Source organism: Pseudophryne corroboree, chromosome 7, assembly GCF_028390025.1.
Source record: "Pseudophryne corroboree isolate aPseCor3 chromosome 7, aPseCor3.hap2, whole genome shotgun sequence".
Taxonomy (NCBI): Eukaryota; Metazoa; Chordata; class Amphibia; order Anura; family Myobatrachidae; genus Pseudophryne; species Pseudophryne corroboree.
This window is the reverse complement of record NC_086450.1, coordinates 446,561,917-446,706,095: the sequence shown is the minus strand read 5'-3', so window position 1 is coordinate 446,706,095 and position 144,179 is coordinate 446,561,917. Positions and strand designations below refer to the sequence as shown.

At 47.8% G+C, this 144,179-nt stretch overlaps 1 protein-coding gene and 1 long non-coding RNA gene across 2 annotated transcripts; one reads left to right on the top strand and one right to left on the bottom strand.

The window, feature by feature from the left end:
* Positions 1-28,987: 28,987 nt before the first annotated feature.
* LOC134945611 (uncharacterized) lies at positions 28,988-90,912 on the bottom strand. Its single transcript, XR_010182132.1, has 3 exons — positions 90,814-90,912; positions 84,708-84,814; positions 28,988-29,707 (listed from the first exon to the last, which is right to left on the bottom strand). It is a non-coding gene; the product is annotated as an uncharacterized LOC134945611 (long non-coding RNA).
* Positions 90,913-91,033: 121 nt separating this feature from the next.
* On the top strand, positions 91,034-120,750 carry ATP6V0C (ATPase H+ transporting V0 subunit c). The gene is made up of 3 exons (XM_063935009.1): positions 91,034-91,303; positions 117,988-118,171; positions 119,857-120,750. Exons 1-3 carry the CDS (start codon positions 91,222-91,224, stop codon positions 120,059-120,061), a joined length of 471 nt encoding a protein of 156 aa, XP_063791079.1. The 5' UTR covers positions 91,034-91,221; the 3' UTR covers positions 120,062-120,750.
* Positions 120,751-144,179: the final 23,429 nt, after the last annotated feature.

Genomic DNA, 144,179 nt, shown 5'->3' with positions numbered 1-144,179 from the left:
CGAGGAGGAGGAGCAGAAGATTTTGGAGCAGATGATCTTCCACGCTCAGTTGCTCTCTCTCTGAAACGTAAATCCACTTTCGTGCAGAGTGAGATTAGCTCATCTAACTTAGAAGGTAAGTCTCTGGTAGCTAATTCATCTTTAATACGCTCAGATAAGCCATGCCAGAATGCAGCATACAGGGCCTCGTCGTTCCATGCCAGTTCGGATGCCAGGATCTGGAACTGTATCAGATATTGTCCTACAGTACGTGACCCCTGGCGTAAACGGAGAATCTCGGATGAAGCTGAGGTTACCCGGCCTGGCTCGTCGAAGATGCGCCTGAATGTTGACACGAAGGCAGTGTAGGAAGATAGCAGGGTGTCGGACCTCTCCCATAACGGTGATGCCCAATCAAGGGCTGAGCCACTGAGAAGAGAAATAATGTAGGCAATTTTTGTACGGTCACTGGGAAAATTGCCAGGTTGTAGCTCAAACTGAATCTCACACTGGTTGAGAAATCCCCTGCAGAATCTTGGAGATCCGTCAAATTTTGCTGGCGTTGGAAGATGAAGACGTGGAGCAGAAATGGGTAAGGTGGGTGGGGTTATAGCTGGAGTCACTGTGGTTGACGCACCAGACGCGCCTGATCCACGGAGAGTTGTCTGAATCCCATCCAGCCGAGTAGAGAGATCCTGGAGACAGCGGATGATGTGGCCCTGTGCAGCCTCCTGATGTTCTAGTCGGGCTGCCAGTTCTTGCATCGGCCTGGCCGCTTGATCCTGGTCTCCGGCTGGATTCATTAGGTCAGTGCTTACTGTCACAACTGAGGGCCTGAGCTGACGGGAGGCAGCCTCAGTTGTAGGGGCTGAGATGTACCGGAACCTGGGAGGTTGTATCAGACCCCTGGACATGTAAGTAACATGAATAATAACTGCCCGAAGGCGTGACCACGACAACTTGGATAAAAGTCAATGATGTTTATTATGACAACTCCGCAACACAGCAGCAGTAAAAGAAAACGTAAAAGTCAGCAAAGAATAAATACAGTTCCTGGGTACTACAGGATGGCACGAGCCACAGGGCACTGGTAGTGTGAGATAGTTCTTATGATCTTCTAGATGGAAAGTCCTTACCAGGCCCGACTGTAGCAATGGAGATAACCCAGGATTGTGCCAGCTGGTGTTCCAGGAAAAGCTGGGTTGCTGAAGATAAAACAGCTGCTGTGGATACTGGCTGGAACCAGACTGTTGTTAGCACGGAGTGGATACTGGCTGGAACCAGTTAAATAATAAATGAACTTGGGAGCGATGAAATATGAACTGAAATGTAGAACTTGAGAGCGGAGAAATAATAATACCGGTGGAAAGTGGTAAAGTGTAGAAAGGACACCGGCCCTTTAAGGGAAGCTGTACTCTGCTGGAAGCTGAGCTGGAAGCAGGTAATGTTGTAGCTGGAAACAGATGAATCCACAATGGATTGGAGAGTCAGGCTACACCGCAGGTGGAATGCTGGTGCGGGTCTCTATGGTGGAAGCCTTGAGACAGGAGCTGGAACCTGGAAGACAATCACAGGAGAGAGACAAACAGGAACTAGGTTTGACAACCAAAGCACTGACTCCTTCCTTGCTCAGGCACAGTGTATTTATACCTGCAGCAAGGAAGGGATTGGCTAGGCAATTATGCAGATTATCAATACTGAGAACAGATTGGTGGAAATGATCAGCTGACAGAATCCAAGATGGCTGCGCCCATGCAGACACTTGGAGGGAAGTTTGGTTTGTAATCCATGTGGTAATGAAAACAGTAATGGCGGCGCCGGCCACCGGAGACAGGAGGCGCCAGGCTGACAGATGCACATCCAACCACGCGGACACAGCGGAGGCCGCGGCTGACGTAATCGCCACTCAGACACTCTGCATGCAGAAGTTTCAGGGACGGCGGCGGAGGCCGCGGGAGACGCCATGCCAGGTGTAATATGGCGTTTACTGTGACAGCGTCCCAGAGTGACAGGAGAGGATACAGGAATGTACACATCAGGATAACAGATGGGATCCGGTCCTGGAGCGCTGAGCCAGCCTTAGGAGGCATCTGATGGGTAAGAAATGGCGTCCAGATACCCGGATCGTGACATATAGTCAGTGTGACTGTATTCCCGCTATAGTCAGTGTGATTGTATTCCCGCTATAGACAGTGTGACTGTATTCCCGCTGCAGTCAGTGTGATTGTATTCCCAGTACAACCAGTATGACTGTATTCCTGTGGCAGTCAGTGTGATTGTATTCCCAGTACAACCAGTGTGATTGTATTCCCGGTACAGTCAGTGTGATTGTATTCCCAGTACAGTCAGTGTGATTGTATTTCCGGTACAGTCAGTGTGATTGTATTCCCGCTATAGTCAGTGTGATTGTATTCCCGCCATAGTCAGTGTGATTGTATTCCCGCTATAGTCAGTGTGATTGTATTCCCACTATAGTCAGTGTGACTGTATTCCCGCTATAGTCAGTGTGATTGTATTTCCGCTATAGTCAGTGTGACTGTATTCCCGCCATAGTCAGTGTGATTGTATTCCCAGTACAGTCAGTGTGACTGTATTCCCGTTATAGTCAGTGTGATTGTATTCCCGTTATAGTCAGTGTGATTGTATTCCCGGTACAGTCAGTGTGATTTGTATTCCCGGTACAGTCAGTGTGATTGTATTCCCGGTACAGTCAGTGTGACTGTATTCCCGCTATAGTCAGTGTGATTGTATTCCTGGTACAGTCAGTGTGACTGTATTCCCGCTATAGTCAGTGTGATTGTATTCCCGGTATAGTCAGTGTGATTGTATTCCCGGTATAGTCAGTGTGACTGTATTCCCGGTACAGTCAGTGTGTGATTTGTATTCCCGGTACAGTCAGTGTGATTTGTATTCCCGCTATAGTCAGTGTGACTGTATTCCCGCTATAGTCAGTGTGATTGTATCCCCGCTATAGTCAGTGTGACTGTATTCCCGCTATAGTCAGTGTGACTGTATTCCCGCTATAGTCAGTGTGATTGTATTCCCGCTATAGTCAGTGTGATTGTATTCCCGCTATAGTCAGTGTGATTGTATTCCCGGTACAGTCAGTGTGATTGTATTCCCGGTACAGTCAGCGTGACTGTATTCCCGCTATAGTCAGTGTGATTGTATTCCCGCTATAGTCGGTGTGACTGTATTCCCGGTACAGTCAGTGTGTGATTTGTATTCCCGGTACAGTCAGTGTGTGACTGTATTCCCGGTACAGTCAGTGTGATTGTATTCCCGGTATAGTCAGTGTGATTGTATTCCCGCTATAGTCAGTGTGAATGTATTCCTGGTACAGTCAGTGTGTGATTTGTATTCCCGGTACAGTCAGTGTGTGACTGTATTCCCGGTACAGTCAGTGTGATTGTATTCCCGGTACAGTCAGTGTGACTGTATTCCCGCTATAGTCAGTGTGATTGTATTCCTGGTACAGTCAGTGTGATTGTATTCCCGGTACAGTCAGTGTGACTGTATTCCCGCTATAGTCAGTGTGATTGTATTCCTGGTACAGTCAGTGTGATTGTATTCCCGGTACAGTCAGTGTAACATTCATAGGCTTCAGCAGTTACAGGTCATCATGTCTGGACAATGAAAGGACACTGTGATACAATAGTATTCATTATAAGTAATATCTGCTGATTGAGACAATGGGAAAGCCTTTTGTTTACTAAATAGTGAATATCGTGTATTATGCTGGCAATGGTCGTAATGCATCACATTGTTTACTTTTAGGATGTGTGTCTCCACGCAAGGCAAGAACAGAGTGAAAGATATTTCCAAGCTGGTAAGACTGGTACATAACCCACAGCAGGTTACCTCCTATAGCCCATATACTGTATACCCGCTGGACACCAAGCTAACCCATCCTGGAAAGACATCTGATAGATTCTAGAAGTTGAACAAGACCACGAATGCAGCGTTTATAACCATTTTGAATGTCTGCGTCTACAGCTAGGTGTAGTGATATTTTTATATATCAGCTTTATTTTATTGCATTTTAAAAGTAGAACCTACAAACTTTCCTAACTTCAAAACACAAGACAAAAGAAAACATACACCGCATTGCAAGAAAATAGGGCGGTAAATCTGGAGCGTCACAGGACATGGGATGTATGTATAACACAACAGTAAGTAGAAGACATTTTGCACATACATCAGTATTACCCTACATATACTGTCCGTGCGGCAGCCTGTGAGCACCTGTCCAGAAAAAGCAGCTGCGAGGGGAAATGCCACATGGCTCACACCTGGCACAGTGAGAACGGCCCCACTTATTCCAAATCCGCTCCTGATTCCAATTTTAACGCAAACCGGACAGATTATTATTAGTATTATTATTATTATTATTATTATTATCATCATCCTTTATTTATATGGAGGCACATGGTATCCGCAGCGCCCAATCACAGAGTAAACAAATAAGCAAAACATGAAGACAGTGGCTTACAATTCAATACAATATAGGACAAGTACAGGGTATATAAACATTGCTGCGTCAGTAAACAGCACTGAAATAAGTATCAGGGCGACAGAAAACCGCGGGATTTGGTGCCATCAAAGGGAGTATTGAAAAGAAGATAGGTTAAGTAAGAGACATAAAGGCACATGAGGGATGAGGGCCCTGCTCGTGAAAGCCTAGATTCTAAAGGAATACAAATTCCATGTTTGGGTGTTTGCGCATCTGTACAATGGGTTATCGGGGTCATTCTGACCTGTTCGCACGCAGCGGTTTATCGCTGCGGTGCAAACAGGTCCGGAATACGCATGCACGGCGGCCGCAATGCGCGTGCGCGACGTTGCCCGGCGACAGGAAGCGGTCGCAGAGTCGACTGCAAAGAAGAATGACAGAAAGAAGGCGTACCTGGGCGGATCCGGACCGTTGGAGACCGTTTTCGGGGAGTGGAGAAGAATACGCAGGCGTGTCCAGGAGAACGGAGGGCGGATGTCTGACGTCAAAGCCGGCTCCAGCATCGCAGAGATCATCACACAGGGTAAGTATGTCCAGGGCTAGTCTTGTTCTGCTTGAAAATTTTTTAGCTAAGAAGCGATGCTCAGGTGATCTCAGCCCTGCTAAGCAAAAAGTTGCTGGCTGCGATCAACTCGGAATGACCACCTATGTGAGATCACTGCAGCATGATTGATAGCTTTGGCTTTACGCAGACTAGCCGAGGGCTGCTACCATTGCGAGTAGCGACGGATGGTCGCGATGGCGATCTGACGCAGCATTCGGATCATGCAGATGCATTCAGGGGGCAACTATCTCCTACAGATGACTCCTGCCTCCATTTCCTGACTGTCCCGCCACGTAGGGATGCCCAGTGATCGTTGTAACTGTTGATGGTTTAATTCCATCGATGCAAAGCACCAATGGCACTACTGATGGTGACCTCTTGAATGGCCTTGCCTAATCTCCAGACATTTCCTAGATAAGATAGAATCACAGACACTCCCCAAAATACGCTGCCCAACATTATCACAGAGACTTGCCTGGTCTTCCTGCTATTTAGTGTGCTGCTATGATAGACTACGGGGGCTCCGCAGCCCAGCGTACACATTTCATAAGTGATTCATAGCAGTATGCACTTGGGTGGGGGGGGGGGGGGGGGGTGACAGAATGTTTGCACATAGGCAGCTTGATGTGATGTATAGATGGCATTGCAGGCTAGGCTGAGATGTGCAGGAGCAGTCTATTTTCAGACGATCTCTTGCATCGGGATAGAGCTGGTCTACGGGTGTGATTCAGATCTGATTGCTAGGCTGCTAAAATTGTAGTCCTGCGATCAGATAGTCGCCGCGCAAGGGGAGTGTATATTCGCCGTACAGGTGTGCGATCACATGTACGCCGAGCTGCTAAAAAAAAACTTGCACCTCACTCACATTGAATGATTTTCCTAATGTGTGCAGTCTGTGCGCAGCCCAGGACTTACTCCTACAGTGTGATGAGAAGAGGCTGATCAGGGCCGAAGCTGAAGTCACACACCCGCCCTGAAGACGCTTGGACACGCCTGCGTTTTCACTGACACTCCCAGAAAACGGTCAGTCACCACCCAAAAACGGCCTCTCCCTGTCAATCAGCATGAGAATGGCTGTGCACTTAGAATTTTCGCACCAGCCCGCTGGCTGACCGGCGATGCCTGTTGGTGTTTGCCGATGCACGTGTGCACTGCGGTGCATACGCATGCGTAATCATCACCTGATAGCCCACTGTGCGAAAATGCACTGCAGCGATCAGGCCTGATTCAGGCCCTAAGGCCCTCATTCCTAGTTGTTCGCTCGCTAGCTGCTTTTAGCAGCAGTGCACACGCTAGGCCGCCGCCCTCTGGGAGTGTATCTTAGCTTAGCAGAATTGCGAACGAAAGAGTAGCAGATTTGCTAATAAATAATTCTTTGCAGTTTCTGAGTAGCTCCGGACCTATTCACGAATTGCGATCAGCTCAGTCCGTTTAGTTCCAGGTTTGACGTCACAAACACGCCCTGCGTTCGGCCAGCCACTCCCCCGTTTCTCCAGACACTCCCGCGGTTTTCCCTGACACACCTGCGTTTTTTAGCACACTCCCGGAAAACGCTCAGTTACCACCCAGAAACGCCCTTTTCCTGTCAATCATTTACCGAACACCAGTGCGACTGAAAAGCGCCGCAGAAGCCACAGTAAAACAGCTAAGTTTTGTGTTAAATAACTAAGCGCATGCGCCCTGCGTGCCTTGCGCATGCGCAATTTGCAACTAATCGCAGCATAGCGAAAATCGGCAACGAGCGAACAACTCGGAATGACCCCCTAAGTCCGCACTAAGGGGTCTATTCGTGCAGCAGTGAAAAGTATGAAGTGAGCTAGTAGAGAAGTTGCCCATGACAACCAATCAGCTGCTACCTATAATTTTATAGAATGCACTTTATAAATGTTACCTCAGCACTGATTGGTTGCCATGGGCAAATTCTCCACTGGCTCACTTCTTGAATAGACCCCTAACAATGAAGACGGCTATGAAGCCAAGCGCACGGATATGGGCGGTGACATCACATAGATGCGGGCAGTACAGCATGCCGGTGAACGTCCACATTTATTTCTGCGCACACTCTGTGAGAGTGTAATTGCAAGTGACTTGTGCGCAACTCTGAATGGCCCTCCCATAGTGATTGTATAGCCCTATCGACTAGAGATTTATCAAGCCTTGGAGAGTGATAAATTGCATGGTGTTAAAGTACCCTCCAATCAGCTCCTAGCTGCCGTGTCACAGGCTGTATTTGAAAAATGACAGTTAGGAGCTGATTGGTTGGTACTTTATCACGTGCTATTTAGCACTCTCCAAGGCTTGATAAATCTGGGCCCAAGTGAGACTGGGGTATCGCAGCTATACCTTACTGCCATATAACCATCCACCATAATAACCATTCCTGGACTTGAAAGGATGACGAGCTGAAATAAAGTCACACACAGTACTTCTCTTTTACATGAGCTCTTGATGTTAGTTCTTAATGGCACCATCCTTCACAGTTTCCCAACTCGTGACCCCCTGCCTGAATAATAACTTCTGTATTTCCTGTAACCGCCACTTACTCACTGTGCTTCCCTATTCATTGTAATGACACAGGGGAAAGAATTAATAGAATGAAACTTGGCAGCAGCCAGTAATACTGTTCTGAACAGATCTTGACCTTACCAGCGACAAAACACAATAGTGGCTGCAGCGTTCCGAATACATCTATTATATACAAGAGGTTATAAGCGAGGGCTATTCAGCTAGTGTGTGGAACTACTAGCCCAAGCAAGCTCAGCCAGCCAACTGGATAGCTGCAAGCTGCCCGACTCTGCTCAAGGTGAACCGTAATGAATAATAGTAATACGTTTTATTTTAAATGTTTCTCATTTACATTTTAGTGCAAATATTTCCAGGGAGGAGATGGAGCATTGTGGGGGCGGTGCTGCGCGAACGGGGGGGAGTGGAGGCGGCCAAACAGGGGGGGGCGTGATCACGGCGGCTGCGTGACGTCACATGTATCTGCGCGCGATCAAGATCATGGCAATGGAACTCCTGCGGGCGCAGGAGCCGTCCACTGTTTCTGCTAACAAGCAGAAATTGCGACATACTTGCCGACTTTTTGGCTGCTCTCTCTCGGCTCAGCGGGGGGGGGGGGGGGGGGGTGCTGCAACGTGCCGGGCAGAGGGGTGCAGACCAGAGGCGGGGCGGGCTGTGGCGAGGCAGGATGGGGCATGGCTGCAGGATCGTGTCATGTAAGCCACGCCCCCACTGGGTGCTGCTGCTATTACTGGCATTATATAGTAGGGGGCGTGGCTATGATGACGCGATTCAACAAGAATCGCGTCATCGCCTGCCCGGGCCGCCCACTTTACTCCCTAAGTGGGCGGCCAGGCAGGGGGGGGACCCCTGAAATCGGGAGACTTGCCTGCTCTTCCGGGGTGCCGGGAGGGTCACCCATTTTTCGGGAGCCTCCCGGCCATTCCGGGAGAGTAGGCAAGTATAAATTGCACGTGCTGCACCCCTTCAGTGGAACGCACTCCCCCGCTCCATTAGACTCTCCCTGACCTTGCAAAGCTTCAAACGGGCACTAAAAACCCACCTATTCATCAAAGCATACCCTCCCGATGCATAACCCAATGCTGAAGCCGCACCTCCACCCCCCTGCCTCATGCCGTGAACATCTCAGCTTTGCTTACATACTGTCATCAGGCTACCTCCCACTTGCCTGCACCTCTTGTCATCTGTCTGTCGCCCCTCCCCACTAGATTGTTAGCTCTTCAGAGCAGGGCCCTCTTTCCTCTTGTTATCTAAGCCCTCGTCTCGACACATTTCACTCGCAGCTCTCCCCTACTCAACGACCATCTTTATCCTGCTAGTAAAGGCTCATCTCTATCTATGGCCACCAGCCTCTAGTAGTACGATGAGCACTCCATCAATACTTACATCTTAGCTGTATTATGTCTTGAGAATGTGTGGTGCTCTGTTACCTGTACTCTATTTCTGTTATTTATTTACTGTAATGCTATGTTTGTACTGTCCTTTGTACGGCGCTGCGAAACACATGTGGCGCCTTATAAATAAAGTGTAATAATAATAATAATGATTGCAATTTCTGCTAGTTGAAGGGAGAAGAGGTGGCGGTCAGCATGCTGGGGCGGCCTTGTCCAGCGATGGGGGCCCCCCAGCATTCTAGGAAAAGAATAGCAAGTTCTGCTGATTAGCAGAATTTGCTATCCTTACTGAATTAGGCCCAATATAACAGAACCAACTGAGAGATCCAATAGTCATTTATTGCTGTCCCCAATACAGTGGGCCTGATTCATGTCTGTAAGTAAAGCAAGTAACTTTGTGTCTGGAACAAACCATACTGCAATGCAAGGGGAGCAAATACATCTATATTGTTTCTGTGCAGGATAAATACTGGCTGCTTTTGCATGTAGCCCACACATGTTAAGGTGCGTACACACAGTTTGGTGGGATTCTCGCACTTGTTGCAAAAGTGAAGAGAACAAATCCAACAGGGCGCTGTTATTATGGTAATCCAATTATTACACACACTGGTAAATCGTGGTCATCAATCACCCATGTTTCCATGGATTCATAACTGTGACGTTAATGGTGACTTGGTTAGTTAAGTTCCACAGAAGCCTTTGGTGCTGGTTTGGCCTCATACAGTGAAGGTGATGGTTTAATGTTCCATTCTCCACTTAGGGCACAGTCATCTAAGTAAATAGGCGCTCATTTGACCAGTAAAAACATAGATATGCAGACATATAGGTGGATTAGTGAAGACTATGGTGGTCATTCTGAGTTGATCGCTAGCTGTATTCGTTCGCTGCGCAGCGATGAGGCAAAAAAAGGGCACTTCTGCACATGTGTATGCGGCGCAATGTGCACGCGCAACGTATTATTACAATGAACGATGTAGTTTCACACAGGGTCTAGCGAAGCTTTTCAGTCGCACTGGTGGCTGCAGAGTGACTGACATGAAGTGGGCGTTTCTGGGTGTCAACTGACCGTTTTCAGGGAGTGTTCGGAAAAACGCAGGCGTGCCAGAAAAAACACAGGTGTGGCTGGGCGAACGCAGGGCGTGTTTGTGACATCAAAACAGAAACTGAACAGTCTGAAGTGATCGCAAGCGCTGAGTAGGTTTTGAGCTACTCTAAGACTGCACAAAAAAACTTTATAGCCGCTCTGCGATCCATTCGTTCGCACTTCTGCTATGCTAAAATACACTCCCAGTGGGCGGCGGCTTAGCGTTTGCACGGCTGCTAAAAACTGCTAGCGAGCGAACAACTCGGAATGACCACATATGTATTAAAGCGCCACGGAGTATGCTAGTGCCATAATAATAAATGGGAAAAATATTAAGAAAGTGTGTGTGTATATATGTGTGTGTGTGTGGGGGGGGTTTCAGATTTGAGAACAGCATTTGGTAATACAGGCGGTGGTGTACATATTTGTCCGGTGAATATATGTATCACGATGGACGTGAGAGTGCCGGTGACCATGAGGAAAATCTTGCATAATAGTGGATTCGGGTCTGTTATAGGGTGTATCCTATCTTCTTCCCCATTCACAGCAAATAAAACAGGTGTTTACTGCAAACGCCTGTGCTGTACTGAGATAAGAGGGCACGGGAGCCTCTGTACAAAGAGACATGAGCTGGAAAGAGTCTGATTCAGTCAGTTATTTTATATCAGAATGCGTCAGTAATTAGCAGTAGATGGAGCAAAACAGGAACCTTCCAATGCCGCAGGCTGTATGAACATACAATACACTATACAGTAAGTAGGTAACCAGGCTTTCAGGATATATATGAACGATACAGCTTGCCAGACCTCACGTATCTTATACAGTACTCTGTGTAGACCACCTGGGGATTACATCCATAGAAAGCAGTCAAATATTATTACGCAGGAAACTGCAGGGAGCCCAGCATGGCTGGTAACACAGGAAAGTAGCATGTACAGTAAGAGGACTAGAAAGGTGAAATACCGTACAGTGGTTGTAGTATGGGAACCTGCATGTAGATAGATATGGTCTGACGTTACTCATCTCCATACATCGCAATTTCCCCAAATGGAAAATCAGGTTATAAATAAATAATTTCCCTTTCTGATCTGCCCAATGAGGACATCTGGACAGCTTGATGGCATCCATTTCTGAGCTGAGTTCCCCCTTGTCAGTGGTGCATAGTTCTAAGCCCAGATGCAAGACCTGTTGTGTTGCCTTTGAGGATCCATACACTATTAAGAAGGAATATATGTAAGACAGAGGAAGGAGTGCAGTTAAAAAGAAGCAACGTATTTAAGACAGAGGGGTGCTATAGTGTGCTAGAGGTGAGACACATCTCCAAGACCCAAAGACAGGGTCCATCCGGAGTTCTTCTCTGGAGCATAATTAGAACCCAAGCATGGTCCATCAAAACTGTAGAAGTGTACACAGCAGCGGGCAGCCCATGCAGCTGCTAGAGAGGCCAGAGGTGAGGGCCTGGTGATGCTGGTGGAGATCTCTGTACTGATGGGCTAGTCTGGGCATCACATGCACAATATAGACCAGCTGGGAGCAGAAAGCACAAACAGGGCTGGGTGTGCAATACACCTCACCTTGCTCAGAGGTCTCAGGAGGGATAAACATGTATCTCCAAGCTGCCCCATCACCAAGATGTGTTTTGGGGCTTCCGATATGATGTCATGTCTGTAACCAGACATTCTAGTTGTACTGATTTTCCTTTACCCGTGACTGTGTGATTTATTAAATCTTGGAGAGAAATAAAAGTCCACAAGATTCAACAACTTCTGTCATTTTTGTAAGGACAGCATGTAAAATGATTTTGTTGCTATGGACAACGTCTTCACTTTAACTCCACAAAATTTTGATACCTGTCCTCCTCATTCTCATCATTCTGTATGGTGTAGAAATTAATATTTATAAAAATATATATATATATTATCTCAAATACACACCACTACTCTCACAGTCAGGACACAGGACATGATGGGAATTGTAGTACTCCAAGGTCCACTGTGACCAAATACAGCAAGTTTCCTAATGTGCATGCAGCGGAAAACTGTTCCTGACAATTATCTGAAATTGTTGGAATCTCTGATCATGCGGACTGGCTGCTGTGTGTCTGTAATCTTAGCCAATGCTGATTGAAGGTTAGTAACTACTGTATGTGACCGTGTACTTGAGTGTGTATCAGAGACAGTGTATATGTGTAAACAGGGCTTGCTGATTGCCATCTGCTTACAGTTCAAAGATATACATACATACAAATAGAAATATATACACACACACACACACACACACACACACACACACACACCTTATTGAGACAACCAACAAGCGCTGAGAGTCTGGGTACTAAGTGGGTGTGGCTACATTGGGGGAACCATGGCCACGCCTCCTCCACAAGAAAATAATTCAAAAATACTATGGGGCAGATTTATTAAGCTCGGTGAAGTGATCAAGTGGAAGGTGATAAAGGACCAGCCAATCAACTCCTAACTTCAATGTCACAGGCTGGGTTTGAAAAATGACAGGAGCTGACTGGTTGGTCCTTTATCAGCTTCCAATTTATCACTTCACCGAGCTTAATAAATCTGCCCCTATGCGGTGCTGCTGCAATGGGGGACATCTGTAATTAGGGCATGCCAATGCCGGAACTCTGACATAGGTTAAAATGCTGGTGCCAGAATCCTGTCTGTTGGCATCCCGCTCGTAAGTATGCCAGGCCAGTTCAGGGTTAAGCTGCGTGGGGGGGATAGGTTTAGGTTGCAGAGGGACAGTTAGGGTTAGACACCGCTGGGGAGGGTTAGGTTTAGGCTGCAGGGTGGGAGGGTTAGGGGGTTAGTGTTGGCATACTTAACGAACAGGTATCGGGATTCTGCATGTTGGGATGCCGCTGTCTGTGTTCTGATATCCGACAACCCAAGCGCTGGGATCCCAATACCAACCTGTAATTAGTACCCGCTACCCTCCCTCCCTGTGCCCCCCCTCCCCCTTCCCCCCATCACCTGCTAAGCTACAGAAACTCACCTGACACCAGTGGTTTTTATAGTTTCTCACTTGTTTGCAAGTCCGGGTCTTGATAAATATGGTTGTATTCTTTACATGTAAGCAAACGACATCCATGTGTATAGCAGCGCGTAAGAAACGCTATTCATTGGGTGAGATTCAAATGACATATCACGCCCAATTTCCTTCTAAAATGATCTCCGTTATTGTGCATATTGCGCCCATAGTGATCAGGTTTAGCTGTGTAAAGGGTTGGGTGCCTCCATACTCCGGGGGTAGCGAGCTGAAATAATAATACCACGCCCCTGAGGGCAGAAACAGAATGGGTGTGACAAGGGGTGAAAAGAATTGAATCTCCCCCATTGTGTCTAAAACTCAATAAATAATAAATAGCTGGGTGGGCTCTCCTCTCTGAGGGGGGAATTCCCAATAATCCTCTCACCCCTTTTAACCCCTTTGCTGGTGGAATTTTGAAAAATCCCTTCTTAGTGGGCGCCTACATCACAAAGGCAAGCTACTGTCCAAATGTCAAGTTCCTAGTCCTCATGGTTCAGGAGATTTTGTGATGAGTCAGTGGTATTTGCCTTATAAGTACTGAACCCAGCTATTTCCAGTCAGGAGAGGATAGAGTCTCAGTTATCAGAGGTTACCTGTCACCTGAACTAAACATTGCCGAACCTCTCAGAGACCAATAGGAGCAAAGGAGAGAGAGATATTTTGACTCTTAAATGCATGAAAGGAAAGCTTGATAATGATAGTAGGGTGGCCAATCCCGGGATCGGGATCGTCGGGATCCCGGGATTTAGGCCAAAAATCGTCCAGGATTTAATCCCGGGATTGGAAGCTCCAATCCCGAGGATTGAGGGATCATGCGGCCCTTTGTTTTTTTAAAGGCGGACAGTGTTGAGCGTCCTCAGGATGCTGCCCGGCTCCCCCCTCCTGTCTCCCCCTGCGCAGTGTGACGTGCAGTCATAGGTCACGCTGTGCAGTCAGCCGTCCGCCGTCATTTGCCACTGAGTCCAAAGGATGTCCCCCACCCTCCCGCCCCATCGTGAGTTATGTGTGCGGGGCGGGGCGAATCCCGGGATTGACCATTTTTTAATCCTGATACCTGGGATTGAAAAATTGGCCCGGGTTTGGCCTCCTTAATTGATAGTCAGCAACTTCTTATCTGCTGTGTACAGGGTACCGACAGCTCTCCCAATGACTTTAAGGGGTCTATTTACAATGCATAGGGCCTAATTCAGACCTGGTGGCAAGCAGGCGTTTTTTTTGCACTGCTGCAACCAGGTAGTCGCCGCCTACAGGGGGAGGGGGTAATCGCTGTGCAGGGGTGCAAATGCCTGTGCAGAAAGCTGCACAAACAAAAGTTTGTGCAGTCTCTGCACAGCTCAGGACTTACTCTTCCAGTGCGATGATCGGGGCCGGAGCTGACGTCAGGAACCCTACCTTCAAACGGCTGGATACGCCTGCGTTTCTCCGGACACTCCTAGGAAACGGTCAGTTGACACCCACAAACGGCCTCTTACTGTCAATCTTCTTGCGATCGCCAGTGCGATCACTTTCTTCGGCCATCCTGTCACTACCCGCCGATCCCCGTCGCTGGGGGGACCTTGCGCCTGCGCATTGCGGTGCATATGCATGCGTAGTTCATACCCGATCGCTGCTGAGCGAAAACACAGCAGCGATCAGGTCTGAATGACCCCCGGTGACCTCTCTCTGTCACCTGCAGTCCTTTAAAATCACAATGCTCTGCAGATGTGTATGGGAATAAATGCACACATATGAAAAAGTGGGAGTGTGGGGAGAGTAACCACACCAGCTGGGTGTGCTCATAGACAGAGGTAAAGCACATATTTCTACGGGTCTACTACGTTATGTGGCTGTCGGGATCCCGACCGCCGGCATGCCGGCAGTGGGGCGAGCGCAAAAGAGCCCCTTGCGGGCTTGCTGCGTGCACCGCGCTATTTTTTCTCCCTCCAGGGGTGTCATGGACACCCCAAGAGGGAGAATAGTTGTCGGTATGCCGGCTGTCGGGATCCCGGTGCCGATATGCTGAGCGTCGGGATTACGACAGCCAGGATATCAAATGCTTCCCATTTCTACAGCCAATGCACAAAAATACAGTCTATGATTGAATTAAGAATTACTTTGTTAAAAATAGTGTTTGATATATGTTGTTTCTGTATAAATGCTGTATATTTCTCTGAGATCTGCACGTTTGTACTTTGGGCCTAATTCAGATCTGTTCGCTCGCTAGCTACTTTTTGCAGCGCTGCGAACAGATAGACGCCGCCTATAGGGGAGTGTATTTGAGCTTTGCAAGTGTGCGAACGCATGTGCAGCCGAGTGGTACAAAAACAGCCTATGCAGTTTCTGAGTAGCTCTGACCTTACTCAGCCACTGCGATCACTTCAGCCTATTCAAGCCCGGAACTGACGTCAGACACCCGCCCTGCAAACGCCTCGACATGCCTGCGTTTTTCCAACCACTCCCTGAAAACGGTCAGTTGCCACCCACAAACGCCCTCTTCCTGTCAATCACCTTGTGTTCAGCTGTGCGAATGGATTCTTCGCTAGAACCAGTGCACAACAACGATCCGGGATTGCGGTGCATACGCATGCGCAGTAGTTACCTGGTCGCTGCACAGCGAAAAACGTTAGTGAGCAAACAGATCTGAATTAGGCTCTATAAGCGGCTGCTCTGCGTTCTGTCACTGTGTATCCATCCTCGCACACGCAGGCTACACTCCCTGATATGACCATAGTTCTGGCATTGTACACCCTGACCCGTGACAGTAGCTCCTATGCTGTTACTGTATTCACTGCTCAGTCACTGTGCTCTACTACTACAGAGTCTGTACTAGTATCTACGCTACATTACTGTCTGCTGAATCACAACCTGCTACACCGAGATGCACTGGAAGACCCTCGCTGGTGCCCTGTACCTTGCACCTCCATTTACCTGCAGTGATAAATATTTGAAATCACAGTGATAAAACATAATCAGTGAACAACAATATCTCCTTTGCTGGCTGGCGATACCGGCTTTCAGCGTTACGTTCCATCGCGTCACCAGCCATCTGCGCAATACAGGGGGGAGGGGGGGGTACAGCATAGCATAACGTTCACTAAGCATAAACAAAGAAAAGAAACAGACAGCGCATACGCATCAATCATTATAAAATCACGACACGTGATCCAGTCATGGGAACCTAAAGAAATAGTGAACAATCTGGGCTGCACAGACGTATTTATCAAAAATGGCATGCGCAATGCGTTCTGGGCGCAATATTAGTATCCAGAATCATATTGCAGGATGTGATTATACCGGCATGGGGGTATCATTGTACACCCACAGGGACTCCGTAAGAAGACCGTCCCTGCAATGTGTTCAGAATGGTAATAGGACTCACATTCGTGGCCCACTGACCAGGCATGCATGGTGGCCATTGCCGGGGAAGGTTCAGGAAGAACCCTCTGCAGATTACTTTTGCGATCTGTAGCCCATAGGCTACAACAGGCTAACGTCATCTTCAGGGGCCAGGCTCAGAAGGACTTAAATCTGATAGCATTATATCCAGCATAGAAACTTATATTTGCGGTTACCACTATTCCCCCTCCCACCACCAACCCGAAAAATTGGTGTTTCTAGGGAATAAGCCACAAATATTTATTGATGAATGGGCCCCGAAGAGAGTGAAACCAGGGGGTGCCGCAGTTAGTAAGGGTATGGGGGAGATAGGTGTGTTGGGGGGGGGGGGGGGGGGGGGGTTTGGGGTATAGTTAACCTGCCAATGTCAGGACTCTTAAACCTGTCGACGGACCTTATAACAATCAATTATTCAAGGGGGGTGCGGTTAAGATGTCGGCTTTCAGGATCCCAACACACGTCAGAATACTGACAGCCGGAATCCCAACCATAAGTATAGCAGTTAGGGACGGGGAGGGTAAGTTTATGCTCCACCCGGGGTGGGTTAGGGTTAGGCTGCAGGGGGAGGAGTTAGGGTTAGGCTGCAGGGGGAGGTTAGGCTGCGGGGGAGGAGTTAGGGTTAGGCTGCGGGGGGAGGTTAGGGTTAGGCTGCAGGGGAGGAGTTAGGGTTAGGCTGCGGGGGGAGGTTAGGGTTAGGCTGCAGGGGAGGAGTTAGGGTTAGGCTGCGGGGGGAGGTTAGGGTTAGGCTGCAGGGGAGGAGTTAGGATTAGGCTGCGGGGGGAGGTTAGGGTTAGGCACCACTGGGGGGAGATTAGGTTTAGGCACTTAGGGGGGGAGGGTTAGGGTTAGGCACCACCAGAGGGATGTTAGGGTTAGTCAGCGGGAGGGGAGGGTTGGGGGTAGGAGAGAGGGGATAACATAGTTACCTCTCCCGTGTTGGGATCGGGAGGCCGGCAACGGTATTGTGACTGCCGGTATACCGGTCGCTGGTCAAACATACTGAACCCATCCAAGGGAACCATCTACAGTGGAATTTAATGGGACATCCCTTTTGAATACTCAGTATATCCTGAAGTCAATGTACCTGCTACATCCTATTAATGAGAGCCATAATAGGAGTGCCGCAACGCTACAATCAGCAGCATTCAGTGTAGGCCTAACTAGATTCTGGGCTTGTTCTGAGCTGGACGGAACTCTGGGGGTAATTCCAAGTTGATCGCAGCAGGAATTTTTTTAGCAGTTGGGCAAATCCATGTGCAGGGGAGGCAGATATAACATGTGCAGAGAGAGATAGATTTGGGTGGGGTGTGTTCAATCTGCAATCTAAATTGCAGTGTAAAAATAAAGCAGCCAGTATTTACCCTGCACAGAAACAAAATAACCCACCCAAATCTAACTCTCTCTGCACATGTTATATCTGCCTCCCCTGCAGTGCACATGGTTTTGCCCAACTGCTAAAAAATGTCCTGCTGCGATCAACTTGAAATTACCCCCTCTGTGCGCAGGCGCAGATGGCGAGTGTCAGCACACAGCACATGTACAAACGTGGATTTATGCAACTCTGTGTATGTCAGTCCTATTCTCAGTGGGATGCAATCGGACATAATTACTAGTAGAACTGGACAAAAAAATACTGCATTCCCCCCCCACCTGACCCCCCCCCCTCCACACACACAAACACAAAACAAAAATGAACATATTTATTTATAGATAATCATATCTGAATATAATAAAGAAAATGTCATTTTTCCTGAATTGCAAATACAGTATACGCTGTCCAATCGTATATATACTCCTGCAGCACTGTCTCAGACTGCTCCCCTGTGCAGCTATTACTGAGATCACGCCTGCAGCACCCTCCATATACAGCGTTCCTCAGTCACGATCTCTCCGTCAGTCACTTATCATATAATGCTTTATTACTGCCAATAGAACCTCCCCCCCCTCCTGCATTGAGATGTACATGCACCATCGTGCCCTGGGCTTGCAGGCCATTTTAATATGTTGCATATTTATTAGGTAATACATTTTTAAATACCATTCTAGAAAATAAATTGCTGCATTTAGTGCAGGCAGCATCATGACGGGCAGAGATCTGCGATATATCACAGTGATCCGTAGCTACCATCCCCCTAGCTATCAGAGAGCCAATGACGGTGACTGAGGAGATATATATATATATATATATATACACAGCAGTAGTAAAATCTCACCACTCAGACTCATGGTAATGTGGCTGCATTTGCACTCTGTATAAGGGGAAGAATCAGGACATGATTAAATTATCTTTATTTAACCTGTCACAGCTCTGCCCATCTTCCATGGAAGAGCAGCGGTGCCTTTGTAGTTAGGGCTCCTGTGCAAAGCTCACTGCTGTTTTAGCTAGGCCTATAGTTTCACAGGCTGGGTCACATTACCGCACTTGTCAGAGGATCCCTTACTGCTTAATGCTGCAGGAAAAGCCATTGATAAAACAGAGACTGTTGTGTATCATGCCGGCTGCACCAGACAACCCCCTCTCCAGCCTGTGGCTTCCTCACCCACCCCCTCCCATCTCTCCATTAAGATCCATCCCTATTACTATTCTCTCCTACCCGCCGCTCGCTTATTTTTAGCCCTCTACATCGCTCTCCATGTTATTGTCTCATGTTCCTCTTACCTGTCTGCTACCCCCATCCTCCTCTGTACATCATTTTCTGCAATTATCTGAAATAATTCTGTATTTTTCATCTTCCATCTTTTATCATACCCTTTCCTCATGTCATCCTCAGGTCCTGATCATTCACTCGTCCAATATCATCTCATCCACAATCCTCCCCGGGTCTCTCTCTTACATTTCTGTATCTTCTCCCCATCTGCCATTCTCTGTATTTCCTTACTACACATTTCCCCTGTCTTCATCATTCTCCCACATCATCTCTTCCTTCTTCTTTTTTAGTTAAGAGATTTGGAACTTCAATCAATTTCAGCAACTTAGAGCTATGTAGTGGGAGTCACCTGCACCCCCTTTATATTTTCCCCCACATTGGGGGAAGGAAGGGGGGAGGGGGGACATGAAAATAAGATTTTACTTACCGATAAATCTATTTCTCGTAGTCCGTAGTGGATGCTGGGGACTCCGCCCAGCATCCACTACGGACTACGAGAAATAGATTTATCGGTAAGTAAAATCTTATTTTCTCTAACGTCCTAGTGGATGCTGGGGACTCCGTCAGGACCATGGGGATTAGCGGCTCCGCAGGAGACAGGGCACAAAAATAAAGCTTTAGGATCAGGTGGTGTGCACTGGCTCCTCCCCCTATGACCCTCCTCCAAGCCTCAGTTAGGATACTGTGCCCGGACGAGCGTACACAATAAGGAAGGATTTTGAATCCCGGGTAAGACTCATACCAGCCACACCAATCACACCGTACAACTTGTGATCTGAACCCAGTTAACAGTATGACAACGTAGGAGCCTCTGAACAGACGGCTCACAACAAGAACAACCCGATTTTTTTGTAACAATAACTATGTACAAATATTGCAGACAATCCGCACTTGGGATGGGCGCCCAGCATCCACTACGGACTACGAGAAATAGATTTATCGGTAAGTAAAATCTTATTTTCTCTAACGTCCTAGTGGATGCTGGGGACTCCGTCAGGACCATGGGGATTATACCAAAGCTCCCAAACGGGCGGGAGAGTGCGGATGACTCTGCAGCACCGAATGAGAGAACTCCAGGTCCTCTTTAGCCAGGGTATCAAATTTGTAGAATTTTACAAACGTGTTCTCCCCCGACCACGTAGCTGCTCGGCAGAGTTGTAATGCAGAGACCCCTCGGGCAGCCGCCCAGGATGAGCCCACCTTCCTTGTGGAATGGGCCTTGACAGATTTAGGCTGTGGCAGGCCTGCCACAGAATGTGCAAGTTGAATTGTGCTACAAATCCAACGAGCAATCGTCTGCTTAGAAGCAGGAGCACCCAGCTTGTTGGGTGCATACAGTATAAACAGCGAGTCAGATTTTCTGACTCCAGCCGTCCTTGAAATATATATTTTCAATGCCCTGACAACGTCCAGCAACTTGGAATCCTACAAATCGCTAGTAGCCGCAGGCACTACAATAGGCTGGTTCAGGTGAAACGCTGACACCACCTTAGGCAGAAAATGAGGACGCGTCCGCAGTTCTGCCCTGTCCGAATGGAAAATCAGATATGGGCTTTTATACGATAAAGCTGCCAATTCTGACACTCTCCTGGCTGAAGCCAGGGCCAGTAGCATGGTTACTTTCCATGTAAGATATTTCAAATCCGCCAATTTGAGTGGCTCAAACCAATGGGATTTGAGAAAATCCAAAACTACATTAAGGTCCCACGGAGCCACTGGGGGCACAACCGGGGGCTGTATATGTAGTACTCCTTTTACAAAAGTCTGGACTTCAGGAACTGAAGCCAATTCTTTCTGGAAGAAAATCGACAGGGCCGAAATTTGAACCTTAATGGACCCCAACTTGAGGCCCATAGACAATCCTGTTTGCAGGAAATGTAGGAATCGACCCAATTGAAATTCCTCCGTGGGGGCCTTCCTGGCCTCACACCACGCAACATATTTTCTCCAAATGCGGTGATAATGTTGTGCAGTCACCTCCTTCCTGGCTTTTACCAGTGTAGGAATGACCTCTTCCGGAATGCCTTTTTCCCTTAGAATTTGGCGTTCAACCGCCATGCCGTCAAACGCAGCCGCGGTAAGTCTTGGAATAGACACGGTCCCTGCTGAAGCAGGTCCCGTCTTAGAGGTAGAGGCCACGGATCTTCCGTGAGCATCTCCTGAAGTTCCGGGTACCAAGTTCTTCTTGGCCAATCCGGAGCCACGAGTATCGTTCTTACTCCCCTTTGCCGTATGATTCTCAGTACTTTTGGTATGAGAGGCAGAGGAGGAAACACATACACTGACTGGAACACCCACGGCGTTACCAGAGCGTCCACAGCTATTGCCTGAGGGTCTCTTGACCTGGCGCAATACCTGTCCAGTTTTTTGTTGAGGCGAGACGCCATCATGTCCACCTTTGGTTTTTCCCAACGGTTCACAATCATGTGGAAGACTTCTGGATGAAGTCCCCACTCTCCCGGGTGTAGATCGTGTCTGCTGAGGAAGTCTGCTTCCCAGTTGTCCACTCCCGGAATGAACACTGCTGACAGTGCTATCACATGATCTTCCGCCCAGCGAAGAATCCTTGCAGCTTCTGCCATTGCTCTCCTGCTTCTTGTGCCGCCCTGTCTGTTTACGTGGGCGACTGCCGTGATGTTGTCCGACTGGATCAACATTGGCTGACCCTGAAGCAGGGGTTTTGCCAGGCTTAGAGCATTGTAAATCGCTCTTAGCTCCAGTATATTTATGTGAAGAGATATCTCCAGGTTTGACCATACTCCCTGGAAGTTTCTTCCCTGTGTGACCGCTCCCCAGCCTCTCAGACTGGCATCCGTGGTCACCAGGACCCAGTCCTGTATGCCGAATCTGCGGCCCTCTAACAGATGAGCACTCTGCAACCACCACAGAAGAGACACCCTTGTCCGTGGCGATAAAGTTATCCGCTGATGCATCTGCAGATGCGATCCGGACCATTTGTCCAGCAGATCCCACTGAAAAGTTCGTGCGTGGAATCTGCCGAATGGAATCGCTTGGTAAGAAGCCACCATCTTTCCCAGGACTCTTGTGCATTAATGCACAGACACTTTTCCTGGTTTTAGGAGGTTCCTGACAAGTTCGGATAACTCCTTGGCTTTCTCCTCCGGAAGAAACACCTTTTTCTGAACCGTGTCCAGAATCATTCCCAGGAACAGCAGACGTGTTGTCGGGGTCAACTGAGATTTTGGAAAATTCAGAATCCACCCGTGTTGTTGCAGCACTACTTGGGTTAGTGCTACTCCGTCCTCCAGCTGTTCTCTGGACCTTGCCCTTATCAGGAGATCGTCCAAGTAAGGGATAATTAATACGCCTCTTCTTCGCAGAAGAATCATCATTTCGGCCATTACCTTGGTAAAGACCCGAGGTGCCGTGGACAATCCAAACGGCAGCGTCTGAAACTGATAATGACAGTTTTGCACCACGAACCTGAGGTACCCTTGATGTGAAGGGCAAATTGGGACATGCAGGTAAGCATCTTTTATGTCCAGGGACCCCATAAAGTCCCCTTCTTCCAGATTCGCTATCACTGCTCTGAGTGACTCCATCTTGAACTTGAATTTTTGTATGTACAGGTTCAAAGATTTCAGATTTAGAATAGGTCTTACCGAGCCGTCCGGCTTCGGTACCACAAATAGTGTGGAGTAATACCCCTTTTCCTGTTGTAGGAGGGGTACCTTGACTATCACCTGCTGAGAAAACAGCTTGTGAATGGCTTCCAATACCGTCGCCCTGTCTGAGGGAGACGTTGGCAAAGCAGACTTTAGGAACCGGCGAGGGGGAGACTTCTCGAATTCCAACCTGTAACCCTGAGATACTACCTGCAGGATCCAGGGGTCCACCTGTGAGCAAGCCCACTGCGCGCTGAAATTCTTGAGTCGACCCCCCACCGCTCCTGAGTCCGCTTGTAAAGCCCCAGCGTCATGCTGAGGGCTTTGCAGAACCCGGGGCGGGCTTCTGTTCCTGGGAAGGAGCTGCTTGCTGCCCTCTCTTACCCTTTCCTCTGCCTCGGGGCAGATATGACTGTCCTTTTGCCCGCTTGTTCTTATAGGACCGAAAGGACTGCGGCTGAAAAGACGGTGTCTTTTTCTGTTGGGAGGGGGTCTGAGGTAAAAAGGTGGATTTTCCGGCAGTTGCCGTGGCCACCAGATCCGATAGACCGACGCCAAATAATTCCTCCCCTTTATACGGCAATACTTCCATATGCCGTTTGGAATCCGCATCACCTGACCACTGTCGCGTCCATAAACTTCTTCTGGCAGATATGGACATCGCACTTACTCTCGATGCCAGAGTGCAAATATCCCTCTGAGCATCTCGCATATAAAGAAAAGCATCCTTTAATTGCTCTAAAGTCAATAAAATACTGTCCCTATCCAGGGTATCAATATTTTCAGTCAGGGAATCCGACCAGACCACCCCAGCACTGCACATCCAGGCTGAGGCGATGGCTGGTCGCAGTATAACACCAGTATGTGTGTATATACTTTTTAAGGTAGTTTCCAGCCTCCTATCAGCTGGATCCTTGAGGGCGGCCGTATCAGGAGACGGTAACGCCACTTGTTTTGATAAGCGTGTGAGCGCCTTATCCACCCTAGGGGGTGTTTCCCAGCGCGCCCTAACCTCTGGCGGGAAAGGGTATAATGCCAATAACTTTTTTGAAATTAGCACTTTTCTATCTGGGTTAACCCACGCTTCATCACATACATCATTCAATTCCTCTGATTCAGGAAAAACTACAGGTAGTTTTTTCACACCCCACATAATACCCCTTTTTGTGGTACTGGCAGTATCAGAGATATGTAAAGTCTCCTTCATTGCCGTGATCATATAACGTGTGGCCCTACTGGAAAATACGTTTGTTTCTTCACCGTCGACACTAGATTCAGTGTCCGTGTCTGGGTCTGTGTCGACCGACTGAGGTAAAGGGCGTTTTACAGCCCCTGACGGTGTCTGAGACGCCTGGGCAGGTACTAACTGGTTTGCCGGCCGTCTCATGTCGTCAACTGATTTTTGTAATGTGCTGACATTATCACGTAATTCCATAAACAAAGCCATCCATTCCGGTGTCGACTCCCTGGGGGGTGACATCACCATTACCGGCAATTGCTCTGCCTCCACACCAACATCGTCCTCATACATGTCGACACACACGTACCGACACACAGCAGACACACAGGGAATGCTCTATTGAAGACAGGACCCCACTAGCCCTTTGGGGAGACAGAGGGAGAGTTTGCCAGCACACACCCAAGCGCTATAATATATATGGGAACAACCCTATATAAGTGTTGTATCCTTATAGCAGCTTAAATATAGTAATATCGCCAAAAAAAGTGCCCCCCCTCTCTGTTTTACCCTGTTTCTGTAGTGCAGTGCAGGGGAGAGTCCTGGGAGCCTTCCTCACAGCGGAGCTGAGCAGGAAAATGGCGCTGTGTGCTGAGGAGAATAAGCCCCGCCCCCTATTTCGGCGGGCTCTTCTCCCGGAGTTTGTGAGATCTGGCAGGGGTTAAATACATCCATATAGCCTCAAGGGCTATATGTGATGTATTTTTAGCCATAAAAAAGGTATTATACATTGCTGCCCAGGGCGCCCCCCCCAGCGCCCTGCACCCTCAGTGACCGCTGTGTGAAGTGTGCTGACAACAATGGCGCACAGCTGCAGTGCTGTGCGCTACCTCATGAAGACTGAAAAGTCTTCTGCCGCCTGTTTCTGGACCTCTTCAATCTTCGGCATCTGCAAGGGGGGGTCGGCGGCGCGGCTCCGGGACCGGACTCCATGGCTGGGCCTGTGTTCGATCCCTCTGGAGCTAATGGTGTCCAGTAGCCTAAGAAGCCAATCCATCCTGCACGCAGGTGAGTTCACTTCTCTCCCTTAAGTCCCTCGATGCAGTGAGCCTGTTGCCAGCAGGACTCACTGAAAATAAAAAACCTAAAAACGTTTTCTAAGCAGCTCTTTAGGAGAGCCACCTAGATTGCACCCTGCTCGGACGGGCACAAAAACCTAACTGAGGCTTGGAGGAGGGTCATAGGGGGAGGAGCCAGTGCACACCACCTGATCCTAAAGCTTTATTTTTGTGCCCTGTCTCCTGCGGAGCCGCTAATCCCCATGGTCCTGACGGAGTCCCCAGCATCCACTAGGACGTTAGAGAAAATAAGATTTTACTTACCGATAAATCTATTTCTCGTAGTCCGTAGTGGATGCTGGGCGGAGTCCCCAGCATCCACTAGGACGTTAGAGAAATATTTATTCCTGCTTAATCTTTAGCAAAATCAATTGAATGCAGTGGCAGGACTTGTGAGGGGTGTGCCCAGGTGCAAAAATATGCTTTGGACCCCCACTCCTCTGACCACTCCAGGTTAACAATATGCCACACCGCAGTGGGTGACAGGGAGAGGCAGTGAATGATAGGGAGAGGCAGAGAGTGACATGTGACAGGGAGAACCAGCGGGTGATAGGGAGAGGTAGAGGGTGATGGAGTAGAGGCAATGGGTGACAGGAAGAGGTAGTGGTTGAGGCAGTGGGTGACAGGAAGAGGCAGTGGGTGACAGGAAGAATCAGTGGGTGACAGGGAGAGGCAGTGGGTAACAGGGAGGCAGTGGGTGAGAGGAAGAGGTAATGGGTGACAAGGAGAGGCAGTGGTGACAGGGAGAGGTAGTGCGTAACAATGAGAGGTAGATGGTGACAGGGAGAGGCAGTGGGTAACAGGGAGTGGCAGTGGATGACAGGAAAATGGTGACTTGGAGAGGTAGAGTGTGACAGGGAGTGGTAGATGGTGACAGGGAGAGGCAGCGGGTGACAGGGAGCGGTAGATGGTTACGGGGAGAGGTAGTGGGTGACAAGAAGAGGTAGATGGTGACAGGGAGAGGTAGAGGGTGACAGGGAGAGGTAGATGTTTACAGGGAGAGGTACAGTGGTGCATGACAGTTTGTGTTTGTGAACCTATCAGAATTTTCTATATGTCTTCTGAAATTTGGTCTAAAACTACCTCAGATTTTCACACAAGTCCTAAAAGCAGATAAAGAGAACCAAATAAAACAAATGAGACAAAAGAAATTAGACATGCTCATTTTTTATTGATAAAAATGATCCAATATCACATATTTGTGAGTGGCAAAAGTATGTGACCCTTTGCTTTTAGTATCTGGTATGACCCCTTGTGCAGCAATAACTACATGTAAATGTTTCTGGTAATTGTTGATGAGTCCTGAACATCGGCTTATAGGAATTTTACCCCATTCCTCCGTACAAAACAGCTTCCACTCTGTTATGTTGGTGGGTTTCCTCCTATGATCTGCTCGCTTCCGGTCCTTCTACAACATTTTGATTGGATTATTGTCAGGACTTTGACTTGGCCATTCCAAAACTTTTCATTTATTCTTCTTTAACCATTCCTTGATCAAATGACTTGTGTGCTTTGGGTTGTGGTCTTGCTGCACGACCCACATTCTCTTGAGATGCAGCTCATGGACAGATGTCCTGACATTTTCCTTAAGAAAATTCTGGTGGAATTCAGAATTCATTGTCCCATCAATGATGGCAAGTCGTCCTGGGCCAGATGCAGCAAAACAGGCCAAAGCCATGATACCTCCACCACCACCACCACCACCACCACCACCATGTTTCGCAGATAGTATGAGGTTTTTATGCTGGAATGCAGTCTTCTCCTTTCTCCAAACATAACGCTTCTCATTTAATCCAAAAGGCTCTGTTTTGGACTCATCTGTCCACAAAACATTGTTCCAATAGTCTTCTGGCTTGTCCGGTGTAGTAAACTGCAGACAGGCAGCAATGTTCTAGAACAAGAGACAAAATTATACAATCCTTGTGCGCACAATTGGGCAGCTCCAATCAGCCCTGAGATAGAGGATCACACCCTAGATCCCAAATGATATACACAGACACAGATTATCTATTTTACACCGCTCGGAGCGCTAGTGTAAAATAGGAGGTAATACTTAAGGTACACGAAAAGGTAGTATTAAGGACGGTCACACACCTACTCTACAGGGGACAAGACTACTAAAATCACAGTAGAAGTGCCGCGGAACCCTCAGGGGAGCGCGGTCTACGTGCTGGAGCTTGAGAGTTGAACCATAATTCCCAAATCACAAGAAACTGGAAAGATCTGTTATGGAGGTATGCAGTGATTTTTTCCATGCTTGCGAAGTACCATACTTTATCAATGACCCGCTTAATAGGGGGGGCCTCCTTCTGTTTCCAATGGAGAGCAATTGAGCAGCGAGCAGCATTTAAAATCTGTGTCAGTAATTTACCGGTATTTGGAGGTGTGTTAATGATGGGAAGGCCCAGCAGAAAAGACCAAGGGTCTTTAGATATCTGGGATTGGAGCACTGTGCTTATCAAGTGTGCGACTGAGTCCCAAAATAACATGATCTTGGGGCACGTCCACCAAATGTGGAGGAAAGAGCCATGGCCGCCGCAGCCTCTCCAGCACGTGGGCGAAAAGGAAGGGTCCATCTTGTGGAGTCTAGAGGGAACAAAGTACCACCTATATAATATTTTGTGGTTTTCTCTATTTTTTTGTTGATGCTTGCACTATTGCTGAGGGGTTAAGGACACCTCTAGGAGTTTACCATTGACAGGCTGCTTCTTGTGCACGGAATAATTCTTTAAACTTCTTTGATACTATTCTCTGTAAAGCGCTGCGGAATATGTGTGCGCTATATAAATAACTGGTAAATGAATAATCCCGATTCGAGCTACAAAACCCCAGTGATGTGCATAATGAGGAACTCAGTTTCTCTGTTCTATAATGTTCTGTCCTGTATTTTCAATCTATGGGATGACAATCAGGTGTGAGTGGAAAAGAACAGGAATCTAGCAAAGTGTGATGTTCACAACACATGTTTGTGGAAATGTATCATGCACGAACATAGGAGATTTCTGAGAACCTCAGAAGAAGAGTTGATGCTCATCAGGCTGGAAAAGGTTACAAAACCATCTCTCTAGAGTTAGGACTCCACCAATCAACAGTCAGACAGACTGTTTACAAATGGAGGAAATTCCATACCATTATTACCCTCCCCAGGTGTGGTCTACCAACAAAGATCACGCTAAGATCAAGGTGTCTAAGAGCCCACAAGGTCACAAAGCAACCCAAAGTAACCTCTAAGCAACTGAAGGCCTTTCTCACATTGACTAATGTTAATGTTTTTAGGAGACCACCATCAGGAGCACACTGAACTACAATGGTGTGCATGGCAGGATTGCAAGGAGAAAGCAGCTGCTCTTCAAATAGACAAATAGAACATTGCTGCCTAGACACAGATTATCTCTGACTAATTGGTGCGCCCAGACAAATAAAATAACAGAATGAGAGAAATGAATGTACTCCCCTGATGGGTATGATTCTGGAGGTGTTCCACTTGTTTCTTAAGATGGTGTAGAGCATATAGGAAACAAAAAAACAAAAAGAATCCTTGTGTAATACTGTTGGGCAGAATTGCACTTTTACAGAGTGATGAGATGGCACTTCAATAATGATTATATATTTCGGGGTCACATACCCCTACATCAAATCACTCACAATTAGAGGTAAGATATAGGCTTCTCATAAAATTAGCAGAGAACCGTCACCATATAGATTCAGGGGATGCCCCCTTCAAATTAAAACTCACAGAAAGAAAACTTGTGTTCAAGCTCATAGAACAAACAATCACGTGGATCCAACACCAGGTATAGGAACCATGGGATGACCCCTGTCACCAAAACACTCACAGACTAAAACTTGTATAGATGCATGGTAGGTGGGTCTTTTTCCTTTTCCTTTTTAATCCACATTCATCTCTCAGACCTCAGTCCTCAGAAAAACATATGTAAGTGAACCAATCTTTTCACTCATAAATAACACTTTATTAAAACAACTTTAAAAGACTGTAAGGAGCATACCCGGTTTGGAGATAGCCCAAGGATGAGATGGTAACTTAAAACAAACGGGGCCCCGTTTATTTCGATCCCGGAATTCTCTCCTCACCAGATAGCGTCCTCACCGTAGCACAGGTACCCCCACCTACGCGTTTCGATTCTCTGGGGATCTTTGTCAAGGTGTATGGGGTGACCTGTGATATGTGCAATATATATACCCATTATGATTAACAACGATATTCAGATGTGGACAATTACCAACATAACCCCCCTCCTCTGTATATCAAAGAATAAGTTCCCTTCAATAAAAAGTTTCTGTATTAAATAATACATAGTCCCGGCCATAAGGCAGTCCGTTGCCTCTCTCAATATGGCTGCCGGCTCACTTCCGTCCGAAATGAGATGGCGTCCGTCTCACTTCCGTCAGGGCTCCGTCATATCCTGCTTCAGTGTTGCTGCGGGATTCTGTCTATCGCGGGTGTTGTATTTGTCCCACTTCCGCCGGATGTTCATGCCGTGATCTTCTCTCCCCGGACTCAATAGCATCCTTCTTCCGGCCGCCGGAAGTGTGTATCGTAAACCAGCTCCCTCAGTATCTCATTCCTCTTAAAATAGTTCCGCTCAGAGTGTAAGTCCCAAGGACATTTTAAAGACTTCTATGGTTCGTAACCATGGTGACCCGGGAGGTTGATGGATATCTTAGAAGAAAGAAAGTATATGTAACCTCCACAAGATCCTTAATCACATTAAAAAAATACAAAAAATTTAAATAAATAACTAAAAAAAAAGAATAAAAAGAATAAAAAAGATATGGAATATATAGACTTTTCAAAGAAACCATTGCAATTCGAAATCACTGTTAAGACCAGATGGAAGTAAAGTTTTATACTTATATATATACGTCATTTCCATTTTAGCAAGTATGCCTAAAATATCTTTTGATTTTTCAGTGGTCTTAACTAATTTCAAACCATAAAAAAATTTTTACTTCATGTAGGGAACATTTATGTTTCTCTTTAAAATGACTCGACAATGAATGACTGTCCACACCTTTTTTAATGTTTCTGCAATGCTCGGCTAAATTAACCTTTAGCGGTCTTGTCGTACGACCAATATAAAATTTATTGCAACTACATTCTACCGCGTAGATAACGTTGGCCGTATTGCAAGTTATGAACTCGTCTATTTTGTGCTCAAGCCCATTTATAATAACTTTATCTATTTTGGAGGTAGTCAATCCATTAATGTTCCTGCAACCAATACAGGAACTACACCTGTAAAAACCTTTGGATCGGTTATAACTAATTCGTTCTTCTTTTTTTGGGTGCATGCTCCTTACTAATTGATTTTTAATGTTCTTGGCCTTTCTATATATATGTATAGGCTTCTCAGGTAATAATTTTCCTATAACGGGATCTCTTTGTAGGATACACCAGTTTTTTCTAAAGGCTTTTTCTATGTCCTTATGCTGAGAATTGAAACTGGTGATAAATGCCCATTGGAACCTATCATCGTTCCCTTGGTTTTTCTTACTCTGTAGCAAATCTTTCCGATCAATATAATGTGCACTCATGAGACTGTTATCAATCTTATCCTGATTATATCCACAGGCCATGAAAGAATCTTTAATTTTTCTGTGCTTGTTCTTCAAAAACAGATTCTACAGTGCAATTACGTCTAAGACGCTTGAACTGCCCACCCGGAATTGAATCAAGCCAGTTCCGGTGATGGCAGCTATTCATATGGATGTAGGTTGCAGAATCAGTTGGTTTTTGATAAGTTTTGGTCTCTATTCCCCCATCTTTAATATATATGGTTATGTCCAAAAAATTTAAACAAGATTCGCTAATCTCAAAAGTAAGTTTTGTTTTGAGTGTTGTTATTCAAATGTGAGCAAAAATCCTCAAGACTCTCCCTGTCTCCCCTCCATATAAACAAGATGTCATCTATATACCGTGACCATGATACCAGGTTCGCCCCCAGATTGATATTTTGCCACACATATAGCTCCTCCCAGAGTCCCATAAATATGTTGGCATAACTGGGGGCAAACCTGGTACCCATGGCAGTACCCATACTCTGGATATAAAACTCACCCTTAAAGGTTAGGAGCCTTCTAAAAACGAATCTTGTGAAGAGTGCACTACCTGCTAAGAGACCAATGTGCACCGTGAAATCAAAAGGTTTCTTTCGATGTGGAATATGCATTGGTTGTAAAAATATATCAAGTAACAGTGGAAAAATAACAGAGGTAGTGATTAACGATAACAATTTTAAAATAACAGATTTTGTAACCTGTAACACTGCCAACGTTATATATATGCAATTGAGTGCAAATGTAATCTATGGTATATAGGTCGAACCTCAAGACCTCTAAAAATTAGGATTAGTGAGCACCTAAGAAATATTAAAAAATCACTTAAGACTCATGCATTGTCCGAACATTTTAGGGTCCACCGTAAGTGTAGCGTAACAGGGATTAAACGGTTTTGCGGAATTAAACATATAAAAACCATTGGAGGGGGGCGTGGCCTGGATGTCCAAGAGAGCACACGCTGTGCCCAGAGCTCCTGAGCTAAACACTACTTTTCCAGGTGTATACTCGCCTAATCTTCCCCAGATTGCTCCTACCTGCTGAGTAGGTGCTACAGTGCACGTCAGTAGCGGCTGCAGGGGACCCGCGGAATCGGGGAGTGCTTTTAAGCACTCCCGCGGATTGCGGACCTCCCCCCGGCCTAAAGCCTGGGACTCAATTTTGGAGCCGGACCGACGGAACAGAGTGGAAGTCCCGCAGGCGCCGATCGACTCCCCACCTCACTGCAAGGGACCCCCAGAGCCTCCGGAGCCACATTCACGGGCGAAGCAAGCCACGGGGTGCACCTGCACCATACTGCGGCGGACGGATCGGGCTCAGACGGAGGCGCTCGGAGCTCGCACCACTGACTCACTGGCAGGAGGGAGACGGGATCGGACGCGGGCAGCGGGGTAAGTTGAGTGGCTGACTCTCCCTACACCTCCCTAGCCCTATGTCCCGTTCTCCGGAGCCGCAATAACCTGAGGCCTCACTGCTAGGCCGGAGCCAGGACCACAGTAACAAGCACGCTCAGACCTGCTGCATCGTGGCTGAAGGGCTCTAAGACCACACACTGCCCCCCTTCCACTGCTCCCCCACAGAGGTCAGAAACAGCGGCAGGACCTGTCACGGCAGAAAAAAACATTCCACCTGTGCATAGGGGCGCGCTGGAGCTAACTCTAACCCCAGCCGGAGATCTCCCCCCCCCCCTCTCCTGCTCCCGACCGCAGACCTCATTCCCCGCTGAGGGGAGCCGCCAGTCACTGACTAGACCAGGTCCGAGACGCGGTTCCGCATTCACCATACCAAAGGTTGACCGCCAATAGCTCCACATTCATAGGAGCCTTTCGGCATCCGAATTTTACCTTCTTGCTGCCTGCAACTCATATACCGCCATGCCTTATCCGGGCCCCTTGTTTCACAATACTCTACCCGAGGCTACTTGATGGGCACCTGAAAGCAGGCCACGGGGGATGACCGCTCCCTAAGAGCCATGTTGCCATATGTTTCCTGCTGTACCTGACACACCTGACCTACTTGCAAACATCCTCCCTTCAGTTCCCTTTCCGGAATATGAGACGTACCTCGAGATACTCTAAACGGGGCAAAAGCAACCAACCGCGAAAAGTCACGAGATCTCAAGCGGACCTGAGGCCCTTCCTTCACCCCACTTTATCCCCCCAGATGGAGAGCCGTTCCCCTCCCCGATCATCTATCTCTTCCACAGCTTCTCCAACCTCGACTCCAGCTGACGATATGGCTGAGCTTACGACAGCGAGCAGTCGCGAACTCCGAGATATCCTGACCTTTATGAAGGCCCTTCCTACGAAGCAAGACCTTCAAGAAACCATTAGGAACGAGCTCGCCTCCATCAAAAGCGATATTACACACCTTTCTGACAGAGTGGTTGCCTTAGAGGAGGACCGGGAAGCCAGCGCTTCCTGTGTGACCCAACTGAGAGACTCTGTCCTTGCTCAGTCCAAAGAAATCCGAGCTTTACAATCTAGGCTGACAGATATCGATAACAGAGGCAGACGGAATAATATCCGAGTCCGAGGTCTCCCAGAAGAGGTCCCTCAATCTGGGCTGGTGGACGCCCTGTCCAAGATATTCAACAAACTGCTGGGAACAGACTCGGAAAATGTCATCACTTTCGATAGAGCTCACAGGGCCCTTAAACCGCGGGGCCTCGCCACTGACCGGCCCCGTGATGTTATCTGCCGGCTCCACTACTTCGCCCAGAAGGAGGAAATCATGTTTAAAGCCAGACAACTTGACAGTATTGATTTCAACGGCAGCTCCATAAGCCTCTTTCAAGACCTATCCTGGTACACACTCCAACAGCGGAAGTCCCTAAAGCCCCTGACAGACGAACTCCGTAAGCGTCAGATTCGCTACCGCTGGGGATTCCCCTTTCACCTTCAAGCCTGCTCCTCTGGGAAATGGTACACCCTGTCTTCCCACACAGGCCTCGCTCCCTTCTGTTCTTCCTTGGGCCTCCCAAAGATGTCCATGCCGGACTGGGAATTTCCTCTTTCAGATATACCTCCCCTTAAGCGGGCTTCTAACGGGGAACCGTGGCAAGAGGTTCGAAGCACTGAGAGGAGATCCCAGCCAACTACAGCCTCTCCCAAGACCACCTAGCTGTAAAAGAACTCTCTGATTGTTATTGACTTTCCCTTCGACAGAAATGTATGCGGGAAAAGAGTTATGGGAGGGTGGTTTCCATCCTCGAATGAGACACGACGAGGCTCTGTTTCATTTTCCAGTAGTTTAAAGAGGGTTATGGTGAATAGTTAACATTCCTCCATATGCTGACTGGCGATGGGAGAGGACGGCGGCCTTGATTACTGCCCCTGTCCTTCCCCTGGCCACCCACCCTTTTTACTCCCCCCCCCCCTTTTTTCTCCCTGTGTCAGTTAAACATATTATTGCTATTATTATGGTTCAGGTAGCGGTTCACCCCCATTCCCCCCTATAATACCCGCCTTTGACTATTTGTCGGTGGGGAGACTGACGGGATTACGGTTCAGTCTCTCTCCTGCGGGTTTTTTGCTGATGTTGTTACATTGTTATTGTACTCTTTCTCTTTTTTTTTCTTCTTCCATGCTTACTCTTCTTTCTCCCCCCTCCCCCTCCCTCCACTCTGAGATTTCTAGGAACGTGTTCTACTTCATTCCACCATGAATACCCCAGGGAAGATTAAGGTACTGTCCCTCAACGCACGTGGACTCAACTCTCCGGAGAAGAGATCCAGTCTTCTACGTCTGTTAAGGTCAGAAAAAGCAGACGTGGCATTAGTACAGGAGACCCACTTTAAGGTTGGGATCCGCAATCCCTCTATCACCAACCGCTATTTTCCAACAGCGTTTCACAGTAATACCCCCGGTAGCAAATCCAAGGGAGTGGCTATTGTTTTTTTCCAGGGATTTACATGTCTCGGATGTGGCCGTATATAGGGTAGCCCCGGGTAGATTCCTAATACTGACTTGCAAGATCTCTGAGCAAACATTTACCTTTGCTGTGATCTATGCCCCTAACCAGGCCCAACTATCCTTCTTTAACTCCTTCCTTCCGAAACTAGACTCCTTGATGCAGGGTGTCGTGGTTTTGGGGGGTGATTTTAACTGGACAATGGACCCTAATACTGACACCTCATCCCAATCCTCTAGATTTGTCGCATCTAAATACCGACGCGTCAAACACTTACTCCACACGCGGCAAATGGCCGACTCCTGGAGAATCCTTAACCCCTCAGGACGGGACTACTCCTATTACTCCCATCCCCATAAGGTTTACTCCCGCATTGATTATTTATTCCTCAGTCATAGACACCTCCCGCTTCTCATAGAAGCCAATATTGGCTCGATTACATGGTCTGATCATGCCCCGGTGACCTTAACCCTGACCCTCCCACACGGATCTCGTAAACAATGGACCTGGAGACTCAATGAATCCCTCCTATATGACACATTATGCAAAGAAGCCTTAGATAAAACCCTAGAGGATTACATTGCTACTAATGTCACAGGCGATGTCTCCCACCTTACCGTGTGGGAGGCGCATAAATGTGTCCTTCGCGGGAAACTGATACAGCTAGGTACCCACAAAAAGAAACAGAGACAGTCTCTGATCACAGGTCTTTTACAGAAAATTCACAATCTAGAGACATCCCACAAGGTGTCCTTGTCAGAGGTAACCCTAGTAGAATTATTAGAAGCCCGTTCCCAGCTAAATAAACTCCTCTCAAACAACATAATCCACTCCATCCGCAAATGTAAACAGAAATTCTACCAGTGGGGTAACAAACCGGGCCAGATCCTAGCCCATGCGATACGAGCCCAACACTCGGCCTCTTTTATTGGCTCGGTGAAAGACACTAGGGGGACTCCCAAATTCAAATCACCAGAGGTCGGGGCCTGTTTCGCACACTTCTATTCCTTGCTCTATAACCTAGAGAACGCATCCCCTGATACAGACCCCCATCTCATACACCAAAAAATCAGAGACTACCTGAAATCCATCGACTACCCCGTCCTTCCATCTTCGAAGCTTAATACATTAGAAGCCCCCTTCACTCCCCAAGAAATAGACCGGGCCATCTCCTCCATGAAAGCGGGGAAAAGTCCTGGACCAGATGGCTTCACCATCGCATACTATAAGGTGTTTAAAGATAGACTGCTCCCTCTCTTGCTCCGTGCATTTAACTCAATTGCATCTGGCTCCCGCTTTTCTCGTGACTCCCCTGAAGCCCATATATCGGTGATACCGAAACAGGGCAAAGACCCTTCGGCATGCGCTAGCTACAGACCCATCTCCCTCCTCAATGTAGACCTGAAAATTTACGCGAAGATTTTGGCAAATAGACTTAACGTGCTCCTCCCTCTCTTAGTACATAGCGACCAAGTAGGATTTGTAGTAGGCCGAGAGGCCAAAGACAACACCACCAAAATCCTCAATCTTATCCACCTAGCATCCCACAGTTCTACCCCCACCATCTTGCTCTCTACTGACGCCGAAAAGGCGTTTGACAGGGTAAGTTGGAAGTTTATGAAATCCATCTTAGAACACATGGGACTAGGCCCCAATACACTCACTTGGATTATGGCCCTTTACGACTCCCCAACGGCAAGGGTGCGTGTAAACGGCACCCTGTCAGAGCCATTCACCATAGCCAACGGTACCAGGCAGGGCTGCCCATTATCTCCCTTGATTTTTGTACTATGTATTGAGGCATTGGCCAGGTCCATTCGGGCTAACCAGGCTATCAAAGGCCTCACCGTTGGCGGTGATGAATATAAGCTAGCCTTATTCGCTGACGACCTCTTAGCCATAATATCTCACCCTACTGACTCCCTCCCGCACCTAATGACAGAACTAGACCTATTTGGACACCTCTCCAATTTTAAAATTAACTATAATAAATCTAGTGCTCTGAACATCTCGGCCTCTGCAGACTCCATCACAGCCCTCAAACACTCTTTTCCTTTCTCATGGCAACCTTCCCACATAACATACCTAGGTGTCAAGTTGAGCGCTAAAGACTCCCAGTTATTCTCCCTGAACTACCTTCCACTATTGCAAACGATTCGAAATGATTACTCTAGATGGAATATGAAATTCCTATCCTGGTTCGGGAGGATAAATGTAGTCAAGATGAACACCCTTCCTAAATTACTATATGTAATGCAGACTCTCCCTATCCAAATCCCAGAGACCTGGTTTCGTTCTATATCATCTCTGATCCAACAATTTATCTGGCAAAGAAGGAGACCTCGGATCAGCCGCTCCCAAATCTCAAAACCGATTGTGAGGGGAGGTCTCCAGCTTCCCGATATAAAAAATTATTATCAAGCTATTTTTCTGAATAGAGTTATAGATTGGACGAGATATCGAGAACTTAAACAATGGGTGAAGTTGGAGGGCCTGTACGTACAACAATTTCCAGAAATATTCCCCTGGTTACCCTCCCCCCCCAAATTGACCAGCCCTCACCCCACCATTACTCCTACACTTGCTACTTGGAAATCATTGCGAACTCAACCCTACATCTCCTCTAAATTTGGTCCCCTGACGTCCTTCCTGGCCAATCCTGAATTTGCTCCGGGAATCAATCCAGTCCACTTCTCACAGTGGGCACTATCAGGTTTGTTCAGGGTCGGCCAGATGGTATCGTCGGCAGGAGTTAAGCAGTTCTCGGAGCTTAGGACAAAATGGGGCATCCCCCAACAGGATTTCTGGAAATTCCTGCAAATAAGACACTTCTTGACATCCAGCTCTAGACTACAGAAAGCCGCTAGGGAGATGACACTCTTCGAAAAACTTTGTGTCGCCACCCAAGACCCAACTCATACTATTTCCACTCTCTATAAGATTCTCGGTCATGCCCTGGCCTCTGAAGCTCCTTCCTACACAACAGCTTGGGAGAGAGACCTGGGCATCTCTCTGTCGCGTAAAGACTGGGAGAAAATATGCCTAAAAACCCACACAAGCTCCGTCTGTGTCCAAATAAGAGAAACTCAATATAAAGTTCTGACAAGATGGTATACACCCCTCCCTGCTCCACGCTATGTACCCCGCCTCGCCGGCACTCTGTTGGCGCTGCTCTTCCCCCTCTGGCACCCTTCTACATATTTGGTGGACTTGTCCACTAATACAGCCCTTCTGGCAGGAAGTTATACACACCTCCCAGTTCATACTCAAAACCCAAATCCCACATGACCCGGCATTCTGGCTAATCAATCATTCAACAATCCCGCTATCTCAACACAAACATTCCTTATTGCGACACTTAAGCAATGCAGCACGCGCGGTGATTCCAGCCAGGTGGAGATCCCAAACTCCTCCCACGAAGCGTACATGGTTCACTAAGTTGAATTACTTCATGAGAATGGAGGATCTGTTCCTCTCGTCGATAGGCAAATCTGGTGAATTCAATACCACATGGGCCCCTTGGTTGGAATACAAGACCTCCCCGACGTACCTGGCCACTCCCTTGGATAGCAACTGAATTCTCCTTTGGAACAGCCCTACAACATATTAGTGGCAATCCCCCCCCCCCTTTTTGACATTCTTTCCCCCCTCTGTCCTTCTCTTACCCCTATCCCCTTCTTGTCCCACACTTTTTTCTACTTCTAGCTAATTGCCCTTGGGCGCCCCTATTCTTTGACTTCTTACTTAGTCTAATACCCTATATGTGTTTCAAGGTGAGAGCACCTTCAAGGAAATGGGATAAATTTATTTTATACGCTATTGAGTAAACGTCTCTCCTAACATAGCTATTCACCATCACAGGGTTGTTTACTCTTCCCATTGACATATGTACAATACGACTTTTAGTTACCAAATGTGCTCTGTTGTTACTGATATTTCTATCTGTCTGTGCATTTGGGAGTGCTCTCCCCCTATCTGTTAATGCAATTAAAACCTCTAATAAAAACTGATTATACAAAAAAAAAACCATTGGAGAAAAAAAGATTTGGCAAGTCAGTTGGCTAAAGCAGAAATGCAAGCCATTTATTAATTAGGCACTTTAAAACCGGGCGGCATAAATGCCGACTTTGAAATCAAATGGTTTTTAAATTAGAGTCTGATGTTTATATCAATTGTTGTTTTATACATGACGTTTTTAGGATTTGTGTATACAGGTTGAGTATCCCTTATCCAAAATGCTTGGGACCAGAGGTATTTTGGATATCGGATTTTTCCGTATTTTGGAATAATTGCAAACCATAATGAGATATCATGGTGATGGGACCTAAATCTAAGCACAGAATGCATTTATCTTTCATATACACCTTATACACACAGCCTGAAGGTAATTTTAGCCAATATTTTTTATAACTTTGTGCATTAAACAAAGTGTGTCTACATTCACACAATTAATTTATGTTTCATATACACCTTATACACACAGCCTGAGGGTCATTTAATACAATATTTTTAATAACTTTGTGTATTAAACAAAGTTTGTGTACATTGAGCCATCAAAAAACAAAGGTTTCACTATCTCACTCTCACTCAAAAAAGTCCGTATTTCGGAATATTCCGTATTTCGGAATATTTGGATATGGGATACTCAACCTGTATTTCAAAGTATTTTTAAAATAATTTTTAGATTATATTTCTCGTCTCCATGACAACAAGCCTGTCCGCCCCGGAACGCCCCCGGAAGTGACGCGACACTTTAAATTTTGGACGCTTTATTTCTTTTAAAAGATATAACCACAATTTAAGTAAAGCTACTAGAGACTGAGAGACCCAAAGAATCAATGAGAACGAAGCATCGGTGAGCGGGTCCGCGACTGTGTTCGGGAACCCGACATCACCATGACAACCCGCGATACCGGAAGTGACGTAGCGGGAGCACCGTGCGCGGCTGGAGGATGCTGGGACTTGTAGGATAATCATGTATAGATGTATGCAGCTGTGCACGGGGGTAGCCCATTGGATATTGACAGTTTAAATAGCATTAGGAACAGGAGTAAGGCATACTGACACCTTGACAAAGACCCCAGTAGGGGAGGAAACGCGTTGGTGGAGGAGGCATTCCAGCTCTGATATTTTAGAGGAGAACCTGTTTGGAACCAGCAGTCAGGACGGTTGTGAGTGGCGTTCCAGGGATTTCCACCATGCCTTATATGCTGTTTTTGAACTGTCTAAACCACAGTTCCACCAAATTTGGTAAACCTCCATTGCATCTATTTGACTAAGAAGCCTACCTTGTCTAATATTATGCCTTTTTGCACAGACCATTGGATTTTAATTGTTTTTATATGTTGTTTGTAATTAAAAAACTAATACACTATATTCTCTTTCCTACCTCTTTGTTACATATACAATATGACGGGGATGATTTGAGGAGAATTAAGTGAACCATTGAACGAACAGAAGCGCTGGTTAAGTGGTTTTCTCTATTTTTTTGTTGATGCTTTACAGAGAATATGTGTCCATTCACATCAGTCCCTGCCCCAGTGGAGCGTACACTCTTTATAATAATATATACATTGAGTTTGCTAGCATTGTATGCCTAGGTACAGTATTATGTTCTCCCGTTTCCATGGTGTAACAGATGGTGGCTTCTTTTTATTGGGAGCCAAATAACCTACCAGTATTTTTTGGATTGTGGGAGGAAACCGGAGTACCCATAGGAAACCTACGCAAGCATGGGGAGAATATACAAACTCCACAGAGTTAGGTCCATGGTGGGAATCGAACCCATGACCTCAGTGCTGTGAGACAATAATGCTAACCATTACTTTAGAATGTAAGCTCTCACGAGCAGGGCCCTCTTCCCTCATGTGCTTTTTTTTTTTTTTTTTTCAAATAATGTTTATTGAGTTTTCATAAGTGAGGTAACAAACATTTGCAGTAGACAAAATATGGACCAACATGGTCAATCATAAGTAGCAGTATTCGGGTCAGATAATGTGTCATAATTGAAACATATAGTTATCTTATGAGGGACCCATGAACTTATTACGTAAGATGTAAGTCCATACAGTCTTAAGGCAGACATCTAAATTTAACATAACAGAGTGGAAGACAGAACGAGAGAAGAGAAGAGGAGGGAAAAAGGGGGGAGGGGGAGATGGGGTAGGAGTGGTCAACGCCTAACTATGTAATCACTGGACGCGTGCAGTCCAGTATAATTGATATCAATATTCGTGGTAGACAGTCTAAAGGAAGAGGGAAAGAGGGGTTCAAATTGATATCTGCATATATGAGATTGGCAATTTTCTTGGTGAGATAAACCAACAGAAGGACACAGTATTATAATTAGTGATGAGCGGGTTCGGTTCCTCGGAATCCGAACCCGCCCGAACTTCACCTTTTTTTTACACGGGTCCGAGCGACTCGGATCCTCCCGCCTTGCTCGGTTAACCCGAGCGCGCCCGAACGTCATCATCCCGCTGTCGGATTCTCGCGAGACTCGGATTCTATATAAGGAGCCGCGCGTCGCCTCCATTTTCACACGTGCATTGAGATTGATAGGGAGAGGACGTGGCTGGCGTCCTCTCCGTAATAGAAAAGACTAAGAGTGACATTGTTATAATTGTGGGGAGGATTGGGGACAGGGAGCAGCTGTTAGGGAGTACAGTGCAGGGTTTTGATTATACCACCAGTGAGTTTAATCCTTTGTTTCTCTGCCTGAAAAAAACGCTCCGACCACCATATCTGTGCTCACTCAGTGTGCTGCACTGCTGCATGATATATCTGTGCTGAGTGCACTGCTCACACTGCCTAATTGTGGGGACTGGGGAGCAGTTATAGCAGGAGTACAGTGCACAGTTTTGCTGACAGTGACCACCAGTCCAGTATACGTTTGTCTGCCTGAAAAACACTCCTGTGTATTTTTTTTTTCTTCATACTAGTTTGTTTAGCAGTCTGCTGACAGTGTCCACCAGGTCCGTTATACAGTATATTATATAAGCAGCAGTACTGTAGGCCACGGCTGTACCTACCTCTGTGTCGTCAGTGCACTCGTCGTCCATAAGTAATATAATACTATACTATCCATTCATCTACATTGTATACCTGTGGTGTTTTTTCTTTCTTCATACTAGTTTAGCAGTCTGCTGACAGTGTCCACCAGGTCCGTTATACAGTATATTATATAAGCAGCAGTACGGTAGGCCACGGCTGTACCTACCTCTGTGTCGTCAGTGCACTCGTCGTCCATAAGTAATATAATACTATACTATCCATCCATCTACATTGTATACCTGTGGTGTTTTTTTTTTCTTTCTTCATACTAGTTTAGCAGTCTGCTGACAGTGTCCACCAGGTCCGTTATACAGTATATTATATATATATAAGCAGCAGTACGGTAGGCCACGGCTGTACCTACCTCTGTGTCGTCAGTGCACTCGTCGTCCATAAGTAATATAATACTATACTATCCATCCATCTACATTGTATACCTGTGGTGTTTTTTTTTTCTTTCTTCATACTAGTTTAGCAGTCTGCTGACAGTGTCCACCAGGTCCGTTATACAGTATATTATATATATATATAAGCAGCAGTACGGTAGGCCACGGCTGTACCTACCTCTGTGTCGTCAGTGCACTCGTCGTCCATAAGTAATATAATACTATACTATCCATCCATCTACATTGTATACCTGTGGTGTTTTTTCTTTCTTCATACTAGTTTAGCAGTCTGCTGACAGTGTCCACCAGGTCCGTTATACAGTATATTATATAAGCAGCAGTACGGTAGGCCACGGCTGTACCTACCTCTGTGTCGTCACTCGTCGTCCATAAGTATAAGTAATAATAGTATACTATCCACCCATCTACATTGTATACCTGTGGTGTTTTTTTTTCTTTCTTCATACTAGTTTAGCAGTCTGCTGACAGTGTCCACCAGGTCCGTTATACAGTATATTATATAAGCAGCAGTACGGTAGGCCACGGCTGTACCTACCTCTGTGTCGTCACTCGTCGTCCATAAGTATAAGTAATACTATACTATCCATCCATCTACATTGTATACCTGTGGTGTTTTTTCTTTCTTCATACTAGTTTAGCAGTCTGCTGACAGTGTCCACCAGGTCCGTTATACAGTATATTATATATATATATATATATATATATATATAAGCAGTACGGTAGGCCACGGCTGTACCTACCTCTGTGTCGTCACTCGTCGTCCATAAGTATAAGTAATAATAGTATACTATCCACCCATCTACATTGTATACCTGTGGTGGCTTTTAGTTGTGCGCAAAATATGGAGAACAAAAATGTGGAGGTTAAAAAAATAGGGAAAGATCAAGATCCACTTCCACCTCGTGCTGAAGCTGCTGCCACTAGTCATGGGCGAGATGATGAAATGCCATCAACGTCGTCTGCCAAGGCCGATGCCCAATGTCATAGTACAGAGCATGTAAAATCCAAAACACAAAAGATCAGTAAAAAAATGACCCAAAAATCAAAATTAAAAGCGTCTGAGGAGAAGCGTAAACTTGCCAATATGCCATTTACGACACGGAGTGGCAAGGAACGGCTGAGGCCCTGGCCTATGTTCATGGCTAGTGGTTCAGCTTCACATGAGGATGGAAGCACTCATCCTCTCGCTAGAAAAAAGAAAAGACTTGCGGCAAAAGCACAGCAAAGAACTGTGCGTTCTTCGAAATCACAAATCCCAAAGGAGAGTCCAATTGTGTCGGTTGCGATGCCTGACCTTCCCAACACTGGACGGGAAGAGCTTGCGCCTTCCACCATTTGCACGCCCCCTGCAAGTGTTGAAAGGAGCACCCGCAGTCCAGTTCCTGATAGTGAAATTGAAGATGTCAGTGTTGAAGTACACCAGGATGAGGATATGGGTGTTGCTTGGGCTGGGGAGGAAATTGACAAGGAGGATTCTGATGGTGAGGTGGTTTGTTTAAGTCAGGCACCCGGGGAGACACCTGTTGTCCGTGGGAGGAATATGGCCATTGACATGCCTGGTGAAAATACCAAAAAAATCAGCTCTTCAGTGTGGAAGTATTTCAACAGAAATGCGGACAACAGGTGTCAAGCTGTGTGTTGCCTTTGTCAAGCTGTAATAAGTAGGGGTAAGGACGTTAACCACCTCGGAACATCCTCCCTTATACGTCACCTGCAGCGCATTCATAATAAGTCAGTGACAAGTTCAAAAACTTTGGGCGACAGCGGAAGCAGTCCACTGACCAGTAAATCCCTTCCTCTTGTAACCAAGCTTGCGCAAACCACACCACCAACTCCCTCAGTGTCAATTTCCTCCTTACCCAGGAAAGCCAATAGTCCTGCAGGCCATGTCACTGGCAAGTCTGACGAGTCCTCTCCTGCCTGGGATTCCTCCGATGCATCCTTGAGTGTAAAGCCTACTGCTGCTGGCGCTGCTGTTGTTGCTGCTGGGAGTCGATCGTCATCCCAGAGGGGAAGTCGGAAGACCACTTGTACTACTTCCAGTAAGCAATTGACTGTCCAACAGTCCTTTGCGAGGAAGATGAAATATCACAGCAGTCATCCTGTTGCAAAGCGGATAACTGAGGCCTTGACAACTATGTTGGTGTTAGACGTGCGTCCGGTATCCGCCGTTAGTTCACAGGGAACTAGACAATTTCTTGAGGTAGTGTGCCCCCGTTACCAAATACCATCTAGGTTCCACTTCTCTAGGCAGGCGATACCGAGAATGTACACGGACGTCAGAAAAAGACTCACCAGTGTCCTAAAAAATGCAGTTGTACCCAATGTCCACTTAACCACGGACATGTGGACAAGTGGAGCAGGGCAGACTCAGGACTACATGACTGTGACAGCCCACTGGGTAGATGTATTGCCTCCCGCTGCAAGAACAGCAGCGGCGGCACCAGTAGCAGCATCTCGCAAACGCCAACTCGTTCCTAGGCAGGCTACGCTTTGTATCACCGCTTTCCAGAATACGCACACAGCTGACAACCTCTTACGGCAACTGAGGAAGATCATCGCAGAATGGCTTACCCCAATTGGACTCTCCTGGGGATTTGTGGCATCGGACAACGCCAGCAATATTGTGCGTGCATTACATCTGGGCAAATTCCAGCACGTCCCATGTTTTGCACATACCTTGAATTTGGTGGTGCAGAATTATTTAAAAAACGACAGGGGCGTGCAAGAGATGCTGTCGGTGGCCAGAAGAATTGCGGGCCACTTTCGGCGTACAGGCACCGCGTACAGAAGACTGGAGCAACACCAAAAAAACCTGAACCTGCCCTGCCATCATCTGAAGCAAGAGGTGGTAACGAGGTGGAATTCAACCCTCTATATGCTTCAGATGATGGAGGAGCAGCAAAAGGCCATTCAAGCCTATACATCTGCCCACGATATAGGCAAAGGAGGTGGAATGCACCTGTCTCAAGCGCAGTGGAGAATGATTTCAACGTTGTGCAAGGTTCTGCTGCCCTTTGAACTTGCCACACGTGAAGTCAGTTCAGACACTGCCAGCCTGAGTCAGGTCATTCCCCTCATCAGGCTTTTGCAGAAGAAACTGGAGGCATTGAAGGAGGAGCTAAAACAGAGCGATTCCGCTAGGCATGTGGGACTTGTGGATGGAGCCCTTCATTCGCTTAACCAGGATTCACGTGTGGTCAATCTGTTGAAATCAGAGCACTACATTTTGGCCACCGTGCTCGATCCTAGATTTAAAACCTACGTTGGATCTCTCTTTCCGGCAGACACAAGTCTGCAGGGGTTCAAAGAACTGCTGGTGAGAAAATTGTCAAGTCAAGCGGAACGCGACCTGTCAACATCTCCTCCTTCACATTCTCCCGCAACTGGGGGTGCGAGGAAAAGGCTACGAATTCCGAGCCCACCCGCTGGCGGTGATGCAGGGCAGTCTGGAGCGACTGCTGATGCTGACATCTGGTCCGGACTGAAGGACCTGCCAACGATTACTGACATGTCGTCTACTGTCACTGCATATGATTCTCTCACCATTGAAAGAATGGTGGAGGATTATATGAGTGACCGCATCCAAGTAGGCACGTCAGACAGTCCGTACGTATACTGGCAGGAAAAAGAGGCAATTTGGAGGCCCTTGCACAAACTGGCTTTATTCTACCTAAGTTGCCCTCCCTCCAGTGTGTACTCCGAAAGAGTGTTTAGTGCCGCCGCTCACCTTGTCAGCAATCGGCGTACGAGGTTACTTCCAGAAAATGTGGAGAAGCTGATGTTCATTAAAATGAATTATAATCAATTCCTCCATGGAGACATTCACCAGCAGCAATTGCCTCCAGAAAGTACACGGGGATCTGAGATGGTGGATTCCAGTGGGGACGAATTAATAATCTGTGAGGAGGGGGATGTACACAGTGAAAGGGGTGATGAATCGGACGATGATGATGAGGTGGACATCTTGCCTCCGTAGAGCCAGTTTGTGCAAGGAGAGATTGATTGCTTATTTTTTGGTGGGGGCCCAAACCAACCAGTCATTTCAGTCACAGTCGTGTGGCAGACCCTGTCACTGAAATGATGGGTTCGTTAAAGTGTGCATGTCCTGTTTATACAACATAAGGGTGCGTGGGAGGGCCCAAGGACAATTCCATCTTGCACCTCTTTTTTCTTTCATTTTTATTTGCGTCATGTGCTGTTTGGGGAGTATTTTTTGGAAGGGCCATCCTGCGTGACACTGCAGTGCCACTCCTAGATGGGCCAGGTGTTTGTGTCAGCCACTAGGGTCGCTTAGCTTACTCACACAGCTACCTCATTGCGCCTCTTTTTTTCTTTGCGTCATGTGCTGTTTGGGGAGGGGAGTATTTTTTGGAAGGGCCATCCTGCGTGACACTGCAGTGCCACTCCTAGATGGGCCAGGTGTTTGTGTCGGCCACTAGGGTCGCTTAGCTTACTCACACAGCTACCTCATTGTGCCTCTTTTTTTCTTTGCGTCATGTGCTGTTTGGGGAGGGGAGTATTTTTTGGAAGGGCCATCCTGCGTGACACTGCAGTGCCACTCCTAGATGGGCCAGGTGTTTGTGTCGGCCACTAGGGTCGCTTAGCTTACTCACACAGCTACCTCATTGCGCCTCTTTTTTTCTTTGCGTCATGTGCTGTTTGGGGAGTATTTTTTGGAAGGGCCATCCTGCGTGACACTGCAGTGCCACTCCTAGATGGGCCAGGTGTTTGTGTCGGCCACTAGGGTCGCTTAGCTTACTCACACAGCTACCTCATTGCGCCTCTTTTTTTCTTTGCGTCATGTGCTGTTTGGGGAGTATTTTTTGGAAGGGCCATCCTGCGTGACACTGCAGTGCCACTCCTAGATGGGCCAGGTGTTTGTGTCGGCCACTAGGGTCGCTTAGCTTACTCACACAGCTACCTCATTGCGCCTCTTTTTTTCTTTGCGTCATGTGCTGTTTGGGGAGTATTTTTTGGAAGGGCCATCCTGCGTGACACTGCAGTGCCACTCCTAGATGGGCCAGGTGTTTGTGTCGGCCACTAGGGTCGCTTAGCTTACTCACACAGCTACCTCATTGCGCCTCTTTTTTTCTTTGCGTCATGTGCTGTTTGGGGAGTATTTTTTGGAAGGGCCATCCTGCCTGACACTGCAGTGCCACTCCTAGATGGGCCAGGTGTTTGTGTCGGCCACTAGGGTCGCTTAGCTTACTCACACAGCTACCTCATTGCGCCTCTTTTTTTCTTTGCGTCATGTGCTGTTTGGGGAGGGGAGTATTTTTTGGAAGGGCCATCCTGCGTGACACTGCAGTGCCACTCCTAGATGGGCCAGGTGTTTGTGTCGGCCACTTGGGTCGCTTAGCTTAGCCATCCAGCGACCTCGGTGCAAATTTTAGGACTAAAAATAATATTGTGAGGTGTGAGTTGTTCAGAATAGACTGAAAATGAGTGTAAATTATGGTTATTGAGGTTAATAATACTATGGGATCAAAATGACCCCCAAATTCAATGATTTAAGCTGTTTTTTAGGGTTTTTTGAAAAAAACACCCGAATCCAAAACACACCCGAATCCGACAAAAAAAATTCGGTGAGGTTTTGCCAAAACGCGTTCGAACCCAAAACACGGTGGCGGAACCGAATCCAAAACCAAAACACAAAACCCGAAAAATGTCCGGTGCACATCACTAATTATAATATTATAAGCCAGCAGTATATTGCTCAATCAAGGGGTCAGTTGCCTTTTCCGGTGTAAGTACCAATCTGTGGAATCAAATCTGGTGAAGATCTGTTCTTGAGCTGCATGTGAAAGGGTGTTAATATAAGGGCTCCAACGTTTGTAAAATTTCGCCACACCTCCTTCTGAGTCAGCCATAATAGAAAAGCGTTCTATGGCCCTCATTCCGAGTTGATCGCTCGCAAGGCGATTTTAGCAGAGTTACACACGCTAAGCCGCCGCCTACTGGGAGTGAATCTTAGCTTCTTAAAATTGCGAACGATGTATTCGCAATATTGCGATTACAAACTACTTAGCAGTTTCAGAGTAGCTTCAGACTTACTCGGCATCTGCGATCAGTTCAGTGCTTGTCGTTCCTGGTTTGACGTCACAAACACACCCAGCGTTCGCCCAGACACTCCCCCGTTTCTCCGGCCACTCCTGCGTTATTTCCGGAAACGGTAGCGTTTTTATCCACACGCCCATAAAACGCCGTGTTTCCGCCCAGTAACACCCATTTCCTGTCAATCACACTACGATCGCCGGAGCGAAGAAAAAGCCGTGAGTAAAAATACTATCTTCATTGTTAAATTACTTGGCGCAGTCGCAGTGCGAATATTGCGCATGCGTACTAAGCGGAATTTCACTGCGAAGCGATGAAAATTACCGAGCGAACGACTCGGAATGAGGGCCAATAAACAAAACCTTAAGAAGTATTGTGTGTACTGCTGATAGAGTCGGAGTGTGTTTGGATATCCACTTCTGGAGAATAACCTTTTTTGAAATGGTTACTAGCATAGTCAGGAATGGGTAGAGGTGTGTTTGGGATATGTCCAAGTCCCAAACCGAGAAATTTGTCAATAGTAATGCCTGTGGATGTAGTGTAGCCTTAATTCCAAGACTATTATTAATATACTGTACTATTTTATTCCAGAACTTTTTAATGATACCACATTCCCAGAAGTTGTGGAAAAACGTTGCCGAGGAGTGAAAGCATTTCAGGCAGCGTCCAGTCTCCTCGGCTACAAAATGTCGTCTCTGTGCCTGGGAGATATATGCCCTGTACACAGTTTTAACATGTATCTCTTGCAGGGAGGATGCCTTCAGTATCTGTAATGTTTTATTATAATGTTGGAATATGTATTCTGATTTTGTAATATTTGAAATAAATTTACACCAAGAAGTTACAACTCGGTTTTGTATTTTGTCGCATGTAATATTGAGCAAATCATTGTATAAATATTTGGTTTTGTACGGGCGGGAGCATGATATACTCAGCAATGGGAAAAGAGGGTCAGTCAAAGTGGAGTCATTCATCACTGGGGGTAATGAGTTAATGTAGTGTCGTATTTGGAAATATGCATAGAGATGTGAGGCATGTAAACCAAATTTCTCTTGTAAAGAGAGAAATGGTAGTAGGGACCCACCCGGGTCAAATACGTCTGCAATTTTCTTTATGCCTTTTAATTGTAGGCGGTGGAAAATTGCATCTTCAATGCCTGGTAGGAAAAGTGGGTTACCCCATAGAGGTAAAAAATGAGAATACAGTGGATTTTAGAGATGAGCGCCTGAAATTTTTCGGGTTTTGTGTTTTGGTTTTGGGTTCGGTTCCGCGGCCGTGTTTTGGGTTCGAACGCGTTTTGGCAAAACCTCACCGAATTATTTTTGTCGGATTCGGGTGTGTTTTGGATTCGGGTGTTTTTTTCAAAAAACCCTAAAAAACAGCTTAAATCATAGAATTTGGGGGTAATTTTGATCCCAAAGTATTATTAACCTCAAAAAACATAATTTACACTCATTTTCAGCCTATTCTGAACACATCACACCTCACAATATTATTTTTAGTCCTAAAATTTGCACCGAGGTCGCTGTGTGAGTAAGATAAGCGACCCTAGTGGCCGACACAAACACCGGGCCCATCTAGGAGTGGCACTGCAGTGTCACGCAGGATGTCCCTTCCAAAAAACCCTCCCCAAACAGCACATGACGCAAAGAAAAAAAGAGGCGCAATGAGGTAGCTGTGTGAGTAAGATTAGCGACCCTAGTGGCCGACACAAACACCGGGCCCATCTAGGAGTGGCACTGCAGTGTCACGCAGGATGGCCCTTCCAAAAAACCCTCCCCAAACAGCACATGACGCAAAGAAAAAAAGAGGCGCAATGAGGTAGCTGTGTGAGTAAGATTAGCGACCCTAGTGGCCGACACAAACACCGGGCCCATCTAGGAGTGGCACTGCAGTGTCACGCAGGATGGCCCTTCCAAAAAACCCTCCCCAAACAGCACATGACGCAAAGAAAAAAAGAGGCGCAATGAGGTAGCTGACTGTGTGAGTAAGATTAGCGACCCTAGTGGCCGACACAAACACCGGGCACATCTAGGAGTGGCACTGCAGTGTCACGCAGGATGTCCCTTCCAAAAAACCCTCCCCAAACAGCACATGACGCAAAGAAAAAAAGAGGCGCAATGAGGTAGCTGTGTGAGTAAGATTAGCGACCCTAGTGGCCGACACAAACACCGGGCCCATCTAGGAGTGGCACTGCAGTGTCACGCAGGATGTCCCTTCCAAAAAACCCTCCCCAATCAGCACATGATGCAAAGAAAAAGAAAAGAAAAAAGAGGTGCAAGATGGAATTATCCTTGGGCCCTCCCACCCACCCTTATGTTGTATAAACAAAACAGGACATGCACACTTTAACCAACCCATCATTTCAGTGACAGGGTCTGCCACACGACTGTGACTGATATGACGGGTTGGTTTGGACCCCCCCCAAAAAAGAAGCAATTAATCTCTCCTTGCACAAACTGGCTCTACAGAGGCAAGATGTCCACCTCATCTTCACCCTCCGATATATCACCGTGTACATCCCCCTCCTCACAGATTATCAATTCGTCCCCACTGGAATCCACCATCTCAGCTCCCTGTGTACTTTGTGGAGGCAATTGCTGCTGGTCAATGTCTCCGCGGAGGAATTGATTATAATTCATTTTAATGAACATCATCTTCTCCACATTTTCTGGATGTAACCTCGTACGCCGATTGCTGACAAGGTGAGCGGCGGCACTAAACACTCTTTCGGAGTACACACTTGTGGGAGGGCAACTTAGGTAGAATAAAGCCAGTTTGTGCAAGGGCCTCCAAATTGCCTCTTTTTCCTGCCAGTATAAGTACGGACTGTGTGACGTGCCTACTTGGATGCGGTCACTCATATAATCCTCCACCATTCTATCAATGTTGAGAGAATCATATGCAGTGACAGTAGACGACATGTCCGTAATCGTTGTCAGGTCCTTCAGTCCGGACCAGATGTCAGCATCAGCAGTCGCTCCAGACTGCCCTGCATCACCGCCAGCGGGTGGGCTCGGAATTCTGAGCCTTTTCCTCGCACCCCCAGTTGCGGGAGAATGTGAAGGAGGAGATGTTGACAGGTCGCGTTCCGCTTGACTTGACAATTTTGTCACCAGCAGGTCTTTCAACCCCAGCAGACCTGTGTCTGCCGGAAAGAGAGATCCAAGGTAGGCTTTAAATCTAGGATCGAGCACGGTGGCCAAAATGTAGTGCTCTGATTTCAACAGATTGACCACCCGTGAATCCTTGTTAAGCGAATTAAGGGCTGCATCCACAAGTCCCACATGCCTAGCGGAATCGCTCCGTGTTAGCTCCTTCTTCAATGCCTCCAGCTTCTTCTGCAAAAGCCTGATGAGGGGAATGACCTGACTCAGGCTGGCAGTGTCTGAACTGACTTCACGTGTGGCAAGTTCAAAGGGCATCAGAACCTTGCACAACGTTGAAATCATTCTCCACTGCACTTGAGACAGGTGCATTCCATCTCCTATATCGTGCTCAATTGTATAGGCTTGAATGGCCTTTTGCTGCTCCTCCAACCTCTGAAGCATATAGAGGGTTGAATTCCACCTCGTTACCACTTCTTGCTTCAGATGATGGCAGGGCAGGTTCAGTAGTTTTTGGTGGTGCTCCAGTCTTCTGTACGTGGTGCCTGTACGCCGAAAGTGTCCCGCAATTTTTCTGGCCACCGACAGCATCTCTTGCACGCCCCTGTCGTTTTTTAAAAAATTCTGCACCACCAAATTCAAGGTATGTGCAAAACATGGGACGTGCTGGAATTTGCCCATATTTAATGCACACACAATATTGCTGGCGTTGTCCGATGCCACAAATCCACAGGAGAGTCCAATTGGGGTAAGCCATTCCGCGATGATCTTCCTCAGTTGCCGTAAGAGGTTTTCAGCTGTGTGCGTATTCTGGAAAGCGGTGATACAAAGCGTAGCCTGCCTAGGAAAGAGTTGGCGTTTGCGAGATGCTGCTACTGGTGCCGCCGCTGCTGTTCTTGCGGCGGGAGTCCATACATCTACCCAGTGGGCTGTCACAGTCATATAGTCCTGACCCTGCCCTGCTCCACTTGTCCACATGTCCGTGGTTAAGTGGACATTGGGTACAACTGCATTTTTTAGGACACTGGTGAGTCTTTTTCTGACGTCCGTGTACATTCTCGGTATCGCCTGCCTAGAGAAGTGGAACCTAGATGGTATTTGGTAACGGGGGCACACTGCCTCAATAAATTGTCTAGTTCCCTGTGAACTAACGGCGGATACCGGACGCACGTCTAACACCAACATAGTTGTCAAGGACTCAGTTATCCGCTTTGCAGTAGGATGACTGCTGTGATATTTCATCTTCCTCGCAAAGGACTGTTGAACAGTCAATTGCTTACTGGAAGTAGTACAAGTGGGCTTACGACTTCCCCTCTGGGATGACCATCGACTCCCAGCGGCAACAACAGCAGCGCCAGCAGCAGTAGGCGTTACACGCAAGGATGCATCGGAGGAATCCCAGGCAGGAAAGGACTCGTCAGACTTGCCAGTGACATGGCCTGCAGGACTATTGGCATTCCTGGGGAAGGAGGAAATTGACACTGAGGGAGTTGGTGGGGTGGTTTGCGTGAGCTTGGTTACAAGAGGAAGGGATTTACTGGTCAGTGGACTGCTTCCGCTGTCACCCAAAGTTTTTGAACTTGTCACTGACTTATTATGAATGCGCTGCAGGTGACGTATAAGGGAGGATGTTCCGAGGTGGTTAACGTCCTTACCCCTACTTATTACAGCTTGACAAAGGGAACACACGGCTTGACACCTGTTGTCCGCATTTCTGGTGAAATACCTCCACACCGAAGAGCTGATTTTTTTGGTATTTTCACCTGGCATGTCAACGGCCATATTCCTCCCACGGACAACAGGTGTCTCCCCGGGTGCCTGACTTAAACAAACCACCTCACCATCAGAATCCTCCTGGTCAATTTCCTCCCCAGCGCCAGCAACACCCATATCCTCCTCATCCTGGTGTACTTCAACACTGACATCTTCAATCTGACTATCAGGAACTGGACTGCGGGTGCTCCTTCCAGCACTTGCAGGGGGCATGCAAATAGTGGAAGGCGCATGCTCTTCACGTCCAGTGTTGGGAAGGTCAGGCATCGCAAACGACACAATTGGACTCTCCTTGTGGATTTGGGATTTCAAAGAACGCACAGTTCTTTGCGGTGCTTTTGCCAGCTTGAGTCTTTTCAGTTTTCTAGCGAGAGGCTGAGTGCTTCCATCCTCATGTGAAGCTGAACCACTAGCCATGAACATAGGCCAGGGCCTCAGCCGTTCCTTGCCACTCCGTGTGGTAAATGGCATATTGGCAAGTTTACGCTTCTCCTCCGACAATTTTATTTTAGGTTTTGGAGTCCTTTTTTTTCTGATATTTGGTGTTTTGGATTTGACATGCTCTGTACTATGACATTGGGCATCGGCCTTGGCAGACGACGTTGCTGGCATTTCATCGTCTCGGCCATGACTAGTGGCAGCAGCTTCAGCACGAGGTGGAAGTGGATCTTGATCTTTCCCTAATTTTGGAACCTCAACTTTTTTGTTCTCCATATTTTATAGGCAGAACTAAAAGGCACCTCAGGTAAACAATGGAGATGGATGGATTGGATAGTTTACTAGTATACAATTATGGACGGACTGCCACGGTTAGGTGGTATAAAAAAACCACGGTTAGGTGGTATATATTATAATAATAATACAATTATGGATGGACGGACTGCCTGCCGACTGCCGACACAGAGGTAGCCACAGCCGTGAACTACCGCACTGTACACTGGTTGATAAAGAGATAGTAGTATACTCGTAACAACTAGTATGACACTATGACGACGGTATAAAGAATGGAAAAAAAACCACGGTTAGGTGGTATATATTATAATAATAATACAATTATGGATGGACGGACTGCCTGCCGACTGCCGACACAGAGGTAGCCACAGCCGTGAACTACCGCACTGTACACTGGTTGATAAAGAGATAGTAGTATACTCGTAACAACTAGTATGACACTATGACGACGGTATAAAGAATGGAAAAAAAACCACGGTTAGGTGGTATATATTATAATAATAATACAATTATGGATGGACGGACTGCCTGCCGACTGCCGACACAGAGGTAGCCACAGCCGTGAACTACCGCACTGTACACTGGTTGATAAAGAGATAGTAGTATACTCGTAACAACTAGTATGACACTATGACGACGGTATAAAGAATGGAAAAAAAACCACGGTTAGGTGGTATATATTATAATAATAATACAATTATGGATGGACGGACTGCCTGCCGACTGCCGACACAGAGGTAGCCACAGCCGTGAACTACCGCACTGTACACTGGTTGATAAAGAGATAGTAGTATACTCGTAACAACTAGTATGACACTATGACGACGGTATAAAGAATGGAAAAAAAACCACGGTTAGGTGGTATATATTATAATAATAATACAATTATGGATGGACGGACTGCCTGCCGACTGCCGACACAGAGGTAGCCACAGCCGTGAACTACCGCACTGTACACTGGTTGATAAAGAGATAGTAGTATACTCGTAACAACTAGTATGACACTATGACGACGGTATAAAGAATGGAAAAAAAACCACGGTTAGGTGGTATATATTATAATAATAATACAATTATGGATGGACGGACTGCCTGCCGACTGCCGACACAGAGGTAGCCACAGCCGTGAACTACCGCACTGTACACTGGTTGATAAAGAGATAGTAGTATACTCGTAACAACTAGTATGACACTATGACGACGGTATAAAGAATGGAAAAAAAACCACGGTTAGGTGGTATATATTATAATAATAATACAATTATGGATGGACGGACTGCCTGCCGACTGCCGACACAGAGGTAGCCACAGCCGTGAACTACCGCACTGTACACTGGTTGATAAAGAGATAGTAGTATACTCGTAACAACTAGTATGACACTATGACGGTATAAAGAAAGAAAAAAAAATACCACGGTTAGGTGGTATATATTGTAATACAATTATGGATGGACGGACTGCCTGCCGAGTTCCGACTGCCGACACAGAGGTAGCCACAGCCGTGAACTACCGCACTGTACTGTGTCTGCTGCTAATATAGACTGGTTGATAAAGAGATAGTATACAATACATACAACAATGAATATACTACTATACTGGTGGTCAGGCACTGGTCACCATTTCTAGATAATTTCCTATTAATCGCCCCCCAAGAGAGATAAATATCTCTGAACAGCAAATGAGAACGTATATTGTATGGGATCATGGAGCTAGGTGTATGTAGCAGAGCACAAGGGGAGAACGGGGCAAACAGAGCACAATCTAATTCAAACCAGGTGAACACGCTGCGTTCATAGAACCAGTCTAGTACATATCTAAAATGAACCGATTGGGAAAAAAGTGATATGTCCGGGAGACCTACACCCCCTCCTTCCCGTGGTAGCTTCAAGGATTTACATGAGATTCTTGGTTTGCCTCCTTTCCAAAGAAATTTACTGAACAAGGATTCAACCAATTGTATATCTGATTTTGACATGCACAAGGGGAGCATTTGTATCAGGTATGACAATTGGGGAAAGAGTACCGACTTAATCAAGGCATTTCTACCCAGTACTGAGAGTGGTAAAGATGTCCAATTATCTAGTTTCTTGGAGATACCGGAGTAAAATTCAGATTATATAAATCTCGGAGGTGCATGGGTATCTGCACCCCTAGATATTTTATAGCTTTAGTAGCTATTTTAATAGTGTGGTACGGGCCTTGTGTGTCTAAATAAGTGGGTGGGCCGTTCAGTGGGAGTAATTCGGATTTATGTATATTTATGGAATAGCCAGAGAATAAACCAAAAACATTGATTAAGTCAAAAACTGCTGGCAGAGTTAAATCTGGGTGGGACATTAGTAACAACATATCGTCGGCAAATAATGAGAGACGGAGGTCAAGACCACCCACTTTAATACCATGGTATTGGGGAGATTGTCTGATTGATATGGCCAAGGGTTCCAATGCCAATGCAAATAGGAGTGGAGAGAGTGGACAGCCCTGGCGGGTGCCCCGTTGGATAAGAAATGGTTGTGACATAAAACCATTGCAGAGGATTCTCGAGTCAGGGTTGTTGTATAAGATTCTTATGTAGTCAATAAAACGGGGAGGGAGCCCAAATCTAGACATTGTGTCAAATAAGTAATCCCAGTGTACCATATCAAAAACTTTTTCCACATCTAAATATATTATAGCTGCTGGAACAGTGGACATGGCACACTGGGATGTAATGATCGCTTATAAGACCTTTCGAATGTTCACCATGGAGGTGCGGCCCATGATAAAACCAGTTTGATCACAATGAATGATAGAAGGTAGTACCAATTTGAGTCTCTCTGCAAGTATTTTCGTCAACATCTTGTAATCCAAGTTAAGCAGGGAAATTGGACGGTAAGAGCCGGGGTCAGACAGCTCTCTGCCCGGCTTAGGTAGGATGGTAATTGTGGCAGAGTTAAAGTAAAGGGGTAGTTGTCCTGTGGTGAGAATATCATTAAAAACCTTAGTCAGTAAAGGTATCAATTTGGGTGCTAACAATTTGTAGAATTCAGAGGAAAGGCCATCCGGGCCCGGGGCCTTTCCGGCTTTTAGGTGAGCTATGGTCTGGGAGACCTCCGTCTCAGTTACAGCCGCCGTTAATGTGGCACCTAGGGTGGAGTCGAGTTGTGGGATGGGTAAACCATTCCAAAAGTTTTGGGTCTGGGAAGAGGTAGGGGAGGTGGATGGTTTGGAGTATAAGGTGGTGTAATATTGTTGCATGATCTGGGCAATTTGGGCATTGGTGGATGTGAGTGACCCCCCAGGAGTCTTGAGGGGATGTATCAATTTCGGTGGTCGTTGGCCTTGTAGTAGATGTGAGAGTAATTTGCCGGATTTGTTCCCAAACCGGTGAAATCTAGCATCTTTTTTAAAGGAGTATCTAGATTCCATTTTAAGAAGTAAGCTATCAAAATCTCGTTTGGCTGAGTGGTATAGCGTTCTATTATTAAGGGTCGGATCAGATTTATAGGACTGGAACGAGTCTGTCAGAGTAGACTGTGCCTGTAAGTATTCAGAGTTTAGGGATTTGTATGTTTGGGAAGTATATGAGATAATCTCGCCTCTAAGGACTGTTTTTGAAGCTTGCCAGAACATCTGGGGTGAGTCTGTGAGGGTTTCGGCATTGGTGTCACAAAATGAGTCCCAGGTCGATTCAAGTTTATTCTTAAAGGTAAGGGAGTGAGATAGTGAGGATGGGAATCTCCAAGATCGAAAGGAACTTTTCTCAGTATGCAATTGTAGGTCTATCCATACTACCGCGTGGTCAGACAGTGCAATAGGCTCTATCATGACCCTACGGACGCGGGGCAGTAGCTGGTCAAAAATAAAAACATAGTCTATTCGGGATAGTGTTCCATGTGCTGCAGAGAGACATGTATAGTCTTTTTCTATGGGGTTTAATGACCTCCAAGTGTCTAAAAGGTGTAGGGATTGTGTAAACCAAGATATACCTTGTTTGGGTAAGGAGATGCCCCTAGTGTCTGTTACTTGTTTGTCTAGTTGAAAAGAGGTGATCATGTTGAAATCACCACCCCAAATGAGCGGTGTGTCATGTAGTGGTGTGAGAATATGCAGCATTTTACGTAAAAAGATAGGTATTTTGGTGTTGGGGGCATATACATTGCATAGTAGATACGGACGACGGTCCAATAACACATTACATACAATAAATCTACCTTCAGGGTCTTCCTTCACTGATGTGAGTTCAATAGGGATTGTATTTTTGACTAAAATCACCACTCCTCTGGCTTTAGAAGAAAATGGGGAAGCTGCTAGTACTTTCCATTTCAAAGTATTAAGCTTTAATATTTCAGATGCCATTAAGTGTGTTTCCTGCAAGTATACAATATCAAGTTTCAGTTTGTTCAAGTACAATAGTATTTTCTTCCTTTTCTGCGGCGAGTTAATCCCGCCAATATTCCAGGAACCTAATTTAACGGTAGACATTATTCATAGTATATGTGGTTAGTAGTAGGCACGCTCTAAATGTACAGTAATACAATGGCATTGCTCTGTGTGGAGGGAGGGTAACTGGGGAAGTGGAGGGAGGGTAGAAGAAGAGGAAAGAAAGGTGTGAGAATAGGAACAATATGGTACAGTTATAATTATCTGTATCAAAAATGTAACCTTGTAAGTAAGAGGAAAGTAACCCCCTGGCTAGCAATGGGGTACCTATAAGGCATATAGCCAACAATCGTAAACATGAATAGAAGAAAATGAGGACTTCATGACTTCCGTGGTATATTAGCATATAAGTAAAGATCAGAACAAGGACAGAGCGTGTCCTCGCCGATCCCGCCAGCAATAAAAATCGGGAAAGTAGTCAAGGAATCATCCCGCAGCAGTGTGGTAATGCCAACCGGGTGTAGGCAGAAAATATGCATGGAGGCATATGGTTATTTATCATATCGCAGTGCAGAAGTCCCGTGAGTGTGCAGGTGCAGGCACACATAAGTAGTGAGGTGTCCGGGGGGTATAATTAGATGTGACACAGAGAATGATATCCCGTATATCCAGGTTTAGGCTGGTTGAATATAGTTCGAATATAACAACAGGTATAGTGTCAAATCTCATCGTTGTCATCAGGTGGGTCAGCGTAATCCTTCTCCTCTTTCAAGAAGGCTTCAGCGTCCGCTACGGAGAGAAAGTCAGCAAAGGACGTGCCCGAGTATATACGTAGTCGTGCGGGATACAATAGGGAAAACTTCCTGTTATGCTGTATGAGATGAGAACAAAGGGGAGAGAAAGCTTTCCGTGCTTTGGAAAGTTCCGCTGAATAGTCCTGGAATAACAAAATCTTATGGGTATTCCATGTAATATTGCGTGTTTTACGGGATGCCCTCCAAATCACCTCTTTATGTAAAAAATTTAGACATTTGAAAAGCACCACTCGTGGTCTGGCCCCATCATGTGTTTTCTGAGCGCCTATTCTGTGTGCACGCTCGATCACCATATCATTGCAGGCAGCGGATATGCCGAGTAACTCTGGCAGGGTGACTCGTAGAAAAGTGCATAATTCGGTGCCTTTGAGGGTTTCGGGGAGACCTATTACACGGAGATTCGATCTGCGAGATCGATTTTCAAGATCATCCAGTTTATTCCAAATCTGGTGATGTGATTTGGTGACATGCTGCATGTCCTGCTTGAGCACAGATACATCATGGAATAATTCCCCAGCACGTTGTTCGGTTTGTAAAACTCTATGTGAGAGCTGTGCTATCTGTTTACTTATATCTGCCGTCTGAGCCTGTAGTAGGGGACCCATGGCTATGCGAATAGCTCCCACCATGTCATTATATGTGACAGGTGCTGCTGGAGTAAATAGGACTTGGTCTCCCGGGAATATAGTCGTGGGGACACTGACCTGGGTGGGTGAAGCAGATGGGACCTCAGGCAGGCTGTGCAGAGTAGATGTAGAAGAAGGGGGAGCGTGTAACGGAGCTCCGGCGTCCGGCGCCATTTTGGAATCTGCACGGCGCTTCTCCTTTTCTTTCTCCTTCTTTCTGGTGGGCATGTTAGGTGTTAGATACCGCTCCATACAGCGGTCCCGGCTCTCGGCACTGGTGGGGAGGCTTTTGCGGTGCTTGCTGGAGGCTTATAGCCTAGTTAAGGATGCGGAGGCTGGCGGGCAGCATGGAGCTCTCTCCTCACGCTGCCGTTCGCATGTCCCTCATGTGCTTATCCTTTTTCTTACTTTAATAATCTTCAGCTGCACCACATCCAGCAGTCTTCTGCCACCTGATACTTATTCCAATGTCATCTGCTGATGTAGCTATGTTTATTTACCCTGTACTTGTCCTATATTGTCATCAACTGTAAGTTGCTGTTTTCCTGTTTTGATTATTTGTTTATGTACTATGTAATTAGGCGCTGCGGAACCCTTGTGGCGCCATATAAATAAAGGATAATAATAAATAATAAATTACACCATCCGTACTGACCCAGCTTTATTGGCAGAAGAGTACACGGAGCTTGAGAATTTGATAATGTTTCTTTTTCTTTTTTTTCGCCAAAACTGTTTATTGACAGGAATGGCACATAGTAACACAGACATTTCCACCGTTTAGGAGAACAAACACGTGTCATAAATATAACAAAAGTATACTGTATAACATATAACAGGACATACACTGCGTAAAGATACATTGACGTATATGGGGCCTAATTCTGAGTTGATCGCAGCAGCAAATTTGTTAGCAGTTGGGCAAAACCATGGGAGGTAATTCCAAGTTGATCGCAGCAGGAATTTTGATAGCAGTTGGGCAAAACCATGGGGGTCATTCCGAGTTGTTCGCTCGGTATAAATCTTCGCATCGCAGCGATTTTTCGCTTAATGCGCATGCGCAATGTCCGCACTGCGACTGCGCCAAGTAAATTTGCTATGCAGTTAGGAATTTTACTCACGGCTTTTTCATCGTTCTGGTGATCGTAATGTGATTGACAGGAAATGGGTGTTACTGGGCGGAAACAGGCCGTTTTATGGGCGTGTGGGGAAAAACGCTACCGTTTCCGGAAAAAACGCAGGAGTGGCCGGAGAAACGGGGGAGTGTCTGGGCGAACGCTGGGTGTGTTTGTGACGTCAAACCAGGAACGACAAGCACTGAAATGATCGCAGATGCCGAGTAAGTCTGTAGCTACTCAGAAACTGCTACGAGGTGTGTAATCGCAATATTGCGAATACATCGTTCGCAATTTTAAGATGCTAAGATTCACTCCCTGTAGGCGGCGGCTTAGCATGAGCAAATCTGCTAAAATCCGCTTGCGAGCGAACAACTCGGAATGACCCCCATGTGCACTGCAGGAGGGGCAGATATAACATGTGCAGAGAGAGTTAGATTTGGGTGTGGTGTGTTCAATCTGCAATCTATATTGCAGTGTAAAAATAAAGCAGCCAGTATTTACCCTGCACAGAAACACTATAACCCACCCAAATCTAACTCTCTCTGCACATGTTATATCTGCCTCCCCTGCAGTGCACATGGTTTTGCCCAATTCCTAACAAACTTGCTGCTGCGATCAACTCAGAATTACCCCCCTGGTCACCATAGCAAAGTCCAACAAACCAGTTACAGGAACGTTGAAGGTATTGTGCAGAGTGACCCCGCAGGTGGGCAGTTAATGGGATACAGTAAAGACCCAGACATGAAAAGCAGAGCTCTGAAGATAACAATAAATCAGCACAAATCAAAAAGGTGGAACACTGTCGAGCACTTGCAGATGATGATAATGTTTCTTCTTATAGAGGCCTGTGTTACTACAATGACTGAGTATGAGCAGATATAGGCCCTCATTCCAACCTGATCGCTAGCAGGCTACTTTTAGCACTGCTGCGATCAGGTAGTCGCCGCCTACAGGGGGAAATCGCTGTGCAAGGCTGCGCTCGCTTGTCCAGAGAGCTGCACAAACAAAAGTTTGTGCAGTCTCTGCACAGCTCAGGACTTACTCAGCCGCTGTGATCATCCAGGACAGAGCTGACGTCAGGATCCCTCCCTCGAAACGGCTGGGCACGCCTGCGTTCAGACGGACACTCCCTGAAAATGGTCAGTTGACGCCTCCGGCCGGCCTCTTCCCGTCAATCTACTTGCGGTCGTGGGTGCGATCGCTTTCTTCGTTAGTTCTGTCGCTCCCTGGCGACTGTTAAATCTGTTACTTATATTTCAATAAGAGTTTTTTATGTAACCAGGACACAGTGAGCGTTGCATGCTTCTTTACTGGAGAAGTACAGGAAACCAAAGAACACAGAAAGAGATTCATACACCAACTAATACAAATACAAAATAAGATCCGTTGTAACCTTCCACCAGAACACATATATACATCAATGGGAACTATATACACCACATTCCTCCCAACTTAGATAAATGCAGACATGAAAATGTTAGCAGATGGCTGTCGCCAGGGAGCGACGCTCCTGCGCATTGTAGTTGCGGCGCATGCGCAGTTCAGGCCCGATCGCACCACTGCGAAAAACTGCAGCGTGCGATCGGGTCGGAATGACCCCTATAGTTATGTGAATACCCCGAGTATAGATTGAGCATTGCTATAGTCTGTAGAAATACTGAAGACAGTGGGGGGGTAATTCAGAGTTGATCGCAGCAGCAAATTTGTTAGCAGTTGGACAAAACCATGTGCACTGCAGGGGGGGCAGATATAACATGTGAAGAGAGAATTAGATTTGGGTGGGGAGTGTTCAAACTGAAATCTAAATTGCAGTGTAAAAATAAAGCAGCCAGTATTTACCCTGCACAGAAACAATATAACCCACCCAAATCTAACTCTCTCTGCAAATGTTATATCTGCCACACCCGCAGTGCACATGGGTGGTCATTCTGAGTTGTTCGCTAGCTGTTTTCGGTCGCTGCGCAGCGATTAGGCAAAAAAAAGTCACTTCTGCGCATGCGTATGCGGCGCAATGCGCATGCGCTACGTACTTTCACAACAGCCGATGTTTTTTTACACAAGGTCTAGCGAAGCTTTTCAGTCGCACTGCTGGGTGTCAACTGACCGTTTTCAGGGAGTGTTCGAAAAAACGCAGGCGTGCCAGGAAAAACGCAGGCATGGCTGGGCGAACGCAGAGCGTGTTCATGACGTCAAAACAGGAACTAAATAGTCTGAAGTGATTGCAAGTGCTGAGTAGGTCTGGAGCTGCTCTGAAACTGCACAACGTTTTTTAGTAGCCGCTCTGCGATCATTTCGTTTGCACTTCTGGTAAGCTAAAATACACTCCCAGTGGGAGGCGGCATAGCGTTTGCACAGCTGCTACAAACTGCTACCGAGCGAACACCTCGGAATGACCACCAAGGTTTTGCCCAACTGTTAACAAATTTGCTGCTGCGATCAACTCTGAATTACCCATGTGTCAGTAGCATGATAGTACAAGTCTATAGGAGATGATGGTTTTAAGTCTGCAATACAGCAGAAGCAAGCTGAGGGTGGATTAGGAACAGAGTACTTGTAGTACTTGGGGCAGCCTGGAGGAGGCATAGATTCTGAGTGATGCACAGACTACAGACAATGGTGAGCCTGCGTGCTGCAGTACACCCACTGGAACAGGTGTGCAGAGCAGAACCATACTCACCTACATTTTCTTTGGCTTCTCCCGGAGAGGAGACGCTGCAGTGTCTTCGGGGGGGGGGGGGGGCGCGGACTGTGACACCACTAAGCCCCGCCCCCGCATCGGGAAATGCCGCGATTTGCGGGTCCACGGGAAGGGGGCGGGACTAAAATGACGCGATTTGCGTCATTTTAACCCCTTCTCCGCCCGACGGACCCGCGTTATCGCTCCATCCTGATCGCATCACTAGGGTGCGAGCAGGATGCGGGAGACCTGCCCACTCTTCCGGGGGTGCGGGGGGCTACCCCAAAAAACGGGAGCCTCCCGCAGCTTCCGGGAGAGTAGGTAAGTATGAGCAGAACAGACTGTGTGAAATGCAGAATGTACTTCTGGTGAGTCACATGCAGAATGCACTTGGCAATACAGATGAATAGAGACTGAGGGGGTAATTCAGATCTGATGGCAGGGCAGCGATTTTTGCAGCCTTGCGAACGGATAGTCGCCACCTGAGTGTATTTTAGCTGTGCAAGTGTGCGATCGCATGTGTAGCAGAGCTGCAAAAACAGATTTTGTGCAGTCTCTGCGCAGCCCAGGACTTACTCAGCCGCTGCGATCACATCAGCCTGTTCAGGACCGGATTTGACGTCAGACTCCCTCCCTGCAAACGCATGAACACGCCTGCATTTTTCCAAACACTCTCTGAAAACGGTCAGTTGCCACCCACAAACGCCCTTTTCCTGTCAATCTCCTTGCGATCGCCTGTGCGAATGAATCCTTCGCACAAACCCATCGCTGAGCGGCGATCTGCTTTGTAGCCATACGAAACGCATATGCATGCGCAATTTGTGTCTGAATGCCTGCTGTGCCAAAACGCACAGCAGCGATCAGGTCTGAATCGGGGGATCCGGTCTGAAGATCGACAGTGTCTAGGTCGACAATGTTTAGGTCGACCACTATAGGTCGACAGTCACTAGGTCGACATGGATGGAAGGTCGACAGGGTTTCTAGGTCGACATGTGCTAGGTCGACAGGTCTAAAGGTCGACATGAGTTTTTCACATTTTTTTCCTTTTTTTAATTTTTTCATACTTAACGATCCACGTGGACTACGATTGGATCGGTAAAGTGTGCCGAGCGAAGCGGTAGCGGAGCGAAGGCACCATGCCCGAAGCATGGCGAGCGAAGCGAGCCATGCGAGGGGACGCGGTGCACTAATTTGGGATCCTGGTCACTCTACGAAGAATACGACACCAAAAAAAAAATAAAATCCTCATGTCGACCTTTAGACCTGTCGACCTAGCACATGTCGACCTAGAAACCCTGTCGACCTTCCATCCATGTCGACCTAAACATTGTCGACCTAGACACTGTCGATTTGATGAACCACACCCCTGAATCGGCCCCTGAGTCAGATACAGGATGCACTTAGCAACCTCAATGCTGTAGGCCAGGGGTGTCCAACCTTTCACCTTCCCTGGGCCACATTAGAAGATGAAAATTTGGTTTGGGCCGCACATAAAATAACAGTAACGATACCTGATCATCCAAAAAAAACATAGAAAACATAGTTAACATATTAAACTTACTTGGAAATGAAGTTAGTGAGATGTTTGACATTGTTTCTCAGCCACCAATGCATCCCCCCCCCCACACACGCACACTGTAGTCCTCTTCTTCTCCTCCTCCCCCCCCACCCCCCTCCACACTGTACTCCTCCTCCTCCCCCCCCCCACACACGCACACTGTAGTCCTCTTCTTCTCCTCCTCCCCCCCCCACCCCCCTCCACACTGTACTCCTCCTCCTCCCCCCCCCCACACACGCACACTGTAGTCCTCTTCTTCTCCTCCTCCCCCCCCCACCCCCCTCCACACTGTACTCCTCCTCCTCCCCCCCCACACACACGCACACTGTAGTCCTCTTCTTCTCCTCCCCCCCCCACCCCCCTCCACACTGTACTCCTCCTCCTCCCCCCCCACACACACGCACACTGTAGTCCTCTTCTTCTCCTCCCCCCCCCACCCCCCTCCACACTGTACTCCTCCTCCTCCCCCCCCACACACACGCACACTGTAGTCCTCTTCTTCTCCTCCCCCCCCCACCCCCCTCCACACTGTACTCCTCCTCCTCCCCCCCCCCACACACGCACACTGTAGTCCTCTTCTCCTCCTCCCCCCCCCACCCCCCTCCACACTGTACTCCTCCTCCTCCCCCCCCACACACACGCACACTGTAGTCCTCTTCTTCTCCCCCCCCCCCCACCCCCCTCCACACTGTACTCCTCCTCCTCCCCCCCCACACACACGCACACTGTAGTCCTCTTCTTCTCCTCCCCCCCCCACCCCCCTCCACACTGTACTCCTCCTCCTCCCCCCCCCACACACGCACACTGTAGTCCTCTTCTTCTCCTCCCCCCCCCACCCCCCTCCACACTGTACTCCTCCTCCTCCCCCCCCCACACACGCACACTGTAGTCTTCTTCTTCTCCTCCCCCCCCCACCCCCCTCCACACTGCACTCCTCCTCCTCCCCCCCCACACACACGCACACTGTAGTCCTCTTCTTCTCCTCCCCCCCCCACCCCCCTCCACACTGTACTCCTCCTCCTCCCCCCCCCCACACACGCACACTGTAGTCCTCTTCCTCTCCTCCTCCTCCCCCCCCCCCCCTCCACACTGTACTCCTCCTCCTCCCCCCCCACACACACGCACACTGTAGTCCTCTTCTTCTCCTCCTCCCCCCCCCACCCCCCTCCACACTGTACTCCTCCTCCTCCCCCCCCCACACACACGCACACTGTAGTCCTCTTCTTCTCCTCCTCCCCCCCCCCCTCCCTCCACACTGTACTCCTCCTCCTCCCCCCCCACACACACGCACACTGTAGTCCTCTTCTTCTCCTCCTCCCCCCACCCCCCTCCCTCCACACTGTACTCCTCCTCCTCCCCCCCCCCACACACGCACACTGTAGTCCTCTTCTTCTCCTCCCCCCCCACCCCCCTCCACACTGTACTCCTCCTCCTCCCCCCCCCACACACGCACACTGTAGTCCTCTTCTTCTCCTCCCCCCCCCACCCCCCTCCACACTGTACTCCTCCTCCTCCCCCCCCCCACACACGCACACTGTAGTCCTCTTCTTCTCCTCCTCCCCCCCCCACCCCCCTCCACACTGTACTCCTCCTCCTCCCCCCCCCCACACACGCACACTGTAGTCCTCTTCTTCTCCTCCTCCCCCCCCCACCCCCCTCCACACTGTACTCCTCCTCCTCCCCCCCCCCACACACGCACACTGTAGTCCTCTTCTTCTCCTCCCCCCCCCCCCTCCCTCCACACTGTACTCCTCCTCCTCCCCCCCCACACACACGCACACTGTAGTCCTCTTCTTCTCCTCCTCCTCCCCCCCCCTCCACACTGTACTCCTCCTCCTCCCCCCCCCCACACACGCACACTGTAGTCCTCTTCTTCTCCTCCTCCTCCCCCCCCACACACACGCACACTGTAGTCCTCTTCTTCTCCTCCCCCCCCCCCCTCCCTCCACACTGTACTCCTCCTCCTCCCCCCCCACACACACGCACACTGTAGTCCTCTTCTTCTCCTCCTCCTCCCCCCCCCCACCCCCCTCCACACTGTGCTTCTTCAAGGGCCCACAAATGTCTCCCGCTGGGCTGAGCTCCGTGCTGCTGTCACGTGTGCTACTATGCAGTAGAGGAGGGCTACACTGTGACTGACAGCGGACCCCAAACCCCCCCCCCCCCCCCTCCCGGACACATTGTACTGCAGTGGCACCTGACTTCATCCTCGTTACCCCCGAACCAATCTGTACTGTGGAGTTTAGACACCGCCGGCCTCATTTTACTGCTCCAGCGCTGTACATCAAGTCCATCCCAGCTCCCAAGAAACCCTCCGGACACTGTATTGCGGCGTGGCGCTGGACTTCAGACCAGAACCCTCCCTTCCCCCGACACTGTACAGCGGTTCAGACCTCCTCTCTCCCCTCCCCCCCGGGACACTGTACAGCGGCGCGGCCCGCGGCCACGGACTTCAGATCCCGATCCCCCCCCCCCCCCCGGACACTGTACAGCGGCGCGGCCACGGACTTCAGACCCCCCCCCCCGGCTCACTTACGAGTTCTTGTAGAACCAATTTCTCCGCTGGGCTCCTCTACTCTCGTGCTGCTCAGTCACGTGTGCCGCTATGCAGCGGAGGAGGGCTACACTGTGACTGACAGCGGAGAGGGCGTGAGCTGGTGCTGGTCCCAGCGGCAGCAATCCAATCAGGATGTGCTGACAGCCTGCTGGGGCCGGCTCAGCTTCACATGTGGTGTCCGTACTCTGCAAAAAAAAAAAAAAAAATGGATGGGGCGGGTAAAGCGCGCTGGCGTCACCGTTGTGACGTGCCCCGGCCGCAAGCGCCGGCAGTGTAACTTGAAACTTAACTTTAAAAAATAAAAAATTGCACTGGGCCGCATTACTAGCCGACCTGGGCTGCATGCGGCCCGCGGGCCGCGGGTTGGACAAGCCTGCTGTAGGCTGTAACAGGAGCAGTGATCAACTTGAGCCAGGATACTGGTCTCAAGGAAAGAAGTGTTGTTCTGGCAATGAGCACAGCGCTGGTCAGGGTTTAAACATGGTGCGCCTTTTACTGAATGGCTGGGCATGTCATGTGAGTGAGCGGCACAGCAGGAATCCATTTGGCTAATGTGGTCAGTGTCGACCTGGGGAATGAAGGGCCCACCAGGGGAATGCTTTTGTAGGGGCCCATGCTTAAGGGTGTGGCCAACCACCATAGAGGTTCGGCTAACCATTACAGAGTACATGTTCTGTGACCCTTGGTAAATATATAATAAACCATGTTCTTATGAAGTATAATGCAACATATGCATAATGCATAATTAATGTGCACTACGATAGAGACTGGAACCTGATCCCTAGAGGAGGAGGAGGGCCCACAGGTAGTGGGGCCTACCGGTGGTTTCCCAGCGGGACAGTCCAACTCTGAATGTGGTTATAAGGGCGCATCCAAGATGGTGGTGCCCATGCTCTTCATCTGCAGAAACTTCCAGGAAAGACTGCCAGGCCCACGTACTGTAAATGGGCAGAGTCAGCCCTCAGGAATGCAAGCCGCGATCAGGTGGGAGACTGATTGGCGTAAGACGACACAGTCGAACCCAGTAACAGGGGATCAGATGATGTGTGACACACATCAGTATCAGCCTGAGTCACAACAATGCCCTATAATATCTATCATATCATATTTGATAATAAATATGGTGTTAGGATGACTACAGATTACTGCTAATAGCCTGCATGGTGTCACGCCTGAGGTCTGACTCTGACCAGTGGAGATCTCAGGCATAGGGGCTGACTGGAATGTGAACCTGGGAGCTTTAATTAAGTTCTTACGCATTAACCAGGATGTGGTGTACTTGAGCGATGGCCCGATGGCATGACCAGAACAGAGGGAAATGTAAAATAAAATAATTCTTTTTATTCAGCACGCAAGATGGTACAGATAGCGGCAGATGGTAATAGACTTAATAATCGGTATCACTGGTAAGGCAGTAACACAGGCTTAGGGCTAGAGGCAATGCTGTAACAGATGTAACATCGATGGCAAGATGTATGATGAGGAGCAGTGAGAACCACTGATGAAGTCCCAGTATAAATGAGCACACAGCAGCACTCAGTTGCAGTGTAAAACCACTGAAGAAGTCCTAATGTAAATGAGCACAAGGTTACTGACCACTGAAGGTAGAAAGGATACCGATGACACTGGATATTGGTGCAGAGCACCACTGTAGCTGGAGATCGATGGCGGAACATAGATGGAGCTAGAGATCGATGTCAGAACACTGATGGAGTTAGAGATTGATGGCGGAACACCGATGGAGCTAGAGATTGATGGCAAAACACAGATGGAGCCAGAGAGTGATGGCGGAACACCGATGGAGCCAGAGATTGATGGCGGAACACCGATGGAGCCAGAGATTGATGGCGGAACACAGATGGAGCCAGAGATTGATTGCGGAACACCAATGGAGCTAGAGATCAATGGCGGAACACCAATGGAGCTAGATATAGACGGCGGAACACCAATGGAGCTGAGTATCGATGGCGGAACACCGATGGAGCCAAGCAAAGCTGCAAGCAGAATGAAACTCAGGTCTCAGGGCAGAATGGAATCTCCTGGAGCAAGGTAACCTAGAAGCAGCTGAGCGCAAACATCCATACACTGTATGACAATCATAGCACTGGCAATTAGGCAGGCCTTACCCAGCATTCTTATAGCAGCCAGTGTGCAGGGATTGGCTGGGACAATCAGCTGGACAGCAGGATGCTCAGGATAGGCTCACTGGAATCAGGTGACCGGGCCAAACATGGCTCCACCCATGTTTGGTTTAGGAGGGAAACAATGTTTGTATCACATGTGACTGCGGCCTAGCAGCAATGGCGTTGGCATGGAAGCCGCTGATAGCTGAGACTGGGAGTCAGACATGATGGGCTGATGATGCTGTATAGCAGCGGGGACAGCGGCACCGATTGACCTCAGGAACGGATGCAGGTCTGCCATACTGTGCAGTGGACGCAGACAGCGCTGAGAGCGTCCAGACCTGGCGCGCAGTGACAGCTTAGACAGGCACTTGAGAGGTAAGAATGTCTGAATGACCGTGATACATGACCTGCATCTTCCCACTAATGTGACCCCAGTCATGCTGGGAGAGAATGTGTCGCTAGGCCAGAGGGTCTCATTTCCATTGTAGCCTAGGCACTGGAGCACTCACAAATATGTTCTACTGTATAATTTCACATGATGCCTCTTTGTACTGTATCACATTACATGGGACTCAGTATGTGATCATTTGTCCCAAAGTTTTGTGGGCACCTTGTAATAAACTAAATCAATTTAATGCAAAAAAAAACCCCAACAAAACACAACCATTACCTAAGCAAGCTGTCTCACGACCTAATCAGAAGTGGTTGGGAGTCGCTGTCGCTTCCTTCGGAAGCCGCAGTCATAGCGCTGTATGGCAATGCAGCAGGTGGCGTCTATTACAAGCAGACGCCCCTTGCTGCAATAGTGAATTGATGCAATAGATCTCTCCCTCACCATCGGGTGGTTTACGGCACCTACGCAAGCCACCGTCGTAGGGGCCAAGAAATCTCCATCCTGGGATGGAGATCCCTAACTTCTTCCCACCCACTAAACGACGGTAACACTCCTCTGTTTTCACAAATTTCGGCACCTGTAGCATCCTGAATATTGGCAATACCGAAAAACGCTGTGAGTGCTCCTCAAATGCGCCCTCACTCGGCGACACTCTCCACAGCAATAAATGGGGACACCCTGATTGGTCAGCTCTTGGCAGTTCCCACACTCTAACCAATCAGCTCATCCTTATTCATCCCTAATACAGTTAGCACGCTTTCCTCAGGGTCGTCTATTATTCAGCGTGCTCATCTGGTGCAACTACAGCTATTTTACAGGTCACACAATATGACACTGGCGAGTTGTATGTTGTGCATTAGAACCATCTGGAGGGCGGCTTGTGTCGCGCTGACAATGGTTGAGGTAAGAACCTTGGGAGTTAGGCTGTACTTGCCTAGGGTTAGGCACTACAGGGGGGTTAGCCTTAGCCGCAACCCTCTGTGTCTTAGCCCTAGCTGCCACACCCTGTGATTAGCCGTAGCCGCCACCCCCCATTATCTTAGCCCTAGCCGCCACCCCAGGTGGGTTAGGGTTAGAGGAAGGGTAAATGAATTACCCCATCCTCTGTCTGCGGTCATGTGACTATCGGTTTTCCGAAAGCCAGGATTTCATATCACACCCGTTAAAACAAAGGTAAAAGAAAAGGGTGTCTGACACTCACCCCTCGGGCAACGTAAAGGGAGGATCACCCAGAATAATTGGAGTTTAGTACCACTGGATCGGACGCATGCTAGGATAGATCTGGGATTGCTTTGAGGTTGGCAAAGTTGCAATAAAACTTCCCCATGTTAAAAAGGAAATACATACTGCTACTGTCCATAGTAGAATGGTGTAACCCTCGCTGGAGAAACCTTTGACTTGGTTTCCCCAGGGAACGCTTCAGGCCTATTTACTGTGCTAACACCAGGGGAAACCTGTTTTCGCAGGAAGTAAGGCGTATCTCACTGTAATAAACAGGACACATAGGAATGGGCAGAGCCTCGCATGGCTGCTGGGGGCGACAAGATTTTTTTTGTTTTAGCACTGCGTTCAGCAGACCCTTGTGGTGTGGGCCTATTTTTATAGGGGGCCTGGAGCTGCAGTTCCTCCAGCTTCATTGTTAATCCAGCCCTGATTATATGCTATATCCGAGCTTAATGAATAGACCCATTTTGTGGATGGCTTTTGCATTTGTTTTAGTGCAGAATGCGGGCGATGTCAGTATGACAGTATTATTAGATAGTCCTCTTACTTAACCTTAATGATCACTTATTTGCAGAATTGAAGGTCTTTAATGAAATGGACTCCTAAATCTCATACATGACCAAAGTGGAAATGTTTGCTTTTAGGGGTATAAGGTGCACATTCTTCAGCTTTTCTACTAAGGACAGATGGGTTTTGCACATGATGGTCCTGATTCTGAGTCAGAAGCCGCAAGCAGGAATGCGGAACTTACGTATACTCCGTGTGCGCCATAGTAAGAAATCAGCAACTGTACATGCGCCAAATGAGACACATGAACGGAGATGGCTAGTGCGTACGTGTTGGATTGTCCACTGACGGACCACACTTTCCGCGCAATTGAACGTTTCTGGTCGTTAGCTATTCGACAACGGAATGATGTCACCCGGTGCAGCCTGCACCCCACTGGGGTGGGATACGGGAAGAAAGTAATGTACGGCTTTATGAGCTAGAAGCCTGGAGCGAGTGTTACCAGATGAGACAATATGATTAGTCACAGTTATTATACCTGTAACAGTTCCCCAAAGGTCATCCCTTTGCTCCCAGGTATATATCCATGATAGGAGACTATGGGAGACATTTACTAAGCAGTGATAAGAGTGGAGAAGTGAGCCAGTGGAGAAGTTGCCCCATCAACCAATCAGCAGCTCTGTATCATTTTATAGTATGCAAATTATAGATGTTACTTCAGTGCTGTTTGGTTGTCATGGGCAACTTCTCCACTGGCTCACTTCTCCGCTCTTATCACTGCTTAGTAAATGTCCCCCTATCTATAGTCTATCTATCTATTGGTTATCTATAGTCTATCTATCTATTGGTTTATCAAAATATGATTTAGGTATCTAATTCTTTCCATTCTCTGTGAAATGGGGGTTTCAGGGCGAGGGACTGAGCAGCAATGGGAGTGGTGTCGGAATGTGGTGGGCGTGTAGCTGAAGTTCTGCGATATTCGCAGTTGTACATACGGGGAAGGGAAGCATGTTTGTGCTGGATCTCTTGTTTCTAGCATGCAGCAGGTCAATACTAATGCAGACAGTGGCGGCTGTGGATGGAAGAACAGTGGTCAGTACAGCAGTAACGGGGTGTTCTCACACGGGCAAAGCTTGGTGAGGGCATTTCGGTAGAACTACACACAATACAGAGTTGGAGGTGAGTATACATATGTCTGTTTCTCTTGCTCCAAGTGTGGCGAGTAGTGGCGGGATGCCTATAATGCTGCATTTGGGAGATTATATACATATTTATCCATGCATACAATGTGGGTGCACATGTGCCTGGTCTCCATCTTTCTATGCAGCAGGTCCATAATTTCCAATGACAGGTAGTCTATAAAGGAAATCCACGTTTCACCATTGGTGTAGTAACTGACACTCCTTGAAAAAGACTTGAACGTCGAAACGCGTGTAGTGAAGACATAGGACTTTGTGCTTCATTTAACTTTGTGCTATCTAAGACTTAACCAGACTATTGGCACCACACATTGGGATATTCCGGAACCCCATGGACTGCCTCCAAGCACAGATATCCGGCTGAGATGTTTTTCCCCTTCAATGTGGAATTTTATTATAAAAAATAAATAAAATGTGTTCATTCCATACTCGATGTATCCGCTGGTTCATGAATCTGGAAACCGAAGATAATACAGACGTGACATCCAGAGGAAAACAAAGATAGACACTTGAGTCCTGTTTCACCCTCATTAGGGTGAGTGCAATATATCAAATTATTACAATTTTCTGGTTTATAGTGTTATCCTATATATATTTTCTGTACCTATCCACAGATTGATTTAGTATAAGCACATTTCCTAATTTTATATTGGTGAGGCAGCGCTGCTTGTTTACTCTACAGCTGTTTATGTGCACAGTGCATGATACCGCACAGAGTGGGTGATTCAATTGTTTTCCTCTGCGGCAGCCACTAGGGGGCATAAAACAGAGCAATTCAATTATTGCTCAGTTTAGACACCCATCAGCTGGGGGGGGGGATGAAGGCAACATTTTCTTCTTGAGTGCGCTAAATCGGCACTTTCGGCATCCAAACGGGAATTTGGATGCCCAAAGAAAGACTTCAGATGTTTGGGCGTGACATGCGCAATATGCATGGGCGCCCAAACACAACTACATCTGTAATCTAAATCTCCCTTCACGTTACATCTGCCCCACCTGCAGTGCAGCATGGTTTTGCCTAGTTGCTTGCTGAATAAGGCCCAAAGTCCGTAATCTGATGATTCTTAGTGGCCTCCGGTATACAGAGCTGTCATAAATTATGAAGTGTCATCATCTGGCACATTTCTTAGTCTCAAAAACAATTTCTTCTGACAAATTGTCTTTGGAGGTTGCAGAGTGTTATCATTGGGATTAAATTTAATTGCCCCCTATTTGGTACTGATTTATAATAAGATTTTACTCACCGGTAAATCTATTTCTCGTAGTCCGTAGTGGATGCTGGGACTCCGTAAGGACCATGGGGATTAGCGGCTCCGCAGGAGACTGGGCACAACTAAAGAAAGCTTTAGGACTACCTGGTGTGCACTGGCTCCTCCCACCAAGACCCTCCTCCAGACCTCAGTTAGGATACTGTGCCCGGAAGAGCTGACACAATAAGGAAGGATTTTGAATCCCGCAAAGACTCATACCAGCCACACCAATCACACCGTATAACTCGTGATACTATACCCAGTTAACAGTATGAAATATAACTGAGCCTCTCAACAGATGGCTCAACAATAACCCTTTAGTTAGGCAATAACTATATACAAGTATTGCAGACAATCCGCACTTGGGATGGGCGCCCAGCATCCACTACGGACTACGAGAAATAGATTTACCGGTGAGTAAAATCTTATTTTCTCTGACGTCCTAAGTGGATGCTGGGACTCCGTAAGGACCATGGGGATTATACCAAAGCTCCCAAACGGCGGGAGAGTGCGGATGACTCTGCAGCACCGAATGAGCAAACTCTAGGTCCTCCTCAGCCAGGGTATCAAACTTGTAGACTCTTGCAAAAGTGTTTGAACCCGACCAAGTAACAGCTCGGCAAAATTGTAAAGCCGAGACCCCTCGGGCAGCCGCCCAAGAAGAGCCCCTTTTACTCGTGGAATGGGCTTTTACAGATTTAGGGTGCGGCAGTCCAGCCGCAGAATGTGCAAGTTGAATCGTGCTACAGATCCAGCGAGCAACCGTCTGCTTAGAAGCAGGAGCACCCAGCTTGTTGGGTGCATACAGGAGAAATAGCGAGTCAGTTTTCCTGACTCCAGCTGTCCTGGAAACATATACTTTTCAGAGGCCCTGACTACATACAGTAACTTGGAATCCTCCAAGTCCCAAGTAGCCGCAGGCACCACAATAGGTTGGTTCACATGAAAAACTGATACCACCTTAGGAAGGAATTGGGAACGAGTCCTCAATTCCGCCTTATCCATATAAAAAACAGATAAAGGCTTTTGTATGACAAAGCCGCCAATTCTGATACACGCCTGGCCGACGCCAAGGCCCACAGAATGACCACTTTCCACGTGAGGTATTATAGCTCCACGGATTTAAGTGGCTCAACCCAATGCGACTTCAGGAAATCCAACACCACGTTGAGATCCCATGGTGCCACTGGAGGCACAAACGGGGGCTGACTATGCAGCACTCCCTTAACAAAAGTCTGAACTTCAGGCAGTGAAGCCAGTTCAATTTTGGAAGAAAATCGATAGAGCCGAAATCTGGACCTTAATGGAACCCAATTTTAGGCCCATAGTCACCTCTGACTGTAGAAAGTGCAGAAATCGACCTAGCTGAAATTTCTCCTTTGGGGCCTTCCTGGCCTCACAGTACGCAACATATTTTCGCCATATGCGGTGATAATGGTTTGCGTTCACTTCTTTCCTAGCTTTAAATAGCGTAGGGATAACTTCCTCCGGAATTCCCTTTTCCTTCAGGATCCGGCGTTCAACCGCCATGCCGTAAACGCAGCCGCGGTACGTCTTGAAACAGACAGGCCCCCTGCTGCAGCAGGTCCTGTCTGAGCGGCAGAGGCCATAGGTCCTCTGAGATCATTTCTTGGAGTTCTGGTTACCAAGCTCTTCTTGGCCAACCCGGAACAATGAGTATAGTTCTTACTCCTCTCCTTCTTATTATTCTCATTACCCTGGGTAAGAGAGGCAGAGAAGGGAACACATACACCGACTGGTACACCCACGGTGTTACCAGAGCATCAACAGCTATCGCCTGAGGGTCCTTGACCTGGCGCAATATCTTTGTAACTTTTAGTTGAGGCGGGACGCCATCATGTCCACCTGTGGCCTTTCCCAACGGTGTACAATCATTTGGAAGACTTCTGGATGAAGTCCCCACTCTCCCGGGTGGAGGTCGTGTCTTCTGAGAAAGTCTGCTTCTCAGTTGTCCACTCCGGGAATGAACACTGCTGACAGTGCTAACACATGATTTTCCGCCCATCGGAGAATCCTCGTGGCTTCTGCCATCGCCATCCTGCTTCCTGTGCCGCCCTGTCGGTTTACATGAGCGACCGTCGTGATGTTGTCTGACTGGATCAGCACCGGCCGGTGTTGAAGCAGGGGTCTAGCCTGACTTAGGGCATTGTAAATGGCCCTCAGTTCCAGAATATTTATGTGTAGGGAAGTCTCCTGACTTTTCCATAGCCTTGGAAGTTCCTTCCCTGTGTGACTGCCCCCCAGCCTCGAAGGCTGGCATCCGTGGTCACCAGGACCCAGTCCTGTATGCCGAATCTGCGGCCCCCTAGAAGATGAGCACTCTGCAGCCACCACAACAGCGACACCCTGACCCTTGGAGACAGGGTTATCCGCCGATGCATCTGAAGATGCGACCCGGACCACTTGTCCAACAGATCCCACTGGAAAATACTTGCATGGGACTTGGCGAATGGAATTTCTTCGTAACAAGCTACCATCTTTCCCAGGGCTCGCGTGCATTGATGCACCGACACCTGTATACGTATTAGGAGGTCTCTGTCTAGAGACAACTACTCCTTGGACTTCTCCTCCGGGAGAAAACCTTTTTATCCTGTTCTGTGTCCAGAACCATACCCAGGAACAGTAGACGCGTCGTAGGAACCAGCTGCGACTTTGGAATATTCAGAAACCAGCCGTGCTGTTGTAGCACTTCCCGAGATAGTGCTACTCCGACGAACAACTGCTCCCTGGACCTCGCCTTTATAAGGAGATCGTCCAAGTACGGGATAATTATTTTGGCCATTACCTTGGTAAATACCTCGGTGCCGGGGACAGACCGACGGCAACGTCTGGAATTGGTAATGACAATCCTGTACCACAATATTGAGGTACTCCTGGTGAAGAGGGTAAATAGGGACATGCAGGTAATCATCCTTGATGTCCAGTGATACCATGAAATTCTCCAGGCTTGCAATAATCGCCCTGAGCGATTCCATTTTGAAATTGAACCTTCGTATATAAGTGTTCAAGGCTTTCCATTTTAGAATGGGTCTCACCGAACCGTCTGGTTTCGGTACCACAACATTTTGGAATAGTAACCCCGGCCTTGTTGAAGGAGGGGTACCTTGATTTCACCTGCTGGAAGTACAGCTTGTGAATTGCCGCCAGTACTACCTTTCTCCGAGGGCAGCAGGCAAGGCTGATGTGAGGTAACGGCGAGGGGGAGTCGCCTCGAACTCCAGCCTGTATCCCTGTGATACTATTTGCAGAACCTAGAGATCCACCTGTGGGCAAGCCCACTGGTCCCTGAAGTTCCCGAGACGCGCCCCTACCGCACCTGTCTCCACCTGTGGAGCCCCAGCGTCATGCGGTGGACTCAGAGGAAGCGGGGGAAGATTTTTGATCCTGGGAACTGGCTGCTGGTGCAGCTTTTTCCTTCTTCCCTTGTCTCTGTGCAGAAAGGAAGCGCCCTTGACCCGCTTGCTTTTCTGAAGCCGAAAGGACTGTACCTGAAAATACGATGCTTTCTTAGGCTGTGAGGAAACCTGAGGTAAAAATTTTTTATTCCCAGCTGTTGCTGTGGATACGAGGTGCCAGAGACCATCCCCAAACAATTCCTCACCCTTATAAGGCAGAAACTCCATGTGCCGTTTACAGGCAGCATCACCTGTCCACTGCCGGGTTTCCAATACCCTCCTGGCAGAATGGACATTGCATTAATTCTGGATGCCAGCCGGCAAATATCCCTCTGTGCATCCTTTATATATAAGACAACGTCTTAAATATGCTCAATGTTAGCAAAATATTATCCCTGTCTTAGCGTATTAATATTATCTGACAGGGTATCAGACCACGCTGCAGCAGCACTATTTATGCTGAGGCAATTGCGGGTTTCAGTATATAACCTGAGTGTGTAAATACAGACTTCAGGATCGCCTCCTGCTTTTTATCAGCAGGTTCCTTCAAGGTGGCCGTATCCTAAGACGGCAGTGCCACCTTTTGACAAACGTGTGAGCGCCTTATCCACCCTAAGGGATATCTCCCAACGTGACCTAACCTCTGGCGGGAAAGGGTACGCCATCAGTAACTTTTTAGTAAATTACGAGTTTCTTACCGGGGGAAACCACGCTTCTTTACACACTTCTTTCATTCATTCATCTGATGGGGGAACAAAACACTGGCTGCTTTTTCTCCCCAAAAATAAAACCCCTTTTATGTGGTACTTGGGTTCATGTCAGAAAATGCGTAACACATTTTTCATTGCCGAGATCATGTAACGGATGTTCCTAGTGGATTGTGTATATGTCTCAACCTCGTCGACACTGGAGTCAGACTCCGTGTCGACATCTGTGTCTGCCATCTGAGGTAACGGGCGTTTTTTGAGCCCCTGATGGCCTTTGAGATGCCTGGGCAGGCGTGGGCTGAGAAGCCGGCTGTCCCACAGCTGTTACGTCATCCAGCCTTTTATGTAAGGAGTTGACACTGTCGGTTAATATCTTCCACCTATCCATCCACTCTGGTGTCGGCCCCACAGGGGGCGACATCCCATTTATCGGCCTCTGCTCCGCCTCCAAGTACCTTCCTCATCCAACATGTCGACACAGCCGTATCGACACACCGCACACACACAGGGAATGCTCTGACTGAGGACAGGACCCCACAAAGTCCTTTGCGGAGACCGAGAGAGAGTATGCCAGCACACACCAGAGCGCTATATAATGCAGGGATTAACACTATAACTGAGTGATTTTTCCCCAAATAGCTGCTTGTATACATATATTGCGCCTAAATTTAGTGCCCCCCCTCTCTTTTTAACCCTTTGAGCCTGAAAACTACAGGGGAGAGCCTGGGGAGCTGTCTTCCAGCTGCACTGTGAAGAGAAAATGGCGCCAGTGTGCTGAGGGAGAAGCCCCGCCCCTTTTTCGGCGGACTTTCTCCCGCTTTTTCTGGAATACTGGCAGGGGTAATTTTACATCTATATAGCCTCTAGGACTATATATGATGTAGATTTGCCAGCCAAGGTGTCATATATTGCCCTCAGGGCACCCCCCCCAGCGCCCTGCACCCATCAGTGACCGGAGTGTGAGGTGTACATGAGGAGCAATGGCGCACAGCTGCAGTGCTGTGCGCTACCTTGGTGAAGACCGAAGTCTTCTGCCACCGATTTTCCGGACTCTTCATGCTTCTGGCTCTGTAAGGGGGACGGCGGCGCGGCTCCGGGAACGAACACCAAGGTCGGGTCCTGCGGTCGATCCCTCTGGAGCTAATGGTGTCCAGTAGCCTAAGAAGCCCAAACTACCACCTGTTAGGTAGGTTCGCTTCTTCTCCCCTTAGTCCCTCGCTGCAGTGAGTCTGTTGCCAGCAGATCTCACTGTAAAATAAAAAACCTAAATATACTTTCTTTCTAGGAGCTCAGGAGAGCCCCTAGTGTGCATCCAGCTCAGCCGGGCACAAGAATCTAACTGAGGTCTGGAGGAGGGTCTTGGTGGGAGGAGCCAGTGCACACCAGGTAGTCCTAAAGCTTTCTTTAGTTGTGCCCAGTCTCCTGCGGAGCCGCTAATCCCCATGGTCCTTACGGAGTCCCAGCATCCACTTAGGACGTCAGAGAAATTTGCTTAGTGGTCATCTTTTTCATCTGAAGATGTTGATTGCAGATACCAATGTAAGCATATTCATTTATAATTTATAGCCTTGATACTATATTATTTTGTACTACACTATATTTTTTGTGATTAATATCTTGTGGTGTCTACTTTTTAAGATACTATGTGTATTTAGTGTTTATTCAGTGCTGATACAGACCAGAGTGCGCTAGAAGCACCAGAGCAGAGAGTGACATCCCAGGCAGGAAGAACACGTGATGTGACAGATGCAGGGTGCTAGAATGAACACTATGTATTTCTGGTGTTCTTCCAGGTTATGGCCTACGAGCAGTCATGTCACTACATGAGAATTGTCATTACGCTTTGGAGGCTGAAATAGGCACCTTTATCTCTAGGCCACATAATGTTGTCATATCTTATACAAAATCCACACCACTGTTAATCAAAACTGTAACGTGTCACATCAAGAGCTATTTTATCCCATATTTATCGTTTTTCCTTTCACAATAATTATGCCGTAAAAATTGGCCTGATGAAGGGGAAAACCTGTCGGTCAATGGAATTGTTAAAAAGGGAAGATACTTGGGACCTAGGGGGTCATTCCGAGTTGATCGCTAGCTGCCGTTGTTCGCAGCACAGCGATCAGCTAAAAAAACGGCTAATCTGCGCATGCGTATGCACCGCAATGCGCACGCGTACCGTACGGGTACAAAGAGCATTGTGGTTTTGCACGGGTTCTAGCAAAGCTTTCAGTCGCACGGCCGAACGCAGGAAGATTGACATGAGGTGGGCGTTTCTGGGTGTCAACCGTCCGTTTTTAGGGAGTGCTTAGAAAAACGCAGGCATGTCGGGGAAAAAGCAGGCGTGGCTGGGCAAACGCTGGGCGGGTGTGTGACGTCAAAAGCCGTCCCTCCGTCGTTAGAATCAACTCACATGAAGAGTAACTACAGGGCTGGTCTTGTTTTGCACAAAATGATTTTGCAGGCGCTCTGCTGCACAGGCGTTCGCACTTCTGCAATGCGAAAATACACTCCCAGTGGGCGGCGACAATGCGTTTGCACGGCTGCTAAAAACTGCTAGCGAGCGATCAACTCGGAATGACCCCCCTAATTCAGACCTGATCGCAGCAGCAAATATATTAGCTAATGGGCAAAACCATGTGCACTGCAGGTGTGTGTGTGTGTGTGTGTGTGTGTGTGTGGGGGGGCAGATATAACATTTGCAGAGAGAATTAGATTTGGGTGGGGGGTTAAACTGAAATCTAAATTGCAGTGTAAAAATAAAGCAGCCAGTATTTACCCTGCACAGAAACAAAATAACCCACCCAAATCTAACTCTCTCTGCACGTTATATCTGCCCCACCTGCAGTGCACATGGTTTTGCCCATTAGCTAACAAATTTGCTGCTGCGATCAGATCTGAATTAGGCCCTTGGTCAATATGGGTTTTTGTCAACAAAGAGAAGGTGCCTATGGCGATTATAGGATGTCATTTTACAAAGGCAAGTAGGGGTTTAGGAGGGCGGGTGCAGACACCTTATAAAGGTCAGTGTGGTTAGACTAAACACATCTCTACCTCGAAAAATAAACCAGTAATAAGCAAACAGGCCAGACTAGATCTAACAAGCTTTCTGAGAAGCAATTTTATACAATTGTGTCTGTCAAATCTTTCCTATCAGCAAGCGATTGCGGGTATTAGAAATGAGGCATTCCTCACATGCTCTGTGTACTATCTATTTGTTATGTATACTCGCCGGCGAGGCTACACTTAGATTGCTGCTTTCAAAACCTGTCCGTTTGTACACATATATTTTATCGGTTTCATTGGACAGTTTAGTAGAACGCTAATTATTCAAAGTAATACATAATGATATACAGGTTGAGTATCCCATATCCAAATATTCCGAAATACGGAATATTCCGAAATACGGACTTTTTTGAGTGAGAGTGAGATAGTGAAACCTTTGTTTTTTGATGGCTCAATGTACACAAACTTTGTTTAATACACAAAGTTATTAAAAATATTGTATTAAATGACCTTCAGGCTGTGTGTATAAGGTGTATATGAAACATAAATGAATTGTGTGAATGTAGACACACTTTGTTTAATGCACAAAGTTATAAAAAATATTGGCTAAAATTACCTTCAGGCTGTGTGTATAAGGTGTATATGTAACATAAATGCATTCTGTGCTTAGATTTAGGTCCCATCACCATGATATCTCATTATGGTATGCAATTATTCCAAAATACGGAAAAATCCCATATCCAAAATACCTCTGGTCCCAAGCATTTTGGATAAGGGAGACTCAACCTGTAATAAAAGATTCTGCCATGCGAGAGCACATAGACACACTGTAATGTGACTTACTGTCAATCACTTTGAGAATAAGGGGGTTATTCAGAGATGAACGCAGATGCATACACAGCCAGACCTGCGTTCATCTCTGCACACGCTAGGGGCCGCCCAGCACAGGGTATGGCTGTCCAGCACGTGTGAGGCCACCTCCTGATGCGGACGGTTTGGAACTAAGGTTGACCCCTTGCAGCGCAGCCTGGTCTAAATCGGGCCCTATATCCGTTGCACCGCGATGCATGCACAGTGCGACTTAAGGGCCCTACACATTTAACAATCAGCCGCCGAGCTGGCCGACGGCGGATACGGCCGACGGGTGACCCGGCGGGGGGGGGGGGGGGGGGGGGGGGCAGTGAAGTTTCTTCACTCCCCCCGTCACACGGCTCCATTGAAGTGCAGGCAAATATGGATGAGATTGTCCATATTGGCCTGCATCTACAGCCGACGGGGGACCAGCGATGAACGAGTGAGGGGCCGCACATCATCGCTGGTGCCTCCACACTCAAAGATATGAATGGGATCTCGTTCATTAATGAACGAGATCGTTCATATCTTTGAGAAATATCGCCCAGTGTGTAGGGCCCATTAGACTCATGCAGTGGCAAAAATTGTTCAATTAACACTGGGCCCATCCCTGAATCTGGCCCATTGGTTTGAGGGATATCCCCCCTCTGTTTAGCTCCTTAATGCATGACAGCCCCTACCCTAAACTTTACTTCTGCTTGGCATTCCCACTAGTAGTGCCCATCGATGGTTTCCTGACATTGATGGAAAGTACCGATAATGGATAGTGGAGTCCATCAAAGGTGAGCTAGGGATGGACATTGGAAGCCGACTGTTAGCAATCATTGATGTTCCTGGGCTTGACGGAGATATTTTCCATTTGATGCCATGTTTGCGATGGTTGTTAACCCATGGCAACCTTTCTACCCATACCCATCCTATGGCTGCATCATACAAATTGTGCTGCACACACCACGGAAAGTGCTGTCTACAGCGCAGAAGCACTGTGCAAGTGCCGGGTCCAATGGGCCACTGTGCGTACAGGACCATAGATGGCTGCCTTACAATGGCCACAAACCATCACAAGGCATGTTGCGATGGTGGCATCACCACCACTATTCGATGGTCATCCCTGTGGTGAACCATTCACTTTCAACAATGGCCTTTCACATAAATATGTAGTGTTCCATCTAGGCTGTTTCAGCAGGGTGCTGCACCCTGCCCATTTTTTAAATGTGAAAAAGCACCCTGCCCTATTTCAGTGCACCCTGCAGGACCTTAAATCACCCCCTTGTATACAGAATGCAACAGTCAGAGGGCATGTTACAATGTTGTCGTCCACTCCTTGCCCACCTCTGAAATTGGAACACAATTTCTATCCTTAAGGTAGATAGATACTGATAGATAGACACTGATAGATATATCTGCAGATCAAATGATCTGCAGATATATCTATGGACGGATCGGGCAGTGTGCTGTGCATACACACTGCCCGATCCGTCAGGGATTGACGTCATGAACTGGGCGGGCGTGTACACACGCCGCCCAGTTCAGCTGTCAATCACCGCCAGCCGCCGCAGCATGTGTATGGGCGGTTGGCCGACCGCCGTACACACACAGCGACGCGCCAATATATCGTTAGATATATTGGCCGTCGGCTGTGCTGCGGGGCCGACGCGATACGTCTGTGAACGACGGAGTTCACAGACGTATCGGCCGTACACACTGGCCGACGGACCCGCGATATATCGGCCAGTGTGTGCGGGCCTTAAGGCAACTGGATGGCAGAGGAGGCACTGTAAATAACACAGCACTCTGATAAAGAGGGAAAGAACAGGGTAAGCAGTGAGCATGTACTGCTTACAGTATTTCCCTAGTAGAACAGACTTATATTTTTTCCTATATATTTTAACCCATTGTTTAACTTTTCTGTTTTATAACACATAAGGATTATAATTACTTCAGCACTGGAGGAGACATTTATAATTATCTACTTATGTATTTGCTACAGCCGATCTTTCAAGAAGACTGGACATATACAGTATGTTTCTCAGTACAGCTGTTAGGTGTCTTATATGTATGCATGGGTATATGATTTACTAAGGGCAAAATGTATGTACTAAAACTATAAACATATGCGCTATGCTTTGTGCGCAAAGCATCACATCAAAAATGCGCCCTTCAAAATAAAAATGTGCCCTCTTCAATGCTCAGCACCCTGCCCTAAAAAAATCCTAGAGTGAACACTAATATATAATATATATATATATATATATATATATATAGTTATATACTGCATGTATACAAACATAGAGAGAGAGAGAGAGAGAGAGAGAGAGAAAAATATGTTCTTACTATGTGCTGATGGATTAAGCTACACCTTTAGGAAAGTACCCCCGGTTAGATAGGGTACAATATGATGATACAAGCGGGAATTCCAAAGGGAGCTGAGATTAACAGAAAAATATACTATCTCCGCCAATAGTCACAAACATTCAAAAATCACACATTTATTTATAAACGCACAAATAACATAAATGTGCAATTGATAATTCACAATGAACAATAACATCCAATATTGGCATCAAACATATGACCATATAAATGATGGTGAAGCCACAGAGATTCTGATAGCAGGTCAGATTTTATATATATATATATATATATATATATATATATATATATATATATACCTCAAACGCGTTTCGTCTGTAGGACTTCTTCAGGGGTCTTATATCAATGCACAATTATACGATCCTTCTATGGTCAATAGTTAGACATAGATGTTCAAATGGAAGGTCTGGAAATATCAGTAAAGAGCAATGTTAGTGAAAGGGAGGAGTGGGGTCCAAATAAAAATAAAACCCAGAATTTAATAAGGGATAAGTATATATATCATAAATAGGAGGAAGGTGAGTGTATATACCAATATGAAAACGTCAACAACTCATGTAAAAGCAGTTCACAACAAAGGCACTATGTGTATGTGTATGTGTATGTATGTATAATAAGAATTTACTTACCGATAATTCTATTTCTCGGAGTCCGTAGTGGATGCTGGGGTTCCTGAAAGGACCATGGGGAATAGCGGCTCCGCAGGAGACAGGGCACAAAAAGTAAAGCTTTACGATCAGGTGGTGTGTACTGGCTCCTCCCCCTATGACCCTCCTCCAAGCCTCAGTTAGGTACTGTGCCCGGACGAGCGTACACAATAAGGAAGGATTTTGAATCCCGGGTAAGACTCATACCAGCCACACCAATCACACTGTACAACCTGTGATCTGAACCCAGTTAACAGTATGATAACAGCGGAGCCTCTGAAAAGATGGCTCACAACAATAATAACCCGATTTTTGTAACTATGTACAAGTATTGCAGACAATCCGCACTTGGGATGGGCGCCCAGCATCCACTACGGACTCCGAGAAATAGAATTATCGGTAAGTAAATTCTTATTTTCTCTATCGTCCTAGTGGATGCTGGGGTTCCTGAAAGGACCATGGGGATAATACCAAAGCTCCCAAACGGGCGGGAGAGTGCGGATGACTCTGCAGCACCGAATGAGAGAACTCCAGGTCCTCCTTAGCCAGGGTATCAAATTTGTAGGATTTTACAAACGTGTTTGCCCCTGACTAAATAACCGCTCGGCAAAGTTGTAAAGCCGAGACCCCTCGGGCAGCCGCCCAAGATGAGCCCACCTTCCTTGTGGAATGGGCATTTACATATTTTGGCTGTGGCAGGCCTGCCACAGAATGTGCAAGCTGAATTGTATTACACATCCAACTAGCAATAGTCTGCTTAGAAGCAAGAGCACCCAGTTTGTTGGGTGCATACAGGATAACAGCAAGTCAGTTTTCCTGACTCCAGCCGTCCTGGAACATATTTTCAGGGCCCTGACAACATCTAGCAACTTGGAGTCCTCCAAGTCCCTAGTAGGTGCAAGGCACCACAATAAGCTGGTTCAGGTGAAACACTGACACCACCTTAGGGAGAGAACTGGGGACGAGTCCGCAGCTCTGCCCTGTCCGAATGGACAAACAGATATGGGCTTTTTTGAGAAAAAACCACCAATTTGACACTCGCCTGGTCCAGGCCAGGGCCAAGAGCATGGTCACTTTTCATGTGAGATGCTTCAAATCCACAGATTTGACTGGTTTTAAACCAATGTGATTTGAGGAATCCCAGAACTACGTTGAGATCCCACAGTGCCACTGGAGGCACAAAAGGGGGTTGTATATGCAATACTCCCTTGACAAACTTCTGGACTTCAGGAACTGAAGCCAATTCTTTCTGGAAGAAAATCGACAGGGCCGAAATTTGAACCTTAATGGACCCCAATTTGAGGCCCATAGACACTCCTGTTTGCAGGAAATGCAGGAAACGACCGAGTTGAAATTTCTTTGTGGGGCCTTCCTGGCCTCACACCACGCAACATATTTTCGCCACATGTGGTGATAATGTTGTGCGGTCACCTCCTTTCTGGCTTTGACCAGGGTAGGAATGACCTCTTCCGGAATGCCTTTTTCCCTTAGGATCCGGCGTTCCACCGCCATGCCGACAAACGCAGCTGCGGTAAGTCTTGGAACAGACATGGTACTTGCTGAAGCAAGTCCCTTCTTAGCGGCAGAGGCCATAAGACCTCTGTAAGCATCTCTTGAAGTTCCGGGTACCAAGTCCTTCTTGGCCAATCCGGAGCCATGAGTATAGTTCTTACTCCTCTACGTCTTATAATTCTCAGCACCTTAGGTATGAGAAGCAGAGGAGGGAACACATACACCGACTGGTACACCCACGGTGTTACCAGAACGTCCACAGCTATTGCCTGAGGGTCTCTTGACCTGGCGCAATACCTGTCCCGTTTTTTGTTCAGACGGGACGCCATCATGTCCACCTTTGGTATTTCCCAACGGTTTACAATCATGTGGAAAAAACTTCCCGATGAAGTTTCCACTCTCCCGGGTGGAGGTCGTGCCTGCTGAGGAAGTCTGCTTCCCAGTTTCCATTCCCGGGATGAAACACTGCTGACAGTGCTATCACATGATTTTCCGCCCAGCGAAAAGTCCTTGCAGTTTTTGCCATTGCCCTCCTGCTTCTTGTGTCGCCCTGTCTGTTTACGTGGGCGACTGCCGTGATGTTTTTCCCACTGGATCAATACCGGCTGACCTTGAAGCAGAGGTCTTGCTAAGCTTAGAGCATTATAAATTTACCCTTAGCTCCAGTATATTTATGTGGAGAAAAGTCTCCAGACTTGATCACACTCCCTGGAAATTTTTTCCTTGTGTGACTGCTCCCCAGCCTCTCGGGCTGGGCTCCGTGGTCACCAGCATCCAATCCTGAATGCCGAATCTGCGGCCCTCTAGAAGATGAGCACTCTATAACCACCACAGGAGAGACACCCTTGTCCTTGGATATAGGGTTATCCGCTGATGCATCTGAAGATGCGATCCGGACCATTTGTCCAGCAGATCCCACTGAAAAGTTCTTGCGTGAAATCTGCCGAATGGAATTGCTTCGTAGGAAGCCACCATTTTTACCAGGACCCTTGTGCAATGATGCACTGTTTTTAGGAGGTTCCTGACTAGCTCGGATAACTCCCTGGCTTTCTCTTCCGGGAGAAACACCTTTTTCTGGACTGTGTCCAGAATCATCCCTAGGCACAGCAGACGTGTCGTCGGGATCAGCTGCGATTTTGGAATATTTAGAATCCACCCGTGCTGTTGTAGCAGTATCCGAGATAGTGCTACTCCGACCTCCAACTGTTCCCTGGACTATGCCCTTATCAGGAGATCGTCCAAGTAAGGGATAATTAAGACGCCTTTTCTTCGAAGAAGAATCATCATTTCGGCCATTACCTTGGTAAAGACCCGGGGTGCCGTGGACAATCCAAACGGCAGCGTCTGAAACTGATAGTGACAGTTCTGCACCACGAACCTGAGGTACCCTTAGTGAGAAGGGCAAATTTGGGACATAGAGGTAAGCATCCCTGATGTCCCGGGACACTATATAGTCCCCTTCTTCCTGGTTCGTTATCACTGCTCTGAGTGACTCCATCTTGATTTGAACCTTTGTAAGTGTTCAAAAAAATTTTTTTTAGAATAAGTCTCACCTAGCCTTCTGGCTTCAGTACCACAATATAGTGTGGAATAATACCCCTTTTCTTGTAGTAGGAGGGGTAATTTAATTATCACCTGCTGGGAATACAGCTTGTGAATTTTTTCCCATACTGCCTCCTTGTCGGAGGGAGACCTTGGTAAAGCAGACTTCAGGAGCCTGCGAAGGGGAAACGTCTCGACATTCCAATCTGTACCCCTGGGATACTACTTGTAGGATCCAGGGGTCCTGTACAGTCTCAGCGCCATGCTGAGAACTTGTCAGAAGCGGTGGAACGCTTCTGTTCCTGGGAATGGGCTGCCTGCTGCAGTCTTCTTCCCTTTCCTCTATCCCTGGGCAGATATGATCTTATAGGGACGAAAGGACTGAGGCTGAAAAGACGGTGTCTTTTTCTGCAGAGATGTGACTTAGGGTAAAAACGGTGGATTTTCCAGCAGTTGCCGTGGCCACCAGGTCCGATGGACCGACCCCAAATAACTCCTCTTCCTTTATACGGCAATACACCTTTGTGCCGTTTGGAATCTGCATCACCTGACCACTGTCGTGTCCATAACATCTTCTGGCAGATATGGACATCGCATTTACTCTTGATGCCAGAGTGCAAATATCCCTCTGTGCATCTCGCATATATAGAAATGCATCCTTTAAATGCTCTATAGTCAATAAAATACTGTCCCTGTCAAGGGTATCAATATTTTTAGTCAGGGAATCCGACCAAGCCACCCCAGCTCTGCACATCCAGGCTGAGGCGATCGCTGGTCGCAGTATAACACCAGTATGTGTGTATATACTTTTTATGATATTTTCCAGCCTCCTGTCAGCTGGTCCTTGAGGACGGCCCTATCTATAGACGGTACCGCCACTTGTTTTGATAAGCGTGTGAGCGCCTTATCCACCCTAAGGGGTGTTTCCCAACGCGCCCTAACTTCTGGCGGGAAAGGGTATACCGCCCATAATTTTCTATCGGGGGGAACCCACGCATCATCACACACTTTATTTAATTTATCTGATTCAGGAAAAACTACGGTAGTTTTTTCACATCCCACATAATACCCTCTTTTGTGGTACTTGTAGTATCAGAAATATGTAACACCTCCTTCATTGCCTTTAACGTGTGGCCCTAATAAGGAATACGTTTGTTTATTCACCGTCGACACTGGATTCAGTGTCCCTGTCTGTGTCGACCGACTAAAGTAAACGGGCATTTTAAAACCCCTGACGGTGTTTTTGAGACGTCTGGACCGGTACTAATTGTTTGTCGGCCGTCTCATGTCGTCAACCGACCTTGCAGCGTGTTGACATTATCACGTAATTCCCTAAATAAGCCATCCATTCCGGTGTCGACTCCCTAGAGAGTGACATCACCATTACAGGCAATTGCTCCGCCTCCTCACCAACATCGTCCTCATACATGTCGACACACACGTACCGACACACAGCACACACACAGGGAATGCTCTGATAGAGGACAGGACCCACTAGCCCTTTGGAGAGACAGAGGGAGAGTTTGCCAGCACACACCAAAAACGCTATAATTATATAGGGACAACCTTATATAAGTGTTTTCCCTTATAGCATCTTTTTTATATATTTCTAACGCCAAATTAGTGCCCCCCCTCTCTGTTTTAACCCTGTTTCTGTAGTGCAGTGCAGGGGAGAGCCTGGGAGCCTTCCCTCCAGCCTTTCTGTGAGGGAAAATGGCGCTGTGTGCTGAGGCGATAGGCCCCGCCCCTTTTTCGGCGGCCTCGTCTCCCGCTCTTAACGGATTCTGGCAGGGGTTAAATATCTCCATATAGCCTCCGGAGGCTATATGTGAGGTATTTTTAGCCAAAATAGGTTTTCATTTGCCTCCCAGGGCGCCCCCCTCCCAGCGCCCTGCACCCTCAGTGACTGCCGTGTGAAGTGTGCTGAGAGGAAAATGGCGCACAGCTGCAGTGCTGTGCGCTACCTTTAGAAGACTGAGGAGTCTTCTGCCGCCGATTCTGGACCTCTTCTTACTTCAGCATCTGCAAGGGGGCCGGCGGCAAGGCTCCGGTGACCATCCAGGCTGTACCTGTGATCGTCCCTCTGGAGCTGATGTCCAGTAGCCAAGAAGCCAATCCATCCTGCACGCAGGTGAGTTCACTTCTTCTCCCCTAAGTCCCTCGTTGCAGTGATCCTGTTGCCAGCAGGACTCACTGTAAAATAAAAAACCTAAGCTAAACTTTTCTAAGCAGCTCTTTAGGAGAGCCACCTAGATTGCACCCTTCTCGGCCGGGCACAAAAATCTTACTGAGGCTTGGAGGAGGGTCATAGGGGGAGGAGCCAGTACACACCACCTGATCGTAAAGCTTTACTTTTTGTGCCCTGTCTCCTGCGGAGCCGCTATTCCCCATGGTCCTTTCAGGAACCCCAGCATCCACTAGGACGATAGAGAAATGTATATATATATATATATATATATATATATATATATATATATATCTATATAGATATATATATCTATATATATAGATATATAGCTAGAGCTGGCAGTGCAGTGTCACACAGTCAGAGCCACCCCAGTCGCACCCAGCAGCAGCACCGTGACATTACACACCATCCCTGATGCTGCCACCGCTGCGCTGCTGCTGCCTGGCGCACCTCGCGTTACACCCAGCCAGGCGGCCGATACCAACACTGACCGGCGGGGGGGACGACGACACTGACCCGTTTCGGTGCAGGAGCGTAAGGACAGGATAACGGCGCCGTACACCGTAATAACGGCACAGAGCATGACAGCCCCGGCAGAGTGCGGGTAAGACCGGCGGCGGGGCTCGCCCCCACCCCTCCCCCTAGCACGATGGCACGGCCCGGCCGAGGAGGGGGCGTGGCGTGATCAGCGGCGCGTCATGTGACCAGGGAGCTGCGGCCATTTTGCGCTGCGGTGAGGTATTTAGAGCGCTGAGCGGCTCCGGAGCTCTTCCAGTGTGAGAGGCGCAGCCGGTGTGACAGGAGCAGCAGTAGCAGCAGCATTAGCAGGCCCGCTCCCCTCCTCCTCAGCCGCTCCCTCCCCGCCGCCGCCCGGACCTAGCATCTCTCCGCCTCTGTCAGTGGACGCGTCCGACAGCCGCAGCCATGTCCACCCCTACTGCTCCCGCTCCCGAGTACTCCGCCTTCTTCGCGGTGATGGGCGCTTCGTCAGCCATGGTGTTCAGCGGTAAGTGTCACTGGGCGCCCGGGGGGAGGGGACGCCGGTCCGGGTTTATAGTGTCATCAATATCTCTGATCTCTCTTCCCCGTGTAGACATCTGTACCGGGCTCCCTGGTCATGTGACCGGCTCCTCCATCTTCCCGTCACTCTCCGGTGCTGCCTCTGGGCTTATAGGGGTGTATGTGCTTTCGGTGACCGGGAGGAGAGGGGTGGGGGGCAATCACCCGGGGAGCCCGGTGTGACGTCACCCGTGATTCCAGCAGCTGGCGAGCAGCGGTCACATGACTGCAGAGGGAAGACTGGGGAGGGGTCGCCGGGATCCGGGGCAGTGGGTGCTGATGAGTGTGTGTGTGGCCGGGGGTGGTGGGTAACCTCTTACTGCTGTGTGATATATTTACGCCGCACATCCTTATATCTACATTTACAACTCATACAGTGTGTGTGTGATAATTTTATTTACAGGAGTGACCTCAGACGTGTATATATTTTTGTCAGACATTGACGTGTATATAATTGTCAGACATTTCAGTAGCTATTCAACAAGGATGGATGGTCATATAGCATTAATAGTTAATTTAATCTTTAACTCTATAAAAGGGGTGTTTTTTTTTTTTTGTTTTTTTTGTGTGGGTGATGGGCTGGATTTGCCTAGGAGATGAGCGTAATCTCCTGTGTAGTGAGGTGTAACATCTATTGGTGAATGAGCTGCAGGACATGGTATTGGGCAGACCAGGCTGTGCTCCAGTGTTGCTGATGCATGTCATAGTGTAGGCAGCAGTGCTAGGTGATTGCTACAGGCCCCATAGATTCCACATGTAATCGCCTGTAAGGAGGTGATATGGGAGAGCTGTACTGTGCTCTTGCTATGCTGGGTCTGTCTCTCATCCATGTATGTTCTCCATTATGATGGGTACCTTGCGTTTCTTACATCCAGCCAGTGTGTGAGCAGGAAGTCTGTTACAGCCTGGCATCACGAGCCCAGTGTTGCATGTGTAATCTATATAATCTTACCTTTGGACTCATCCTGTTTTCTACTGTCTATCTTACGACAATATCGGAAGAAGATTGCTACCAAACCAAGGTCATGTGTACTGAGGTGACTGCTTGCTATTGCTGTCTGACAGCAGCACAAACTGGCCTTTCCCATCTCTAGTGAGGCATAACCCTGCCAATCATATAATACAGAATTGTGTTATGTGACAGTTCTTCAGTATGTGGGTCAGCATGTGACCTTCAGGGGGTTTCCTGCTTGCTGCCAGTATTGCATCACGTTTCCGCGGAGGACCATTTTGTGATGGGCCTTGCTGAGCTGTAATCTGCAGTCTCAGGGTTTGCTGCTCATCAGTGAAGGTGTGCAGAATCCTGTGTTCTCTACTGACAGATGGTGTTAACACATCCCACCTTCCCCCCAGCAGGATGCAGACTGGTGTGGGTGAGCTGTATCCTATTAGTGAGCATGCCTTGAGCATCTCCGCTCACATTAATGTCTTTGCTGCTGAAGCAGATTGGCTGGGCTTTTACACCATACCTATGTGAGGCTGAGACTTTAGGTTCCGTACTACTTCTGCAAATATACTGTTCATGAGATTAGACCCTCCTGGATTTCTATAGATCTGACTTTATTTGTTTTGTTTTTTTACCCATTGAAAACAGTCAGGCCTGCTTCATTGTGATCATTGCATGATTGGCACTAGACTTAAGGGCCCTATACACTAGAACGATAATGCCCAATTTTGGGCATTCAGGCCGATATATTGGGTGAAATCGGGCATATGGGATGTTTCAGATCTGATGCAAGTTACCGGTCCGGTCGGCTCCCTTAGATTGCTAGTGCTGCACTCGTGATATGTCTGTTCCCATAGGCATGGCTGGGTTTGCATAAGATATATTGCATCGTATGGAACCGCTCCTGAGAGGGTTCAAGGGAAATCTCCTGACTTCAGCCTCAGACACATCGCTGTAGTGTATGGGGGCTTTAGCACTAATTTAGGTAGGTGATCTGACCAATGTTGACTGTACAACACCTGTAGACTTAATTTATATAAATAAGATAAAGTTATTCTTAGATTGACATTTGTATGTCTAAGATGGATTGTCCTTTATTCTCTCATTGGGCTGCAGTGACATGTAACATCCCTGCTGTGACTAGTGATCAGTGTGATCTTTGCAATGCTGGATTTCTGGGATCTGGCTAAGAAACCAGTCACAGTATGTCATGTGGTAGAATCTTATTCTGGCTTCCGCACTGGCAATAACCTCATCACGGATGTTACAGAACTAATTTTCTGCTTCAGTGAGCAGCTTACTACAGGCTGTGCATTGCTGGGTCAGTAGGGCAGCATGTACAAACCATGTCATTACGTGGCTCTCCTGGATGTTGCCAGCAGAGAGCAATGTCATTTGGTTAGTATGAAGTAGATTGGGATGAAAAACAGGTGTACTTCCATTATCTGGGGCTCTTGAACGTGAGGCTGTAACAATATAGTAGGCCCATTATTACTATACATCTGCTGTAAGGCCTCTGAAAGATGCATAGGCCAACAATTACACTGGAAACCAAATGTGATTACGGCCTTAGTGGGGGAGGGGCCTAGGATGTGCAGGTAACTGTTGACACTGGAAACAAAAGTTGTGTAAATAGTAAATACGTTTTTGGGATTGAGTTCTTACTAGTGCACCTCTGCTTCAGACAGGAGTGACCTTGAGTAGTTGCTCCTTATTTTAAAAGATCCCTTCATACTTTGGGTGGGATTCAATTCTTTTCACCCCTTTCTACACCTGTTCTGTTTCTGCCCTCGGGGGCATGGTATAATTATTTCAGCTTGCTGCCCTTGGAGTAGCGAGGCACCCAACCCTTTACACGGCTAAACCTGATTACTATGGCTGGGATATGCGTGATAACGGGGATCATTTTAGACAGGAGATTGGGCGTGATATATAATTTGAATTCCACCCTTTAAGTGAATTCTCCTTTGGCTCACTAGAATCTTAGGGGGCACGTTAAAGATTTGAATTACCCTATCTCCCATCTAAAGTGATGGGAGAGGGGTGATATTCAAATGGCCCCTGTTATTGCCCCTGTCACTCCCAGTACAGTTGGGTTTAGGTGCGCAAAGCACCTAAACCCAACTAAACTAATGGGGGTGATCGTGAAAAGACACATTTGGGTGCCCAAAATGGGCCTCTCTCAGTTAATGTTAGCTCACTACCCCTTTGAAGTGCAGGTTCACTTGGGGAATGATTGCATGCACACTTAATGCGGTGGGCAATGTTACACTGCGCTGTCGCCCACAGCATTGTGAAGTGTGTATGGGCCACACAATCTATCGTCCCATTGGTTGCGCCATCTGCTTAGATACACATCTGTGTACCTTGCCTTAGTCTGAATTCCTTACCATGCATTAGTTTATTTTAGTCAGCAGCTAACTGGTATCCCACTGTTTGGTGGACAATCAAGTGACAACGTGGGCTATGGCTGTAACTAAAACCGGATGGGTTCATTTAGCCAGACAAATGTTAACAAGTGACCATTAGGTAATGCAAGTACCCAAGAAATGGAACTTTCTGTTAGGAATCTCTATTTGTGGACATGTCGCATTTCCCCCCAAAAATAACTAATAGCAGAACAGTATAGAAGGCCGTTATTGGCAATATGAAAACTGTTGGAGGTTCTTAAAAGGTATCGAATTGTTTTTAGTTTTTTGTAATGGTGGGACATGTGGTGCCTACAAGTGTGTTCAGAGTCTTCAGACATTTTACTGTAAACCAAAATGTTAAGTGATTTCTGAGGTGTTTTTTTTTTTTTTTATAAAGGTTCTCATTAAAAAAACAAACTTTACATGTCTGGCCTACATTGTCTACACCTCACCATACATGTTGCACATTCAAGCAATTTGACATGTCTTTTATTGGCCAAAATATACTATTGATGGCCCCATGTGTATTGTGAGTTGTGCACAAGAGGTTATGCACTTCTTCCTGACCTTGAACGTTTCACCTGCTCGGGGGATGCACACTGAAATACGTTTCCTGAAAGCATGGATTTGAATTTTCATTCACTGAACTGCTTGCAGTACCCAACTTGAGCCTAATACCCCACTCAGACATAAGACGTGATATACATGGGTACGACCCAGGTTTATCAACCTGGGAATTTCCTAGGTCTGTCTGAGACCCTTCATTCACACTGCACCAAAACCCCAGAAATTCCCGGGTCTGATGCGTTCACACACACTGACCCCAGGTCTGCCCTGTAATGTGATGTGTATTTAAAGGGTATGCTTTCATGTATATTCAGCCTTTGATATTTGTTAATGGCAAACTTGTGGTTTTATTTTCTATTTAAATACATTTTGCTTTAAAGCTGTGTTACTTCCTAGGTAATATTTTCTTACTAAGGTGCTGTCACACGCACCCACCCCCCCCCCCCACACACACACCTGGCAATCAGCCAGTATTCCCATTCCTCAGTCTCAGATCTGCACTTCCCATGTGTGAGCTTCCTGTTGTAGACAGCATTTGCATAGTCTGCTGTGTAATAGTCTAAACTTAGCTGGGTAATATTATAGCCATTAGCTGAACAGCCAATCTGACACTTCTTCCAATCAAAAATGCCTTCAAAACTGGCAGAAACGGCCCTGATTGAATACTCGGTGGGGGGAATTCATTAGCTTTGAAATGATCGGAGCAACTTGCATACCTCCCTATATCTATAACAACCTATTCAGTTGATGCTGTATATAGTGTATCTACCAGGTGATACAGTTCCCCCTTGCATGAAAATACGGTTTCATGTTATTTAATGTACCCATAGTTCAATAAGTGTATAAAGTGCTGTGAACACAACTTCATGTTTTCAGCAGGGGGATATAGTTATGTGACTAAGTCAGTAGACCACCAGTCACAATACCAGCACCTACATCCCACCCCCTCACTATCCGGACTGTCTAACAGGGACTATTTGTTGTGCTCAAACCCTTGCCAGGCATCTAAATGCCAGGTTCCCGCCATCTGTATTCTCAGGCAGTCTCCTGACTGCTGGTCACACATACCCAACCCACAGCACATAAACAGCCAATCAGCCCCTTTTTCTGAGACCCGGGCTGTATATACCAGGTCAGACTTTCAGTGCACAATGACCCATGTCTAATTGTTCTTTGAACCCAGGCTATTCACTTTGGCGCTTGTACGCTGCACCTTGACCCATGTTAACCTGGCAATAACCCTGGTTATTTTGATGACGTGAAAGGGGTATTAATGGCCTACCCTATACATGCCCTATTCCTGTATTCTGAGAATCCTATTAGTGGACATAAAATGCAAGTTTTGGCCATCTATATATGGGGTTTAGGTTTATTTAACCCACCACAAATTGGCCAAGTAGCCAAGTTTGGGGGCAACAATTTGTTTAGTTTTCAAACAAAACAAGTCTTGGTTAGTTTTGCCATTGCGCAGTCTAAGCAAGTAAGATGTGCCTTTAACAATCTAGAGCAGGCATGTCCAAACTGTGGCCCCCCAGCTGTTGAGAAACTACACATTCCAGCATGCCCTGACACAGCTTTAGCATTCTGTGACGGCAAAACTGTCAGGGCATGCTGCGATATGTAGTTTCTCAACTGGAGGGCTGCAGTTTGGACATGCTTGATCTAGAGCCTATAGGCTGTGCTGACTATTGCAGTATACAAATAGCTGACCCCTCTGCTTGATATCATCTGTTTCACATCTGCACTGCAAAGGAAGCTTCTGTGTGAGATTTGGCGGTTGGGGCCAAATTACCGGCGGTCATCCCAGCCGCAGCACAGTGGGGGGGGGGGGGAGGAGAGTAGAATGAAGCCCCTTGTGGGCTCGCAGCGCTTGCCACACAGCGGGCTTGGTGGCATGCTGTGCTCACCACAGGTTCTGTTCCCACTCTACGGGTGTTGTGGGAATAGTCCCTTCTGTCTATATTTTGAGTGGGAGGTCAGGTGACCTGTCCCGTGATCACAGTAACTTGCACACTTGCAATCCTCAGACCTTCTGACTTCAGTTCCTGTCAATGCAAACTTGGAATTTTACACTATTACTTCCTCCCTTGAAACTGAAAGTAATTACCCCGTCTAATGGCAGACTTAAGCTGTATCTCTCGCCACACTGTAACACATGTAGCCCTGATGTAGATAAGTGGGACAGCATTGCCTATGTGACTTGTGAGAAAGGGGTTTACCCCTTTTTAAGCACATGGCAGCCATTCTCGCTACCCCCAGCCATGGCTCACTTGTAGTCCCATGTAAATTAGCTGTCTGGTATTTACTAACAGGATCCGGTCTGAAGATCGACAATGTTTAGGTCGACCACTATAGGTCGACAGTCACTAGGTTGACATGGATGGAAGGTCGACAGGGTTTCTAGGTCAACAGGTCTAAAGGTCGACATGAGTTTTTCACATTTTTATTTTTTTGAATTTTTTTCATACTTAACGATCCACGTGGACTACGATTGGAACGGTTATCTGCCGAGCGAAGCGGTAGCGGAGCGAAGGCACCATGCCCAAAGCATGGCGAGCGAAGCAGTGCACTAATTTGGGATCCCAGTCACTCTACGAAGAAAACTACGCCCAAAAAAAAAAATCCTCATGTCAACCTTTAGACCTGTCGACCTAGAAACCCTGTCGACCTTCCATCCATGTCGACATATATAGTGGTCGACCTAAACATTGTCGACCTAGATACTGTCGATTTGATGAACCACACCCTTTACTAACATGTGACTAGTGCTTCCTGTGTACAGCCAAGAAATAGTAACTTGTATGGAAATGTATGTACATGTCCTTATAGTGGCTAAATGTAATGGGACAATTTATTTTGCCTTATGCACAGAACATGTATATTAGGGAGTTGGTCATTGTCCTTAGTCATTGGGTAATCTCTAAGGCTGGGTAGACACTAGAAAGAGTGTAGATGAGGGAAGCTAGGTGGACACTTACCAGTCAGATGCTTGGTATATTGGACCAGACATCACCACTATGCATGAATTTAATTGTGACCTTCCAGTTGTGATGTCGGTGGTACCTGTAGTCAGCCCTTCACACATGCAGATAGTTCTCATATGCATAGGCTGTACCAGAGCCTGTCTGATACAATGTTGTACAGACTTATCAGGTGTACAAACCCACCAATCTGCTACAAATGATATACCTTTCTGTATCATCCATAGAGGAGGCTGGAGTACATGGGGTGATCAGGTGACTGGCTCCTCCCCCTAACCAGACCAGTTTTAGGAATGTGCCCGGGGAAGCCGGTCACATCCGTGAGCTCCAGAGACATATATATTTTCTAGATTAAAAAACTTCAACAGTCTGACGGTTTTGCCCCTGCCAGGCTGCTACGTGGGAGCTCGGTCCCACCCTTTGGGGTTTGGACAGGAGTCTGACTGTAGGGACATCAGTCCCTGGGTGTCTTGTATCCAGGAGCACCTCATAATGTACCCAGCCCAAGTCACACATCCAGGTGTAATGTCTGGCTCATAAGTGTCCATTTATACCTGGCATGAGTACAGCATGCTGTTGTGTACAATAGTGTTGGTGAGTGGGCCAGCAGTGGCACTTGGCCACTTGATATGATTGCTAGCTTTCCCTGCAATGTTCGGTGTAGCCCACCCCTGCATGTGTTCATCACAACACTTCCTTTCCATGCTGGGACTTGTAATCCTTCTTTGCTGCTTCATATGTGGTGACTTGGCTAGAATGTCACAGCTGTCAGAAATGATGCACGTGTTTGAGAGCAAATTGACTTCAGCAGACTTCATAATCTCTACTAGAGTCTGCAGGAATCCGGTTGCTATAGTAACTGCACTATTTCAGGTTCCTGTAAAGCTGTTGCTACCTCAGTATTTTCTTTAATAGCGTTGCTTCATCCTTTGTTTACAGAATGAATACAGTTTTGTGATAACTTATGTTTTTGTTTTGTTTTTTTGATAAGTGTAAAAGCAGCTGCTTAAAACTAGTGGGTGTTTTTTTTTTTTTTTTTTTTAAATTCTATTCCATCCAATGTGTCGATCTACCCATAGTCCAGCATCATGAGGCCTTGGACTAGGGGTGCCATTCTACTAGATATTGCAGCTAATGTAAAGGCTTCACCTATGTAATAAAACAGGAGCAGAGGCTGAGGCCTGCAGTATCGTCTAGCCATACAGTTCTCTGTAGTCTAATGGCATACAGAGTTTCAGGTGATGGGGATTGCTGGCCCCCATGGACTGCATGGTCAGCCAGAAGTAAACGACAGCTGATCTCTAAGCCTTGAGGTGTGCAGGATTTGCGCTGTAGCTCTACTGTGAGGATTGGCAATATTTGTGCTGGCCCTGAGAATTTAATTACCCCTTCTGTGCCAACTTGTCTGAATTTTTGTTTTCAGACTGTTATAAGATGTTGGTAGTAGGGTAAGTGTAGGAGATGGTGGTGTCTGAAAGGAAGAGGTGGCCAGTATACAGTGATCAATGGTGTGGATATACTTATCTAGTAAGGCAAGTCTAGTTCTAGATCTTTAGTCTCCATATTACATTTGTTTTGTGGGTGCATGGAAACCACAGAACAAATGAATAATGTGTAGTAAATTCAGATATCTAAAATGTATTAACTCTTCATATCTGATAAAAGCACTACACATTGCTTGTTTATGTTAGTTGCCCTTCCCCCACCAATTACAGTTCTCTAAGCGTAACTGTGCATACACATTGGGGTCGATTCATTTCGGCAACTTATGAATAGCGCCGGGAATTGGCTCCCGACGCTATTCAATTCAGCTGCTAGTGACCCGCAATTGTCGTGAATTCTTCTCTCATACCCGGGGGATGAGAGAAGAAACCCAACAAAAGTGCTGCCTCGCGGCCAGCGCGAGGCTGATTCTGTCGGGAATCAGCCTCGCGCCGGGGAGTTAAGTCGGAGAATGCTCGTTCTCCCGACAATTCAACCTGTTTAGTCGGCGAGAACGGGCCATCGCCGACTTAACTGGAGCTGAATTGAATAGCGTCGGGAGCTAATTCCCGGTGCTATTCATAAGTTGCCGAATTGAATCGACCCCACTGAGATTTGGGCTAACCCAGATTCTCACTATGCGCTAGGGGCTAGGTCGGCATCACAAGCACATGACTGCGCGATTTTGGCTAAGTGTCAAGTTTGAATATCTTTTCTAAGAGTCAAAATTGACTTGCCTGCCCAGTCTATCTAGGCTTGCAATGCTGACCGCACGGGGCATTGCATCAGGATCGCAAGGTGTCTTTCACCTTGCAATATGCACTAACTTTTCTTATGAGTTTGATTAGTCAAACTCGTAAGAATCTGTGTACACACCATTAGTGTTGTACCAGTCTTCAGCCACATACAATCTATATAGTCACTGACTCCTCTATCACCAAGTAACATGCCTATTTTGGCTTGAAGGTAACAAGTTTCAATGGCTACTAGGGTGCACCTCTCCTGTTCTGTGTCCTATAATAGGCTATAGAATATGCATTCATCCTGCACATACTAGAGATTTGCATGTCTGTTCAGTTTCTCGACCTCTGGCTCAATTTAATAACCTTGATTAAAACAAACAAAACCTAGGTTATAAGTAACTATTGGGTAATGTGTAAAATAGATGGCTGTTCTGCAGCATAGAAGTGGCACACTGATAAACTCTGCCATTGTAGAGACCTTTATTCCAGCAGGACATGCTTTACTGTCAGGTAGGTCTGCAATGTATATGGGATGGCTTGCATGTTGGCAGATATCTGCTGCTGTTAGACCATAGACGTGTCTGAGAAGTCACTCTGGCTAGTGAGCTGCTGTAATAGAGGTCTTTCTCAGAATCCATCTTGCTGCAGCATGTCTGGGGTCCTCTCTGCAGTGGCATTGGCCTGCTATAGCAGCTGTGTCCTGGAACCTGTGTACAGTTATGGGTATCCCAACATACAGAAGTGCTGTGTGTAGCCTGCAAGTTGCTCTCATTTCATTAGTAACCCAGGGTCAAGCTTGGCATTTCCACATCACTTGTCCCAAAATGGCCCAATTGCCCTTCACATGCTGGGCAGTTCTGCCACACTTGGGTTTGGCTGTAGCAGGTGGTCAGGTGTAGGCTGGCTACCCCAAGCAGAGAATAAAGCCTTGGTGGGCACAGAGCAGCAGCTCATTCTGCCCTTTGTTGGATTATAGCAGTAATATGAAGTTGTGAGTTGACGCTGGCTTGAGCTAGGTGGGAATGTTTGTAAATGTAAGTGACATGCTGCAGTCCCCTACCTGGTTCAAGATGAAGTAGCCATAGCCATTTTTGCTGTATTTAAAGCTCTTTTCTCTATCGTCCTAGTGGATGCTGGGGTTCCTGAAAGGACCATGGGGAATAGCGGCTCCGCAGGAGACAGGGCACAAAAGTAAAGCTTTCCGATCAGGTGGTGTGCACTGGCTCCTCCCCCTATGACCCTCCTCCAAGTTAGATTTTTGTGCCCGGCCGAGAAGGGTGCAATCTAGGTGGCTCTCCTAAAGAGCTGCTTAGAAAAGTTTAGCTTAGGTTTTTTATTTTACAGTGAGTCCTGCTGGCAACAGGATCACTGCAACGAGGGACTTAGGGGAGAAGAAGTGAACTCACCTGCGTGCAGGATGGATTGGCTTCTTGGCTACTGGACATCAGCTCCAGAGGGACGATCACAGGTACAGCCTGGATGGTCACCGGAGCCTTGCCGCCGGCCCCCTTGCAGATGCTGAAGTAAGAAGAGGTCCAGAATCGGCGGCAGAAGACTCCTCAGTCTTCTAAAGGTAGCGCACAGCACTGCAGCTGTGCGCCATTTTCCTCTCAGCACACTTCACACGGCAGTCACTGAGGGTGCAGGGCGCTGGGAGGGGGGCGCCCTGGGAGGCAAATGAATACCTATTTTGGCTAAAAATACCTCACATATAGCCTCCGGAGGCTATATGGAGATATTTAACCCCTGCCAGAATCCGTTAAGAGCGGGAGACGAGGCCGCCGAAAAAGGGGCGGGGCCTATCTCCTCAGCACACAGCGCCATTTTCCCTCACAGAAAGGCTGGAGGGAAGGCTCCCAGGCTCTCCCCTGCACTGCACTACAGAAACAGGGTTAAAACAGAGGGGGGGCACTAATTTGGCGTTAGAAATATATAAAAAAGATGCTATAAGGGAAAACACTTATATAAGGTTGTCCCTATATAATTATAGCGTTTTTGGTGTGTGCTGGCAAACTCTCCCTGTCTCTCCAAAGGGCTAGTGGGTCCTGTCCTCTATCAGAGCATTCCCTGTGTGTGTGCGGTGTGTCGGTACGTGTGTGTCGACATGTAGGAGGACGATGTTGGTGAGGAGGCGGAGCAATTGCCTGTAATGGTGATGTCACTCTCTAGGGAGTCGACACCGGAATGGATGGCTTATTTAGGGAATTACGTGATAATGTCAACACGCTGCAAGGTCGGTTGACGACATGAGACGGCCGACAAACAATTAGTACCGGTCCAGACGTCTCAAAAACACCGTCAGGGGTTTTAAAACGCCCGTTTACTTTAGTCGGTCGACACAGACACAGACAGGGACACTGAATCCAGTGTCGACGGTGAATAAACAAACGTATTCCTTATTAGGGCCACACGTTAAAGGCAATGAAGGAGGTGTTACATATTTCTGATACTACAAGTACCACAAAAGAGGGTATTATGTGGGATGTGAAAACTACCATAGTTTTTCCTGAATCAGAAAAATTAAATAAAGTGTGTGATGATGCGTGGGTTCCCCCCGATAGAAAATTATGGGTGGTATACCCTTTCCCGCCAGAAGTTAGGGCGCGTTGGGAAACACCCCTTAGGGTGGATAAGGCGCTCACACGCTTATCAAAACAAGTGACGGTACCGTCTATAGATAGGGCCGTCCTCAAGGACCAGCTGACAGGAGGCTGGAAAATATCATAAAAAGTTTATACACACATACTGGTGTTATACTGCGACCAGCGATCACCTCAGCCTGGATGTGCAGAGCTGGGGTGGCTTGGTCGGATTCCCTGACTAAAAATATTGATACCCTTGACAGGGACAGTATTTTATTGACTATAGAGCATTTAAAGGATGCATTTCTATATATGCGAGATGCACAGAGGGATATTTGCACTCTGGCATCATGAGTAAATGCGATGTCCATAACTGCCAGAAGATGTTATGGACACGACAGTGGTCAGGTGATGCAGATTCCAAACGGCACAAAGGTGTATTGCCGTATAAAGGAAGAGGAGTTATTTGGGGTCGGTCCATGGGACCTGGTGGCCACGGCAACTGCTGGAAAATCCACCGTTTTTTACCCTAAGTCACATCTCTGCAGAAAGACACCGTCTTTTCAGCCTCAGTCCTTTCGTCCCTATAAGATCATATCTGCCCAGGGATAGAGGAAAGGGAAGAAGACTGCAGCAGGCAGCCCATTCCCAGGAACAGAAGCGTTCCACCGCTTCTGACAAGTTCTCAGCATGGCGCTGAGACCGTACAGGACCCCTGGATCCTACAAGTAGTATCCCAGGGGTACAGATTGGAATGTCGAGACGTTTCCCCTTCGCAGGCTCCTGAAGTCTGCTTTACCAAGGTCTCCCTCCGACAAGGAGGCAGTATGGGAAAAAATTCACAAGCTGTATTCCCAGCAGGTGAAAATTAAATTACCCCTCCTACTACAAGAAAAGGGGTATTATTCCACACTATATTGTGGTACTGAAGCCAGAAGGCTAGGTGAGACTTATTCTAAAAAAAATAAAAAATTTTTGAACACTTACAAAGGTTCAAATCAAGATGGAGTCACTCAGAGCAGTGATAACGAACCAGGAAGAAGGGGACTATATAGTGTCCGGGGACATCAGGGATGCTTACCTCTATGTCCCAAATTTGCCCTTCTCACTAAGGGTACCTCAGGTTCGTGGTGCAGAACTGTCACTATCAGTTTCAGACGCTGCCGTTTGGATTGTCCACGGCACCCCGGGTCTTTACCAAAGGTAATGGCCGAAATGATTCTTCTTCGAAGAAAAGGCGTCTTAATTATCCCTTACTTGGACGATCTCCTGATAAGGGCATAGTCCAGGGAACAGTTGGAGGTCGGAGTAGCACTATCTCGGATACTGCTACAACAGCACGGGTGGATTCTAAATATTCCAAAATCGCAGCTGATCCCGACGACACGTCTGCTGTGCCTAGGGATGATTCTGGACACAGTCCAGAAAAAGGTGTTTCTCCCGGAAGAGAAAGCCAGGGAGTTATCCGAGCTAGTCAGGAACCTCCTAAAAACAGTGCATCATTGCACAAGGGTCCTGGTAAAAAATGGTGGCTTCCTACGAAGCAATTCCATTCGGCAGATTTCACGCAAGAACTTTTCAGTGGGATCTGCTGGACAAATGGTCCGGATCGCATCTTCAGATGCATCAGCGGATAACCCTATATCCAAGGACAAGGGTGTCTCTCCTGTGGTGGTTATAGAGTGCTCATCTTCTAGAGGGCCGCAGATTCGGCATTCAGGATTGGATGCTGGTGACCACGGAGCCCAGCCCTAGAGGCTGGGGAGCAGTCACACAAGGAAAAAATTTCCAGGGAGTGTGATCAAGTCTGGAGACTTTTCTCCACATAAATATACTGGAGCTAAGGGTAAATTTATAATGCTCTAAGCTTAGCAAGACCTCTGCTTCAAGGTCAGCCGGTATTGATCCAGTGGGAAAAACATCACGGCAGTCGCCCACGTAAACAGACAGGGCGACACAAGAAGCAGGAGGGCAATGGCAAAAACTGCAAGGACTTTTCGCTGGGCGGAAAATCATGTGATAGCACTGTCAGCAGTGTTTCATCCCGGGAATGGAAACTGGGAAGCAGACTTCCTCAGCAGGCACGACCTCCACCCGGGAGAGTGGAAACTTCATCGGGAAGTTTTTTCCACATGATTGTAAACCGTTGGGAAATACCAAAGGTGGACATGATGGCGTCCCGTCTGAACAAAAAACGGGACAGGTATTGCGCCAGGTCAAGAGACCCTCAGGCAATAGCTGTGGACGTTCTGGTAACACCGTGGTTGTACCAGTCGGTGTATGTGTTCCCTCCTCTGCTTCTCATACCTAAGGTGCTGAGAATTATAAGACGTAGAGGAGTAAGAACTATACTCATGGCTCCGGATTGGCCAAGAAGGACTTGGTACCCGGAACTTCAAGAGATGCTTACAGAGGTCTTATGGCCTCTGCCGCTAAGAAGGGACTTGCTTCAGCAAGTACCATGTCTGTTCCAAGACTTACCGCAGCTGCGTTTGTCGGCATGGCGGTGGAAAGCCGGATCCTAAGGGAAAAAGGCATTCCGGAAGAGGTCATTCCTACCCTGGTCAAAGCCAGAAAGGTGACCGCACAACATTATCACCACATGTGGCGAAAATATGTTGCGTGGTGTGAGGCCAGGAAGGCCCCACAAAGAAATTTCAACTCGGTCGTTTCCTGCATTTCCTGCAAACAGGAGTGTCTATGGGCCTCAAATTGGGGTCCATTAAGGTTCAAATTTCGGCCCTGTCGATTTTCTTCCAGAAAGAATTGGCTTCAGTTCCTGAAGTCCAGAAGTTTGTCAAGGGAGTATTGCATATACAACCCCCTTTTGTGCCTCCAGTGGCACTGTGGGATCTCAACGTAGTTCTGGGATTCCTCAAATCACATTGGTTTAAAACCAGTCAAATCTGTGGATTTGAAGCATCTCACATGAAAAGTGACCATGCTCTTGGCCCTGGCCTGGACCAGGCGAGTGTCAAATTGGTGGTTTTTTCTTAAAAAAGCCCATATCTGTTTGTCCATTCGGACAGGGCAGAGCTGCGGACTCGTCCCCAGTTCTCTCCCTAAGGTGGTGTCAGTGTTTCACCTGAACCAGCTTATTGTGGTGCCTTGCACCTACTAGGGACTTGGAGGACTCCAAGTTGCTAGATGTTGTCAGGGCCCTGAAAATATGTTCCAGGACGGCTGGAGTCAGGAAAACTGACTTGCTGTTATCCTGTATGCACCCAACAAACTGGGTGCTCTTGCTTCTAAGCAGACTATTGCTAGTTGGATGTGTAATACAATTCAGCTTGCACATTCTGTGGCAGGCCTGCCACAGCCAAAATATGTAAATGCCCATTCCACAAGGAAGGTGGGCTCATCTTGGGCGGCTGCCCGAGGGGTCTCGGCTTTACAACTTTGCCGAGCAGCTACTTGGTCAGGGGCAAACACGTTTGCTAAATTCTACAAATTTGATACCCTGGCTAAGGAGGACCTGGAGTTCTCTCATTCGGTGCTGCAGAGTCATCCGCACTCTCCCGCCCGTTTGGGAGCTTTGGTATAATCCCCATGGTCCTTTCAGGAACCCCAGCATCCACTAGGACGATAGAGAAAATAAGAATTTACTTACCGATAATTCTATTTCTCGGAGTCCGTAGTGGATGCTGGGCGCCCATCCCAAGTGCGGATTATCTGCAATACTTGTACATAGTTACAAAAATCGGGTTATTATTGTTGTGAGCCATCTTTTCAGAGGCTCCGCTGTTATCATACTGTTAACTGGGTTTAGATCACAAGTTGTACGGTGTGATTGGTGTGGCTGGTATGAGTCTTACCCGGGATTCAAAATTCCTCCCTTATTGTGTACGCTCGTCCGGGCACAGTACCTAACTGGCTTGGAGGAGGGTCATAGGGGGAGGAGCCAGTGCACACCACCTGATCGGAAAGCTTTACTTTTGTGCCCTGTCTCCTGCGGAGCCGCTATTCCCCATGGTCCTTTCAGGAACCCCAGCATCCACTACGGACTCCGAGAAATAGAATTATCGGTAAGTAAATTCTTATTATTTCTCTGACGTCCTAGTGGATGCTGGGGACTCCGTCAGGACCATGGGAATAGCGGCTCCGCATGAGACAGGGCACAAAATTTAAAAGTTTGACCACTAGGTGGTGTGCACTGGCTCCTCCCCCCATGACCCCCCTCCAAGCTTCAGTTAGGTTTTTGTGCCCGTCCGAGCAGGGTGCAATCTAGGTGGCTCTCATAAAGAGCTGCTTAGAGTAAAAGTTTTGATAGTTTTATTATTTTCAGTGAGTCCTGCTGGCAACAGGCTCACTGCAACAAGGGACTTAGGGGAGAAGAAGTGAACTCGCCTGCGTGCAGGATGGATTTGCTTCTTAGGCTACTGGACACTAGCTCCAGAGGGACGATCACAGGTACAGCCTGGATGGGTCACCGGAGCCGCGCCGCCGACCCCCTTGCAGATGCCGAAGTAAGAAGAGGTCCAGAAACCGGCGGCTGAAGGCTTTTCAGTCTTCATGAGGTAGCGCACAGCACTGCAGCTGTGCGCCATTGCGCTCAGGCACACTTCACACCGGCGGTCACTAAGGGTGCAGGGCGCTGGGGGGGGCGCCCTGGGCAGCAATGTTAATACCTTTCTGGCTAAAAAGAATACATCACATATAGTCCATGAGGCTATATGGATGTATTTCACCCCTGCCAGGTCTCAGAAAAACCGGGAGAAGAGCCTGCCGGAATAGGGGGCGGGGCCTATCTCCTCAGCACACAGCGCCATTTTCCTACACAGCTCCGCTGCTAGGAAGGCTCCCAGGCTCTCCCCTGCACTGCACTACAGAAACGGGGTAAAAAACAGAGGGGGGGGGGGCATTTTTTGGCGATATTATATATATTTAAGCAGCTATAAGGAAACAACACTTACCGTATTTTTCGGACCATAAGACGCACCTGACCATAAGACGCACCTAGTTTTTAGAGGAGGAAAACAGGAAAAAAAATATTCTGAACCAAATAGTGTAATAAGCTTACAATCTATACTGTAGACACAGACATCAGCTTTACAGGCCATTTACATAGAATACGGTACACAGATTTTTCTGGGACAGTGTGTGACAGAGGCAGCCACACAAGCACAGCCATAGTCACAGTACAGAGCTGACGAGAACCTTTTTACCTCACAACATACAGATGACGGCGAGGCAGCAGCAGCAATACTTTGGAGGAGGCAAGGGGAGGAAGCGGGGGAGTCATGTTATGCCGCCTCTCAGATGACGGCGAGGCAGCAGTACTTTGGAGGAGGCAAGGGGAGGAAGCGGGGGAGTCACGTGATGCCGCCTCTCGGATGACGGCAAAGCAGCAGACAGGACCCGCCGCTACCCACACTCGTAACTGCTGCCTCTCCCACCCAGTGCGCTCCCACCCAGCGCATTGAGAGCGCTCCATAAGGTTTTTACTCCTGCTCTGTTAATCGGACCATAAGACACATATTCGGACCATAAGACGCATGTACTTTCCCCCCCACATTTTTGGGGAGAAAAAGTGCGTCTTATGGTCCGAAAAATACGGTATATAAGGTTGTTCCTATATAATTATAGCACTTTGGTGTGTGCTGGCAAACTCTCCCTCTGTCTCCCCAAAGGGCTAGTGGGGTCCTGTCTTCTATCAGAGCATTCCCTGTGTCTGCTGTGTGTCGGTACATGTGTGTCGACATGTATGAGGACGATGTTGGTGTGGAGGCGGAGCAGTTGCCGGTAATGGTGATGTCACCCCCTAGGGAGTAGACGCCAGAATGGATGGCTTTGTTTATGGAATTACGTGATAATGTCAGCACGCTGCAAAAGTCGGTTGACGACATGAGACGACCGGCAAACCAGTTGGTACCTGCCCAGGCGTCTCAAACACCGTCGGGGGCTGTAAAACGCCCTTTGCCTCAGTCGGTCGACACAGACCCGGACACCGAATCTAGTGTCGACGGTGAAGAAACGACCGTATTTTCCAGTAGGGCCACACGTTATATGATCACGGCAATGAAGGAGGCTTTGCATATCTCTGATACTGCAAGTACCACAAAAAGGGGTATTATGTGGGGTCTGAAAAAACTACCTGTAGTTTTTCCTGAATCAGAGGAATTGAATGACGTGTGTGATGAAGCGTGGGTTACCCCTGATAAAAAACTGCTAATTTCAAAGAAGTTATTGGCGTTATACCCTTTCCCGCCAGAGGTTAGGGCGCGCTGGGAAACACCCCCTAGGGTGGACAAGGCGCTCACACGTTTATCCAAACAAGTGGCGTTACCGTCTCCTGATACGGCCGCCCTCAAGGATCCAGCTGATAGGAGGCTGGAAAATACTCTAAAAAGTATATACACACATACTGGTGTTATACTGCGACCAGCAATCGCCTCAGCCTGGATGTGCAGTGCTGGGGTGGCTTGGTCTGATTCCCTGACTGAAAATATTGATACCCTGGATAGGGACAGTATTTTATTGACTATAGAGCAATTAAAGGATGCATTCCTTTATATGCGAGATGCACAGAGGGATATCTGCACTCTGGCATCAAGAGTAAGTGCGATGTCCATATCTGCCAGAAGAAGTCTATGGACACGACAGTGGTCAGGCGATGCGGATTCCAATATTTGCCCCGAGGCAAAGGAAAGGGTAAGAGACTGCAGCAAGCAGCCCCTTCCCAGGAGCAGAAGTCCTCCCCGGCTTCTGCAAAGGCCTCAGCAGGACGCTGGGACCTTACAAGCGGACTCAGGGGCGGTGGGGGGTCGCCTCAAGAATTTCAGTGCACAGTGGGCTCACTCGCAGGTGGACCCCTGGATCCTGCAGGTAGTATCTCAGGGTTACAGGTTGGAATTCGAGAAGTCTCCCCCTCGCCGGTTCTAAAATCTGCTTTGCCAACGTCTCCCTCAGACAGGGCGACGGTATTGGAAGCCATTCACAAGCTGTATTCTCAGCAGGTGATGATCAAGGTACCCCTTCTACAACAGGGAAAGGGGTATTACTCCACGCTATTTGTGGTACCGAAGCCGGACGGCTCGGTAAGACCTATTCTAAATCTGAAATCTCTGAACCTGTACATACAAAAATTCAAGTTCAAGATGGAGTCACTCAGAGCAGTGATAGCGAATCTGGAAGAAGGGGATTTTATGGTGTCCTTGGACATCAAGGATGCTTACCTTCATGTCCCAATTTGCCCTTCACACCAAGGGTACCTCGGGTTCGTGGTACAAAACTGTCATCAGTTTCAGACGCTGCCGTTTGGATTGTCCACGGCACCCAGGGTCTTTACCAAGGTAATGGCCGAAATGATGATCCTTCTTCGAAGAGAAGGCGTATTAATTATCCCTTACTTGGACGATCTCCTGATAAGGGCAAGATCCAGAGAACAGCTGGAGGTCAGAGTAGCACTAACTCAAGTAGTGCTCCAACAGCACGGGTGGATTCTGAATTTTCCAAAATCCCAACTGATCCCGACGACACGTCTGCTGTTCCTAGGGATGATTCTGGACACTGTTCAGAAAAAGGTGTTTCTTCCGGAGGAGAAAGCCAGGGAGTTATCCGAACTCGTCAGGAACCTCCTAAAACCAGGGACAGTGTCTGCATCAATGCACAAGAGTCCTGGGAAAAATGGTGGCTTCTTACGAAGCGATTCCATTAGGCAGATTCCATGCACGAATTTTTCAGTGGGATCTGCTAGACAAATGGTCCGGATCGCATCTGCAGATGCATCAGCGGATAAAATTGTCGACAAGGACAAGGGTCTCTCTGCTATGGTGGTTGCAGAGTGCTCATCTGTTAGAGGGCCGCAGATTCGGCATACAGAACTGGGTCCTAGTGACCACGGATGCCAGCCTGAGAGGCTGGGGAGCGGTCACACAAGGAAGAAACTTCCAGGGCGTGTGGTCAAGCCTGGAAACGTCTCTCACATAAATATACTGGAACTAAGAGCAATCTACAATGCTCTAAGACTGGCAAAACCTCTGCTTCAGGGTCAGCCGGTGTTGATCCAGTCGGACAACATCACGGCAGTCGCCCACGTAAACAGACAGGGCGGCACAAGAAGCAGGAGGGCAATGGCAGAAGCTGCAAGGATTCTTCGCTGGGCGGAAAATCATGTGATAGCACGGTCAGCAGTGTTCATCCCGGGAGTGGACAACTGGGAAGCAGACTTCCTCAGCAGACACTATCTTCACCCGGGAGAGTGGGGACTTCATCCAGAAGTCTTCCACATGATTGTAGTCCATTGGGAAAGACCAATGGTGGACATGATGGCGTCCCGCCTCAACAAAAAACTGGACAGGTATTGCGCCAGGTCAAGAGACCCTCAGGCAATAGCTGTGGACGTTCTGGTAACACCATGGATGTACCAGTCGGTGTATGTGTTCCCTCCTCTGCCTCTCATACCCAAGGTACTGAGACTTATAAGATGTAGAGGAGTAAGAACTATACTCATGGCTCCGGATTGGCCAAGAAGGACTTGGTACCCGGAACTTCAAGAGATGCTCACAGAGGACTTATGGTACTTGCTGAAACAAGTTCCTTCTTAGCGGCAGAGGCCATGTCTGTTCCAAGACTTACCGCAGCTGCGTTTGACGGCATGGCGGTGGAACGCCGGATCCTAAGGGAAAAAGGCATTCCGGAAGAGGTCATTCCTACCCTGGTCAAAGCCAGAAAGGAGGTGACCGCACAACATTATCACCACATGTGGCAAAAATATGTTGCGTGGTGTGAGGCCAGAAAGGCCCCACGAAGAAATTTCAACTCGGTCGATTCCTGCATTTCCTGCAAACAGGAGTGTCTATGGGCCTCAAATTGGGGTCCATTAAGGTTCAAATTTCGTCCCTGTCGATTTTCTTCCAGAAAGAAGTGGCTTCAGTTCCTGAAGTCCAGAAGTTTGTCAAGGGAGTATTGCATATACAACCCCCTTTTGTGCCTCCAGTGGCACTGTGGGATCTCAACGTAGTTCTGGGATTCCTCAAATCACATTGGTTTAAAACCAGTCAAATCTGTGGATTTGAAGCATCTCACATGAAAAGTGACCATGCTCTTGGCCCTGGCCTGGACCAGGCGAGTGTCAAATTGGTGGTTTTTTTTCTCAAAAAAAGCCCATATCTGGTTGTCCATTTGGACAGGGCAGAGCTGCGGACTCGTCCCCAGTTCTCTCCCTAAGGTGGTGTCAGTGTTTCACCTGAACCAGCTTATTTTGGTGCCTTGCGCCTACTAGGGACTTGGAGGACTCCAGGTTGCTAGATGTTGTCAGGGCCCTGTAAATATAGGTTCCAGGACGGCTGGAGTCAGGAAAACTGACTTGCTGTTATCCTGTATGCACCCAACAAACTGGGTGCTCTTGCTTCTAAGCAGACTATTGCTAGTTGGATGTGTAATACAATTCAGCTTGCACATTCTGTGGCAGGCCTGCCACAGCCAAAATATGTAAATGCCCATTCCACAAGGAAGGTGGGCTTATCTTGGGCGGCTGCCCGAGGGGTCTCGGCTTTACAACTTTGCCGAGCGGCTATTTAGTCAGGGGCAAACACGTTGGTAAAATCCTACAAATTTGATACCCTGGCTAAGGAGGACCTGGAGTTCTCTCATTCGGGGCTGCAGAGTCATCCGCACTCTCCCGCCCGTTTGGGAGCTTTGGTATTATCCCCATGGTCCTTTCAGGAACCCCAGCATCCACTAGGACGATAGAGAAAATAAGAATTTACTTACCGATAATTCTATTTCTCGGAGTCCGTAGTGGATGCTGGGCGCCCATCCCAAGTGCGGATTATCTGTAATACTTGTACATAGTTACAAAAATCGGGTTATTATTGTTGTGAGCCATCTTTTCAGAGGCTCCGCTGTTATCATACTGTTAACTGGGTTCAGATCACAGGTTGTACAGTGTGATTGGTGTGGCTGGTATGAGTCTTACCCGGGATTCAAAATCCTTCCTTATTGTGTACGCTCGTCCGGGCACAGTATCCTAACTGAGGCTTGGAGGAGGGTCATAGGGGGAGGAGCCAGTGCACACCACCTGATCCTAAAGCTTTACTTTTTGTGCCCTGTCTCCTGCAGAGCCGCTATTCCCCATGGTCCTTTCAGGAACCCCAGCATCCACTACAGACTCCAAGAAATAGAATTATCGGTAAGTAAATTCTTATCTATGGGCCTCAAATTAGGGTCCATTAAGGTTCAAATTTCGGCCATGTCGATTTTCTTCCAGAAAGAATTGGCTTCAGTTCCTGAAGTCCAGACTTTTGTAAAAGGAGTACTACATATACAGCCCCCGGTTGTGCCCCCAGTGGCACCGTGGGATCTCAATGTAGTTTTGGATTTTCTCAAATCTTATTGGTTTGAGCCACTCAAATCGGTAGATTTGAATTATCTTACATGGAAAGTAACCATGCTACTGGCCCTGGCTTCAGCCAGGAGAGTGTCGGAATTGGCGGCTTTATCGTATAAAAGCCCATATCTGATTTTCCATTCGGACAGGGCAGAATTGAGGACGCGTCCTCATTTTCTGCCTAAGGTGGTAGCGTTTCACCTGAACCAGCCTATTGTGGTGCCTGCGGCTACTAGCGATTTGGAGGATTCTAAGTTGCTGGACGTTGTCAGAGCATTGAAAATATATATTTCAAGGACGGCTGGAGTCAGAAAATCTGACTCGCTGTTTATACTGTATGCACCCAACAAGCTGGGTGCTCCTGCTTCTAAGCAGACGATTGCTCGTTGGATTTGTAGCACAATTCAACTGGCACATTCTGTGGCAGGCCTGCCACAGCCTAAATCTGTCAATGCCCACTCCACAAGGAAGGTGGGCTCATCTTGGGCGGCTGCCCGAGGGGTCTCAGCATTACAACTCTGCCGAGCAGCTACGTGGTCAGGGGAGAACACGTTTGTAAAATTCTACAAATTTGATACCCTGGCTAAGGAGGACCTGGAGTTCTTTCGGTGCTGCAGAGTCATCCGCACTCTCCCGCCCGTTTGGGAGCTTTGGTATAATCCCCATGGTCCTGACTGAGTCCCCAGCATCCACTAGGACGTCAGAGAAAATAAGAATTTACTCACCGGTAATTCTATTTCTCGTAGTCCGTAGTGGATGCTGGGCGCCCATCCCAAGTGCGGATTGTCTGCAATACTTGTACATAGTTATTGTTACAAAAAAATCGGGTTGTTTATTGTTGTGAGCCATCTTTTCAGAGGCTCCTACGTTATCATACTGTTAACTGGGTTCAGATCACAAGTTGTACGGTGTGATTGGTGTGGCTGGTATGAGTCTTACCCGGGATTCAAAATCCTTCCTTATTGTGTACGCTCGTCCGGGCACAGTATCCTAACTGAGGCTTGGAGGGGGGTCATGGGGGGAGGAGCCAGTGCACACCACCTAGTGGTCAAACTTTTAAATTTTGTGCCCTGTCTCCTGCGGAGCCGCTATTCCCATTGTCCTGACGGAGTCCCCAGCATCCACTACGGACTACGAGAAATAGAATTACCGGTGAGTAAATTCTTATTTTTGTAGCCTAATACCTTACAAAATTGGCTTGATGTTACTGCTATCACTCAAGTCACCTTGTTGCTTGGAAAGTGCAGTGGCCACATCTCTTTAAAGAGGCTGCACAGAAAGCTAGGGGATTTGACACATTTGCGTCCCTCAAGCAGACATAATGGCTCCATATTTTACAGTCCAGGTATTTGTGGTGTTTTTCTAGTCTGCTAGTTCAAGCCCCAAACACTGAATTGCAGATGTGACTCGTCGGATGTTATGGTGCAGTAGATTTTGTGGATGCCCTTTAAACAGTTTGGGTGCTTGTCCCTACAGCTCAAGCAACCATTGATCAGTTTGGTCCCTCATGTGGGTGTCCACCTTTTAACAAGCTGTCATGTAGTGCTTCTGGAGAACCCTCCCTGGCATCCCTGTGCCATGTGACTGCATGTGCACACAGATACTGATCACTTACTATCTGTATTTACAGAGGTACCCAGTAATAGTCCCATCTGTTCCTATGGGAGAATTAGCAAGTCACATGGGGCCAGTTGCCTATGAAAGTGGTCAGGATTGGTCTGTCCAGTGTATGTCACATCTTGGCTACAGATTTCTTCTGGGGTGCATTACTATACAGAGTGGAACAGTTGGTCAATGCAGAAGCACCAGCTGTAATTAGACAGTCTTGTGTGTTTCTGCTTGCCTAGATAGTTACTTAGGTGCACACCTTTTGCCTCCAGGTGGCTTATGACTGCTGTACCTCAGAAGGATGACTCTTTGGCAGGAACTAGATCATAATAACTTCTCTGGGCATACATTTGTCCAAAGGCAGCAGAAGTCCTGCCTGGTGTCCAGTTGCCAGCTATTACAGAGCCAGAGGAGGTACTTCTATTTGCTACAGTAACTACATCAGTTAGCCAAGCAGCTCCTGCATCAGATGCATGCAAAGTACCTATTGTAATGGATACTATTACTGGCGGAGTGTGATCTATGGTGTGACCTAACATGTATTCTAGCAATTGCGTATAGATTGCCATTATACTGTGCCTAGAAAACTTGTGCGCACGTGATATATTAAATCCATTAGGGTAGAGAAATGCAAAATGCATATGACAGAGGATTAGAGTAGCTGCACATCTTGCTTAAATGCACTTAATCACTGCATTCCAGTCTCCAGAGGTCTGTACAGTACTTCATAAATAGAACGGAGGTCTTTGTATTCTCTAAATATGGTCTTCCCTCCTAAAGAGCCAAAAAATCCAAGCAAACTATGAAATTATAATAGAGAAACTCCAGGAGGAGGCTTAAAAAATGTTTGAAACTCGGCGCTATAAAGTCATTAATAAGATAAGAGGTTAGTGCACTGGTAGTGGAGCCCAGCTTGTACCATGGACAGCTCCTCCTCCCAGTCCCATCAGCCAGAGCCCATCACAGAACCCCGCACAGCTTGGATGGCTGCATTCTACAGCCACTGTGTGCTTATACATCTGACACATTAAATACTACAGTGGTGACTGCCCTTTGTGTAGTAGAGACTTGCCCAGTTACTCTGCCTGTTCGGATGCATTGTTCTGCCTGAAAGCTGACACTAGCCCTTACTGTAACTTGCTACTGTAACACTACAAGTGTTCCATCCCACCCCTCTGTAGTCATGTGAAACAAGTGGAGAACCTTGTGCAGGTCACATGACTGCAGTATGACCAAACCACTGCTCTGTGGAATGCAGTTCCTTATCCGTCTATAGCTTATCCCAACACTACTTCCCAGATAGACCTATACATTCTATCTCTCCATCTATCTCAGACTATAAAGTGTTTAATGCAGTAAGTGCCAGATGGGTGTATTGCCTATGTGCTACTAGGGCTTAGTACAGGCCTGGCCAACCTGTTGCTCTCCAGATGTTGTGAAACTACACATCCCAGCATTCCCTAATAGTAAAACTGTGGCAAGGCATGATGAGACTTGTAGTTTTGCTACAGCTGGCTTAGTACTACAATAATGCCTTATGGGTATTTCCAGACACAAGCAATTCAAACAATCCATGAAGGGATTCCTCACCCTTGTCATACATTGCCAGTTGATTACCATATACCATAGGATGTGTGGAGTGCAGCATTAATAGGTCTCTGTGACCCGTAGATGCCCCTGTATAGTTGGGTACCTCACATGTAACCTGAGAGGGCTCTATGAATATGGTAAGATTAGGGACATGTGGCTAACCCCACCTGCCTCAGAACAGTGCCCTGTAATACACTACTGTCCTAGTATTTCTTTATAATGTAGTGAGCTGGTGCACAGCTATTTATCCTTGTGACTCTTGCTACAAACGTCAAATGCTGCAGGCAGCTCTGTAGATGCAGTCCTAGAATCCTGCTCTCTTGGTTTCAGGTGTACACATCTGTATGAGGTGTGATCTAAATACATGCAGCAATATTAATCCTTGGGAAAGATGCAAATTAAGTGTCTACACCCTCTGCAGCATATGTGTAATAGTGTTGTCTACCCTTTAATGTGAGCTTACAGTGAAATACACATTTGCCTTAAAGGCAGACTTTAATATTCTCCGGAATGACTCAATCATTGCTCTTCACCTGTGGACAAGCAGCTTCCCAGCTCTTGCGCTCAGGCATGCAATGCAAGCTGCCAGCCTGAAATGCTGCTGTTTGACCTAGTGGTGTCTTGCACTGTGTATTAACAATTGGGTGGTTTGGATGGGTTTCAGTCGGGGTGACTAGAATCCCATGACAGGCAGTGGCATCCTGACACTGTAGATCCAGATGGGGTAAGTATTTTAACCCTCCCCAACCCTTGGGATGTCTATCTGCGTTCTGGCAATTGTCTCCTGAGTGGTCGGGGTTCCGGCAGCATCACATGAATGCCGGCATCCCGCGAGTAAATCAAATCGCTGGTTCTCTCCCTAAACCAGGGTCATGCAACACCCCAGCTGCTGTGGAGCCACGCATGCCAGTATGCCATGTTAGTTTTGCTATTGGGTCATGCAAAAACTGTGGCAGGGCATGCTGGGATATGTAGTTCCACAGCAGCTGGAAGACTGCTTGTTGAAAACCCCTGCCTAATCTGTATTGCCAGCCCTCTGGTATATGGCATCAGTAAGGTGTCCTGCCTCCAGGATTTATGGACTGAAGCAACAAAACGTAATACAGTAAGGAAAGTGCACAATGGGAGATTTATTTATATTATGACCTGCACCTGATTCAATTGTTAGGACACAAACAATGAGGGGTCAAACAGAAATGTGTGATTTTAGGCGTTTGTGGATTTCCCTGCAGAGCCCAATAGTTTGTATAAGTTTAGCTGCTTTACTCTGCACCTGCCAGCACACATTTCATATCACCCTGCCTATAAAGGATGGGAAGTGGGTGTAAGTGTGGGTACAGAAAGCATGACGCACATCTTCCTGCTGTAATTCTTTCCCGCTCTCTCCACAGCATTGGGGGCTGCCTATGGCACGGCGAAGAGTGGCACAGGGATTGCAGCCATGTCTGTCATGAGGCCTGAGCTGATCATGAAGTCCATCATTCCTGTGGTTATGGCAGGTATCATAGCCATCTATGGACTGGTAGTGGCAGTGCTTATTGCAAACTCTCTTACAGACACCATCACACTATACAAGTAAGTGCTGCCTCAGGCAGAAGCGTATGCAGACTGATTATCACCCTGTAGTTCTAATGTACAATGTATACACTTGGTGCACTTTATGCAGGACTAGAGACGTGTAAGGAAATCTCTAGGGAGAAACCGTAATGACAGGTCCTTGTCCTCGGCAGAATGCAGGAAAGCTCAGTTGGGCAGGACTTACCACAAGGTTTTAGATCGTCGGTTAAAGGTCCAGGGCTACGGTTATTGCCAGTGACTAGCCCTGAAGGTGCACTTACTGCAGTGTTTCTGGGATTATGTTCACAGCCAGCATCTCCAGACCTATGCAGCAACCCTCCATAAAGATGATAAAAATATCCAATAGGGCCCATGTTTACCATTGATGGAAAGAAACCATCTGCTTCTCACCAATGGCCAAAACATTCAGCATTGGGCATAGACGATCAATATTGAATCATCAATGGGCTATGGACATCCCTAAATCTCACAGCTCGAGACACTTAACCCAGGGTATAAAACACTAAGTACCGTTGTAATGGAGTCTGCCCTATTAAGTGTTTGGTCTAGAGTGCCACACTGGACTGTAACGGACTCTAAAGCTTCCCGTGCATCATTGTAATCTGTTGTAGATTGGGCTGTATTAAACCTGACCATAGTGTGTGTGCAGGACATAGACCAATCTGGAGGGGGTGGTAACACTAAAGTGCTTCAGAATGGATATCCTGATAACCTGTGTAAGAAGGCTTTGTGGACTGACTAGGAACCACTGGTTTAACTGCTTAACTGGCATGGTCGGATCACATGTGACCATACTGCCCCACTGCCCTCCAGTTTTTGACGAGGAGATCTGTTCTGCTAATGTGCATAATATAATAAAATATGTAAGCTTTTTAAACTACTTTAAATAAAAAAATTAAAACAAGGTCATGGATTATTTTGAACTGAATAATTGTCCGTTAAGTGGTTAAGGATTAGAACAGAACTAGAAAGTGCTCCAGCAATTGAAGACTTCAACAATTTACTGTAGTAATTGTGATGTTTAACTTCACTGAGACAGCGGGGTTGATGTATTAGACCTAAAGAGGGGTGTAGTATGAGCGGCTGGGGGCCAGCATACAAGCGCTGGGATCCCCACTGTTGGCATACTGACAGCTGGGCGAGCGCTAATGAGCCACTTTGCAGGCTTGTTGCACACCACACTATATTCCCCCCGGTGGGTTGTGGACCCCCAAGAGGGAGAATGTGCTGGCGGGCAGGATACCAGCACTGGTATGTTGGTCCCCAGGATACCTGTCAGCGGCATAATGATCACCCCCTAAAGACCGGTTAAGTTGCCCATTGCAACTACTTGGCAATATTCTATGCTTGATGCCTAAAACTTGTCTCTTGTCTGTGGAGCAGTTAGAATACTGGTAGTCTGGATCCCGGAGGTCACAATTCCGACCCAGAATACCAGTGCCACAGCCTGTTCTCCTTCTGGTTGTCTACGGCACCTGTAGAGAGGTTAGAACTGGTGGTGAGCCATTGCCTGCAACGCAGCAAGCCTGCAAGATGCTGTCTAGCGCTTGCACTGCTGCCAACATCTTACTGCTCCTGGCTAGAAACCTTCCCCCCAATGTATGTTGTAGGGTAGATGCTTTGTTGCCATATAATGTAAACATATACTAGATTCACGTTAAGCTTTTTTTCTTTCTCTGCAGGAGCTTCTTACAACTAGGTGCCGGCCTGAGTGTAGGCTTGAGTGGTCTTGCTGCTGGTTTTGCCATTGGCATTGTGGGAGATGCAGGAGTGCGGGGGACAGCGCAACAGCCCCGACTATTCGTAGGCATGATCCTCATCCTCATTTTTGCTGAAGTCTTGGGTCTGTACGGTCTGATCGTGGCCCTCATCTTGTCCACAAAATAAAGGATCCTTTCCCAGCGTTCCAGAAGTCGCCACTTACAAATGGTTTTATCTCGTGTACAGTCATCCTCAGCCCACCCTGATTCAATAGATTCTCTTCCCCCTTCTCTCCCTGTAACTGCACAATTGTAAGTTAGTGACTGTTGTGTGTAACCCTCTAGCTATATTCATCAGATGGACTTCGGGCAATAAGGGGTCCTGATGCCAGTGTTCTGGGCATGAAGCGGGCATCACTTCCACAATCCTCGCCAGACTCCTTCTGCGTGCAGTGTTTTTTTTTTTTTTCCCCATTCAATGTCTTATTTATAAATATAAAAATCTTCATTGTTCATACTTTATAACAGAGCCAGCTGTTTCTTTCCTCCTGTAACTTATCCCCACCCCTCCTCCCCTTGCTGCATATATATTTAATCTCTAGCTGTATCTGTGTGGGGTTCTCCTTGTAAGTGCTAAGCATTCCCTGGTTGTAATTTGGTTTGATTGCTGTAATGTTCTGACATTGGAGTGAGGTCTCAATATATCTATATTTTTGTTCTAGTTTTTTTGTTTTAATACAAGGAAGAAAAATGATTCCCGTCCGTGTTAACTGGTGACCAGAATAATATTTTAAAATGCAAAATCTTGACTTGTGATACAGATGTGCCCACTGCTGGGTCTCGGTTGCACATTTCCAAATAAAACCTCTCCATACACAGGCTGTCCCTTTATTTACCACACATACAGGGGTGACTATCGCTGCAGGGTGGTGACGCAGGTGATTGGAGTCCTGCGGGGTGCTGAACAATGGTAACTTACAGCGATCACAGTTGATAAAGGGCCTAATTCAGGCTGGATCAGTGTGCAAGCCAACCAGAATTGAGAAAAAGATGTGGCTACATACGCAGCGCTGTCCTGCGCATGCACCTGCATCTTCTGCGGGAGGGCACAGAAAATGCAATCACCTTTGCCTGTCAATTAGGAATGGGGGTGCTGGTGGGCAACACTTTCCTGGGAGGAGACAGATCATTGTGGGGGTGGAGCAGGACAAACAGGTGGTGTGAACAGTGGCGGTTAATGGCGGCGGCTGCATGGGTCACAGACGGGCACTGCGATCGGGAAGATGGCGGCGAGTCTCCTCCAGGCGCAGCTACACTGCGCCAGCAGGAGACTTCCTAAGCAGAGATTGCAATGCTATAGCAATTTCTGCTGGTGGGTGGGCGGCTGGCAGCATTCTGGGAGGCCTTGCCCTGTGATGGGTGGCCCCCCCAGCATGTGATCCAAAGGATTACAAATTCTGCTAATTGGCAATCCTTACTGAATTAGGTCCAAAGCTTGCAGAAAAGAATCGGCTGTCACAGAAGGTGCACTAAAAGCTCAACCCAGGGGTTTCTTTCTGCAATCCTATAGGGCTGCGGTCCTCAAGGCACCCCAACGGTCCAGGTTTTAGGTATAGCCATGGCTCAGCACAGATGGTTAAATCAAATTAACTGAGGGGCTAATTAAGTCACCTGTGGCCAAGCATGGATACACTTTAAACCTGGACTGTTGGGGTGCCTTGAGGACCTTTGCCATATGGATATTAACAAATCTGCACCACTGAGGTTTTTCCACACAGTTGCAACAGCAGTTTAGCCCCATTCTCAATATGAAGTATAGATCGTCAACCACTGACATTGCTAAATGTGTAGGGCCCATTAGTCTACCTGTTGTAACGATTGGAAGGAAAACCATCTTGCTCTAGTCTGCCTCAATTCCAAATTACAGATCAGGAAATGGTTAAGGACACTGAGCTTGAGCCCAGCTACTACGTGCCTTAACATTATTTAGCACTGGGTGGCAGCTTCTGATCTCAAGTGTTTATTTAGCATACATTTAATGCAATAGTACATTTACCCGAGTATTCTGGCTAGACCATCATCCTGACTATACATGGCTATAGGTGATGGCTAAGCATTGTACATAGGCTTTCTAAAGACCTGTAATGCCAATGTGCCTGCAGCAAAGGCATTTCTGTTTTGCAGTCTTTGTTCCAACACAGTGGTACTGCAGCAGGAGAATGGTCACTGGTCCAGTGACTAATAGTGCCACACAACCCTGGCATTGTCTTGCACAACAAGATACCAGTCACTTACCTCCTTTGGCTGAAGGAAATGGCTACAGTAAAGCCTATTGCGTCTATTACAGGTTTACCCTAATTCAGAAGATTTAGGGGTCTACTGACTAAGCCTTGACCAGAGCTAAAAGTGGACAGAGTACCATCCAATCAGCTCCTAACTACCATGTCACAGGCTGGGTTTGAAAAATGACAGTTGTGAGCTGACTGGCTGGCACTTTTTTATCTCCATCCACTTTTAGCTCCACCCAGGGCTTAGTAAATAGACCCCTTGGGCTGATTTTATAGTTAGAGCTGTAGGTGTGTCACAATTGTATGACACTTCAAAGTATGCTGTCATTGGATAATTGTGAACAGGGCACCTAGGGCTGAGTTTTGTTTGACCACCTCTGCAAATTAAGACAAATTTCTTAGATAAAGTTGTAAAACAGAAGGGTTCTTATAGCAAGGAAAGCACCTTAAGCAATGGATAAAAGGTATGTAAACTGATTTTAGGTTTTATCAGGTCTCACAAATGACTGGGTAAAATGAATGCAGTTTAATGGCTGCACTCTAAGAGAGGAAACTGCTATCTTGCCTGCACATAATCTGATTACTTTGTGCTAAATGGTAATGTTCAGTCCATTGTGCCAAGTGTACAGTGTCCATGTGGAGGTGATTGCTTACTCGGTGATGCTGCATGGAAAGGCATCTGACACAAGGACCCAGTGGCCTTTTCCACATTCCATCATGTTAGTGGTTGCATAATGCAGCCTTGCTGCTCTGTACACTCAGACCATGCTCTTCAGTTGGTCCTGACCAAGTGTCTGCTGAAACAGGGTTTTTCCAGTTCCTGTAGCAGAATGGGTACTAAATGCCAGCAGTTACAATCCAGGCAGGCACGATTCACCAGCGGCAATGCAACAGCCAAATTCCTGACATCCTGGTGTTAACCTAATCCCTAACAACCCCTGCAGCCTGACCTTCCATCCTTATTGTCAGGATTCTGACTGGGATCCTATGAGCTAAAATGTGTTTCCCTGGCTCCATGCACACCCAAATGAAGCAACAGTTCAATTACTTTGTTGGTTCTTTGACCACCACTGGATGGCACACAACAATTGAGTTGCCCCATTTGAATGTGAGAAGCACAACAATCGCCTTGTGGATAGCCAACCATTCTGGTGGGCAGGGGAAGGTGTGTGTAACAGGTGTTTAGCATCTTTCTTTAAAAAAAAAAAAAAAAAAAATTGGATTGTAATTACCTACCGGTAAATCCTTTTCTTGTAGTATGCAGAGGATACTGGGATCCACATTATTACCATGGGGTATACACAGGTCCACGGGCACTTTAAGACATTAATAATCTGGGCTGGCTCCTCCCTCTATGCCCCTCCTGCCAGACTCTAGTAACTGTACCCAAGGAGATGGACATACTTTGAGAGAAGGATTTAACTGAACAGTGGTGAGATTTGAACCAGCAAACACAAACAAGAGGAAAGCCATGCTAACTGAACAGAAACAGCCACGGCTGACCCAACAATAAAACTTAAGTAACAGTGCAGAAAAACGAAGTACCGGATGGGCGCCCTGTATCCTCTATGGATGAGAAAAGGGTTTATCGGTAGGTAATTAAAATCCTATTTTCTCTTACGTGCTAGAGGATACTGGGGTCCACAGTACCATGGGGATGTTCCAAAGCCCGTAAACCGAATGGGAGAGTGCTGAGGTTCCTGCAGAATTGATTGACCAAATGCAAGGTCTTCAGAGGCCAAAGTATCGAACTTGTAGAACTTGGCAAATGTGTTCGTTCCTGACAAAATAGCTGCTCGGCAGAGCTGTAAAGCTGAGACACCCCAGGCAGCCGCCCAGGAAGAACCCACTAATCTAGTAGAGTGGGCCTGTACTTTAGGAACCGGCAATCCTGACGATGAATAAGCCTGCTGGATAGTAAGCCTGATCCAGCGAGCAATAGACTGCTTTGAAGCAGGATACCCAATTTTCTTGGGATCATAGAGAACAAACAGCGAGTCAGATCTCCTGTGATGAGATGTCCTCTTCACGTAGATCCTCAACGCCCTCACAACATCTAGGGACTTTGAGGTAGCAGAGGTGTCATTAAGCACCAGAACCACAATAGGTTGGTTGATATGAAACACAGACACCTTAGGAAGAAATTGCTGACTAGTTCTGAGTTCAGATCTATCCTCATGAAAACCAAATAGGGGCTTTTGTGAGACAATGCCCCCAGTTTGGACGCACGTCTTGCAGAAGCCAAGGCCAATAGTGTAAGTTTTCCACGTAAGAAACTTGTCAACCTCCTGTAAAGGTTCAAACCAGTCCAATTGCAGAAACTGCAACACCACGTTAAGATCCCAAGGTGCCGTGGGAGACACGAAGGGCAGTTAGATGTGCACAACACCCTGCAAGAATGTCTGAACCTCAGGGAGGGAAGCCAATTGTTTCTGGAAGAATATGGACAAGGCCGAAATCTGGACTTTCAAGGAGCCCAAACGTAGGCCCACATCCACACCTGACTAGAAAAAGGAGAAAAACGTCCCAGATGAAATTCCACTGCAGGAAATTTCCTGTTTTCACACCACGAGACATATTTTTTTTCCAAATACGGTGGTAATGTTTAGATGTTACCCCTTTCCTAGCTTGGATCAGGGTTGGAATAACCTTGTTCGGAATGCCTTTCTGGGCTAAAAATCTGATGTTCAACTTCCATGGCGTCAAACTTAGCCGCAGTAAGTCTTGATAGACGAACGGCCCCTGTTGCAGAAGATCCTCTCACAGAGGTAGAGGCCATGGGTCCTCCAGGAGCAATTCCAGTAGATCTGCGTACCAGGCCCTTCTCGGCCAATCTGGAGCAATGAGAAGTGCTTGAACCTTTTCCCTTTTTCTCTGACGTCCTAGTGGATGCTGGGAACTCCGTAAGGACCATGGGGAATAGCGGCTCCGCAGGAGACTGGGCACAACTAAAAGAAAGCTTTTAGACTACCTGGTGTGCACTGGCTCCTCCCACCATGACCCTCCTCCAAGCCTCAGTTGGATTTCTGTGCCCGGCCGAGCTGGATGCACACTAGGGGCTCTCCTGAGCTCCTAGAAAGAAAGTATATTTTAGGTTTTTTATTTTACAGTGAGACCTGCTGGCAACAGGCTCACTGCAACGAGGGACTAAGGGGAGAAGAAGCGAACCTACCTGCTTGCAGCTAGCTTGGGCTTCTTAGGCTACTGGACACCATTAGCTCCAGAGGGATCGACCGCAGGACCCGTCCTTGGTGTTCGTTCCCGGAGCCGCGCCGCCGTCCCCCTTACAGAGCCAGAAGCAAGAAGAGGTCCGGAAAATCGGCGGCAGAAAACTAAAGTCTTCACCAAGGTAGCGCACAGCACTGCAGCTGTGCGCCATTGCTCCTCATGTACACCTCACACTCCGGTCACTGATGGGTGCAGGGCGCTGGGGGGGGGGGCGCGCCCTGAGCAGCAATATTAAGACCTTGGCTGGCAAAATAATCACAATATATAGCCCCAGAGGCTATATATGTGATAAATACCCCTGCCAGAATCCATAAAAAAGCGGGAGAAAAGTCTGCCGAAAATGGGGCGGAGCTATCTCCCTCAGCACACTGGCGCCATTTCTCCCTCACAGCTCCGCTGGAAGGAAGCTCCCTGGCTCTTCCCTGCAGTCTGCACTACAGAAGGGTAAAAAAGAGAGGGGGGGCACTAAATTTAGGCGCAGTATAATAATTATAGCAGCTATAAGGGGATATAATTCAGTTAGTCCCTGTATTATATAGCGCTCTGGTGTGTGCTGGCATACTCTCTGTCTCCCCAAAGGGCTTTGTGGGGTCCTGTCCTCTGTCAGAGCATTCCCTGTGTGTGTGCGGTGTGTCGGTACGGCGGTGTCGACATGTTTGATGAGGAGGCTTATGTGGAGGCAGAGCAGATGCCTATAAATGTGATGTCACCCCCTGCGGGGCAGACACCTGAGTGGATGGACTTATGGAAGGAATTACGTGCAAGTGTCGACTCCTTACATAAAAAATTTGACGACATGCCAAATGCGGGACAGCCGGCTTCTCAGCTCGTGCCTGCCCAGACGACTCAAAGGCCATCAGGGGCTCTAAAGCGCCCACTACCTCAGATGGCAGACACAGATGTCGACACGGATACTGATACCAGTGTCGACGACGAAGAGTCTAATTTAATGTCCACTAGGGCCATTCGTTGCATGATTGAGGCAATGAAAGAGGTATTACACATTTCTGATAAAAACCCAGGTACCTCAAAAAAGGGTATTATGCTTGGGGAGAAAAAACTACCAATAGTTTTTCCACCATCTGAAGAATTAAATGAAGTGTGTGAAGAAGCGTGGGCTTCCCCCGATAAAAAATTGGTAATTTCTAAAAAGTTACTAATGGCGTTCCCTTTCTCGCCAGAGGATAGGTCACGTTGGGAAACACCCCCTAGGGTGGATAAAGCGCTCACACGTTTGTCAAAAAAGGTGGCACTACCGTCTCCGGATACGGCCGCCCTAAAGGAGCCTGCTGATAGCAGGAGGAGATCCTGAAGTCTGTATATACACACTCAGGCATTATACTGAGACCAGCTATTGCTTCAGCATGGATGTGCAGTGCTGCAGCTGCGTGGTCAGATTCCCTGTCGGAAAATATTGACACCCTAGACAGGGACACTATTCTGCTAACCATAGAGCATATAAAAGACTCAGTCTTATACATGAGAGATGCTCAGAGGGAGATCTGCCGGCTGGCATCTAAAATAAGTGCAATGTCCATTTCTGCTAGGAGAGGCTTATGGACTCGGCAGTGGACAGGGGATGCAGATTCGAAAAGGCACATGGAAGTTTTGCCTTATAAGGGTGAGGAGTTATTCGGGCATGGTCTCTCAGACCTAGTTTCCACAGCAACAGCTGGGAAGTCAACATTTTTGCCCCATGTTCCCTCACAGCCTAAGAAAGCGCCGTATTATCAGGTACAGTCCTTTCGACCCCAGAAAAACAGGCGGGGAAAAGGCGGGTCCTTTCTGTCCAGAGGCAGAGGTAGGGGAAAAAGGCTGCAACAAACAGCAGGTTCCCAGGAACAAAAGTCCTCCCCCCGCTTCTTCCAAGTCCGCCGCATGACGGTGGGGCTCCACAGGCGGAGCCAGGCACGGTGGGGGGCCGCCTCAAAAATTTCAGCGATCAGTGGGCTCGCTCACAGGTGGATCCCTGGATCCTTCAAGTAGTATCTCAGGGGTACAAGCTGGAATTCGAGGCGTCTCCCCCCCGCCGTTTCCTCAAATCTGCCTTGCCGACAACTCCCTCAGGCAGGGAGGCTGTGCTAGAGGCAATTCACAAGCTGTATTCCCAGTAGGTGATAGTCAAGGTGCCCCTACTTCAACAAGGACGGGGTTACTATTCCACACTGTTTGTGGTACCGAAACCGGACGGTTCGGTGAGACCCATTTTAAATTTGAAATCCTTGAACACATACATAAAAAAATTCAAGTTCAAGATGGAATCGCTCAGGGCGGTTATTGCAAGCCTGGACGAGGGGGATTACATGGTATCCCTGGACATCAAGGATGCTTACCTGCATGTCCCCATTTACCATCCTCACCAGGAGTACCTCAGATTTGTGGTACAGGATTGCCATTACCAATTCCAGACACTGCCGTTTGGACTGTCCACTGCACCGAGGGTGTTTACCAAGGTAATGGCAGAAATGATGATACTCCTTCGAAAAAAGGGAGTTTTAATTATCCCGTACTTGGACGATCTCCTTATAAAGGCGAGGTCCAAGGAGCAGTTGTTGGTCGGAGTAGCATTATCTCGGGAAGTGCTACAACAGCACGGATGGATTCTAAACATTCCAAAGTCACAGCTGGTTCCTACCACACGCCTACTGTTCCTGGGGATGGTTCTGGACACAGAACAGAAAAAAGTGTTTCTCTCGCAGGAGAAAGCCAAGGAGCTGTCATCTCTAGTCAGAGACCTCCTGAAACCAAAACGGGTATCGGTGCATCACTGCACACGAGTCCTGGGAAAATGGTAGCTTCCTACGAAGCAATTCCATTCGGCAGGTTCCATGCAAGAACCTTTCAGTGGGACCTCTTGGACAAGTGGTCGGGATCGCATCTTCAGATGCATCGGCTGATAACCCTGTCTCCAAGGACCAGGGTATCTCTACTGTGGTGGCTGCAGAGTGCTCATCTTCAAGAGGGCCGCAGATTCGGTATACAGGACTGGGTCCTGGTGACCACGGATGCCAGCCTTCGAAGCTGGGGGGCAGTCACACAGGGAAGAAATTTCCAAGGACTTTGGTCAAGTCAGGAGTCGTCCCTACACATAAATATTCTGGAACTGAGGGCCATTTACAATGCCCTAAGTCAGGCAAGGCCCCTGCTTCAAAACCAGCCGGTACTGATCCAATCAGACAACATCACGGCAGTCGCCCATGTAAACCGACAGGGCGGCACAAGAAGCAGGATGGCGATGGCAGAAGCCACAAGGATTCTCCGATGGGCGGAAAATCACGTCTTAGCACTGTCAGCGGTGTTCATTCCGGGAGTGGACAACTGGGAAGCAGACTTCCTCAGCAGACACGACCTACACCCGGGAGAGTGGGGACTTCATCCAGAAGTCATCCAACTGTTGGTAAACCGTTGGGAAAGGCCACAGGTGGACATGATGGTGTCCCGCCTAAACAAAAAACTAGAGAGATATTGCGCCAGGTCAAGGGACCCTCAGGCAATAGTGGTGGACGCTCTAGTGACACCGTGGGTGTACCAGTCGGTTTATGTGTTCCCTCCTCTGCCTCTCATACCAAAGGTACTGAGAATAATAAGAAGACGAGGAGTAAGAACGATACTCGTGGTTCCGGATTGGCCAAGAAGAGCTTGGTACCCAGAACTTCAAGAAATTATATGAGGACCCATGGCCTCTACCGCTCAGATGGGATCTGCTACAGCAGGGGCCCTGTCTGTTCCAACACTTACCGCGGCTGCGTTTGACGGCATGGCGGTTGAATACCGGATCCTAAAGGAAAAGGGCATTCCGGAGGAAGTCATTCCTACGCTGATAAAAGCCAGGAAAGTAACCGCAAACCATTATCACCGTATTTGGCGAAAATATGTTGCGTGGTGTGAGGCCAGGAAGGCCCCAACAGAGGAATTTCAGCTGGGTCGTTTTCTGCACTTCCTACAGTCGGGAGTGACTATGGGCCTAAAATTGGGTTCCATTAAAGTCCAGATTTCGGCTCTGTCGATTTTCTTCCAGTAAGAACTGGCTTCACTGCCTGAAGTTCAGACATTTGTAAAGGGAGTGCTACATATTCAGCCCCCTTTTGTGCCTCCTGTGGCACCTTGGGATCTCAACGTGGTGTTGAGTTTCCTAAAATCACATTGGTTTGAGCCACTTAAAACTGGATCTGAAATATCTCACGTGGAAAGTGGTCATGTTATTGGCCTTGGCTTCGGCCAGGCGTGTGTCAGAATTGGCGGCTTTGTCATGTAAAAGCCCTTATCTGATTTTCCATATGGATAGGGCAGAATTGAGGACTCGTCCCCAGTTTCTCCCTAAGGTGGTATCAGCTTTTCACTTGAACCAACCTATTGTAGTGCCTGCGGCTACTAGGGACTTGGAAGATTCCAAGTTACTGGACGTAGTCAGGGCCTTGAAAATTTATGTTTCCAGGACGGCTGGAGTCAGGAAAACTGACTCGCTTTTTATCCTGTATGCACCCAACAAACTCGGTGCTCCTGCTTCTAAGCAGACTATTGCTCGCTGGATTTGTAGCACAATTCAGCTGGCGCATTCTGCGGCTGGATTGCCGCATCCTAAATCAGTAAAAGCCCATTCCACAAGGAAAGTGGGCTCATCTTGGGCGGCTGCCCGAGGGGTCTCGGCTTTACAACTTTGCCGAGCTGCAACTTGGTCAGGGGCAAACACGTTTGTTAAATTCTACAAATTTGATACCCTGGCTGAGGAGGACCTTGAGTTCTCTCATTCGGTGCTGCAGAGTCATCCGCACTCTCCCGCCCGTTTGGGAGCTTTGGTATAATCCCCATGGTCCTTACGGAGTTCCCAGCATCCACTAGGACGTCAGAGAAAATTAGATTTTACTCACCGGTAAATCTATTTCTCGTAGTCCGTAGTGGATGCTGGGCGCCCATCCCAAGTGCGGATTGTCTGCAATACTTGTATATAGTTATTGCCTAACTAAAGGGTTATTGTTGTGAGCCATCTATTGAGAGGCTCAGGTTATAGTTCATACTGTTAACTGGGTATAGTATCACGAGTTATACGGTGTGATTGGTGTGGCTGGTATGAGTCTTACCCGGGATTCAAAATCCTTCCTTATTGTGTCAGCTCTTCCGGGCACAGTATCCTGAGGCTTGGAGGAGGGTCATGGTGGGAGGAGCCAGTGCACACCAGGTAGTCTAAAAGCTTTCTTTTAGTTGTGTCCAGTCTCCTGCGGAGCCGCTATTCCCCCATGGTCCTTACGGAGTTCCCAGCATCCACTACGGCAGTGGTTCCCAAACTGTGTGCCGTGGCTCCCTGGGGTGCCTCGGGACACTTGCAGGGGTGCCTTGGATTGGTGGTCCAGGTCCAATTCAAATTATTTATGGTCAATATAAAAGGCAAAACTAGTGCTGGTGGCTGTCCGTCATAAAATATGTGGACTAACAGAAGCACATCTTGTCCCTCACCACAAAATTAAGCCTAAGGATGACATATAAACACAACCTATTTAATTTAATATTTCTTTCTAAATTTCTCAATAAGAAATTATTGCCCTAGGGGTGCCGTGAAAAAAATTCTGATACTCTAGGGCACCATGATTCAAAAAAGTTTGGGAACCACTGCACTATGGACTACGAGAAATAGATTTACCGGTGAGTAAAATCTTATTTTATTCTCTTGGGATTAGTGGAAGAGGTAGGAACACGTAAACCCATGAAGTCACCAGAGCGTCCACCGCCACTGCTTGTGGGTCCCTCGACCTGGAACAATAGTGCTTTAGCTTCTTGTTGAAACGAGAGGCCATCACGTCTATCTGTGGAATTCCCCACCGACTTGTTAAGGACTCGAACACCTGCAGGTGAAGGCCCAACTCTCCTGGATGGAGGTTGTGTCTGCTGAGGAAGTCCGCTTCCCAGTTGTCTACTCCCGGAATGAAGATTGCCGACAGCGCCACTGCGTGTCTTTCTGTCCAGAGGAGAATATTTGTTACCTGTGACATTGCAGCTCTGCTCTTCGTTCCGCCCTGTCGGTTTATGTACGTTACGGCCGTCACATTGTCCGACTGAACCTGAATGGCTTGATCTTGAAGAAGATGCAATGGCTGTAGAAGGGCTTTGTATATCCCTTAGTTTGTATATCCCTTAGTTCCAGAATGTTGATCGGGAGAATGGCTTCCTGACTTGACCATTTTCCTTGGAACTGTTCCCTCTGAGTGACTGCTCCCCAACCTCTGAGGCTTGCGTCCGTGATTAGCAGAATCCAATTTTGAATCACGAGCCGTCGACCCACGGTCAGGTGAGAAGTCTGGAGCCACCATTGAAGAGAAATCCTGGCTTTTGGCGACAGACGTATCCTCTGTTGCATGTGAAGATGTGATCCAGACCATTTGTCCAACAGATCCAGCTGGCATAACCTGGCATGAAACCTTCCGTACTGCAGAACCTCATAAGAGGCTACCATTTTACCCAGAAGGCGACTGCACAGATGCACCGATATCCAGGTTGGTTTTAGGACATCCCGCACCGTTGACTGTATTACCAGTGCCTTTTCCAATGAAAGGAACACCTTTTGTTCTTCTGTATCCAGGATCATTCCTAGGAATGGAAGCATCCGTGTAGGTTCCAGGTGGGATTTTGGCAAGTTCAAAATCCACCCATGATCCTGGGGAAGTCTGGTTGAGAGGGCAATGCTGTCGAACAACCTCTCCCTGGAAGGCGCTTTTATCAGCGGGTCGTCCAGGTATGGTATGATGTTCACTCCCTGTTTGCGGAGGAGAAACATCATCTCTGTCATCACCTTGGTAAAAACTCTCGGTGCCGTGGAGAGGCCAAATTGCAGGGCCTGAAACTGGAAGTGACAGTCCTGCAGTGCAAAACTTACATACGCCTGATGAGGCGGCCAAATCGGAATGTGAAGGTACGCATCCTTGATGTCGAGAGACACCAGGAATTCCCCCTCCTCCAGACCTGAGATCACCACTTTCAGAGACTCCATCTTGAACTTGAACACCTGTAAGTACAGGTTCAGTGACTTGAGGTTTAAAATGGGCCTTACCGAACCGTCCGGTTTCGGTACCACAAACAGGTTGGAATAAAAACCTTTGTTTTGCAGGTTAAGAGGAACTGGAACAATGATCTGAGTCAGTACCAGTTTTTGAATTGCTGCTTGTAAGGTCGAACTGTCTTCTGGAGAAGCTGGTAAGCTGGATTTGAAGAATCTGGGAGGTGGGAGTTCCTGAAACTCCAGTCTGTATCCCTGTGCTATAAGATCTTTGACCCAGGGATCCTGGCATGACGTTGCCCAAATGTGACTGAAACAACGTAACCGGGCTCCCACCTGCCTGTCTTCCAGGCAGTGTGTTCCACCGTCATGCTGAAGGCTTTGAGGAAGCAGTCCCTGAGGCCTGTTCCTGAAACATGCAGCTGTGGGTTTTCTGGGTTTACTTCTACTCCCTTTGAAGGCTGTGGAAGAACCCTTGGATTTGCCCTTGAATTTAGCCGTCCAAAAGGACTGCAGAGTTGGAGTAGAGTAGGCTTTCCTAGCTGGGGTAGCTGCGGAAGGAAGATATGTAGACTTACCCGCCGTAGCCTTGGATATTCGCTTATCCAGTTCATCCCCAAACAGGACCTCTCCTGTGAAAGGCAGATTTCCCACTCCTTTCCTGGAGTCTGCATCCGCAGTCCACTGGTGTAGCCACAATCCCCTGCGTGCTGACACTGCCATGGCAGTGGTACGTGCGTTGAGCACACCAATTTCTTTTATGGCTCCACCATAAAGTTAGCAGTCTTGGATATACTGTCGGAGTAAAATAATATCGTCCCTGGTTAAGGAATCTAAACCATCAACTAGGTTACCTGACCATTTAGCGATGGCCCTAGTGATCCATGCACAAGCAATAGTGGTCTCTGGGCCACCCCCGCCATGTATAAAGATTTGAGTGGTTTCAATCTTGCGGTCAGCCGCGTCTAATGGCGCACGGCTTCCTGCATTTATTATACTGACCTGAGGTAATATATTGTCCAACCAAGGGTTAAAACCCCTGTTAGATAGTTGTGGCCAGTGTAGGTGTCAATGGTGGCTCAGCGTGCCCTTCACAGCGGGACACACTGCAGTGTGTGCCTTCTGAGCCCCCTGGAGCGCAGCCTGTACTCAGAGCTGCGCTCCCACCCTTGTGCTGCCATTTCCGCCGGCGACCTGCTAACCGTACGTCGGCGCTTACTCACCACTCTAATGTCTTCAGGCTGTTAGGGGGTGGTGGCGTGGTGTGGCTTGCGAATGGCTCCCTCAGGAGCTGTGTCCTGTCAGCAGAGAAACGGGACCATTAACTCTAAGGAAGTTGGGCCGTTCTCCCCCCTAAGTCCCACGAAGCAATCAGACTGCTGCCAAAACAGACCTGACTGAAAATAACAAAACAGAAAAAATTAATGTGGAAAACTTCAGCAGCTCTCCAAAGCGTGACCGGCTCCTCCGGGCACATTTTCTAAAACGGAGTCTGGTAGGAGGGGCATAGAGGGAGGAGCCAGCCCACACTATTGATTTTTTAAAGTGCCAATGGCTCCTAGTGGACAAGTCTATACACCATGGTACTAATGTGGACCCCAGTATCCTCTAGGACGTAAGAGAAATTCAAATCATTCAACAATGCCACACTTTATACATGCCCATTTGTGGGCCTCAAACATATAGTTGTGTGGTGGCAGAGGTGTGTTTTCTCTAACGTCCTAGTGGATGCTGGGGACTCCGTAAGGACCATGGGGAATAGACGGGCTCCGCAGGAGACTGGGCACTCTAAAGAAAGATTCAGTACTATCTGGTGTGCCCTGGCTCCTCCCTCTTTGCCCCTCCTCCAGACCTCAGTTAGAATCTGTGCCCGGCCAGAGCTGGGTGCTCCTAGTGGGCTCTCCTGAGCTTGCTAGAAAAGAAAGTATTTTGTCAGGTTTTTTATTTTCAGAGAGCTTCTGCTGGCAACAGACTCTCTGCTACGTGGGACTGAGGGGAGAGAAGCAAACCTACTCACTGCAGCTAAGTTGCGCTTCTTAGGCTACTGGACACCATTAGCTCCAGAGGGATCGAACACAGGTACCTAACCTTGATCGTTCGTTCCCGAAGCCGCGCCGCCGTCCCCCTCGCAGAGCCAGAAGTACAGAAGCAGCAGAAGCAAGAAGACATCGAAATCGGCGGCAAAAGACTCCTGTCTTCACTTAAGGTAGCGCACAGCACTGCAGCTGTGCGCCATTGCTCCCGCAGCACACCCACACACTCCGGTCACTGTAGGGTGCAGGGCGCAGGGGGGGGCGCCCTGTGCAGCAATTAAGATACCTGATGGCAAAAGTATACATATATACAGTCAGGCACTGTATATATGTGCGAGCCCCCGCCATTTTTACACATGAGAAGCGGGACAGAAACCCGCCGCTGAGGGGGCGGGGCCTTCTTCCTCAGCACACCAGCGCCATTTTCTCTTCACAGCTCCGCTGGAAGGACGCTCCCCAAGCTCTCCCCTGCAGTATACAGGTGCAATAGAGGGTAAAAAAAGAGAGGGGGGGCACATAAATTTAGGCGCAGATATATATATATATATATATATATATATATATAAAAACAGCAGCTACTGGGTAAACACTAAGGTACAGTGTAATCCCTGGGTTATATAGCGCTGGGGTGTGTGCTGGCATACTCTCTCTCTGTCTCCCCAAAAGCCTTTGTGGGGTCCTGTCCTCAGTCAGAGCGTTCCCTGTATGTGTGCGGTGTGTCGGTACGCCTGTGTCGACATGTTTGATGAGGAAGGATACGTGGAGGCAGAACAAGTACAAATAGATGTGGTGTCGCCCCCGACGGGGCCGAAACCTGATTGGATGGATATGTGGAAGGTGTTAAATGATAATGTAAGCTCCTTACATAACAGATTGGATAAAGCTGTACCCTTGGGACAGTCGGGGTCTCAAGCCATGCCTGCTCCCACAGCGCAGAGGCCGTCAGGGTCTCAAAAGCGCCCAATATCCCAGTTAGTTAACACAGACGTCGACACGGAATCTGATTCCAGTGTCGATGACGATGATGCAAAGTTGCAGCCTAAAATGACTAAAGCCATCCGCTACATGATTGTGGCAATGAAGGATGTGTTACACATTTCTGAGGAAAATCCTGTCCCTGACAAGAGGATTTATATGTATGGGGAGAAAAAGCAAGAAGTGGCTTTACCCCCGTCACATGAATTGAATGAATTATGTGAAAAAGCGTGGGATTCCCCTGATAGGAAGGTAGTAATTTCCAAGAGATTGCTGATGGCGTATCCTTTCCCACCAACGGACAGGTTACGCTGGGAATCCTCCCCCAGGGTAGACAAGGCATTGACACGCTTATCTAAGAAGGTGGCCCTGCCGTCTCAGGATACGGCCGCCCTAAAGGATCCTGCGGATAGAAAGCAGGAAGCTATCCTGAAGTCGGTTTACACACATTCTGGTACGCTGCTGAGGCCAGCAATTGCTTCGGCGTGGATGTGTAGTGCGGTAGCAGCATGGACGGATACTCTGTCTGAGGAGTTAGATACCCTGGAGAGGGACTCTGTTCTAATGACCCTGGCACATATCAAGGACGCGGTCCTATATATGCGGGACATTTGCCTGCTGGGCTCTAGAGTAAACGCAATGTCCATTTCTGCCAGAAGGGTCTTATGGACTCGGCAATGGACAGGGGATACCGACTCTAAAAAACACATGGAGGTTTTACCTTATAAGGGTGAGGAATTGTTTGGGGACGGTCTCTCAGACCTAGTTTCCACAGCTATGGCTGGGAAGTCAAATTTCTTGCCTTATGTCCCGCCACAGCCTAAGACAGCACCGTATTACCAAATGCAGTCCTTTCGTTCGCAAAAGAGCAAGAAAGTCAGAGGTGCATCCTTTCTTGCCAGAGGCAGGGGTAGAGGAAAGAGGCTGCACCCTGCAGCTAGTTCCCAGGAACAAAAGTCCTCCCCGGCTTCCACTAAATCCACCGCATGACGCTGGGGCTCCACAGGCGGAGCCAGGAGCCGTGGGGGCGCGTCTCCGACATTTCAGCCACCAGTGGGTTCGCTCACGGGTGGATCCTTGGGCTATACAAGTTGTGTCTCAGGGATACAAACTGGAATTCGAGGTGACGCCCCCTCACCGTTACCTAAAATCGGCCTTGCCAGTTTCCCCCATGGAAAGGGAGGTAGTGCTGGCAGCAATTCACAAGTTATACCTCCAGCAGGTGGTTGTAAAGGTTCCTCTCCTTCAACAGGGAAGGGGTTACTATTCCACTATGTTTGTAGTACCGAAACCGGACGGTTCGGTCAGACCCATCTTGAATTTAAAATCCCTGAACATTTATCTGAAGAAATTCAAGTTCAAAATGGAATCGCTCAGAGCGGTCATTGCAAGCCTGGAAGAGGGCGATTTTATGGTGTCTCTGGACATCAAGGATGCTTACTTGCATGTCCCCATTTATCCACCTCATCAGGAGTACCTCAGATTTGTGGTACAGGACTGTCATTACCAATTCCAGACGTTGCCGTTTGGGCTCTCCACGGCACCGAGAATATTTACCAAGGTAATGGCGGAAATGAAGGTGCTCCTGAGAAAGCAAGGAGTCACAATTATCCCATACTTGGACGATCTCCTCATAAAGGCGAGGTCCAGAGAGCAGTTGCTGATCAGCGTAGCACACTCTCAGGAAGTGTTGCAACAGCACGGCTGGATTCTGAATATCCCAAAATCGCAGCTGATTCCTACGACGCGTCTGCCCTTTCTGGGCATGATTCTGGACACAGACCAGAAGAAGGTGTTTCTCCCGGCGGAGAAGGCTCAGGAGCTCGTGACTCTAGTCAGAGACCTCTTAAAACCGAAACAGGTGTCGGTGCATCACTGCACGCGAGTCCTGGGAAAGATGGTGGCATCATACGAAGCCATTCCCTTCGGCAGGTTCCATGCGAGGATCTTTCAGTGGGATCTGTTGGACAAGTGGTCCGGATCGCATCTTCAGATGCATCGGCTGATCACCCTGTCCCCCAGGGCCAGGGTGTCTCTTCTGTGGTGGCTGCAGAGTGCTCACCTTCTCGAGGGCCGCAGGTTCGGCATACAGGACTGGGTCCTGGTGACCATGGATGCGAGCCTCCGAGGATGGGGGGCAGTCACTCAGGGAAGAAACTTCCAAGGGTTGTGGTCAAGTCAGGAGGCTTGTCTGCACATAAATATCCTGGAACTAAGGGCCATATACAACGCCCTGAGTCAAGCGGAGCCTCTGCTTCGCAACCAACCGGTGCTGATTCAGTCAGACAACATCACCGCAGTGGCTCATGTAAACCGCCAGGGCGGCACAAGAAGCAGAGTGGCGATGGCGGAAGCCACCAGGATTCTTCGTTGGGCGGAGAATCACGTGCAAGCACTGTCAGCAGTGTTCATTCCGGGAGTGGACAACTGGGAAGTAAACTTCCTCAGCAGGCACGACCTCCACCCGGGAGAGTGGGGACTTCATCAAGAAGTTTTCACGCAGATTGCAAGTCGGTGGGAACTGCCACAGGTGGACATGATGGCGTCCCGCCTCAACAAAAAGCTAAAAAGGTATTGCGCCAGGTCAAGGGACCCTCAGGCGATAGCTGTGGACGCACTGGTAACACCGTGGGTGTTCCAGTCGGTCTATGTGTTTCCTCCTCTTCCTCTCATACCCAAGGTACTGAGAATCGTAAGGAAAAGAAGAGTGAAAACAATACTCATTGTTCCGGACTGGCCAAGAAGGACTTGGTACCCGGAACTGCAAGAAATGCTCACAGAGGAACCATGGCCTCTGCCTCTCAGACAGGACCTGTTGCAACAGGGGCCCTGTCTGTTCCAAGACTTACCGCGGCTGCGTTTGACGGCATGGCGGTTGAACGCCGAATCCTAGCAGAAAAGGGCATTCCGGATGAAGTTATTCCTACGCTGATAAAGGCTAGGAAGGACGTGACAGCAAAGCATTATCACCGTATATGGCGAAAATATGTTGCTTGGTGTGAGGCCAGAAAGGCCCCTACAGAGGAATTCCAGCTGGGTCGATTCCTGCACTTCCTACAGTCAGGTGTGACTATGGGCCTAAAATTAGGGCCCATAAAGGTCCAGATTTCGGCCCTATCCATCTTCTTTCAAAAAGAACTGGCTTCACTGCCTGAGGTTCAGACGTTTGTTAAGGGAGTGCTGCATATTCAGCCCCCTTTTGTGCCACCAGTGGCACCTTGGGATCTTAACGTGGTGTTGGATTTCCTGAAATCCCACTGGTTTGAGCCACTTAAGACCGTGGAACTAAAGTATCTCACGTGGAAAGTGGTCATGCTGTTGGCTTTAGCTTCAGCTAGGCGTGTGTCAGAATTGGCGGCTTTGTCATGTAAAAGCCCCTATCTGGTTTTCCATATGGACAGGGCAGAATTGCGGACTCGTCCGCAGTTTCTGCCAAAGGTGGTGTCATCTTTTCATTTGAACCAACCTATTGTGGTGCCTGCGGCTACTCGTGACTTGGAGGACTCCAAGTTGCTTGACGTAGTCCGGGCTTTGAAGATTTATGTAACCAGAACGGCTGGAGTCAGGAAGACTGACTCGCTGTTTATCCTGTATGCATCCAACAAGCTGGGTGCTCCTGCTTCAAAGCAAACTATTGCTCGCTGGATCTGTAACACGATTCAGCAGGCTCATTCTGCGGCGGGATTGCCGCAGCCGAAATCAGTGAAAGCCCATTCCACAAGGAAAGTGGGCTCTTCTTGGGCGGCTGCCCGAGGGGTCTCGGCATTACAGCTTTGCCGAGCTGCTACTTGGTCGGGTTCAAACACTTTTGCAAAATTCTACAGGTTTGATACCCTGGCTGAGGAGGACCTTGTGTTTGCCCATTCGGTGCTGCAGAGTCATCCGCACTCTCCCGCCCGTTTGGGAGCTTTGGTATAATCCCCATGGTCCTTACGGAGTCCCCAGCATCCACTAGGACGTTAGAGAAAATAAGAATTTACTCACCGGTAATTCTATTTCTCGTAGTCTGTAGTGGATGCTGGGCGCCCGTCCCAAGTGCAGACTTTCTGCAATACGTGTATATAGTTATTGCTTAATAAAGGGTTATGTTATGTTGGCATCCGTGGTTGATGCTTTTTTGTTGTTCATACTGTTAACTGGGTATGTTATCACAAGTTGTACAGTGTGATTGGTGTGGCTGGTATGAGTCTTACCCTGGAATCCAAAATCCTTTCCTCGTAATGTCAGCTCTTCCGGGCACAGTTTCCTTAACTGAGGTCTGGAGGAGGGGCATAGAGGGAGGAGCCAGTGCACACCAGATAGTACTGAATCTTTCTTTAGAGTGCCCAGTCTCCTGCGGAGCCCGTCTATTCCCCATGGTCCTTACGGAGTCCCCAGCATCCACTACGGACTACGAAAAAATAAGAATTTACTCACCGGTAATTCTATTTCTCGTAGTCCGTAGTGGATGCTGGGAACTCCGTAAGGACCATGGGGAATTGACGGGCTCCGCAGGAGACTGGGCACTCTAAAGAAAAGATTAGGTACTATCTGGTGTGCACTGGCTCCTTCCTCTATGCCCCTCCTCCAGACCTCAGTTAGGGAAACTGTGCCCGGAAGAGCTGACATTACAAGGAAAGGATTTTTGGAATCCAGGGTAAGACTCATACCAGCCACACCAATCACACCGTACAACTTGTGATAACCTTACCCAGTTAACAGTATGAACAACAACTGAGCCTCACTCAACAGATGGCTCATAACAATAACCCTTATTTAAGCAATAACTATATACACGTATTGCAGAAAGTCCGCACTTGGGACGGGCGCCCAGCATCCACTACGGACTACGAGAAATAGAATTACCGGTGAGTAAATTCTTATTTTCTCTGACGTCCTAGTGGATGCTGGGAACTCCGTAAGGACCATGGGGATTATACCAAAGCTCCCAAACGGGCGGGAGAGTGCGGATGACTCTGCAGCACCGAATGAGCAAACACAAGGTCCTCCTCAGCCAGGGTATCAAACTTGTAGAACTTTGCAAAGGTGTTTGAACCCGACCAAGTAGCCGCTCGGCAAAGCTGTAAAGCCGAGACCCCTCGGGCAGCCGCCCAAGAAGAGCCCACCTTCCTTGTGGAATGGGCTTTCACTGATTTTGGATGCGGTAATCCAGCCGCAGAATGAGCCAGCTGAATCGTGCTACAGATCCAGCGAGCAATAGTTTGCTTTGAAGCAGGAGCACCCAGCTTGTTGGGTGCATGCAGGATAAACAGCGAGTCAGTCTTCCTGACTCCAGCCGTTCTGGAACCATATATTTTCAAAGCCCTGACTACGTCCAGCAACTTGGAGTCCTCCAAGTCCCGAGTAGCCGCAGGCACCACAATAGGTTGGTTCAAATGAAACGATGATACCACCTTTGGGAGAAATTGGGGACGAGTCCTCAATTCTGCCCTGTCCATATGGAAGATCAGATATGGGCTTTTACATGACAAAGCCGCCAATTCCGACACACGCCTAGCCGATGCTAAGGCCAACAGCATGACCACTTTCCACGTGAGATACTTTAGTTCCACGGTCATAAGTGGCTCAAACCAGTGGGATTTCAGGAAATCCAACACAACGTTAAGATCCCAGGGTGCCACTGGTGGCACAAAAGGGGGCAGAATATGCAGCACTCCCTTAACAAACGTCTGAACCTCAGGCAGTGAAGCCAGTTCTTTTTTAAAGAAAATGGATAGGGCCGAAATATGGACCTTTATGGACCCCAATTTTAGGCCCATAGTCACCCCTGACTGTAGGAAGTGCAGGAATCGACCTAGCTGGAATTCCTCTGTAGGGGCCGTCCTGGCCTCACACCAAGCAACATATTTTCGCCATATACGGTGATAATGCTTTGCTGTCACGTCCTTCCTAGCCTTTATCAGCGTAGGAATAACTTCATCCGGAATGCCTTTTTCCGCTAGGATCCGGCGTTCAACCGCCATGCCGTCAAACGCAGCCGCGGTAAGTCTTGGAACAGACAGGGCCCTTGTTGCAGCAGGTCCTGTCTGAGAGGCAGAGGCCATGGGTCCTCTGTGCGCATTTCTTGCAGTTCCGGGTACCAAGTCCTTCTTGGCCAATCCGGAACAATGAGTATTGTTCTTATTCCTCTCTTTCTTACTATTCTCAGTACCTTGGGTATGAGAGGAAGAGGAGGAAACACATATACCGACTGGTACACCTTTGCAATCTGTGTGAAGACTTCTTGATGAAGTCCCCACTCTCCCGGGTGGAGGTCGTGTCTGCTGAGGAAGTCTGCTTCCCAGTTGTCCACTCCCGGAATGAACACTGCTGACAGTGCTTGCACGTGATTCTCCGCCCACCGAAGAATCTTTGTGGCTTCCGCCATTGCCATCCTGCTTCTTGTGCCGCCCTGGCGGTTTACATGGGCGACCGCCGTGATGTTGTCTGACTGAATCAGCACTGGCCGGTTTCGAAGCAGGGGCTCTGCTTGACTCAGGGCGTTGTAAATGGCCCTTAGTTCCAGTATATTTATGTGTAGAGAAGTCTCCTGACTTGACTACAGCCCTTGGAAGTTTCTTCCCTGAGTGACTGCCCCCCATCCTCGGAGGCTTGCATCCGTGGTAACCAGGACCCAGTCCTGTATGCCGAACCTGCGGCCCTCGAGAAGGTGAGCACTCTGCAGCCACCACAGAAGAGACACCCTGGCCCTTGGGGACAGGGTGATCAGCCGATGCATCTGAAGATGCAATCCGGACCACTTGTCCAACAGATCCCACCGAAAGATCCTTGCATGGAACCTGCCGAAGGGAATGGCTTCGTATGAAGCCACCATCTTTCCCAGGACTCGCGTGCAGTGATGCACCGATACCTGTTTTGATTTCAGGAGGTCCCTGACCAGAGATGCTAATTCCTGGGCCTTCTCCACCGGGAGAACACCTTCTTCTGTTCTGTGTCCAGAATCATGCCCAGGAAAAGCAGACGCGTCGTAGGAATCAGCTGCGACTTTGGAACATTCAGAATCCAGCCGTGCTGTTGCAACACTTCCTGAGAGAGTGCTACGCTGATCAACAACTGCTCTCTGGACCTCGCCTTTATGAGGAGATCGTCCAAGTACGGGATAACTATAACTCCCTTCTTCCGAAGGAGTATTCGGCCATTACCTTGGTAAATATCCTCGGTGCCGTGGACAGGCCAAACGGCAACGTCTGGAACTGGTAATGACAGTCCTGTACCACAAACCTGAGGTACTCCTGGTGAAGTGGGTAAATGGGGACATGCAAGTAAGCATCCTTGATGTACAGCGACACCATAAAATCCCCCTCTTCCAGGCTTGCAATAACCGCTCTGAGCGATTCCATTTTGAATTTGAATTTCTTTATATAAGTGTTCAAGGATTTTAAATTCAGAATGGGTCTCACCGAACCGTCCGGTTTCGGTACCACAAACATTGTGGAATAGTAACCCCTTCCCTGTTGAAGGAGGGGGACCCTGATAATCACTTGCTGGAAGTACAGCTTGTGAATTGCCGCCAGTACCACCTCCCTTTCCATGGGGGAAGCCGGCAAGGCTGATTTGAGGTAACGGCGGGGGGGAGTCGCTTTGAATTCCAGCTTGTATCCCTGAGATACAATTTGTACAGCCCAGAGATCCACCTGTGAGCGAACCCACTGGTTGCTGAAGTTTCGGAGACGCGCCCCCACCGCACCTGGCTCCGCCCGTGGAGCCCCAACGTCATGCAGTGGACTCAGTGGAAGCAGGGGAGGACTTTTGTTCCTGGGAACTGGCTGCATGGTGCTGCTTCTTACCTCTACCCCTGCCTCTGGCAAGAAAGGATGCGCCCCGGACCCTCTTGCCTTTCGGAGAACGAAAGGACTGCATTTGATAATACGGTGCTTTCTTAGGCTGTGAGGAAACCTGAGGCAAGAAAGTCGACTTTCCAGCTGATAATTCATTTAATTCATCAGATGGGGGAAAAGTCACTGGCTGCTTTTTCTCCCCAAACATATAAACCCTCTTGGTATTAACAGGGTTAATCTTCGCTGTGGACACGAGGTCCGATAGACCGTCCCCAAACAATTCCTCGCCCTTATAAGGCAAAACCTCCATGTGTTTTTTAGAATCAGCATCTCCTGTCCATTGCAGAGTCCATAAGACCCTCCTGGCAGAAATGGACATAGCATTAATTCTAGAGCCCAGCAGGCAAATGTCCCTCTGAGCATCCTGCATATATAAGACAACGTCTTTTATATGGCCCAGGGTTAGCAAAACAGTATCCCTGTCGAGGGAATCTATGTCGTCTGACAGAGTATCTGTCCATGCTGCTACAGCACTACACATCCAGGCTGAAGCAATAGCAGGTCTCAGTAGAGTACCAGAGTGTGTATACACTGACTTCAGGATAGCTTCCTGCTTTCTATCCGCAGGCTCCTTTAGGGCGGCCGTATCCTGAGATGGCAGGGCCACCTTTTTAGATAAGCGTGTCAGCGCCTTGTCCACCCTCAGAAATGTGTAATACATCTTTCATTGCAATAATCATGTATCGGATGGCCTTGGTCATTTTAGACTGTAAATGTGCCTCATCATCGTCGACACTTGAGTCAGACTCCGTGTCGACATCTGTGTCAACCATCTGAGATAGAGGGCGTTTATGAGCCCCTGACGGTTTCTGAGTCGCCTGGGCAGGCACGGGCTGAGACCCCGGCTGTCCCAAGGCTGCAGCGTCATCAAACCTTTTATGTAAGGAGCTTACATTGTCGTTTAAGACCTTCCACATATCCATCCAATCAGGTGTCGGCCCCGACGGGGGCGACACCA

Excerpts from the sequence above, each read along its gene's own strand:
- ATP6V0C (XM_063935009.1), top strand. The coding sequence starts at position 91,222 with ATGTCCACCCCTACTGCTCCCGCTCCCGAGTACTCCGCCTTCTTCGCG. Across the intron at positions 91,304-117,987 it reads GTCAGCCATGGTGTTCAGCG|CATTGGGGGCTGCCTATGGC; the intron begins GTAAGTGTCACT and ends CTCTCTCCACAG. Across the intron at positions 118,172-119,856 it reads GACACCATCACACTATACAA|GAGCTTCTTACAACTAGGTG; the intron begins GTAAGTGCTGCC and ends CTTTCTCTGCAG.